This window comes from Gastrolobium bilobum, unplaced genomic scaffold (assembly GCF_033153095.1).
Source record: "Gastrolobium bilobum isolate Gb01-03AN ecotype WA unplaced genomic scaffold, APGP_CSIRO_Gbil_v1 utg5369, whole genome shotgun sequence".
Taxonomy (NCBI): domain Eukaryota; kingdom Viridiplantae; phylum Streptophyta; class Magnoliopsida; order Fabales; family Fabaceae; genus Gastrolobium; species Gastrolobium bilobum.
Window position 1 is genome coordinate 475946 of NW_026899621.1, and position 144179 is coordinate 620124.

At 33.8% G+C, this 144179-nt stretch overlaps 12 protein-coding genes and 2 non-coding genes across 16 annotated transcripts; 4 read left to right on the forward strand and 10 right to left on the reverse strand.

The window, feature by feature from the left end:
* Positions 1–529: 529 nt before the first annotated feature.
* Positions 530–3450, reverse strand: LOC133292016 (uncharacterized). Its single transcript, XM_061490388.1, has 3 exons — positions 1990–3450; positions 672–1905; positions 530–543 (listed from the first exon to the last, which is right to left on the reverse strand). The coding sequence occupies exons 1-3, from the start codon at positions 3448–3450 to the stop codon at positions 530–532; spliced, it is 2709 nt and encodes a 902-aa protein (XP_061346372.1).
* Positions 3451–19452: 16002 nt separating this feature from the next.
* Positions 19453–24462, reverse strand: LOC133292045 (metal tolerance protein C2). Its single transcript, XM_061490423.1, has 10 exons — positions 23886–24462; positions 23603–23711; positions 22877–22916; positions 22092–22168; positions 21172–21260; positions 20987–21056; positions 20818–20856; positions 20522–20672; positions 19890–19979; positions 19453–19689 (listed from the first exon to the last, which is right to left on the reverse strand). Exons 1-10 carry the CDS (start codon positions 24280–24282, stop codon positions 19588–19590), a joined length of 1164 nt encoding a protein of 387 aa, XP_061346407.1. The 5' UTR covers positions 24283–24462; the 3' UTR covers positions 19453–19587.
* Positions 24463–25007: 545 nt separating this feature from the next.
* On the forward strand, positions 25008–25096 carry LOC133292069 (small nucleolar RNA Z161/Z228). Its single transcript, XR_009748862.1, has one exon. It is a non-coding gene; the product is annotated as a small nucleolar RNA Z161/Z228 (small nucleolar RNA).
* Positions 25097–26153: 1057 nt separating this feature from the next.
* LOC133292046 (nudix hydrolase 23, chloroplastic-like) lies at positions 26154–30058 on the reverse strand. 2 transcript variants are annotated; one of them, XM_061490425.1, is made up of 8 exons: positions 29651–30058; positions 29106–29237; positions 27973–28049; positions 27654–27789; positions 27400–27540; positions 27252–27310; positions 26682–26756; positions 26154–26422 (listed from the first exon to the last, which is right to left on the reverse strand). In XM_061490425.1, exons 1-7 carry the CDS (start codon positions 29870–29872, stop codon positions 26696–26698), a joined length of 828 nt encoding a protein of 275 aa, XP_061346409.1. In that variant the 5' UTR covers positions 29873–30058; the 3' UTR covers positions 26154–26422; positions 26682–26695. The 2 variants fall into 2 exon arrangements, with proteins under 2 accessions (XP_061346409.1, XP_061346408.1); XM_061490424.1 differs by having other exon boundaries at positions 26154–26425.
* Positions 30059–35525: 5467 nt separating this feature from the next.
* LOC133292062 (uncharacterized) lies at positions 35526–40552 on the reverse strand. The gene is made up of 6 exons (XM_061490444.1): positions 40412–40552; positions 39978–40070; positions 36661–36793; positions 36028–36316; positions 35863–35917; positions 35526–35736 (listed from the first exon to the last, which is right to left on the reverse strand). Exons 1-6 carry the CDS (start codon positions 40538–40540, stop codon positions 35662–35664), a joined length of 774 nt encoding a protein of 257 aa, XP_061346428.1. The 5' UTR covers positions 40541–40552; the 3' UTR covers positions 35526–35661.
* A 12388-nt stretch (positions 40553–52940) lies between these two features.
* On the forward strand, positions 52941–55389 carry LOC133291995 (actin-3). Its single transcript, XM_061490357.1, has 5 exons — positions 52941–53014; positions 53216–53291; positions 53389–53782; positions 54078–54691; positions 55019–55389. Exons 2-5 carry the CDS (start codon positions 53232–53234, stop codon positions 55082–55084), a joined length of 1134 nt encoding a protein of 377 aa, XP_061346341.1. The 5' UTR covers positions 52941–53014; positions 53216–53231; the 3' UTR covers positions 55085–55389.
* A 2183-nt stretch (positions 55390–57572) lies between these two features.
* On the reverse strand, positions 57573–59312 carry LOC133292017 (probable protein phosphatase 2C 43). Its single transcript, XM_061490389.1, has 4 exons — positions 59036–59312; positions 58321–58685; positions 57899–58135; positions 57573–57821 (listed from the first exon to the last, which is right to left on the reverse strand). Exons 1-4 carry the CDS (start codon positions 59310–59312, stop codon positions 57573–57575), a joined length of 1128 nt encoding a protein of 375 aa, XP_061346373.1.
* A 9893-nt stretch (positions 59313–69205) lies between these two features.
* LOC133292000 (uncharacterized) lies at positions 69206–70652 on the reverse strand. The gene is made up of 2 exons (XM_061490364.1): positions 70323–70652; positions 69206–69295 (listed from the first exon to the last, which is right to left on the reverse strand). Exons 1-2 carry the CDS (start codon positions 70650–70652, stop codon positions 69206–69208), a joined length of 420 nt encoding a protein of 139 aa, XP_061346348.1.
* A 2413-nt stretch (positions 70653–73065) lies between these two features.
* Positions 73066–79918, reverse strand: LOC133292047 (DNA polymerase delta small subunit). Its single transcript, XM_061490426.1, has 15 exons — positions 79780–79918; positions 79563–79692; positions 79327–79433; positions 79087–79213; positions 78647–78754; positions 77954–78069; positions 77781–77864; positions 76892–76960; positions 76740–76811; positions 76569–76660; positions 76365–76492; positions 75927–76028; positions 75746–75813; positions 74700–74782; positions 73066–73293 (listed from the first exon to the last, which is right to left on the reverse strand). The coding sequence occupies exons 1-14, from the start codon at positions 79816–79818 to the stop codon at positions 74723–74725; spliced, it is 1302 nt and encodes a 433-aa protein (XP_061346410.1). The 5' UTR covers positions 79819–79918; the 3' UTR covers positions 73066–73293; positions 74700–74722.
* A 45-nt stretch (positions 79919–79963) lies between these two features.
* TRNAA-UGC (transfer RNA alanine (anticodon UGC)) lies at positions 79964–80036 on the forward strand. The gene has a single exon. It is a non-coding gene; the product is annotated as a tRNA-Ala (tRNA).
* A 16208-nt stretch (positions 80037–96244) lies between these two features.
* Positions 96245–101243, reverse strand: LOC133292001 (omega-6 fatty acid desaturase, endoplasmic reticulum isozyme 2). The gene is made up of 2 exons (XM_061490365.1): positions 101192–101243; positions 96245–97761 (listed from the first exon to the last, which is right to left on the reverse strand). Exon 2 carries the CDS (start codon positions 97748–97750, stop codon positions 96599–96601), a length of 1152 nt encoding a protein of 383 aa, XP_061346349.1. The 5' UTR covers positions 97751–97761; positions 101192–101243; the 3' UTR covers positions 96245–96598.
* A 10781-nt stretch (positions 101244–112024) lies between these two features.
* Positions 112025–113252, forward strand: LOC133292041 (18 kDa seed maturation protein). The gene is made up of 2 exons (XM_061490415.1): positions 112025–112203; positions 112630–113252. The coding sequence occupies exons 1-2, from the start codon at positions 112096–112098 to the stop codon at positions 113035–113037; spliced, it is 516 nt and encodes a 171-aa protein (XP_061346399.1). The 5' UTR covers positions 112025–112095; the 3' UTR covers positions 113038–113252.
* Positions 113253–120862: 7610 nt separating this feature from the next.
* On the reverse strand, positions 120863–124587 carry LOC133292025 (zinc finger CCCH domain-containing protein 52-like). Of its 2 annotated transcripts, XM_061490395.1 has the most exons (4): positions 124271–124587; positions 123679–123739; positions 121838–121962; positions 120863–121675 (listed from the first exon to the last, which is right to left on the reverse strand). In XM_061490395.1, the coding sequence occupies exons 1-4, from the start codon at positions 124341–124343 to the stop codon at positions 121218–121220; spliced, it is 717 nt and encodes a 238-aa protein (XP_061346379.1). In that variant the 5' UTR covers positions 124344–124587; the 3' UTR covers positions 120863–121217. The 2 variants fall into 2 exon arrangements, with proteins under 2 accessions (XP_061346379.1, XP_061346378.1); XM_061490394.1 differs by having other exon boundaries at positions 120866–121962; positions 124271–124585.
* Positions 124588–132759: 8172 nt separating this feature from the next.
* On the reverse strand, positions 132760–133167 carry LOC133292018 (uncharacterized). Its single transcript, XM_061490390.1, has one exon. The coding sequence runs from the start codon at positions 133165–133167 to the stop codon at positions 132760–132762; it is 408 nt and encodes a 135-aa protein (XP_061346374.1).
* Between the last annotated feature and the right edge of the window lie 11012 nt (positions 133168–144179).

Consider the following 144179-nt stretch of genomic DNA (forward strand, 5'->3'; position numbering starts at 1 on the left):
AAAAGAGTTAGTGGAACTTTTGATAAACAATGTATGATCAGCAGATGATGAAGAGTAACCAAGAGTAATGAGGGAAGTAGAGAGTTTTGAGAACCACTGTCTACTAGCCTGTTTCAATCCATAAAGGGATTTTTCAAGTTTACAAACTTGATTTGGCTTGGGAGAAGATATACCAGGGGGTAAGACCATGAAGACCTCTTCATTTAAATCACCATGCAAGAATGCATTATTTACATCCAGCTGCTCTAAATGCCAACCTTTGGCTGCTGCAATTGCCAACAGAATTCGGACAGTAGAGAGTTTAGCAACTGGGGAATAAGTATCAAAGAAGTCAACACCTTCAAGCTGGGTGTATCCTTTAGCCACAAGTCTGGCTTTATAGCGTTCTATGCTCCCATCCGATTTGTGCTTGATTTTATATACCCATTTGCAACCAATGGGCTTTTTGTCTAGGGGAAGATCAATGAGAGTCCATGTGTTATTCTGCTCAAGGGCCAGAATTTCTGTATTCATAGCTTGGCGCCAACATTCATACTTGACAGCCTCAGTGTATGATTTTGGTTCAACAGTAGTGCTAATGGTAAGGCAGTATTTGGTATAGGCAGGGGAATATCTATTGAAATTGACAACAGATGATATGGGGTAAGGAGTTTTAATGTGAGAATGATTACCTGTGGAATCCGATGGTGTGATTGCTGCAGAAGAAGAGAGATTACAGTAGAAATCATTGAGATATGATGGAAGATGTCGTTGTCTAACAGGTCTCCCAACAATAGGTTGTTGAGCAGGTTGTGGTTGATTTGAGCCAGGTTGATCAATGACATGATGTGATGGTATATGTGAATCATCAGAAATGACAGTAAAAGGTTCAATTATAGTAGATGGAGTAGGAAAAACAGAATTGATATCTGTATGATTATGTGAAGCAGTAAAAGGAAAGGATAGCTCATGGAATATAACATTTCGAGAAACAAAAATGTTATGAGATAAAAGATCCAGAAGCACAAACCCTTTTGTTCCATCTCTAAATCCTAGAAAAACACATTTGTGAGCACGAGATGAAAATTTAGTTCTATGACTTACTAAAGAACTTGCAAAACACAGGCAACCAAGAACTTTGAGATGAGTCAAAAGAGGAGGTGAACCATGTAACACTTCATATGGGGTTCTGTGATTTAAAAGAGGAGTGGTAATTCGATTTATTAGATGGACTGCATGAGAGACAGAATATGACCACAATTGGAGTGGTAGGTTTGCTTGGAATAGAAGTGATCTAGCAACATTAAGAATATGTTGATGTTTTCGTTCGACCACTCCATTTTGTTCAGGAGTTTCAACACATGATTTTTGGTGGATTATACCATTGTGTTGATAGTAAGTGGACATTTCAAATTCCATACCATTGTCACTCCTTATCTTTTTAACAGTGATGTTAAATTGATTACGAATTAAACTGATAAAACTCTGCAAATGACTTCGAGTCTCATGTTTATTTCGCATGAAAATCGTCCAAGTGAAACGAGAGTAGTCGTCTACTATAGTAAGGAAGTAACGATATCCTTGAATGCTGGGGATCTTGTATGGTCCCCATATATCTACATGTATGAGTTCAAAAGCATGTAAAGACTTTGTTACACTGGAACAGTAAGGTAACTTTTTCTGTTTTGCATAATGGCAGACTTCACAAGGAACAACAGCTTTATTTGGAATGAAAGGGAATTGACATGACATATACTTCAAAGTAGTTTCAGGGATGTGTCCTAATCTAAGATGCCATAGGACAGATTCTTTATTTGAGGAATTGAAATTGAGAGTAGTTGTGTTGGTATGAGTATGGGTAGGGGCTTCAATGATGAATAATCCCTCTTCCTCTTTAGCTATACCAATCATCTTCCTGGTATTCATCTGAACAATAAAACATTTTGAATCACAAAAGGTTAATGAGCAGGGTATATTATGAGATAATTTGCTAGCTGAAATCAAATTTACATGAAAATCAGGAACAAAAAGTACATTATGGAGGATAAGGTCTGCTGTCAAGTGAATAGTACCAGTAGATTTTGCAAAAACCTTGGAACCATTGGGTAGTGTAATTGAAATAGGATTAATTGGAGTAAGGGTATTAAAGAGGGAAGAAAGGTGAGTTATATGATCCGTTGCTCCGGTATCTATAACCCACCTAGTGTTGATGTTACCTGATGGAGTGATATTGGAATTTGTAGAATTAAAGGTTGTGGGTTGGATGGCTGCAGCATGAGCAAAAGTTGCATTGGCAGAAGCATTTGCAGAAGAAGTGTGATCAGCATGGACAAGATTGGAGGCATGTGTGTCATTAGGAACACTCATCGAGGATTGAATCATATCCAGAATTCTTTGATACTGCATTTGAGAAAACACTTCAGAGTTATTCTTCAATTCTCTGGTGTCTCCATCATCTGCTTCATGCATTGCCATGTTAGCAGTTCGAATTTGGCTTCTTTGCTTAAAGCCTGGTGGATAACCATGTTTTTCAAAACAGGTTTCCACAGTGTGATTTGTTCTTCCACAGAATGTACACAACTTGCTTCCACGACCTCTACCATTAACATTGGTACGTCCACGACCTCGAAAGAAATTGCCACCACGAGGCACAAATGAATTACTGGATTCAGCACCAGTCATGTAATTTCTAGAGTTACTGGTTCCAACATCAGTTATGAAACTTTGTTGAACTGCAGCATTAGTAAGAACTTTGTATTCTTGATTTAATTCTGAATGAGATTCAGAATTTTGCTGTCTTTCTTGTTGACTAACTAAAGAAAAGATTTCATTTACGGATGGAAGTGGACGCATAAGCATGATTTGAGATCTCACGTTCATGAACTGTTCGTTGAGTCCTCTAAGAAATCTGATAGCTCGATCTTTTTCTCTTCCTTCTCTTACTCGATTTGATAGGCCACATCCACATGGCACAGTACACGTACAGGTTGGGAGAGGTTGTAAGGTTTCAAATTCATCCCATAGTGCTTTAATTTGAGTGTAAAAATCAGAAACAGAACGTTCACCTTGTTGAACACGATAAATCTCCTCTTGAAGATCTGCAATTCTAAAAGCATCTGCCTGTGAGAATCTTTGATAAAGATCATTCCACGCATCTATTGCATTTTCTGTCCACAAGACCGATTGCAGAATGTTTGCACTTATTGAGCGATGGATCCAAGAAAGCACCATCATATTGCATCTTTGCCAAGGATCATACATTGCATCCGTGGAAGCAGGGACTGGTATTGTGCCATCAATAAAACACAGTTTATTCTTTGAGCGAAGTGCCATTTTCATTGCACGGGACCATGAATAGTAGTTCTTTCCATCAAGAAGATTGGATACAAGAATCAATGCAGGATTTTCACCTGAATGCAGGAAGTATGCATTTCCTGGATTTGTCAGATAATCAGGAAGAACATTAGCCATGATTCTGACGAGAAGAGAGAGTTTCAAGAAAGTAAAAAATTGGATCAAGAAAAGAAGGTTCAGATGAATACCAGAACTCTATGTCAGAGCTTTGATACCATATTATGAGCGGAAAAGGAGAAACTAATTTTCATTATTCAAGCTGTAATGATTACATTGAAAATCTGATTTATATATCAGATTAGAAAGGTAACAGAATAACAGAAAACTAACCATCTATTAGTTACAACAGAAAATGAGTAATTGAATGACTAATCTAAATAATAACTGATAAATGATAGCTCGGTATATGTTAATAAGTATAATTGCTATATATATTTTTTCTCGTCCGAGTGTGTGCTATGTAATTTATATGATCATATAAGTTTGGGTTATTCTACTCAATCATTTGATATTGCTTCGTCGAGTTAGCATCAGAAACTAAAAATGTGGGATTTGTCAAAGATAACAAATACTTTTTATTTTGTATAAATATATTTCAAATGAAAATAATTCAGACTGTACATTCTAGTAAGGATCCAGTCAACAAAGGTAAAGTTTTCCTTGCCTTAAGCTATAATTGAAATGCATGAGAGTGTAGACCCCATTATATGTACATAGATGATGTCCATTATAAACATATAATCGTGTACATAAATAAGTCCGAAACGGCATCCAGAGCCAGGTTAATTAAGAATAAATTAGTGTATACTTTTTATTATGAATTACTTAGTGTTGTGCGTGCCTTTACTGTGGTTTCTAAGAAAAAAAGTTGAGGACTTGGTCGCTTGACATGAGTCAGTTCCCGCATTATTAAGGTAGACCTTAGAGTGCTGAGCACTTTAGAAATACCTGGTCGTAGAAAGGCAATTTCTCTGTTAATGCACAAACAACAGAAATTTTTAAGCAAGTCTAGATCAATGAAATTTTTGTTTGGTCAATTAATGTTTTTGATGGCATAGTTGTATTAGTATAATTATTTACATTTTAATTTATATCAAAACAGAGTTCCCTTTGCATTTTCTTATATATCTTCTATATGATTTCGATGCCGCCTTCTTGGAAAAGTTTATAACTCAACGACAGAAATATCCCAGCTTATGTTTTCCCTCCTAATTACCAAAGCTAATATGGCTTATCAATTAAGTGTACATGAATAATACATACTCGATCCTGAGAAAAGTCTATGATATATTAAAACCTTTGGTAGTTCTGTCTCTTTCAAATAATTGTCTTTGAATGGAACCTTTTTTTGCAGACTATCGGTAGCTATGGACTTGATGGGGTAGGTTTTCAGATGACAGCTAATGAAAATTTCGTTATCTTTTTTAGTGGTTAGATAGTACGTGAACTCATGTATTCTGTTGTTGACTTCTTGTGTACGAAAAAGCTATATCCAAATATGGTCATTTAGGGTTAAACAAGCATATAAGCAACTAATCTTAAGATGTTCGGTGGAGAGCCTCTTGTCCTATGGATTGCTTTTTGTGTCGGATCTTATGTGTTTTCGAGAAAGAGAAGGTATGCGTGCATTGCATGTAGTTCACTGTTTGTGTTAAAGGAAGTTCATAGTATGTGCACCCAAAGGATATGTAACAAGATGCTTCGAAGCTTGAAATTGAACTATTCCTTCCCGTGTATCTTTGATTTGGGACTAATAATTAACAGTAGAATAAAATGGAAAGCAAATGTCTGCTAAAAGTAAGAAGCATATATACAAACTGATATAGACATGAGACATGATATGGATATGAATACGGTGACACAATAAAATTTGATATGTATGTGTGTGTTTTGAATTGTTGCATCGTATTTAATATACCGTCTAGTGTATGATACGGATAAGAACACTTCCTTAGAGTGTCACTGATAAATGGCATGATACTTTTTTGTTTTTTTTGGCTAAAATGACTTCACCCCAGGTGCTTTTCAATGACATATTAACTCTTTTAATTCTCTCCTTTTTATTTTATTTTATAAAAAGATGAGAATATATTCTTTGATGAAACCGTTTTGTAAATTACCACTCATTTGTTTTTTGTGATAAAAATATACCATATATAATGTTGTTTTCATTTCTGTGCCTTAGCCATTAAATGTGACAGAGATTCTTTTGGATGGAGACGGTTGGGATGGAGACCCTACACCAGCACTTCTCCACAAGCCACAAAAGTCATTACCTCCACCCGATTACTTGGGGAGTCTCAGCATTGCTAGATTAAATAACAAAACCAGTTATGAGAAACTAAAAATATATATAAGGTTCTGTTTTGGTTGCAAGTGTCACAGTTCCTATACAAGCCAATTAAGCCATGTTCAGCAAATAACCTCACAAAAAGACCTTAAAGTTCACTACCAATACATGTACATTATTAATGTAATGTAATTAGAGATATGATATATATTGGTAAGGTACTACTCATTTCAACTAGCAGTAAAAGTCAATTATATAATATATCATGAACTAAAGTACCTAAAAGATAATCCTTATTACTAAATATAAAAGAAAAAAATTGGAAAATAAAAAAGAGTTACCCTTGAGTGCGTATGCAGTTGTTACATGAAAAGGAAAGAAAGAGAAACATAGGATTGGCTCTATAACAAATTTGTAGACTTCCAATTTGTTAAAATACGGTTTCTCCCGATCATGTATATTGCGTGTTGCTTTTGGTCTTAAATTATGGTAGTGATGGATCATCGCAATTCACATGCATTAACATGTTTGTTATTGGTGGAAATGGTAAAAGGCCACTTTTTCTTTGACATAGGAGGCGCTAATATGCCTAAAGCTTGATGAGATGAGAGGGGCCCAAACAGCAAAGCGAGTCTTGGCAATAGGGAATAGCATCCTTTCCCGTACCTCAAGTGAGGTAATGTATTCAATGGCATGTGCTTAGACGGCCCACCAATGAGGCACCAAACCAGACTTTATATTATACGGAGTCAAGTATTATTTAAGAAATTAAATTTTTAGTTACTTGATAGTCAAAATAAAGAGAAAAAATCCTTAATTGAAAGAAAAAAATTAAAAGTTGAAGTTCTTTTATAACACTATTTTTTATTTTTTTAATTATTAACTGGTGTTTGAAACTCTAACGGGCACGACAAATTCGATTTTGGATTTAAGCCTCTTTATCCTCTCTAGAAATTGCGACTCTCTGGAATCTAATCTATTGCCCTTTAGACAGGTCAAATCCTAGGGACTAGTTGGGTCGTCACTAGACTAACAACTCTCAAGTTCAGGGTTTACACTTTTATACGCTGTATATATGTATGTATATTGACAATTCACAAGGTGAATTTGGGATTGGGTGTTTTATTCCAAAGCATAAGCATCTTTAGTTTTTCACATTCGTCATACACATTCAGGTATACATAAAAATCAATATTGTCATCCCATTAAAGGCAAAGGCAATGCCGTCACAAGTAGTTACAAACAAATAATAGAAAATCTGTGTTTAGCTCATGACCAATTGCAGGCTAGTGGGTATAATGACACAAAGTCACAGCATTTGGGAGAGGATTGAATTGGTGCAAGTTGATGATGGAAATCACAATCATTCGATAATTGATTTAACTTCGGTCATGAGTGGACCCGCAGGCCCAGGCTTACCCCTAAAAAGGCTGTACTAGATAATAGAATTAATTGATGAATCCCTTTATGATTTCCATGTTTATTTAAACAGTGAAATCTGGCTGTCTGAGCACTATATATGTGCTTCAAATGGTGGCATGAGAATTGAGAACTTGTGGGACTCACTCACTCCAAGCTAGGTTCTACAATTATGACAATGCTTGTGATAATCATATTAGATAGCTGAGGCCGCAGAAAGTATGCTATAATTACCAGTCTTTTCTAGTTTCTTGTGAATAACCGAACAATTTGTGAATATCATTATGGATACCATCGTTCATGTTATTGATTATGTATGTATTGTGTATCAAAATTTTCTTCTCGCATATTGCGTACTATATTCATCTTAATTTTTTATAAGATAATAAAATACAAAATAACGAACGGTGTATTTATATAAATCTCACCATCATGCCCATATCGTGTTCCATGTATCTATGGATGATGATAACAATAATAATAATTAATAATGATAAAGAAACGAAGAATGTGATGCCTCGCATAATCAGAGCAATTGTTTAGCTAAATAGCTAGCTGGGCTTGATGAAAAGGCTGGAAGATAAATTAATGACTTTTGGATTGTAGTTGAAAGTGGCTTAATTTAAAGCTCCATTTGTCTTCCTTGTCAGCTAAGCTAAGCATCCACAATTGCTTATATCACGCATGTTGCCATTGTTGTCAATCCTGTGTTGGCTTCGTTTAAAATCATCAAAGAGAAAGAGAAAAGAAAGGAAAAAAATAGGAAAATATAGAAGAGTTATCACTTCCTTGTTTGGTATTATTCAATGAAATAAAAAAGTTCCTTTTCCTTTATTTAATTTTATTACGAAAATATTGAGAAATCCAGGTGTAAATGGACAAAATCTCATATTAGTTAAGAATTGATTAAGCACCATATAAATCGAATGATGCACATAATGCTTTAAAGTTTTGAATATAACTGAGGTGCCCAAACCCATTTAATGTCATTGCTCATTTAGCCCATAAATGATGGTCTACTTCCATTATGAACGTCACCCACCGGCCCAAAAAAAAAACATAAAAATATATAAATGAATAGAACGAATGAAAATATATGATGAACTAACAAAACTACGTACTTTTTTTCTTTCTTTCCCTTCCTTCCCATTTCACTCGGATAGATGAAAAAAATAGTAAAATTTATGGAAATGTCATCTTCTAAATTTTTTCTTTTCCCTTCTCTAAGGACTTGCTTGAAAGTTAGTTTTAAGAGGGAAAGGAAAGGAAGAAAAAGATTTTATTAATCTCTTCCCTTGTTTGTGGACTTAAAAAAGTGAGTGAAATGATTTAAGAATTTTCACAAAATCCTCCAAGACTCTTCTTGTTCTTAAAATTAAAGTTCTCCCAATTATTTGAAAGATTTTAACTTCCAAACAAGATAAGGAAATATCCTTCATTTTCTTTTCTTTTCTTTCCTTCCAAACTCTTAAAAGGCTCACGTAATGGTAAGATACCACGTGTAAGAAAAAATTAGTGTTACCATGCACAGTAAGAAATATATATATTACTTGTTAAACTGGTAATATGTTTGTTTTTCAATGTTGCCATATATTCATAAGACCCAACACAATCGATTACTTGGTATATATATACCTCAAGTAGCTAGTGTTATATGTAAATTCAAAGGGAGTGGGTGGTTAATTAATGGGTTACAAATACGTATATTGGGCGGCAAGAAATACTGTGAATGGCTTGTTTAACCAAACTACTTTTTCTAATGACGTAATTTCTTATGCTTAGAATTTCTTGTTGCTGCTACGTCCCAACAATGTCTAGCCTCTTCGATCGAATCGGACACTACAAACACCACTAAACAAAAGTCATGCTGGTGCGCATGCTGGTTGCCATTGTCATGTAGCAATTTGTTTGTATCCTGTTACCGTCAACAGAGTTCCTAAAGTTGGTTCAATTCATTCTTCATTCCAACCCTGTACTTTCCCTATATATGCCCGTGCTAAAGGCAGCAAGTTAGGAACTTCCTCCAACCAGAGCTGCGGTATCTTTCCTGCAAAGATTAAAAATATAGCATAAATTATTGGGTGCACCTAAAAGTTAAAATAATCAATTCAACCCAAAAGTTTAAGTGTATAAGTGATGATTACATTATTGATTTTATATTAAAATTCTCTAACTATAACCCCAAGGGTAGCCCAGTTGGCAGCTGAGCTTCCAATGATTTGCTTGGGTCAGGGGGTTCAAACCTGTCTCAAGCAAATTCTTGGAAAATCTTTGGGGACCAGAGGACGTGCCTCTGTCCTTGAAGGGGAGTTAGTTTCATTCTTCCTCCGATAGCGAAGCTCAATGCACCCGATGTTCCAATGAGGGATAATTTTCGGGCCGTACACCGAGGACAAGGTGACCGAAGGAGGTTGAATGGGAATATCCTTCAAGTTATACCAAAAAAAAAAAAAAAATTCTCTAACTATATAATGCAACCAAATTAACCTAACAACTTTTGTAAGTGATATCTATATTAATGTTTTTATATTAAACTTCCCTATCAAAAATTGTTTATTGTCATGAAGAAATTTAATTAATCGGATCCTTTAGCATGTGACGGCTATTCCTAAGAGTCAGATAAAGAGATATCAGTTAATTGTGACTAAATGAGTATATATAGAAAGATTCCACTTTGCACATTTGATAAAATGTGCGGAATCACTCTTCGTCTTTAGCTAGAAAAATAGACTTGAATGAAGTGATTCTAGCTCTACCTAGAAACTTATGATCTAGGGGAGATTGAAGAAATAAAAATCACTGGTTTAATTGAACTTACTGATTCTGATTTGGTGATCATTTTCTGATCTTTAATAGACCACTTGGCCAAGCTTTGGTTAGGATTTTTCATAACGACTTTATGGCTTGATTCCCCAAAATCACTAGCACGCCCTCCGTTGTATGAATCATTATTGCTTAGCCAATTAACTATACCGAATGATTCTTCAGCTTGTTTTGAATTGCTTATTACACTTCTCTCTGGCATAACAATTTGGGTTGTCTGGTCACTACTAACTTCTTTTCGTACCTGACTTCTATGATCATGGTGGGTTGAATAGGACTTTGCCAAATCAATAGAAAAATATGAGTCACTAAATTGGTGACTTGTTGGTGTGCTCGTTTGATCAGAAAGCGAAGTCAATGTATCCCGAAGTGGTGTTCTTTCTTCTAAATTTGCTAAAGAATCTGCAGGACTTAGTTCAACAATCATCGTTTTCCCACTGTTTGTGTTATGTTTTTTTCTTGCACTATCAAAATCTTCTTGGCCTGTGCTCTTGCTGATTATTCTCCCACTAACATGTTGTGCCATCAAACGCGTGATCTCATAGTCATACCTTGTGTTGCTAAAGAAACCTTTTGATTGAGGGAAAGAAGGATTCTGAAATAACTGGGGCTCTAAGTTTTGAACGGCACATGCTATGTGTGTATCGTATTCACACATGCTGCACCTGTAGAGCCACCCATTATTGTAACTGGGATTGTTGCACAAATCACAGAAGAAATCATACGGTGCTGAAAATTGGAGTTTGAGTTTGTGAGGATGGTAGGTAATTGCAAGGGAAAGAGGAAGTGCAAGACATAAAGCATGAAAGAAGATGCTGCATTCAGCACAGTGGTAGCAGAACCCAATGACATGCTTCCCACAGGCCATGCAGTTGAGTGTGGAATTGGTAGAAGGTGATGAAGGTATAACAAGGAGGACTAGATCATGCCTTGGATGTGAAGGGTGATTTGTAATTAATGGCATCTTGTAGCACACATAGTGAAGAGAAAAATCACAGCTTTTGCACGAGTAATAGTCCTCACCATATGTAACACTCAGCTTGCACCCAAAGCAGGTTACATTTCCAGTGGAGGGCGAGGTGGCACATTCCAAAGGGTGTGGATGGCTGAAGTGGAAAACATTTGGGACCTTTTGTACTAATCCCATTTCTCTTTTTGTGAAAGTACTTCAACAATTGAACTTGTCTCTCTCTTTCTATCTTTTTTTTTTCTGTGTGTGTGTGTGTCAATATATATATTGTTGGTTGTGAATTGGTTTCCTTTTCTACTGTTTTCTTTTTCACTTTCTTTGGTGGAATAATTGAAAGCTAGCTGTTACCATTCTACTTGTCTCTCTGATGCTTTTCGGAGTTGTCTAGAACTCTAATGTGTGTAGGGGTGGTGGGGGACACGTGGCTGATTCTAGGGATATCCGGAACTTTGATGTTGTTTGTTCATTATTTGTTAAACCGAGGCAAAAGGTTTTGGGTAAATTGTATTGAATGGTCAACACTCAACAGAGTAAGAGCTATCTCTAGTTCTTTACAAATAAAGATTCCCCACATTTTAGCCGGCGGATGATGATGCTCTTTCACTTTCTTTTTAACCCTTTTCACTAAATTGGAAGTATTTTCATTTTTTTTTTACCCTTCTACTACTTTAGATCGCAACAACTTCCTGAAACTATCACTAATACGACAACTTAATATTGGATGAATCGTTTGAAATAAGCTGTATCAATACAAAAAGTATTCAGGTTGAGCCCTGTCTCTTCAGATTCTCAAACGTAAGTAAACCACATTTGATCTCCGTATTTTAGTGACTAATGATATTTTTTAATATTGTAAGTGACACGTTTTTTTATATTGACACAAGAATAAGAAATCTTACGTCAATCATAGTTATTGATTTACTTGCACCTAATAGTTGAATTATCTAATAAATCAGAATTGTTAGATACAAGTAGGATCAACCATCAAGATTGAGAGTATACTCATTTGATATAGTAAATGTTTTGTTGATTCCATTAATTACTTTATTGATATATGACATGACGTTAATTAACATATTAAAATGATATTTTTCTCATCGATGTATCCTCCCTATTATATATTTTTCATTTTATTTAGTTTTTTAAATTCATTTGCAATATCATGTTATATGCTAGCATGTCAACAAAGTAATTGATTCGATATATAAGAAATTTTGTCAGATTTTACGAAGTTAAAGAACACGGAAAGGCCAACAGGTGCTATATTCAAAATATTGAAAGGGCAATTCATTCACTAAAATATGTTTTTATTACAAACACGAACACGTATGCACTGAGTTCGGTACGTGAATTTAAGTAGGCTTAATTTAATGGCTTCCAAGAACTAGAATTTGTGGTTTGTTTACTGTCAGGCGCGTGTTAACTAGCTAGGTGAATATTATGTCAAATTGATGGACATCATATATATATGATGCTACAATAGAGCCTTAATTAGAGGCAAGATGCTGTCTGTAACTAATCATCATTTAGAAACTTCTTTCTTATAAAGTATGACTCATTAGATATATAGTAATTATATGAAGATATTTCAAAAGTTTTCATAGTTTTTTCGTGTAATTGATCATCCCAATGTTTTACTATTTAAAGTACCCTTCATATTATAAAAGGAGTTGGAAGAATCCAATTATCATGTGTGGGTGTGGAAACACTGTTAGTAGACTTACTATAGGAAAGGTGTGGTAATGGACAAGAGCCACATTAAACATTACAGGCTCTATATATCTGTTTCTTATTTACTTGCAACCAAATGAAGGAATCTTGTATGAATGAAAACTATAAGTAATTATTACAAAAAAAGAAAAAAAGAAAACTATAAGTAATGCTTGATGCTATCTGAAAAAAAGGTTTCACTGATTTGCACGAAATAGGCTGGCTTCCTATCATTAAGATGTCTTAACACCAAAAGTTTCGAATTAGAATTCAGCAAGCACTAAAAAAATTTAATTATGTATCCGCTTGGTATTTTTTTTTTTTTTTTGGATATAAATCCGCTTGATATTAGTGGTATATGTTTATGCTTATTATTTTTATGGAAATTTAAATTACATGTATTCCTCTTGATTAATTTGTTTTCTCAATTACATTTTCGTCCTAGTAAAACGGTTTAGCACAACTTCCATATTTATTCAAATTTAATGAGAATGCAAACTAGGTCATCCTCACTCAACATTTTGGGGGAAATACATGCTTACATGATTAAATTATCCCGGCCCGTGAAATTTTTATTTGTCCGGGAATCTCAATTTTCAAAAATATGATTTTTACATTCAGTTTACCATAATATCTGGAAATTTAAAATTTAGAAAAATTCAGTTTTCCGAGAATCCGGCCAAATGCCGTGTACCAAACGCCCATAGTAATATGAATTGCCGGATTTTATTTTCATAAATTGAAATATATATTTCTGCAGAAAATGTCATATGAGCTTAGGATAAAAATGGGCCGGGTCAGATTAAATTTTGTTTAGTCTGTGTAAAATTTATTTCGAATCTGACCTAACCTATTAATCTAATGTAGGATAAATTATAGGTTTGGATTGGTCTGGAAAATCTTCAATATCTATCAAGAATTAAAAGAATATATATGAAATAATATTTTTTATTAATTAAAAATATATAAATATTTATTTATTTTATTTTAATTAAAATAAATAATACAATATAAACCGATATAGAGATTAGTAGCTTTTGTAAAAGTAGATTTATAACCTATTTTCTAAACAAATATTTATAAGACCCGAGTTTGTTGTATTTTACTAATACATTAGGTCAGATCTATCATAACATAAGTCGGACCATAAGTTCCAATAAACTGTTTGACTTATTTATATCTCTAGACGAGCTCACTTTATTCATAAAATATTATTAAAAAAAACTAACTATTGAGAACAGACTTGAATATTATAATTAAATAAAAAAAACAAAGTAGCGACGTAATTAGTTCATCAAGATTGACTGCTATGATATTTTGTTTTATGAATCTTTTCGATATCAACAATTAATAAGCAAATTTGCACGAAAATTATATTTTTGTTTTATTCCTCACTTCATTTTTGACACTGTTCGTAATTGAAAAGGAGGATTCAACTTGCAAATTTTGAAAAGAAAAAGGTTAAGGGAACGAAGTTATATTCAAAGGAAATTAAATAAATGATATCATTATTCCTCTTAATTGAATTTTTTTTTTTTTTGGGTACATTCTTAATTGATTCTTGGTTTCACTGAAAAAGATTGAAAGTTTCAACTCAAAATACCACAGTATATAATTCTCGTACTTCTATTTAAAAAGAAACTCAATTTACTATCTCAGACTGGAGCAGAATTTCTTAGTATACTATTAATTGTCTTTAAGTAGAAATTCTAACTAGAAAACCCTATTTAAGAAAACTCAAAGCCTCATTATGCATACATTACATAATTACATACACCTCTCAGAGAATAAACGTACATACTATTACAAAAATATCAAGGAGTGGGGCCAAAACATGTTTTCTAAATAAATTTACAAAAAAAGAAAGGTTGGAAAAACGATCAGTCCAAATTCGTTTATCATATTTTTCGAAAAAGTTATTACCAAGTAGCTACTACTCCTGGATTCCTTTCAGGCCCCATCAATTAATGTTCAACTTTAGCCAGCCATATGTGGTGGAAACAATCCAGATGGTTCAACGAAATGCTTTCACAGTTAGTTCTAGCTTGATCTGACTTATTCAATCGATCCTAGCTAGGTTTCTATTGGTATACGATGAAGTCCAATAATATGTAATTAACATATAACCTCTAATTAATCCTAAGGATCTCATTCCTGTACCTCACTCAGATATATTTATTTGTCTACTTAAACTTTATCCCCCATTCTCATTCAGAGATGATACCTCATATGTCATAACCAATTGGTGAATCTGATTCTCCCACTTCCAAATATACCAGCAAGTAATCTAAAAAAAGAAAACTGTTTCGGATTTCTCATAGTATAATATAATTGATAAAGATGTATAAATTTGAACACTTCTGTTTTGTTTTCATTAAAAAAGACTCATATTATATATTTGAAAACTGAAAAGTTTTAATTATGTTTGCTTAAAAAAAATTAATTTTAATATATACATTAGTAGCGTTCAATTGTTTACATTACCACTTGACCATAAATTGTCAAATTATTAAAAAAGTTTGACTCTTACAATCATAAAAGACACACTTTTTTAATAATACGACAATGTACATATAGATGTCATAGTTTGTAATGATTTTTGTCATATATATATACATATATACACATACACATATTTAGTTTGTGACCCCTACAAAATGAAGTGAATTTTCATATAACTCCTTAAATTGAATATTATTATTTTTATTAATAAAAATTCAGGTGAGGTTTGACACTAGTATCTCACGATTTATGGGAAGAATTACAGGTCATTCACCATAAAGTCTCACATTGGCCAGCAGAATTTGAACTCACGCCCTTATAAAGTATGAGTCAAATCTTTAACTAACTGTGCCCACTCTTATTGGCCTCATTATTTTTTATATTATGTGTTTGATATAGCCCTCATAATAATTTTTTTGCTCTACCATATTTAATGAATAATAATTTCATATCAGGATATTTGGGCCTAAGGCAAATTTGAGTAATGGGCTTTAAATGTTATCGTCTTTTAGCCTGGGTATTCTTCTACCCAAGTGTGGTTCTTTAACTTCTATATAGACATATATCTCATTTCCACCTTTTTTTTAAAAATCATTTAAAAAAACATATAAATGGCTCTTTGAGAAAAATATAGAGAAAATACGCTCTGGATTTTACCAATATTTATGGTGTTCCCAAACTCAATTTTTTTCATAAAAAAAGTTAAATCACCATGAAAATAAACTAAAGATAAGAAATTTAGAGAAGGAAGAAACTATGGGAGATGAGCAGCTGTAATGTAATGTATAATAAAAAGAAAGATTTTAAGAGAAGAGTTATTTTAGGAGTGTGAATAAAATAATTAATAATTTTTTTAATTTTTAAATAAAGATAATTTAATTTTTAAATAAAGATAATTTAAAAATACAATAAAGATTAAAAAAAGTAAAAAATACAATAAACATAAGGTTCAATATCTCTCATGTTGCAAGATATATATATATATATATATATATATATATATATATATATATATATATATATATGAGGTAGGATCCTTTGACACCGGTGTCAAATTTTAAATTTGACACCTCATCTTATAGCCGTTAGATCAAAAAAGATCAACGACTCTGATTTGTAAGCATGTGACTCCATTGATCTTTTTTAATCTAACGGCTATAAGATGAGGTGTCAAAGGATCCAACCTCTATATATATATATATATATATATATATATATATATATATATATATATATATATAATTATCTTCTACACACATATAAAAATATATGGAATTCATGTTTTCTTTTTTTCTCTTTTCTCTTCATATAGTTCCACATAGGTCTCATACTCTTTTATTTATGTGTAGGAGATAAAATATCTACTACAATTTAAGAAATATCAACCCCGTAAAAATATTAAAACGTCAATAACTCGGTCTTAAAAATGAACTCTTCTCAACAACTCGAGGTTCTTGTACTGGTTAAGCTTGAAATGGTTCTTAAAAATTTAAATTTAATAGTTTAGCTTCACATTTGGCTGGTGATTTCATTTTAAAAAAATGAAATTATCGTCCCATATATCCCATCGAATGTGAAGCCTAATTAAAAGAAGTTTTTCTATATGGCCACTCATTAGTCACAGAAAATAGTCATCATTTGTAAACATTTTTTCTGTTTTATATTTCTCTCTTCAAATGTCTACACGGCCATTCATATTTCATATATGTTTATTGATCATAACTTGATTTCCTTTATTCAGCTTAGTATACTTAAAAAACAATTATAATACATGCATATTCAATAGCATTCTTCATTTCTCATTACGTATTTATTCGGTTAATACTTATCTAATTAAATTGAAAAATCATGTTAAAATTCACTGAATTTTTATGTTTATCTTTCTCTTTACATACATTAAATATGTGAAAATTCAATTATAATTTGTAAATATTAATAAAAAAATATACACAAAAATCTCAGATGACAGAAATAATAATAAGAGGATCCATTCTCAAATAACGTGCTGCATTAATTCATGTGGCGGGAATGATCTTACAAAAGTGCAATAATTGATATTCAATTTTAATATTAAAAGATTGAATTGAATTCCTGCCAGTACTTACCTAGGCCATGAACACCCGGGGTTTCAGTTATCTGAATAGCTAAAGGCTTGTTGAGCTTCTAGAAAGAGAAGGTTCCGGAAATTTTTATATTTGTATTTAGTTTTATGTTCTAGCTCTAGTAAAAAAGTACAAAATTAAAGTATGAAATTTGGTGTAGAAATAACACGATCCTAAATTATTTCCACACATAATTAAAAGTTGGAAAGACACCCAGTATTTTTTATTTTATTTTTAAATAATGATATCTATAAATTATTTTTATTACATCATAATAACTTGTTATATTGATGGATAAAGTGTAAATAACTTGTGAATATTAACTGACTCAGAACATAATATATATATATATATATATATATTTTTCTCACGTTTAGGGTGGAAAATAATGAAGAATAGCGTATGAGTATGTATGAAGAGTCACGGGTGGGTACTAAGGCATATACCAAGGTTGATGTGGAAGTAATATATATGGCTATACATGTGCATTCAATTTTGTCGGCTATGAATACCTCCGTACATAATTATTTTTTGCATTATAAAAGGTCCACAACAAAGCACACACAAGAGATAAGCAGAGAGAGAGAGAGGTGAATAACAAGTGCATAAGCATTCACCACAAGAAGCTATGGACTCTTGTTTACTTTGTCTAGGGACATCTTTGGTCTGGGTGAGAGAAACTCGTATCAGGTTCAGGGCTCAAACTACGTTCTTCTAAGAATATATATATATATATATATATATATATATATATATATATATATATATATATATATATATATATATATTATGGAGTTTGATTTACACGCCAACACAACACGATACGGGTTGCTCTCACCTGGACCAAAGCTCTCCAAACCTTTATCAAAGACATCATTCGTTCATCAAAAGTTCACAACTGATCATTCCTCATCAATCCCTGTCTGTGACTCCTTACTTTAATTACTTTTTTAATTTACTTACCATTTTGTTCCATAATATCAAGTTATGTCTAACCTACTTTGTTGAAGGTGAATTGAGGGAATACGACTGTGGCATTTGCAAAGAGAAAAAAAAGGTCTCCCAAGCAATGGTTCTACCATTCTGTGCGGTTTGTGGTTCTACAATATCTCAACTTCTTTGTGCAAGAAAAATTTTCTCATGGCCTACTCGCGTCTATTATACAATACAACATCGTGTTATTTCTGAATTGATGATGATACAAAACTTTTTGACTGTTGTCAATTATTTTCTTCTCCTTAATATCCAAAAAAAAAAAAATATTTTCTTCTCCTCCTCTTAGTATTTTTTTTTTTTACTTTCTCTCGTCATGTACATTGTTTACTGTGAATGTGATATTTATTATATTTTTTGTCTTTGTTTACATTTTTCACTAATTTGTTATTACGTAGATAAAAAATATTGTCTTATACCCGCCAATAAAAAATAAAGAGTTAAAGTCTTGCTCATATAATGTCTCCAATATATCTAAATTAAATCATCAAAATTGATGACAAAATGGTTCAACCAGTAAGATTGTCTTATTATAAGCTCATTAAAACTTGTGGCTTGTCCTAATTTTGCAAAGGGATAACTTTTCCCTCTTCAACTCTTATTTTGAAAAATAAAAATTGAAGTGCAATAACAAATCGGAAACCAAAATATACGAATTTGGAAGACATTAATAATACAACCTCCAACTTTCTTTCTTTTTACGAGATTCATTTACAAACCAAAAGACGGTAAACGAACCCAAAGTTGTGGTACAAAAGAATGATTTCCCAAGCTTAAATAGAGATAAAGATAAGGGATTATGTAAGAGCAAAAAAAGTAATTTATAATAAATAAGAGTAACTTTACTAAAGTTGATCATAAAATCTTTTTTTCAGATAATAGATTAAATGTAGTTCTTATAATTAAAAGACATTAAGCATTAATCAATATCAACGGTTTAGACCTATCTATAACAGTTTTTTTTTTTTTTTTTTCAAATTCTAAACATCAGTATTTGATTAATTACCCAATGTTAATCCTAGTCGCTTATCGTTAAAAATATATATCCAGAAATTAATCAGTGTTAATCCTATCACAATTATTCTATGTTACTCCAATACTTTCATATACGACTAATCATTAATAATAAAGTTTCATACATATAATTACTAAACTTTTTTTTGAAATATTTTTCAAAATTGTCTATACCCATGAAATTTTTATACGTTTTTATATGCATCCATTTCTTATCTATCTGGTACGCTACCTCAGTAAAGGGGCATATAAACATTTACATGGGTGACTAATAACCAAACAATAATTTTGGCAGGGAAAAACATACCAATAAAAAAATCAAAGATCCCTTTTAAATAAGAAATCATGTTACTATCCTTTCACCAGTAATAAACAATGACATTGATGTGTAAAAAAATCCTTAGATTGGCATAAAACTGTAAAGATAAATCTCATGCATCATCAGTTTGCACCGTGAGGTCCTGCACACCCAAATCATGGTATAGACCATGCACAAATCCTTGTATTGGGCGATCATCCATTCCTTTCTTTACCTATCAGCATGATCCACTAAAAGTCAGCATCTACACTGTGGCTACTCAGTAAACAAACAATAGGAAGCATGACATACTATCATAATCAAAAATTGAAAATGAAATTCAGGTCTCTACACAATATATAGTCGACTTTCAATTTTTGCTCCTACCATTCACATCTATAGTGGCAAAGAAAAGGAGAACAAATAATAAATTACCTGTATTGAAAGCGAACCAATCACATGGCCCGGCACCACTTCCCAAAAACGAGCCTGGGAGACTTCCAGTACATCTTCCCGGGCAGAAATCTGAACAAAACATAGTAAACTTAAAAATGAAGCATTGACGCATCAACAAGTGTGTCAAATTAAAAATCCTAAATTTAATTAACATAGACTGAAGCGAGCAAAATACACCTTTTATCCCTAACCACAAGGTTGGATATGTGAAAAATACTTGCCCAAAAAATTTGTGACACTAAAACATCCTTTAGTTGATTAAACCAGGAAATTTTCAAAATTTCAGTGTATATGCAAGTGAGTAGTCATTGGTAAGTGCATTATGTAGCTTTGTCTACAATTTTACAACACAGAAACACATAAATTAAAATCTGAGAATCGCTTCTATGTAATATTTGTAGAGCATCTGCATTACCCAGAAATTTGACAAAGTCGTGTGTTTTTAGCCAAATGAGACAAATAGAAATTGAAAGAAAAAAGTGTTAACTTCGTTTATAATATTGTACAATATAACTTCAGAGTTCCAGACAAATTTCAAAGTAGGTCTTAGACTGTTGGTATCCCCAAGCCACATAAGGCAAAGAACATTTTTCCCTAGAAAAAGTAATAACCTGTCTCAAGCATTTGTTCAAAGCAGTAGTTGGTATGCTAGGAGGTGCCATTTGGAGCAAGATACCACCAGTTGCCCTAAAGAGAGGCAGAACAAGCATAAAAACTGCAACAGAAACAAGTCCTAAACACAAGACTTCTGCATTCTGAACCCTATAAAGAATGAAACAAAAAATAAGTCAGATTATGATATTGAAGAAATCAGGCTAGGAAACTGTCAAATTCTTTTTATTTCCTTATGATTTTTATTTTCCATATCTCTCAAGATTATATGGACAGTAAATGAAACAGTATTTACCCAATTGACAATAACCAGGATGCCAATATCAGACCTGCACTGAGAAACCATTAAAGTATATAAGCTTGATATGAATTTGAATAGAGGAAAGGAAATATAGTAGCATTGAAGGGGCGTTGCTATCATACACATGCACAACGACAAACATAAACAGAGTGTTGCTATCTACCTGCGAATGGAATCTGCAAGAACATGCAAGAAAACAGAGTGGTGATTCATATCTTCTGCATTTCTGTAAGCTGCAAGACAAATTCCAGAAGAAACAGATAAAGATTGTCACAGGTCAAGGCTCAAAAGGAACCATCAATAAAAGGTTAAATCAAGTAAAATCTTAAACATCCAAAAAATTCTAACCAAGATTAATCCGAGCATAGTTCCTGAAGAACCACACACCAATGAGATTCACAAATAAATTGGTCACCGCCGAAACAATCAAGTAATGCCTACAAGCAGAATTGTTAGAATGAAAACAGTCAGCAGAAATAAAAACTAGAGATAAAATTTCAAGAACTGAATTTAGAATGAAAACACTCAATTTAAACAAAGAAAGCCATAGCGACATCTTGGTATACATGACATGGAACTCAACCAAAAAAAAACAAGACATAACATAAATTTCAAATTTTACTATGTAAAACACTCGGTCAATTTCTGTTGTTGCTGGATATGTGATGGGCCACTGAAATTGGTCTATGAACGTAAGAAGTGGAGGAAGAATAGAGCCCATGATGATCAGCCCAAAGAACCAACAGGGGCTAATAGTACTAACAGCGAAGGAGTAACAGAAAAGGAAAGAAAGAAGGTTGTTATAAGGGACTCCATGTGGCAAGCATTGAATGGTGAAGAGAATGTGGGAAGGGAAAATAATGAGAAGTTAGTTATAAGTGGAGTTAGTGGGGATGGAGGAGGGCAGAGAATTGAGTAGAATCTTGGGAAGGGAGAGGCTCGATGAGGAATCAGGTGAGTTCCTTGTTGGAGTGCTGAGCAAAGGGCTGTCTATGCTTGGTTTGCTGCTTTTCTTTCTAGAAATACTTGTATTTTCCCTTATTACAGTTTTCCTGTTTCTTTATACTTGACCAGAGGCCTTCATATTGTTCATTCAATCTTGATATACTATTTCCAGTACTAAGTTGCTAGGAATCTGGTTGTAAGGGGTCACTCCCCAGAATTTACTTGTGATTAATACTTCTGTTCTATTTTCTGGTGCCATCAATATGAAAGATACTTAATTAGGAGTGATCAAACAAAGACAATCGTTGTGAGTGCAAACTTACTTGTGTTCCGATTCATCTTGTATGAATGCATGAAGTGCCTCAACTGCTAGGGAGAATGACATAAACAAAAGAAACAGCTGTCTACACAAGCAGCAGAAAAAGAAAATTAAATGTGTTAGCGCACATGAAATGATGTACCAAACCAGAGAGAGATGATGTAATGTACCAAACAGGAGTGAAAGAATGAAAGAAGTTCGCCAGAATTTACTTAGAACACCTTCACACCAAATTCTTTTACTCCCACACAAGTGATCACTTAAAGGCATAACAAACATTGTACTATCCAAACCATAATGTCATTTATTATCCCTTCTTTTACAAACTGCATTGCCTTAGTAAAATGATAGATTTCAGGAACTCAATTCAGTAATACATAGAATTCCGAGATTTTTTCCATTTATCATACAATACCATTCAGCATTTTACAAGATAAATTCTTTAATAGCAATACCAGAGATTTTAAGCGAATATCATTTTCTACATAAATAAATATTTCTCTTGTATAGATATGTGAGGGACATAAATTACATGTCACCTTGTCAAGACTATTAAACCTCACAAAAGAATCAGAAGAACTGATTTGAGACCAATACCAATCATCTTTAAAGCTTGAGATGCACATGCCATTTTAGGAGATAAAAAGATATTGACATTGTGTACATGATAACTAGTTTTATTATTCATCGTACAAGCATCATTCTATGACTTAATGACAGCACCAGGCAACCAACTCACTATGATACAAGGTAGAAACTGCAGTAGTAAAGGAAATATGGAATACTTACGGCATTTGTAAATGCAGACAAGACTTCTAGCCTTTTATACCTGAAAATAAAGCACATTAGTTACAACCATAAACATGGATTGAAATGATTAATCAAACAGAAAATATTATTTAGTAACACACACACACAAAAGGTACAAGTTTTGACAACTGTGCATCTATGACTAAGTAATTGTTGGGCAAACTTATATTAAGCAATGGCACATAGACACATGAGGAAAAATTATCTTATATTATAGTGCATGAGACAATGCAGGCACGCATAGAAACATGGATGTGCAACTTAGGTTCAAGCTGAAATACAAGGGTAACAATAACAAAGCAATTACGTCACAGAAAAACTTCCTACAGATGTCAGTTTAGCCACACCCTTTGTTCAATAAATTCATCCTTTCTTGTTTAAAAATAGTTCAGAACTCCAACTCTTAATCTTATATGACAACCAACTCTCAGTATAAAATTTAGGAGAATTGTTTCATGCACGAAAGTTACAAAAGGGACATATAAGTCAAAATTTGTGCCTCACCAAATTTAGCAATGACGGGGAAGTAAAGAACTAACACCTACCCCTTAGCAGGTGGGGAAAAATTCATGTTTTCCAAAGAAGTTACAACTTTGTCATGCATACTCACACATACCTAACGCATTCTACAAATTGCGTATATGATATAACTGCGTAGGAAAATTTTACAAAAGTAAATTATAATACTTCAAGCAAGAATCTCACCCATAAGTATAATCTCGATCAGCTTTCTTCCTAGATGCAGCCATGACAAATAACGAAAATGTGAGAAGACCACATCCAAAAGTCAAATGAAATGCATCAGACACCAAACCTGAAAAACCATAGTTATAAATTGAAAAGCGAGCAGAGACTCAATTCGAAATTCAGTTGACGTAGCTGGTTTTGTGTTGAACCATATCAGATTTCAAGTTACAAAGTACCAAATCAGCATCTTTTTTTTTTTTTTTTTTATCAAAATTCAGTTGAATTTAATGTTGAGTCTTACCAACACGGCCAGTGAAGAGGCCAATGAGCAACTCAGCAGTGGAATAAGCTACATTGAGAGAGATCATAAAGAACAATCTCTTCATATACCTATGGCCAGACCTAATGCTTCGAAAAACGGATAAAACAAAGGACGAAAAAGACGATCTTTGAAGCGACCCAGAAGGCTTTTCGTCATGCTCAGACCAGTAATGGTGGTGCCTCGGAGTGGGAATGTTTATGCTGGAATCGCTTCGTGAAAGGAAGGGCCTCCTCGAACCCGAATCGTTCAAATAGATGGAAATCGGCGTGTGGGGTTGTTGCTGGAACGAAGCTTGGCGCGAAAACGCGAACCTCCGATCGCTGCCACCGAAACCGAAATCCCCTTTCGGAGAACTCTGAGTCTCCATGGCTTCCATCAACGAAAACTGATAATACCCAGAAAGGAAAACGGAAAAAAGAACCGAATTTTATAACCCTCGCGATGAGGAAACAATAGATTTCAATTGGGGCTTTGAGTGTAGCTATGAAGAGAATAAAAGGTTTGTGATCGATGAGGGAGTGAGGTTCTATTCTATCACTCGAACTGAAACCTCGATCAAAACCGCAACCCAAGTCAAAGTAAACTCATCTGAATTTTCTTTTTTAACAATTTAATTTTTGGTTTAATTTTTAAAATATTAACTTCATCATCAAGTTAAAAGGTGTGTGTCAAACTGAAAATACTAGAAATAGAATGAGGTGGGTTTTAAAGTTTAAGTGTATCTTCTTAAAAAAAATTATCATCTAATTTATTTTGAAGTTAAAACTAGTTAAAAAAAAAATCAGGTGAAATTAATTTTGTTTTGTTCCAATATTAATTTATCAACTTTCTGTTTAATGAATTTTAGTTCCAGAAGTTATGAAACTGCAAGAAATCATCGTCGTTGAATAAAATGAGGGAGCGCGTGTCCCACGTCGATAAGATTGTAAAGGACTTCGTTCTCCTCATAATATAAAATCAAAATGAACTCTAATTGTGTGTCATTCTTTTCCTCGTGCCTTTCATGGGCTATGAATAATTAGCCCATGGCTAGTACATTCGTGGCGGTAGTAGGTCTTTTATAACTTGTGATTTTTCTTTCGTCGTTTGTTTTGGGTTAAAGGACCATATGATGAATGTGGATTAACATTTTCTCACGACGGTCGTCTGAGATTTATTTTGATGTAAATGATCCAATACTTCTGATGGTCTGTGCAAAATATATACTTTGTTTTTATTTTATCCTATTCACGATATCATTGCCTCCACTTTGAATCCTCTCTCTTCACCGGGTTATGGGCACTAGAGAGAATAAAGATATCAGGCAAACTTTCTGTTCTATTTGCTTAAATTCATTTAAGTATGTTTTGAACTGCTTAATAAAACTGGGTGATAGAATTTCAATTCAATGATCGCTTTAAGGCACTACCAAGATATTTTCAGTTTTCAGATACTGCTATATAAGGCCCGTTTGGATGAGCTTTTTTTTTTTCAGAAGTTGCTTTTTTTGTGTGAAAAAAAGCACTTTTCATTTTTAGTTCGTTTGGATGTTTGCTTTTAAAAAAAGCAGAAGTCACAAAAAAAGTCAAAAACCTACTTTTTTCTGAAGCTAAAAATTTTAACTTCTAAAAAAAGCAGAAGTCAAAAGCCAAATTTTTTTTTCAAAATCTAAATATTTTTTTAAAAATATAAATAGATTTAACTTTTGTAAAAAAGACTTCTAAAATAAGGAAGAGATAAAAATTACTTTTTTAAAAAGTGCAAACAAACGGACTCATAATTACATTCGATGGATACAAAATAACCACTGCTTTAGCACAAGTAAAAGTAGCTTTGTTACTTGGTTCATCATATTCATGGAGAAAATTACATGTATTTTTATCAGATATGTTCATTTGTATATTTGGTTTTGAAAGGCCCTCGAAATTTTTATTTTTATTTTTCTTCCTAAATCAAGAAATCTCATTTTTCCCTAATAAAAAGCAAACAAACGAGCACTTGTCGCTTTATAACAGGTTCATGTCTTTAATTAGATTAAAACAGGATAAGTACGATACTGGTTTCAGGAAAAGTCACCTAAACATCAATAACTTCTCGAGCTCGAGTTTTGAGTTAAAAGATTGTGCTGTTGTTATATTGTTGTTAGCATCAAACAGGTTAACGAAAGCAGCTCCAAGAGTGCCTTGGTTTTGAAAAACAGGAAATTTTTTCAAAAAGAATTTCATTTACTTAAATGAATGTTTATGTTTACAATTCCAATGAAGGTCACAAAACAAGTCTCCATCTTCTACAATAGCAACTACCTCCGAATCTGACATGGGACGTTCATATAAGAGCCCCTGAGTAATTTGCTGGTGATCATGAATTGCATCAAGCATCATTGATCTAACGTCTTTTTTGAATCGAAACAACTGTTCATCTATCCTATGAGAATGGCCAATTTAAGCCAGTAATGCTCGGACATTCTTGCAAAAGATACAGCACTCGAGTGGCAGAACTTCAATAGAATTCTTTTACTTGCAATTTTCAAATACACTCTGCTGCAACCAGCAAAACGTTTGAAAAGATATTATGGATGTATTATTAGTGAACCATGATGGAAAATCAGTAAGAATGATGCAACGTTAGGGCATTCTGCTTTGTCTTTTGAGGGTAACAATAAACGACAATTAAAATACTTAATACTCATTTAAACGAACAATATATATATATATATATATATATATATATATATATATATATATATAGTTCTGTTTTTATTTGTTTATTCATTAAGATATGTCATAGGGGACAAACCTGCTTATCATAACTCACGAGTGCATATGATGATCCAGTGTATAGGCATGAATATCAGACGGACTTGAACCCGGCCTAAAAACAAACATCAAGATAAAATCAAACAGCGTGAGCAGGAATAGAGGTCCGGGAAGCCAAGAATCAGAACTACTCAATAAAACAGCTTAGAATAACCTTTTACAGACAGACAGTAAACAAAAGTGAGAGCAAGAGTCAAATTGCATCTCTAACCATACATGATCAAGTTCACAAGAAAACTTACCGATTTCATCGGTTTGCGTAAAAAAGTGACAAGTGCAGTGCAAACTCGCATAAAGTGTACTTAATTTTTTCTGTCCAATTTAATTTATATATTATGCATTTTGCTAACATTTATCCCAGGACAGACTGGACCTGAACAGTTATGAGACAACCCAACCCAACTAGTTAAATGTATGTCGTTAACCTGGTTAACAGATTTCTATCCTAAATGAAAGTTCAATTACTTTAAAAATAATATTAATTTTCTTCCCTCAAACCAGACAATGCGTAAGATTTAGGGAATATATCCTCTATTTAGGAAGAAAATACCTTTTGTTAATGGCTCCATAATGGAATTTGGGCTTTCCAGCTTTAATATCCTCAATAAACTACAGCCATGAGAAACAAAATAAGTTACAGTATAAGTAGGCAACATAGCAAAACCCAAAGCCAGAATGCTCAAATATCTTAATCATACCAAACTTAAGGTAACCACCATTGACGAAAAGGATAGAGAATTAAAAGGTATATCATCAAGTGGAAAAAGTTGGCATTCTGATGATTCTGGACCAGGTGAAAAATGGGGTTTCTTCAGCTTTGCTAAGAATATCAGATAAGTCTGCCTCAAACATGAAATATCATAATCAAAATTCTCTACCGAGACAAGAGGATAAACTAAAAGAAAAATAATAATAATAATAATAAAGAAATAAATCAAAGCTTCTTCCTCACTTGGCCAATTAAAGGTATATCCAATTGAGCAAAGGGAGAAATTACTTCTACATCTGCATTTGCTTCCTCCCTTGTTTCTCTGATTGCACCTTCCACAGCCGACTCTCCAATTTCCAAATAACCAGCAGGAAGCGTCCTTGTTGACACCAAAATATGAAATTAACATAGCTCACTGATAGAAAGAGAAGCAATATTCATCGTTATAATAAATTTGTTAGCATATTGGGTTGGGTTTATAAAATAGTTCTGGGGAAAGAATGTAATATGCACATAACCCGAAACAACAAAATAGGCAATTCAATAAAAACTACATTCCTACCAAAGTCCATGAGATGGTTGAATATTCCTCTTGCAAAGGAGGACCTTGTTTTCATGTTCGATGAGACAACCAACTACCTACTTTCCCAGCCAAAATCATATCATGTTCAGAAGAAAGTAATTAGTCTCGTATGAACTGAATGAGTGGAATAAGTACTATGACAAACAGCATACAATTATAACAGGATGGTTTTCCTGACAAAAGTCAGAATACATCTAAAAACATATGATACTCCTACAAATCCTTATATTTTTGCATTTTTGTTAATTGTTTTGTGAAAAGAAGAATTGCTTCAGAGAATGAGAGTAATAGTCATACTAAATACCACTTTAAAGCATATTATATGCAGATATCTTAACCTCCATATCCACTTCAGTATTGAATTTATGCATCACAAACTAAATTAACGGAAAAAAAGAAAAAGAAAAAAAGAGAGAAACTAACCTCGTACAATTAATCTGTTTACTAAGATCAATTAATGCTGGGAAAAATTAAAGACAACACTTACTTTTTCTCAAATTTCCATCTCTAATACATATTCAAAATCCAGCAAAAGTCATAACATTTAATATAACGATCAACATCGGTGTCTAAGATTATATTGTACATGCATTGTTTATACCATTAACCAATAATAAAAAACTTTAAAATCTTGGATGGATCTTTAGATTATCCACAGAGATCTACTATTCTCCATTTACTTGCAGCTGGAGCTGCAACCTACTTGAGAAAACTTCAACAGAAAACAATTTTTTTCATAAAAGAAGAAATATATTTACAAAAGAGAAAAAAGAAAGAATGATTTATCATATATATAGTAACCTTCATAGTGATATCGGCACACTGAGGTCCTAATCCAAATTCACGTCCAAGAGTACAAATTGTTATTGAAAAGAAACTACAAAGTCAGCTGTCAAATTGTTTCAGCATATGAATAACAACTTCTTGCATAGCTGTCATCTTGCATGTCGCACACACCCCTCACACTCCAGTTAAAAACAAGGACACTTTTTTGCAAATCAATTCATGCACATTAAAGCAAATTACCGCTGAACATACAACATATCTGTTATTACTTCATAAGCACTAAATTATATCAAACAGAAGGTACGGAGATATTTAAAAGAAGTTACCATTTTTGGATTCTGATAGGCAATCTTCCCACAAATTGTACATATGGCTCTCAACTTTTCTTCTCCGCTGGGTATATCATGCTTAGTTGAACCACCACACCACTGACAGAACTTGATGTTTCGAACATTTCCCTACATTGTCATGATCAATAGCTGTAAGGAAGATTTCCACAAAATACATAATCCAGCTGTGCAGTGGATTTCAGCGAACTATTTAGATCTATAGTTGAAACATTGTGGTGTTGTATCAACAACATATATATCTTTGATTGTGAAAACAGAAAATCTACGACACAAAAGGGAGCATTCTTATAGTGACATAGCAATCTAATCTGTCTTCAACTGTTTCACTGATAATAACAGAACCGAAATTCAATCCACTTTGCAACTACCTTGTCTGAAGGACTAGTTAAATCTACCATAACTGGCAACAATGAACAAGCTAAACACCAACAAAATGCAAAAAGATTTTTAACTCCTGAGTACTCACCAATGCAATTAGAAGGCACAGTAAAGAAAACAAATACAAGGATTGATGAACTCACAGCAGAATGCAGTGAGGTGGAAGCATGAAACGGTGTGAATCGAGCCCTGCGAGCGATGGTATTGGTGGGAAGCAGTTTGAGATAAGGGTTAGGGTTAGAGTACGAGATTGGGGGAAATGACGACAAGGATGAAATTGAGATGGAGTTGCGAGGTTTCCAACTCCAGCGTTGTGTATTGCTAACCAACCCACATATCTGAATCTGGAAACCTTTCAGCATCATTATTCTTATTCTTCCGCAGTGCCTGTGCGATTTCGATTTCGAGTTGGAATAGCAACCAATAATTTTTTGCCCTACCTTCTCAAATTCAAATTGCAAGCAATCATCGATTTTAACGATAAAAAATTCCAATCTCTTCCCTCCTTTTTTAAATCCAGAATCTTCAAACCGTGATACATAAAATTTCTATTAAAATGAAAAGAAAAGAGTTTCGTTGTTGTTTTCTCTGTCAACCTTATGTTTAAAAATCATTTCATCGTAAATTTAACGAAAAAGTGTATAACATTTCAAAAGATGTAAAATTGTATCATTTTAAGAGAGAGAAAAAGATAGATAAAAGAAAAGAGAGTGGACAAAAAAAATAAAAGTGCGAGTCTCACGTCTTCGTGAGAGTAAAAGAATATTAAGTTATGTCATTTAAAAAGACAAACATTTTACCTTAAATTTAACGTCTCACATCATTAATCTCATGTACGCAAGGCAAAAAAATTAAAATAATGTAATTAATTAAAATTACGCATTTAATACTGTTTTGTTAAAAATTACACATCTGTTGTACAATGAGACGCCCTCTTTGGGCGTCACATGTGCAACCTATATATACCTCACTTTTCTTTTTTCACTCCTTACTCATTTACCTCTCCAACCTCTCTCTAACCTCTCTCTAACCGCGGTTCGTAGCGAAGCTCTGCAAACGTAGGTAAGGTCATAATACCTCATATGTATATATTTAAATTACAGTGCTAGTTAGTAATACATGTTAGGATTGATTGTATATTAGAGACTTGGAACATTAGGATAGTCACTTAGAAATTTTGTGTCATGCTATAAATGTTGTAATGATATAGTAATATTATTATTACGTAGTTATTATTATTACTGATTTTTAATTATGTATTAGGGTTTAGCATATTAATTAGTGATTTATAAATAGTGTTAGAGACTTTGTAAATTTCGTATGTATGATGTTATTAATGCGGGAGTGCATAACTTTGTAGTTAGTTAAGGATAATGGTCGAGTCATCATCTTCTTCGGGATCTGATTCGGATGTAGAGCCCACCGATCCCAGCATGTGGATCATACCTGGACCCTACAGGTGGGAGGTCCTTCGTCAGAGGACGCAGAAAGGTCATATTTCACAGCGTGTGTGGAATACTGAGCATGTAAGAAAGATTAAGACGAGGCGTGGGAAGCCACAAGGGGGCCCACCTACCGGTGCTATTCCACAGGTTGTGGAAGAGTACCTCAGACAGGCGGGTTTCATACATGTTGCCAGGATGCAACATATCCAGGTATGTTATTTATGTCGTTTTGTATTTATGTAATTAAATAATGTAATTCGTTAACACGTGATAACTGCGTAATTTATCACAGATAGATACATTTTTAATTAGTGCTCTGGTCGAGAGGTGGAGACCAGAGACACATACCTTTGACATGACCCAAGGTGAGATGACGATCACCTTACAAGATGTGGCAGGCATCTTGGGCTTGCCGACCGACGGTACTGTCGTCATCGGATCGACCTCTGAGGATTGGCACGCTGCTTGTGCTGGTGTTTTTGGACATGTTCCAGAGGCCGGTGAGTTCCATCATTCTGGCGACCTCCGCATCTCATTCTTGGATCGACATTATACCCGGTGGACTGATCATGAAGGGAATCATGCTGCCGAGATCTACTTCACAAAAGCTCACATTGCGCGGATGTTGGGGACTTGGTTGCTGGCGGACAAGTCTGGAGGTAGCAATTTTGGTTGTCGGCTTGTCCCGTTGCTAGGTGGAGGATTTGAGGACATTGGCCGATTCAGCTGGGGATCGGCAGTTTTGACACACTTGTTCAGGAATTTGTGTGAAGTGACAGATGCCCGTCGAAGCGACATGGGTGGTTGCCATTCTCCTTCAAATTTGGGCATGGATACGATTCTCACTCATTGCTCCACCCCTTCCTCCTCATCCACAGCCGGGCACACATTATGGATGCCGGTATGATTTATTTACTTCATTTGATTTCGATAATGTATGGTTAATATTGTATGTACTAACTGTATACTTCTTGACTTTGGACGATTATGTATGGTTGATAATGTTTTTGATTGACAGGTTTAATGCTGTACAAAAGTTTAAACCTCATGAGGTCACCCATTATCGGGCAACATTGGACACACTCTGTAGAGATGAGGTTTGGTGTTAGATACTTACGGTGTTGTTATTTGTCTATGGGTTTATTTTTTTTTGTAACTCTATATATTGTTTCACATTTTGTTTGTAGGTGGTGTGGCAGCCGTATATAGAATATGAGTGGCTTGACGTGACTCCAGAGCAGCAGTATCTGTGGCTAGCTCCCACACCTATTATCTACTTCCACACAGTTGAGGCATGTCAACCGGATAGGTGCATGCGACAGTTTGGTCTTAATCAACCCATCGCAGAAAAATCTAGAAAATTGAGAGGAATACATGATCATACTCTACGGGGGAAGGTTGAAGAGAACTGGAGACGTAAGCTCAGGGCTCACATTGATCGATGGAATACTAGGATTCAGCATATTGTACTGCCACCTCCATTATATGGTTTGATGTCACCTAATCATGAGTACATGGAGTGGTTCAGAGATAGGGGAAAGCGCTACATATCACGGAGGGCAGCAAAGATAGGGCGCATGGTGAGTTTTGTACTTATTTTACATTTGTTTCAAATTACAACTAACATTTTTTCGTAATATGCAGATTGACGGTCTTGAAATGCTGTATCATGCAACAACGGCAGAGGAGTTTCCTCGATTTGGACTACAGTATATCCACGAGGAGATAGGCCGAATTATTGGGATGTTTCGTGAGAGTTCACGAGTTGATGAGCCTGGACCTGAGGCACCCCCCGTGCAGACTCAGCCTGATCCTCAGTTGATCGTGGATGTTCCTCGTAATAGACGGGAGGGACGGAGATTAGGACGTACACGTGAGAGAGTTGCTGCTGAGCCTGTCCCGATTATAGCACCTAGACCAGTGGTCGAGACTCAGGGATGGTTTAGACCTCCAGCATTTGGTCCTACTTACGGGTCACAACCGATTTATCATCACGGATCGCAGTATGCGGCAGGTCCTAGTCAGGCGGCGTCTGAGCACCCTTACATGAGCGGGCAGGAGCCAGTTTTCCAGGCTAGTCCGATGGCTATGGCAGGAGCGGATCCGGCATCCTCACAGCCTGATTTCCAGCCCTATTCACAGGAACTTGATGCCGATTACCCTTTTTGGTCTGCAGAGGACACGATGGAGTTGTATCGCTCTGTAGGCCTTGTTGCAGAGAGCCATAACAGTGGGGAGACTCTAGCCACGGATTCTCACAGTCAGGGACACACCCCTTTTGATGTGCCGGGCAGCAGTGCAGGACCATCAGATGATTTCATCCGTGCGGCGATGGATGACTTCCACACTCCACCTCCACAGGACCATCAGGGTGACCCAGTCTGGGACAGACGTATACTACCAGATAGGGATGCACGACATAGGCCATGGCCACCGTGGTCCTAGTTTCATTGACATTTTGTTTATTCATTATGTTGTGGACTGTTTCATATTGTTATTATTTTGTTCTTTTGTATATGTCATATGAGTGTAGCATGTTGTTATATTGTGGACGCTACATTATTATATTATTTGGACTATTCACTATGTTTTGGTTATCGTTCTTTGCGGATTTATATTACGGTAACTAACAGCATCAGCTAATTAATAATTCAAGCTTAAAAACATACATAAACGGAAAGTAAAAAGTCCAACATAACGGACATTACAATTCATGCAATAACATAACCAACAGCAACAATATGAACATAATATGCAAATCATTCGTTTCTCCCACCGAACCATCAGTACTTAAGTGCACACATGTTGCCACGGACCTTGTATTGAAGCCGATCCAGACACCGAACCATCAGTACACGATTCTTGTTCGCTCTGATAACTCCAATCAATGTAAGAATAATGCGGAATTCCTTCCCAAAAAGGAATAACATCTGTGTCACCTGCAATTGCGGGTTATAATTCTTTAATACGAACTTACTACTAATTCAGGCAACATTAAATCAGTTATTTATTCACGCAGTATACAAATGGGAACAATTACCTTCTTGTGGAATACCAAACGGAGCAGACGCAACGTCATTCAACTGCGGCATTTGCGCGACGACTGGTTGATGGAATATTGGAATTTCAGACGCACCCATCTCACGAGATTCATCTCCTTCTGAAGCACTAGCATCCTCCGCCAGAAGATGTTCTTCCATTGCCATATTTTCATCGTCATCATCGTCATCTTCGTCGTGCATTTCCCAAGTCGGATCATTTTCATCTCCCTCAGAAAAGATACCAACTGGAGACGCATGAGCGGCAGGAGAAGCTGGAAGACGGGGAGAATTTAAATAAACTGACCTCACCGGTATGCGAGCATTCTCCGTTGCAACGATGTCGACATACAACTCTAGAAAATCTGTCCTTGACTGGTTGCAAAATTTTCCATTGTCATCTCCAAGTCTTCATCGTCAAGCACTTTCAAACTAATGTATTTATCACCTTGCCACACCCTTGTCGTGATCTCAGTGATACATTGGTTGTCTTGAAGACTTAACTTCTGCCGAATTCTCTGATGCAATTCGCCAATGGTTGTGTTGTGTTGGATACGTGTCGGCCTTTTTTCACCTTCGAATATGACACATCGTCGACCTTCTACCTTCCTACCATTGTAATATAACACAACATGAACAGAATCAGGATTTGAACTCATTTTTAAATAGAATTACAACTAAAATTCAAATACTAAATTAAAGATAAAGGAATGTTGGTGGAGAAGAGAGATATGAAAAGTGAGAGAAGAGGTGTGAATTGAATGGAAGGGGTGAGGAAATATATAGAGCACACATGTGACGCCAGTTTTGGGCGTCACATGTGACGCCCCATTGGGGCGTCTCTCCCATGGATAAGACGCCCCAATGGGGCGTCACATGTGACGCCCAAAACTGGCGTCACATTGTGCAGTAGATGTGTAATTTTTTACAAAACAACATTAAATGCGTAATTATTTTATTTAAATACAATATTTTAATTTTTTTGCCCAGATAAAAGTGTGAAATTTATTTTTTCTTTTTTCTTTTTTTTTTCACAGAGATCCATAGGAGTGACGCATGAACAATGGATTATATTAAAATATAAATAAATAAAAGATAAAATCATCCATCTTATTGAGAAAAAAGACAACTGACCTAAAATTGACTCAAAAACTGGTTTAAATTTTTTTAAAAGTTCCTTAATTGATGAGAGCAAATATGTATGTAAATCATGAACTTCTAAATTGTTATCTTCTCGTACTTCTCTATCTCACATTTGCATGTTTAGTCATCTATAAAATAGTAATAGACCAAGTTAAAAAAAAAATAGTAATAGACTGACTTGTGTGGACAAAAAGATAACTCTATGTACTAAAAAAAAAGAGATAACTCTTACAGTTGACTTTTTGCTTACCATGGGAGATTCTGGGAATAATCAGCTGATTGATGCGCGAAAAATGTAAATTAGGAACATGTACAAATACATTGGAGAGAAAGGAATTGGTAATAAATGGTACATTTGTTAATGTAAAATAACATACACATTATTTCCATGATTATCTAATAAAATTACTCAACCACAAAATACAATGAAAGCAGGATCGAGATGTTGAATAAATTAGCATTGTCAATCATCTGCTATGAGCTGGCCGGAGATTTCTAGAAAAGGATTAGCATATATCTGAAGGGTCCTTAGTCCAAGGCCAGCTTATCACATAAAGATTGATAAGCTGCACTGCAAAGCTTGAACTTCTCTTCTGCCATAGCCTATCAAAGCGCATAAAAAAAGAAGTAATAATTAGGAAGCTCTGCAACTAATGATAGAAATTCCAGAATAAGGAACAGAACAAGAAAGGAAGGGGGACATAATCAGTAGTTAGAGCTTGGCAACACCTTGGAAGAGCCTTGATGACGATCAGGATGCCACTTTAGAGCACAGACCCGGTACCTGATGACATAAAATAGTTAAAAAAAAAAAAATCATAGTAAAGAAAACTGGCAATTCTGGCTTCCTAAAATCTTGGTTAAGAGGAAGTGGGAGAAGAATTAAGAACTCACGCGTTTTTCACTTCTTCAAGTTTCAGAGGACCAGAAGCACTCAACCCAAGGGCTAATCTATCAGGAGCTAAATCTGAATCCGAACCATCAGACTCGTATGAAGAGTCATAATCACTTTGACTCCCATGTCTCCGGTTCCAAGATTTCCCATGATTAGAAAAGCGTCCAGACCTCCTCCACTGAGGATTTTCCTCATTGGTGAAGGACCAATAGAAGAATCTATTCCCACCAAAGGCAGAACGGAAAATGGTTTCAACATCAAAATCATCTTCACAAAACAAAGGATCTCCTGAAAGAAATCAAGTTTGCAGCCATTTATTTAACACATGTGATTCCGGAATATGCTTTATAGGCATCTAAAATCTTACATTTTGTGTTGAAAACAATAAACACGATGCAGAAACATGAAACTTATGCAAGAAAGCTTGTGATGCAAGCTCAAATCAAATCCTATCCATGACCTCCACAAGTTAAATCTTTCAATCCTACTTGAGTAGACATGAAGTTTCCCAATCGAGATTCAGTTAGAAGACTTCCTAGAAGAACCAGCTTCTACAAACTCCAATCAAGAGAGCTAGTACAAGATACATGTCATATATTCTGTTACAGCATAAGTATTTCAAGCATCCTTACTTCTGTATCGTTGACTTGACCCTTGATTGCCACTCCTGTACCTTCCAGAGCCCCCAGCAGAATATTGTTTTCTAAACCATGAGGTTCCTTGGCTTGAAGATGGATCATTCCCATCAATATCTTCCTTCCAGCTCTAAACCGTGCAGAAAAAAGGCAAACCATAAGCATTTTAGAAGTAACATCTTAAGACAAATAAAATAATGGAAGAACGGAGGGGGAAAACCCTTGTCTATATCTATCACCAACAGAGTCGATCAAGAGAAAGTGGAGAAGATTAATGATAATGACTAAGTAATCCTAAATATCACATCAATCTTGATTGGGGAAGAGCATGGAAGGGCAATGCCGCATCTAAATTCTAAACTGCCAACCTTAATAAGGAGTTCCATAATTAACATGGACGAACAAGCCAACCAATCATGACAGCATTTTGAACAACAAAAGGATATATAGCGCAGTGCTTAAAAAAGTCACATTAACGAAATTTAAGTCTGTCAGAAAATTTGTTGACTCGGGTAAAAAAATTCATTGCAGAAGTGTATCATACAACAAAATAAAGCAATAATTAAAAAAAAAATGCAAAGAAAAAATGGGTTTTGTCCAACTTGTTCAAGTTTAAGTATTCTCTCTACAATTGCAACAATTAAGTTGAGGGCTGACAATTTTTTTTTAATATCAGAAAAGTAAAATATCAAACATAAAACTGCCAACAAAATCAAAATCAAATTCCAAAAAAATGCCAACAACAAAATGAATCTTTGAAAGAATTTTAAGAATTCAAAATCATCAAGAATCATGGTTTAAGACGGTAGATGAGTTCTCCAGCCCCCAAAATGACCACTGACCAGCTATTCATCTCCTCTGAAATGAACCATATGATGACACTGATCCGACGACTGCATCCCTCGCAAATTCCAACCTTGTGGGCCAGCAACATAGCTAATCTTTGGTTTGGAAGGGTGGGGAGGCTAGACAAATCTTAGACAGTAATTCAATTTTCCCAGTTTATGCGAAAGATGAAAAATATCATGTACACTGTTCAATTAGCTCGTTATATATGCTACTTCGATTGACAAATAATTGCTAGTCTTTCTGTCTGATTTTTGCTACAGGCATGGTAGCATATGATAAAGAGATACAGTGGAGACAAGCAAGGAAAAGCTTTGTGATACAAATGTGGATGAGGAGGAACCTAGGAGGAAGAATAGCACTTTAAGGTTTATATGAGGAGGCTGAAAGGGACAGGTCAGGAGGTTAGTTAGTTATGTTAAAAAGTCTTGCAATTTAGTTAGATGGGGGGATTCTATTCCTTTGGGGTATCAAGGGGAATAAAAGAGAATTTATGAGAACCAACAGAACAACTGTAAATATTACTGATAAAAGATCTGTTACAGCCAACTAAGATATGAAAACACTCAGAGAACAGAGACAGAATTGAGATAAAAACGGAAAAGAAAATGATACAGAGCAAATAGAGAGGACCTGATTCTCTCCCAAGTACAGTCCCAGCCTAAATTCCCAGATATCCTCTTCATTCTTTAACCCTTTGTTAAATAGTTAATAGCCACCAGCCTCCTAGCATCAACGGTTTTGGGCCCAAAAGGAATATTTACAAATCACCAATTGAGAAGATTCTATTTTCTTCCCTGCAGAGTTAGTTAGCCACCTCAGCACCTTTTGGAGCCCCCATTCCCCCGTGGTTGCACCTAGAATACACCCTTAATGGTTTGTTCGTATCAGAGACTTAAGCACTCTGAATGAATACTTTTGTTTTGGGTAGATAAACAGGCCTAAATGCCCAAAAAAGAAATCAGAAAACTCAAGCAACAGCCATGGGGCTACTAGAACCAGCTCAGATCATCACAGAGCACTGGAGATAGCTCTGGACAAGCCACGTCCCAGAGCAGCTTAGCCAATCAGCTCCTTGATTAGCCTCTTAGGTATATTTGAGGATTACAAAGCTTCCATTCCCACACAAGCATGGACCTTAGGTGAGAAAAAATGTAGACATGCCATTGAGGTTACAAATGTCATCCATGACATGGTGCACCGGCACCAAGAAATTACACTCTGCCAATCCTAATAAATCCTATGTCCCACACCATCCTCAAGCCATAAAACAAACCCCAGCACTCTGATTTGAAACAGGAATAAATTACCAACCTGCCTCTAAAACCCTTTAGCCAATTACCCTACTCATCCCTCAGCAAACCCCCAAAGCCAGCTTTCTCAGGATTTACCATCACAAGCATCCATCAGTGAACCACCCCTATAAGACCATCACCACTTCACCAACCTAACCTCTGAGATGGAGTTGCCTTTAGTTACAACAGCAACAGAAGCAACGATCAAGCTTACAACCTTAACAGCCTCCACAATAGGATCACCAGAACAAGCAAAATCCTCTTTAAAGAAATTGTTTCACCAGGTCCATAAAGACCAGCAGACTGTTATGACTTGCAAATACACATACATCAAATTGTCTTTTAGTTTCCCAATCCAACCTATTAACAATCAGATACTCCTTCAGACCCCTTGGCTGAATAAGGAAAATGAAAACACCTCCATAAAATTTAAATCCTAAATCCTACAATGTACTCTTCCAAAGTAGCACAACTCAGACTTGTTACTTGACAGTCTTCTCCAAATAGTTCTCAAACAAAGCTACTATCAGCAGATATGTGAAACAAATAAAGAAATAACCTATCGAAGGGAACTTCTGAAAATCAAATATGATATCTGATAGCAAAAAAAGGATTCCCTCATACCTCCTTTCCCACACTTTATGAAATTTATGAAGCCAAATAGCCAATGTTAGCCCATAAAATAACCTTGAATTACACGCTCATTTATCATGTGTCACAATTTTTAAAGTATAAATCAAGCCTGACAATTCACATTATAATTTCTGTCATAAACCATTTTACTCACAAAGCATTACAAAAATATTTAGCCCATCTAGACAAATTGTAGCAGATCCTAAATGCTAAGCACAAGGTTATTCACCACTGATCATATTTCTTCCAAAAAACCCAGTAAAGTGACAAATCTAATAATTGTTTGAGTCTGTAATGATTGGAAAGAAACCAATGACAGAAATCATATGACTGCCTCATCCAAGAATCAATATCTTAGATGTTAAGTGAACAAGAAGCAAAAAAAAACAAAAAAAAAACAAGAAGCTGCATAGTGCATACACACACACACACACACATACAAGAGGGAGAGAGGGCAACATTAAGATATGTTTGTTTTGCATGCATTAACATTGTGCAGGAAAGTTTGCAGACGCAAGACGGACAATAAGCATCATGAACCTGAAACAGGAAGTCTGCATAATCATTGACACTGCGCAGTATTCTTTGTTTTGCATGAATCTTTCTAAATCTTCTCGAATAACGGTTGCATCTCTGCAATTAAACAGTTTCTCATTTAAATAATGCTTCCACATAACCAAACTACATTCAACTTCCACATCCTCCTCAATATCTAAAAACTCCATACTCCTAATAACTATACAGCCTCTTATGACAACAATACATGCTAAAAATAACATTTTGGCTTAGAAACATTTCCCAAATTGTAAAAAATAAAAACTCAAAATCATAAGCAGGGAATTCGTGAACCCCACTATCAATGATTTCCATTCAATTAATAAAATAATTACGAGGACAGAAAAACTTGTTGAATCAAATGAAATGACATCATAAAGCAAAAGGAATTGAGAGAGATAAAAGGGAAAGAAACTAACAGAGTCCCAAAAATTGCGCCTTTTACGTTGCAAGAGAGGAGTGGAATGAAAGAATGCAGCCCTAAGAGAGAAATAGAGATTATTGCTGTTTGAGTTAATCAGTGCCTCTTTGATCATGGCGCTACTCATTTTCTCTGCAAATCGATGCCCAATCGAAAATACTTAATGAACATAAATAAAAATTAGGATTATTTTAAGGTACACCTAGCCAGAATCGTCTTTACATGCGAATATGCGAGGGGAAAATCATCAAGGGTGTGATTATAAGTTATTCAAAATTATTAATTAATTAATAATAAATTTGTTCTATTAAATTTAGGGAAAAGTATTTGTCATTTTAAATGACATAAAATTATGTCATTTTAAGATAGAGTTAAACACATAATAATTTCTTTTATTTAAATTTTAAATTAAAAAATCACTCACTTTCTCTCTCCCATGATTTATGTTTTTATGTGTCTATCTCTCTTCTAAAAAGACATAACTTATGTCATTTAAAATAACAAACATCAAACCTTGTCAATAACATAATTTATTCTATTTCCCCGTTCATTTCAAAATATATACCATTTAAAGGTGATTACATAAGAAATAAAAATTATCTTCTACGTATATAAGTAAAAAAGTAAAAGTGTACGGAGGTTCATTTTTTTTTCTCTCCCTTCTTCACATATAGCACTACTAGAAAAGTCATTATTATAGATGGATTTTTTCGACGAAATTTTTTTCATCAAAATTATTGACAGAAAATATGTTCCGTCGAAATTTGAAATGGAAAAGTGATTCCGACAAAAACAATTGAATGAAAATAGATTCCGTAAAAAAAATTGATGAAAAATGAATTCCGTCAAAAAATTTAAAAAAAAAATGTTTAAAGAAATTAAATTTGTGAAAACTTTCAACGAAAAAATTCCATCAAAAATTAAAAAAATAAATTTTTGAAGAAATTAAATTTGTGAACGTTTTTGACGAAAAAAGAATTCCATTAAAATTTTCTTTGGAAAAACATTTCCAACGAAATTTTTAAAAAAATTAAATGTTTAAAATTAAATGTGTGAATACTTTTGACGAAAAATGAATTTCGTCTAAAATTTTAGAAAAATAAATATATTTAATGAAATTAAATTATTGAACATTTTCGACGGAAAATGAGTTCTATCGAAAATTCCGACAAAATTCTTTTTCATTAAAATTTTTGACATAAAAGAAATTTCGTAAAAAATTTAAAAAATAAATAAATGTTTTAAAAAAGTTAATTTGTGAATGTTTTTGACGAACAATGAAATCCGTCAAAAAAATTCACGAATTTCGTCACAAATTTAAAAAAAAAATATTTAAAGAAATTAAATTTGTGAAATGTTTCGATGGAAACAAAATTTCGTCAAAAATTTAAAAAAAAAATCACTCACTTTCTCTCTCCCATGATTTCCATTTTTATGTGTCTATTTTTCTCCTAAAATGACATAACTTATGTCATTTAAAATGACAAACACCAAACCCTATATATATATAGGGAAAAATGTTTCTGCAGTTAATGCAGATAAGTTATCTGCATTTATTCCCAAAACAACGTCGTTTTGGTATTGAAATTTTAAAAAATTATAAATATAAATACTATTATAACCCTGAAATAAATTAAAATTACAAAAATACCATGATTTCCGTCCCAAAACGACGTCGTATTAGGTTTACTGCAGATAAGTTATCTGCAGTAACTGCAGAAAAAGCGAACCCTATATATATATATGGGTTTTACATTTCTGCAACTGATGTACGTGCAGCAATCAAATACTTGCCATATGTATACTTGAAAGATTAAATGCGGGGAATCATAACCATACAAAAGATGAAAGCATTAAATATGGGGAATTATAACCATACACTTGTCGTTGTTGTACATAAAGAGGCTGCAGAAATGATTTTACCTATATATATCAATAGTCACTCAATTAAACACACAACGTATATAAATCTATAAAAATCACTACTTCTTATAGAGTATGATGGAACAACAAAGGGATTAACCCCCACGATCAAGAGCTTACACTTTAAGGCTTGTTCTCCAACTCCTTTTGGCCAACAACTCAATATCACAAAAATCAACACTAACACAATCTATTAACAAGGTGGAAAACCAGTCAACAAGACATTTTATACTATAAATTATTAATACCATTATTCAAATGACAATATCTCATGAAAAGGGCACTTACCCCAATTTCCTTCAAGGTTCAATTATCAATTATTCATTAAACATCCAAACCTAAGAATCCCCAAATATTCATTAAACCCTAACAAATTAATTTTAATAAAACCCATCACAAGCTACAATGGACCACGGAGCTTACATCAACACTTCAAAGCAAAGAGGAATAAGGCAACCAAGGCTGCAAGTGAGGAAGTGATTCATAGACACAAGTTATGCAGAAGCTCCTCTTGCCCCTTCAATGTTGGTTCGATGGAAAGAAAAGAGAAGAAAGAGTGACCAATAGATTGAGAGTGAATAGGGGTGAGAATGATGGAGGGAATAGAGAGAGTATGTTAGAAAATTTGTAAATAGAAAGTGGCCTCATTGCCCCTAGTGTCATCTTATTATTACCATGCACGGCTACCTCTTGAGTCTTAATTTTAGATATTATTTGAATAAAAAATATTAATTTTATATAATCATTAAAGTCATGTCCGATATATTTATATTGTTATATTTTTTAAATTATTAGTATATTTATATTAAAGTATTTTGTTCTAAAATTGTTCGAACTAAAACTTTTTAAATATTTTAATTATTATTTTTTCTTAAATTACTAATTACAGTAATATTAAATTTATTATAATTTGTTTTACCAAAAAAAATATTATAATTAAAATTATTTTTTAAGATGACTTGTAAATATAATTACATGGTACACATTCATATTATTTTAGGAAAAACTTCACTTTCACTCAATGGGGTTTATATGATTTATCATTTGATCCAGTGTGATTTTAAACTTCTCACTTAGACCCATTGTGATTAAACAATTTATCATTTAACCCACAGTGATTTCAAATTTTCACTTACACTCATTGTGATCTAAAAATATATCACTTAGACATTTTGACAAAATTTCATATCAAATATTATTTTATTTTATCTTTTTTTTAACCGATATCATTATAAAATTTTTAAAATGGAATATCTTATTTTAATAATACATATTTAATTTATCTTAAACAGAAATTTTTTAATAAAAAATATATTTACAAAATGAATAAAAAAATTAAGATAATTTGTAAATTAATTTCAAAATAAATAATTTGAAATATTATTTAATGTGATATTTAATTATTAATTTTATTTGATAATATCATAATTATATAAAATAAATTATAGAAAAAGTAAATATTTTTATATTTATAAGACTACAAGTGTATAGGTGATATATTTTTTAACCACAAGTTGTTTAAGACCTCTGGGGTTAAATGATAAAATTTATAACTACAATAAGTCTTATTTATACTTTGCGTTCAGATAACACCTCTAGTGGGTGGTGCGGCCAATGGCCGCCCGATGGGGGTCCCGCTCCCCGATGAGCGGGCGGGGATCCCACCCACAGCATTATCCCATCAGGTTTCCCACCACATTTTCGAACAGTGGTGTTCCTACTTCCCACCACATTTTCGCATACCCAATGCTAGCACTATCTCTGTTTGTAAGCTTCTTTTTTTCTTCTTCATTCTCACTTTGATTTAGCTCTTCTGTTTCCCATGACAGTTTCTCATATCTGTGTAAGGTTCAGCTTCAGTTTCCCACCACATTTTCGCACACCATAGCCTCATCTCTATTTGTAAGTTTTTTTTTTTCTTCTTCTTCTTCTTCTTCACGATCCCCATCTTTGATATTGTCATCATCGGCCTGTGGTTCTTCTTGGCAGAGACTCGTTCGACAGCTCTAGATATTTCTTTTTTTCTTTTCTTCCTTCTTCACAGAGGTATAGTTTCGAATCTTCTGCCTTCGTTAATGGAGTATGACAATGTAGTCATCTGTTTGTACTTCAGTGAACTTTTTGATACTTTTCTCCTCATTTCATTGTGTTTTTACTTTCTAGTTATTTCATTATGACTTGTTGGCTTAAGTTTTTATTTGCATGTGAGGAGTCAATGATGTCTAACACCAATTGTTTATAATTTTTTTTAATATGCCAGAAGCTTACATGAATGAACTGGTGATTTTCTTGTCTTAAATGCTTACTTGATAATAGTATATCTATCTCCATTTGTGTTGCCTTAACTAAATGTTATCTCAGATTGGTTGTGGTTTGTCTCAATATCTAGTATATATGCAATTCCATGCCCCTACATGGCAGGTAATGTGAGGCAATCTGTGGATAAAGCATAATTTCAAGAGTCTTATGTTGAGAAAATACTTAATTTGCTCTTCAACCACTGTGAAAGTGAGGAAGAAGGGGTACACAATGTAGTGGTTAAGTGTTTGGGATAATTTGTGCTTATTGAATCTGTAAAACTTGTTCCTGCACTTGAGGCATATGAATTTTCTATTGTTATTATGTACTTATGCTTGTGACTTCCATGTTTTATATTTTATGGTTGTTTTTGTATATTCTAAATTTATAGGTTAGGACAACCAGTCCAGATGCATTTACTCGAGCTATAATTGTCATTTACTCAAGGATAATGACAGGGTGAGTTTGTAATGACCTATCTAAATACCATTACAAGAAATGTAACCCAGTTTTTTTATTTTTGAATTTGTTGTATGTGTATTCGTGGCTTAGTGGAAGATGCTTATTTGGTTTTAATGATTGTTATCATGACCATGCAACATGTTGAGAGCTGCTCTATTGGCTTTAAGCACATTTGCCCACAATAAGCCAAACCTCATCAAGGGGCTTCTTCCTTATTTGTTTCCACATTTTCCCATCGTATCCTTGTTGACATTACAGCTCCACTAGAGACAATCCCCGCTCAAAGCATTGACAATAACGACACAGACATTGAGGAACCACAATTCTTGTCATCATCTGAAGCAGAACATGAGGAGTACGAAACTGAGGAGATTGAAGAAGAAGACATAGTTCAAAATTAGGAATCAGAATGAAATGCCAATTATAAACAATCATTAGAGAATTGTGTAGGATCATGATAGTTTTTTTGTGGTCATATTTCTTGTGACATGTGCATATAGTTGTCATTGTTGTAGGTTTTAATATATCTGATACTTATTTTTGGTTGTATTGTTCATTTTGATGACATATTTTGTAACATATGCCTTACAAGTTCATTGATGCAAATTGTGTATAATTTTTCACACATATGATCAATTCTTATGGAGTTTGTCATGATACCCGTGTTATTCTTTATGTTCTCATATCATGGATTGCATGATAAGTGATATTTTATACATGAATATTTCCTATGTAGACGAGGTCATTTGACCCTACACGTGGTAAGGACAGATGTATGGATAGTTCATCTCCATGTACAACATGGACGAGGGGCTACAAGAGGTTGAGGGCAGGACCACTCATCATTCTCTTCACGTCTGCAAACACCATCACCATTGGTAGCCCAAGAGACACCAGAGCCATTTGTAGCTTCTATTGAAGAAGCAAATGAGGTTATATGAATAACCATGCACATATTCTACATTTTTAATTCCGTTATATTTGTGTTCACATATGATTATTGGCAATATTATTGGCTTTTTTCCTGATTTTGTTACAGGTTCACGCTTCGTCCCCACCAAAAGCTCCATATTATGGCCCACCTCCGCCTGTGATCTTGCTCCATGGAGGGGAGAGATTGATGAGTCTCCAATTTATTATGTATTAGGGGTTAATATGAGCATGAAATTGATTTAAAAGTAATTAAAAGTTGTTATAATTATAATTAAATTGTTATTTTAGTCTCAATAATATTCTCATAAAAATTCTTATATTTTGTAATAAATTTCAGCTCAATAAAGAGATAAATTGGAGAGATGAAGTAGAGTTGCTTTGGATTTCTGAATCATTGAAGATCTTATTGAATCTTCCTTTGAATATTTTTAAGGAAAGTTTTCTATTAAATAAAAAAGAGAAGATTTGAAGGATTGGATCAAAGATATGATATGAGATTCTAGTAAAGATTCCATTGAAAATATTATGAAAAATTAAAAGATATGGTTTCATCCCTATAAAAAGGCAACTCTTGGAAACACAAAGGCAATTCGACAGAGGCAAGCATATTTGGAGGAGGGAGAGAACACCGGATACTAGAGTTGGAGATTTCAGAGACAAAGGAGCTTGAAGGAGACTGAGCAACGTTGATTCTTCTTTTTATTTCTTTGTTTTGTTTGAGTCCGATATGTCTGGCTAATTTCTCTTTGTAGTTAGGATCATGTATCCAATGTGAATCCTTTATATTTTCTTGATTATTTTTATAATTGTCTTAATTCAATTAGTTTTATTTTACCTTGAATGAATTTTTCCATATCCTTTTAGAATCTGATCAATTTTATAGGATTTTGAGGGCTATAGCTCACAATAGGCATATTAGGGTTTTAACTCTGACAATGGTAAAATAACAATCTGTACATGATCTAGACATAGGCTTGTATGGATTACAGACTTTTAATTCATCCACTTAATTTTTGATTCAAGAGGGATTTATAGGACACTAGGATTCTAATTGGGTTAAAGGGTTATACACACTAAGACATTAGGGTTTAACTAATTGATTTTATAAAGAATTGTCTGAACTATTGAGTTAATTAATTATAAGAATTAATTAAAAATTATAAAGGAGGATCAAAGGTGAAGTGCATCTTGGATATAGTTCTCTTACATTATGTACTCATATCTTTTCTTACGTTCTTGATTATTCTTGAATGTGTTTGATATTTACTGCATTTAATTTTAATCACTCTTATTTTTGTTAAAAATCTATTCCTTAAACCAACCAGAATCTTCCAAATTAAGGGGACTAGTTATAATAATACTTGGTGCATTAATTCTTGTGGGACGATACTTTATTTCCATTTTTATTAGTTGAAACGATTAGTATACTTGCCAAAATCGCAACAAAGATCTATCCCGTGGACAATTGTATATGGGTACGACCAACAGTCGACGGCAGCAAGCAAGTAAAACAATGTTTAGTAGGCCAGAATATTCCTGGGAATGTTGGGTCAATTTACTGATGGTATATTTGGTTGATTGTAAAATATTGATGGGAATGGAGTAATTTCACAAAAATAACCTCACCTTCATTCTTTTCTTCAACTCTGTTCATTGTCGTTCTAATTGGTTTCCAGATCTAGGAAGAGGACCATTCAAGGAAGTGTTATGTCCCGAGCCACATTCGAACTTGCACTAGAGTGCCACAACAACAACGCACCACCTATTCTTGACACGTGCAGCAAATTAGACCCAAAAAAATTGTTAGACACAAAGGGATCCAAAGAAAATATATCAAGATCCGAATTCATCGAAAATAGCCAATCATTCTTCATCTCTCAGCAAACCTCAAAATCACTCCATAGATTGAACAACCAGCAAAGATTGATTTTATTATTTTATTTTATTATTTTATTTTTTGCTGAAATATTCAACAATAAAAAATGAAGAAGAAAGTAAAAAAAAAAACAAAAAAAAAAAAAAAAAAACAAAACCAATGGTGGATAATGATGATGGTTATTTTGCCCGATGGGTGGTGAAGGTGGTTGATGAAGAAGGTAGATGAGAACTAGGCGATCTAGGTAAGAGAAAACATGGTCAAAGACAAAGACAATGGAGGGTATTTTTGTCAACAAAATATTATGTGATTTTTCTGACCCATGGAAATCGAAAAATTCCACCCTTTGAGTGATATTTTGTTCCACAAATTACGCTAAAGAAGGAATCTCGGAAAAATTATTTTTCCAGGAAAAAATTTCGGATTTTTTTTCTAAAATATGATACCAAATATGGTATTTTCAAAATCTCATCCTTACTTTTCTGGGTATCTTAAAATAATCTCCTGCCAAACAACACATAAAAGAAAACAAAAGGAGATTTCTACAATGCAGTTGTGGGGTGCACCTAAGTTGCCTTGATCTTTTGCCAGTTTTAGTTATTTACTTAAAAGTCCTTGTAATATTATTAATGTTTTAATTTCTCAAGTCTTATTTTTGGCATTTTAGTCCTTCAAACAAGATATCTATCCTGGGTGACAGCACTCTCCCCGCTGATCAGCGTAACATTTGTTGACTAAAAAAGTCTAAATCAAGATTTTTTCCTTTATCTAAAATAAAATTAGAGCTTGCTTCCCCTTTTGTTCCAAAAAAAATAATTAGAGCTAAATAGTGATTAGAAGTAACTATTGGGATTATCGTTTCCCTCTTCCACTATCAAAAAATTGATCCAAGAATAAAAAGAGATAAGAACACCACACACGTGTTCAATTTCATTCTCCACTGAATAAAATTCCTTCTCAATATTCTCAGGCAGTGTCAGATATAATGTAGTTATTTCCTTTTCAATTCCTAAGCACACGCCTTCTGATTTGAATCTGAGAAAATTATTTAACTAAAAAGAGTGAATTATTTTTTTACGCTGCGCTTCAATGGGATTCACAAACAATTTCAACTTTTTCGAAACAGAAAAAAATATATGTTTCAATTACCCTTGTGAGGAACAAAAGTATTCGACGAAAGAGAAGGGTCTTCCAAAAAGGCCAAACGTTACGCGTATTTTCCTCTTCTTTTCTCATTGCAAACCCAAAAGGTTAAAATAATAATAATAATAATAAAGAAAAGAAAAACCTTTTGGAGAAAGAGATACCGAACATAGGGAATACAACATTTTTTGCAATTTGATGTATCATTTTAGTAAAAAGCTAATGATTTTTTCATTGCTTTTCCTCTTAGACTTGTAGTGATGATAGTGGATCTTGTCATGTATTAATTAATATAACCATATTAAATTGATGAATTGTAATAATATAAAGATGGATATAATAAAAAGAGAGAAACAATACGAGGATAAATAGTTAAAAAATTATCACAGTTAATTTTTCTTTATATGATTAAAATTTCTCCACATAATATAATCATGTTAATTTAACAAATGACATGATCTATTTCCATTCATGTTAACTTGTCAAGGTGGACGTTATTAAACTCAGCTAATCCTAAAGGGAGGTGGTCAACGTGGGAAGAAGATTGTCCGAAATGGGAAACCACGTTGTATGTTCGGTTTGTTGTTATCCGCTGCACGTCTTTGATCATGGCAACGAGAAGTTGCATCAACCGTTGGATGTTGAAATGGTCAACGAAAGATCAATCCGAACGACGAAAAAGGAGGAGCGAAGAAAAGCGTGAGTGGATTCGACCGCAGCAGCCAAACACCCCGACATGATCTCTCGACAATTGCAAACTCAATGCTGAGTTGGTAATGTATGCACCCTCTCACTTTTTGCACCGTCCCATGTATGATGTATCATTACTCCCACTCCAACCCCATTAGCCACTAAAAAGTTTAAAGAGTGAAAATTACACACACCCTAGAAGAAGAAAAGCTGCTTCTTCCAAATAACAAGTCCTTGTTAACTTTACTGATAGGGCCTTTTTCCTTTACCTGAATTACCCTTCCATTTTCATCATGTGATAATTATATCCAGCTAGTTACTATATTATGTTGATATTATATATAGTGCTGGCACTAATTAAATAGCAGAGTACTCGTTGCATCGGACATTGAAGTTCAAAGACTTTGGAATAGAAGCTCAAATGCCTACACATTTGAGGTTCAAATCCACTCATCAAGGGCATGCTTGATAAAATCATGAAATTAAGTAGTGAATCTGTATCTTTAATAAAAAAAAATTATGCTTTAAATGAAATTTTATCATTAATTATATTCCTTGAAACATTTTCTTTGGATTTCATATTTTTTTACCTAACATTAAAAAATAATTGCTAATTTATGTCAATGTTGAATTTATAATAACAATTATTGTGTTCGATTAAGTTGATACATAACATAAAATTTAGGATTTGAATTATTTTTTCCTAAACAAAGAGAAAAAAAAACTATTTACATTGGATTTAGAATTTAGATGGAAAGGAACATAAAATGGATTTTTTAAAGCTACAAATTTAATTTGTATTTGAACATCCATTTATTAAATACTGAATATATTTAAAAAAACTACATAAATATTCAATAACATAAATAAGATAAATTAAAGGGAAAAGTAACATAAATTTGGTACTTCAAAGAAAAGTGACATTGATTTAGTTTAATTATATGAATTAAATTTAATTCAATTCATCAATAATAAAAGTGACATTAATCTATTTCCTTATCAAATATTTCATTAAGTATTTTCATAATTGTTAATCATTTTAAACCTGATTATGCTAAAATGAGATACGCGAAGATTCTTTCCGTAAAAAAATATTTATATTTAAAGATAATATTATCATTCAATAAGTTAAATAAGAAAAGAGTTGTTACACAATCAATTTATGTGTGTGTGGTTATAATATTTGTAACAATCAATTAGGGTTATATCAATTATGTTGCACTGACACCGACACGAGACACATATTTTTAATTTATGTAGTATATATTATATTTAATATTCAATAATTTAACAAAAATAAAGCTAAACTTATAATATCCATCAATTTTGCAAAAAAAATAAAATATCCCAAATATTTATATTAAACTCAATAAAATGGTTATCGTAACACAACGAATCTAATAGTTGGAACTAGAACCATGTTTTGAGTCTCTGCAATACGTGTTAGAGTGTCAGGGTGTATCAGGGTGTCGAAAAGTGTCGGACACGATACGTTAGGATTTTTGAAGTGTCGATGCATCATAGACTACCAATCCATTTCACCGTTAAATCGATTATGTTGATTCAACGGTTACATTTTTTTTCATCTTTGTATGATTATGATTCCCTGTATTTAATGTGAAAGCATTAAATATAAGAAATCATAACCATACAAAGGCGAAAATAAATATAAAGTATTAAATATGGAGAATCATAACCATACAAAGATAAAAATAAATATAATAGTTGGATCAACAGATCTAACAGTGAAATAATTGATTGGTAGTAATACTAATTGGTTGTTACTACATCCTACCCCTATATATATGTGTGTACGCGCACACGTACACGCGTGCGTCCGTGCGCGCGTGTTAAATGTTTTTATTTTTCTTTAAAATAAAAAAAATTCAATAAACTAAGAAAGGAATCATGAAATTTGAAAAGAGAGACATCTCAATCATAGTTATTAGTATCGTACGATACATGATTCGATTCATATGATTCGATATGATTCACAAGTTCAGCAATACATATCGTGGGGTGTATCAGAAAGGGGTTCTATTGGACGGTATTATACTGTATCATACGATACGATATTATATAATGTATCATACGATAATAAAATAAATCAAAATTTATAATTTTTAACATTAAAAACGTAAAGATTTGATTTGTAATTTAAATTCAAAAATCAATTTGAAAAATATATTAGTAAAAATAATAATTAAATAAATATATATTTTATTATGTATATTTTTATTTTTTAGGTCTTCAAAATCTTAAAGCCGACAGGAATGAAAAATAGTAAAGACATCATCATACAAGAACAAAATAATGGCAATTTTCTTGACAAACGAAATGATATTGTCAACAAGAATACTAAGAAAGAAGGATCTCATACGGTCGAATATGAAATGAGAGATAAGCCAAATAAATGACTACCCTAATAAAGAGGATGATGAATTAATTATGTCAGAAATAGATGCTGATAATGATGATATTGATAATATTAATCTTGATGATTGATAAATTTAGCATTTTAGTTTCTTATATATTTAGCTGATTGGATTCCTTTTGAGACTTGAATTTATATGATTTTAAGTACATTATATATTTTTAAATTATTTTTTATTATATTTCTGTATCTTACGATTTAATATAATTCATAATATATAATATCAAAAAAAGATGAAATAATACACAATATGTATTACCATTTAACAACCTTGATTTCAATTTCAACAAAACAGAAATAAATACATTGAATAAAAGATGAGGAGAGATATTCTCACTGCCAAAATTTTTCACTACCAACTTATTACCTATTTAATCATCATTAGATTAATATTTTATCTCTCTTCAAAAACTTTTTAATATTTTCTTTTTTTATCCAATAATAATGTGATAAATAATAAGTTAGCAGTAATAATTTTTGATAAATAGAATATCCTTACTCATAGATTACTCATAAATGATATAGTGAAAAAGGGGAATTATCAATAATATAGAGTTGGGGGTATTTTAGGAGATTGGAGTGAGAAATGAGTCTAACTGGAAAGTAAGAAAAGTGTATCGGTGCCAGCTATTTCCAGCAATAAATGTGGGCCGTGGATCAGATATGTTGATCAGATATTCGAAACAAACGGTCAGGATTGGAAGATATGCAATTTGCCGTTCATTTTAGACGAATTTCATTTGCGACACCTGCCTTTTTAAAACCTCCGGGCGGTTAGCTCAGACACACAGAGAGAGAACCCAACACAACACTTTGTCACAAGAGTTTCCTTAGTTCCAGAGGTACACACATCCTGTCTTCTTCTAATTGAATCTCTTGTTTTTCTGCTTTGATTAATTGCTTTATGGCATATAAACTCCTTGTCATGTTTCCTAGTATCTTGTTCATGTTTGTGTTCCTCGGATCACATGTTGTACTTTTGTTGTTGTTGTTGTTGTTGTTGTTTTTTTTGATATTCTAGCAAATTTGGTTTGTTTCTGTAGCAATCAATAAACAAAAATGGCAGAAGCTGAAGATATCCAACCTCTAGTTTGCGATAATGGAACCGGAATGGTCAAGGTATGGATCAAGCCCTTTGGTGTTCAGGATCTGGTTGTTATAAAGAAATCTATTATTTACATAACATATGTATCTTCAATTTGTGTTTATTTTTTAGGCTGGTTTTGCTGGAGATGATGCTCCAAGGGCTGTGTTCCCTAGCATCGTGGGTCGTCCACGTCACACTGGTGTGATGGTTGGGATGGGACAAAAGGATGCGTATGTTGGGGATGAAGCTCAATCAAAAAGAGGTATTTTGACTCTGAAGTACCCAATTGAGCATGGCATCGTTAGCAACTGGGATGACATGGAAAAGATCTGGCATCACACTTTCTACAATGAACTCCGTGTGGCTCCAGAAGAGCACCCTGTTCTTCTCACTGAAGCACCGCTCAACCCAAAGGCTAACCGTGAGAAAATGACTCAGATCATGTTCGAGACCTTCAACACTCCTGCTATGTATGTCGCCATCCAAGCTGTCCTTTCCCTTTATGCTAGTGGCCGTACAACTGGTAATCATTCTTCATTCTTCAATCTTCAATCTTCAATCTCAATTTCCCACTTGTAATTTGATTCTTTGCTACAAGGTGCATGTTACATACATGTGTTTATATATATTATTGTCCTATTTTTTAGTCTTGTAAGGAGGAATTTGCTGGTGTTAATGATGTCACACTTTGTGTTCGTTTCATTATGAGTATGTGTCATGAATGATGAATGAGATTTTTTGAAGGATAAGCCATTTAATGGTATGCCTTGACATTGAAATGAGTTGATGTGGTTTCTATGCTGTTTTTGTTGTTGTAGGTATTGTTCTGGACTCCGGAGATGGCGTCAGTCACACAGTTCCTATCTATGAAGGCTACGCCCTTCCACATGCAATCCTGCGTTTGGACCTTGCAGGGCGTGATCTCACCGATGCCCTGATGAAAATCTTGACCGAGCGTGGATACTCTTTCACCACTTCAGCGGAGCGTGAAATTGTGAGGGACATGAAGGAAAAACTAGCCTATATTGCTATTGATTATGAGCAAGAGTTGGAAACTGCCAAGACCAGCTCAGCTGTTGAGAAGAGCTATGAGTTACCTGATGGGCAGGTGATCACGATAGGCGCTGAGAGATTCCGTTGCCCTGAAGTTCTCTTCCAGCCATCCATGATTGGGATGGAATCTCCTGGAATCCATGAAACAACATATAACTCGATCATGAAGTGTGATGTTGACATTAGGAAGGATCTCTATGGTAACATTGTCTTGAGTGGTGGTTCCACAATGTTCCCAGGCATTGCTGATAGGATGAGCAAGGAGATCACGGCATTGGCACCAAGTAGCATGAAAATTAAGGTTGTAGCACCACCAGAGAGGAAGTACAGTGTCTGGATTGGAGGCTCCATTTTGGCATCCCTCAGCACCTTCCAACAGGTAAAGTTCATGACTATGATTGCATATACATGAAGCTGTTGGATTTTGTAAAGATAATGGAACATATAAATCAGGAAATTCTATTTCAACAATGAGTAGAAAAACATAATAGTAACAACAAAATTGGAGGAAACAACAAACACAATACTCAGATGGCTCAAAGGAATCAAACTAGTCCAAAATATTTTCTTTTTTCCTTGTGCTTGTGGGGCTTGACAGAGTACAGTACTTGCTGAAGTCAACTCAAACCACTGAAAGTAACAAATGTAGTTTACAGAGGCTCAGTTCTAATGTGCTTCATTCTTATGTTTTCTTTTCCATGTGCAGATGTGGATTTCAAAGGCAGAATTTGATGAATCTGGGCCATCGATCGTTCACAGGAAATGCTTCTAAGTTTAAATCATTGCAGAGCGAGAGGTGGACCGGGGAAATTACTATATATATAGCTACAGAAATACCATCAAGTGGTTGAGGAACTTTCATGTCTTATTCTTTACATTTCTTTTATCATGTTTCTTTGTGTTTTCCTTTCTTGATATCTTGGGATAAGAGCATGAAGGCTAGCGAGATATGTAAGATTTCAATCCCCTCCCCCCATTTTCTTGTAGAAGAGATTTGTCTTGTTACTGATTTGGTTTGGTTGAGTGAACAATTCTTTTCATTAAGTATGCTGATTAACGTAGTGTTATGTGCTTGATTTATAAATTCTCTGCAACGAAAAAGTCATTTTTAATTGCTGTCCAATCTTTTATCTTAATTATTGATGTTTTTCCTACAGTTCATATGCCAACTTGGTATCAGCATAATAATTGCTTATGAGAGTTCTGCCACCGAGTTTAAAACAGGAGTGTCCGCGACAATTACGCTTGATAAACCATGCTCCTTTTTAATCAGTATGGAGAAAATATCTAACAAAAAAAATGATGCTGGGAACTACCAAGTAGGAACTGGAAATTAGGAGGGGGAGAGAACATAAAATGTACTGCTTTTATTTGGTATACCTTGAAAGTGGTAACATAAGATACACTCACTGATTTAAGTATGTGCAAGAGAAATTCTCACAAAACAACTAATGAACTAGAAGTGATTCATCCGTTGCATCACACAAGGTCAAAATTCCTCGGCAACTCTTTGTTGTTTTTTAAGGAGTTTGTCCCTAAATGTATGAAACTAAAGGAAAGGCTACAATCCAGTAAATTCACACACTAACTAAATGTGTACGAGGTACTGTGCACAGATCATTTGTCGCACCATTTTAAGAATATACTATACACTCTCTTTTTAAGTGATTATGAGCTGCAGATGCATCATTCTTTTTTTCTTTCTGTGTCATTCTCTAATCACAAATTAGTGATTGAATGTATGAGGAACTTTTTTGTCTGCCATTCTCTAATCAGCCATGATACTTTTACATATTTTTTTCTCCACATAATCAGATAAGAATAGTTATCTTTATTCCTTACCTCTCTTTTTTTTCTCTGCCAAAAATCAATGGTTCATATATTTCTTATGTAAAATTATGCGATTTTATTTATTTATTTATTTGTGTGTGTGTGTGGAAGTAACCTTTCCCATCTCCATATTATCTACTTTATGAGATTAAAAGGGAAAATAATTGTGTCAATCCGAATGAGATACAGATAGCTACGAGTTGTACAATGGAATACACTGTAAACATCGTTCCTAAGCTCATTGAGATGCTGTTTAATAAGTTCTTGAGGGAATCTATCTCTTCTAGCTTACAGACCCGCATGCACTCATTTAGGCTAAATCCATATAGAAAACTGTTTACTTTCGTTTTTCATAATCTGTTTTTTCCCCGTTTGTAACCTTTTGCCCGAGCGTGTTTGAGTATTTCAAAGTGGGTATCAAATCTCACGAGGAAAACCAATAATTTGAACCTATTATGTTTTCCTTTGATGTTGATTCTTCACTATATGCTTTTGTTTTGATGCTTTAACTTGCCTTTAACTCAAAGCTTTTTTTTTTTTTTCTAACTTCATTACTTTTTCCCAGCTTTTGTGTACTTCAAAACTAAGTGGCTATTGTATATTTGAATGCATTCCCTGACTGTTTGAAAATATCTCTCTGGAAAAGAAAAATTCTTAGACTGCATATTTACATTACTCTATCATTCCATTGCTATTATAGATTCCGTGGGGTTGAAGTTAGATTTCTGACTTAAGAAATTAAAAAAGACACAATTCAACTAGAAGCCCACCACCATCACCTCTAGTCATAAATTATAGGTTTAGAGACAGCTACCAACATAAGAAAATTTGCGAGTAAGCAAAGCAAAAGAGAACCGCTAAGGTACAAATCAGTTCATAAGATGATAATATAAGAATTTATTTTTGTTTTAAAAAAAATTGAAAAAAAAAAACTCTAATAAATGAAATAAAAGTGCAATAAAATAGTCAATTTTTAAAATTAATTTTTTTATTATTTATTTTTATATGAAATAAAATTGAGTTGGAAGTGGGCCATACTTGACTCCCAAAGATTTCTTTCAAAAAATATGATCAAAAGGGATTCGGAAATCCCTGATTCAAACAAATTTTAGTAATAAGGATTAAATCATGCTTCAACTCAGGGTATATAAGTTATGACATTGCAAAGTTTAGCACCTCCAAGAAAAACCAATAAAAGAAAAGAAAAAAGAAGCCATCAAATTTCTGAAACATGAGGTTGTATATGAAAATAAGCATGCAAGAACCTTCAAACGTACCAAGAAATATTCAAAATGTACAACAATTGTATACTGAAAAACTGTGTGTAATGTCATACAATTCTATTATTTTGTTTTTCAACTTCCTATTCTAAAACTAGGCAGAGCCAATCAAAAGTTTATTTGCCATAGTTTTTAGAAATAATCCTTGTATCACCTAGTTGCCTGTTCAATTTGAAAAGCTGATGGTCCAGCCGAATCAATGAAACCAACGAATGATAACTCTGGAACAGTAACTGTGTTCTCAAACAACTCATGGTCTATGAAGACAACAATCACAGTGATATCATCATGATAATCCCGCCTTGCCCCACTACGAATCTTCTGAAGGCTTTTATATTCAACTCTCATTTTTGTAGCTGCCACCTTTTGAGCAGCCTTAATAAGTTTTTTTGCAATCCCCTAGAGTTTGTAAAAAAATACAAAAAAAGTTAGTGCTTTTTCATACCCAAAGAAAACAGAAGGAAAAAAACACATACATTTCGTTGGTTTACAGAAACAATATCAACTGCTTCCTGATTAGTGAGGAGTTCCCAAAGTCCATCAGATGCAAATATAAGGAATCTATCATTGGGTTGTAAAGTTCTTGAAAGCAGAAATGGTTCTGCTGTTAGCACAGGTCGAGTAATAGGTTCACGCAAGTGGAACCGTGGGTGATCTGGACCAAGAGCAAACTCTGGTCGCTTCAAATATGCATCTCCTATAGTCCTTGATACCTAATATATCAGTTCCCAAGTGAGCAAGAAAATTAACCTGATGTTATAATTGTATAATAATAAATTACACAAAGGTCATGATGACCAACTACATAGAAACAGAAGTGCAAAACAAAAAAAGGCAACATATATAATTAAACTACTATACAAACTCTTTGTGAAGAAAAAAAAAAGCAAAAGAAAACCTGAATGATGCCTTTAATTCGCCATGATCCACGACTAAAAGTCACAATTTCTGGATCTTCTGGATGTAAAGACATCAATTCTTGTCTAATCTCTTCTCTACTAGCATTGTGTTCAACGGTCAACTGCTCAGCAATGATATGGTTAGATTCACCAACAGAACCAATTACAGCACGTGAGTCTCCAAGATTGGCAAGATGTAGTATCCCTTTCCAGATAACACCAGTCAGACAACAAGAACCCATTGATGCTATCAATGGCCTACTTGAAAAAGTTCTTGCAACATCAGCCAGAAACCCTTCCTCGGTAGCAGCAATAGCATCCCTTAGACTTTCTTCAGATATAGTACGTCTCTCCTGAGCATTACCTGCAATCAGGTTCAACACAAAACTTCCATAACTGCTATTACCAATGCAGTACCAACGCTATACTATACGTGCCAAAATAACATTAGAAAAAAAGAAAAAGAAAAGAACCAAAAGAAAAAGAGGGGACGGAAGAGGAAAAGGAAAACAATGTTACTCAGTTATGCAATTAGAGCAAAGCAACAAAACCAAAACCACCAGGGTACAAGATCATATAAGTCAAAAGGGTCAATCAAAATAACAAGAAGAAGAAGCCAAAATCTAAAATGATTATAAAGTAACAATACATATGCAAGAAAAAGAAGTACAAAATGAAACAAGAAAAGTTCAAAGAATCTCAGAAGACTCTCACCAATAAAATGCCTGAAGAGGTTGTCCCTGACGTAACGGGAAGCATCAACACCACCATGGCCATCATATATTCCAACAAAGATGGCATCAGAACCAGTCTCAACCTGGCTATTATCCTCAACAACAAAATTGGCCTGAACCACGGCGAAGGAGAATTCACCACATGAATGCTGCACAAGGTCCCTGCACCACAGCAGAGCATCATTATTGCCCCTGACAGCAAACTTCCTGATACACTTCCAGCACTTCAAAATCAGATTTGCAAGCCACGCTAACATCTTGGGTTTCTCTAGAGATCACAATGTGGATTTCTGAATTTGAAAATGAATAATACCCAGATGAGAAAAATGTGATCTTTTTATATAGGAACTGCTTGGGTCAGGAAACGGTGTTCGCAAGATTGTAACTTTGAAATTAGTAGGCAAGAATTGGAGGACAATAACCAAGACGGTTAACGAGTGTAAAGAAAAAGATTCTAACTGTTCTAACTGTTTCTTGAGCCGAGGAAAATTGCGGGAAAATAAATGCAATTTATTATGAAGTGTAGTGAGTAGTGCAAATTTTTAATCAAGAAAAGGGAAATAAAACAGAATCTTTGAAATTTCGGTTGTAAGCTTTGTTATTTGAATTACAAAAACCAATGTGCATGGTCTGTCACTAGTGTTGAAAGAGAATAGCTAAATACCTTTGGGTGATTTATGATGCATACTGACTTGGATAGGATTTTTTTATAATTTATTTGATAGTTTAGGACTTTTCAATAATCGTTAATTATTTCTCTTTTTATTATTTTTAGATTATGTTTGAGTGTGCATTGATTGTGCGTTATCTCCTCTGATTTAGCATGATTATAGTTATTTACTTTTTTGTTATTTTATTTTGTCTATTTAAAGCTTGAAGAACCCTATTATTATCATGTTTTTTTGGTTAAATAAAATTAAAAAAAGAAAAATAATTTTTTTTCGCAATCGTGTGTTTGTTCTTTTTTCTGTTTAGCCAATATGCTACTGCTTTAACATTAATTTATCTAATATTTATCATTAGTAACTAATTAGAGAAATAAATAATAATTTTTAATATTGAAAGATAAAAATTAAATTTTAATTAATTATAAATCAATTTGGATATTCTTACGAAAATAGTTTCTAAAGAAAGTGCATAATGCATTGGGGAAGAAAATTGACACGTAGTTGACAGAGAGAAGTTTACGAAAGCTTGGCAGTGTATAGGTGTAAATTAAACGGAAGGATTATAATTTGACCTCCGTTAGACTTGCTCGGCATAACTCATTTTGAGAATATATATGAACTCATTAAAAAAAATTATTTTGAAAGTCATGACCATTAAGGCTCCAAGCCTATCTTTTTTTTTTTTTTGGTAGATAAGGAGCGATTAAAAACTCCAAGAAAAACTCAGTTTACAAACACCCTGCAATAATTGCAAACAAAGGAAAAATCAGCCAAATACAAAAGCAGAATCTCGGAGGAGAATGAAAAACTCTAAAATTACTCTATAATGGATGATCCAATGGGTATTTAGAAAGCCAGTCTGCACACCCATTACTTTCTCGATAGACATGGACTAGTTGAACTTCCCAATCTCTTTGTAACCATGCTCGAATGTGAGTCACCAAATGGGACTCTCGAGCTGCTCCTCCATTGTTGGTGAGCACAGTGTTCACTGAACTAGCATCACTTTCTAATAAGCAGCGTCTCCATCCACCATTCCAAGCCATTTCAAGCCCTTTTAAGAACCCCCCACAGTTTAGCTACAAAGGCCGAGCACTTACCTATGTGGTATGCAAAACCTTGAATCCAAGAACCAGTGTCATCCCTTAAGATCCCCCCGCAAGCCGCTTCACCACCAAGAATTCTAGCAACCCCGTCTGTATTAATTTTAATCCAGCCAGCATCCGAAGGATACCAACCAACAGGAATAGATGCAGATCTTCTATGGATTCTACCATTATGATTCTGGGTCCAAGCACTTGAAATATCACGAACCTGCTGCATTATCAATTGGCTCTTGTAAGCCAACCAATTATCTTCTTCTCCATGGACCACTCCATTTCTCCACCTCCACGCACAAGCAACCGTGATAGCAAAAACAGTGGGCCATTGATCATTGAACTGCAGCATATCAACATGCGTCAAATTCAGTTTGATCCAGTTTAGCAAATCTGCATTAAAAAACAATTCATACAGAGCAGGGTTAAGTAATTCCATCCACACCCTTTTAATTTTGATACAGTCCCTAGCCATGTGAATTATTGTCTCTTCTTCCAGCTGACAAAGAAGGCAGATTGGATCAGCCATATCAAAATTGGCAAGCATGCTTCGAGTTGGCAGCCTATTATGGCCAATCTTCCAAAGTAGGACATTGAACCTGTTAGGCACATTTAATTTCCAGATAACCAACCAGATACCATTTTGCCTAACATCCTCACCATCTTGATTAAGCAAAGCACTATACAAATGTCTTACAGATACCCCACTGGACCCTTTTATATTCCACCGAAATCCATCAACACCACTATCTAATTGTGGAGGTAATTCACTTGTAATTGACTGAATAATACTTTCTGACAGGTAATTAGCCAAAGCTCCACAATCCCAAAACCCATCAGCATTCACATACTCCTTAACCTTTTTTCCAATTTCTGATTGAGGGATCATAATAGTTGCTTGACTGGCTAGGTTGTGCTCATGATCCATCCATTTATCTTCCCAAAAGCTAATTGATAAACCATCCCCCACCTCCCAAACCAATCTAGGTTTCAGTTTATGCCAGACATCACACGTGGCTTTCCAAAAAGGAGAATTGCCATTTTTCCAATAAAATTCCTCTTGATTAACATTACCATTACCATATTTTTTTTTTAATAAAGTAATACAAATACAAATTAAAATACTATAATATGACTAATTTTTTAAAAATATAAATATGAATAATTAATTTAAATATAAATATCAACATCAACAACATCTTTATCCTAAATTAATTGGAGTAGGTGGAAGATGAACCCAAATAAAAAATACGAGAGGGTTGAAAAAAGATAAAAAATAAAAATAAATAAATAAATAAAATAGTAATAATATATATATATATGTGTATATATTATAAAATAAAATAATATGTATATATATATATAAATATAAATATAAAAGTGATAAAAGAAGGGGAAAAGAAGAAAGGGGGGAGATGAAGAGGAAAAAGGACTAAAAAGGGACCATATGGAACATAAGAATAACAACGGGTCTAACCCTCCACCATGCATATAGATTTTCTCCATTTCGTTCTAAGGCACACTGTCCGTCAATCTATATCCCAATCCATTAAATTTTACTTTACTACCTTCCCCCAAGTAAGTTTCGGTCTACTTCTACCTTTCTTTGTGTTGAGCTCTTGGTAACAAACTTTTGTTCTTACAGGAGCATCCAGGGGCCTTCTCATTACGTGCCCAAACCACCTTAATCTATGTTCTCGCATCTTTTCAGCCACCGGTAGTACCCTTACCTTTCGTTGAATATCTTCATTTCTCATCTTGTACATCCTCGTATAACCACACATCCACCTTAACATCATCATCTCTGCTACTCCCATTTTATGCTCATGTTGCCTATGTGTTGGCCAACATTCAGCTCCATATAACATTGCAGGTCTTACTGCTGTTCTATAGAATTTTCCTTTTAACTTAAGGGAGATTTTGCGGTCGCACTAAAACTCATATGCACTGCGCCATTTCATCCACCCGGCTCTGATTTTATGATTTACATCCTCATCAATCTCTCCACTTTTTTGCAAAATGGATCCTAGTATCTAAAAGCATCTTTCTTAGGTACCTCTTGACCAAGTAGGTGCACGGGATCTTGGTCTTCATCTCTTGCCAGAGAAGACTCACACTTCAAATACTCAGTCTTGCTCCGACTTAACGTGAATCCTTTAGATTCCAACGTGCTTCTCCATAATTCAAGATTTCTATTAACATCGTCTTTGTTATCATCAATAAGCACAATATCATATGCAAAAAGTATACACATGGCACTTCTTCTTGAATATTTTTTGTTAGTTCATCCATAACTAAGGCAAAGAGATGAGGACTTAGAGCCGAACCTTGGTGTACACCTACCGTGATAGGAAAATAACTTGATGTTCCATTACAAGCTTTCACACAAGTAGTAGCCTCATCATACATATCTTTGATTGCCTTTACATACTTTGATAGTACTTTTTTCTTCTTAAGAACCCACCATAAAACATTCCTTGGAATCCTATCATATGTTTTCTCAAGATCTATGAACACCATATGTAAGTCCTTCTTTTTTCTCGATATCTTTCCATTAATTGTCGCATCAAGAAAATGACTTCCATGGTACATCTTCTTGACATAAATCTAAATTGATTTACAGAAACCTTTGTGTCTCTTCTCAAACGATGTTCAATAACTCTCTCCCACAACTTCATAGTATGACTCATTAGCTTAATGCCTATATAGTTAGAACAATTCTGTATATCTCCATTGTTTTTGTAAATAGGCACAATCATACTTTTCCTCCATGCATCAAGCATCTTATTTGTCTGAAGAATCTTATCGTAAAGGTTGGTCAACCATTTTATTGCCACATCCCCTAGGCCCTTCCACACTTCAATAGGGACACCATCAGGTTCCAAGGCTTTATTAGTCTCCATCCTCTTTAAAGCCTCCTTAACTTCATGTGTATTAATTCTGCACACAAATATTCTATTAAACAGCTTGTTAAAGTAGTTCATCCATCTTTCATTTACATCTTTATCTCTCACCAAAAATTTTTGATTTTCATCCTTAATGCATCTAACTTGGGTGAGGTCTTTACTTTTCTTATCCCTTATTTTTGTAAGTTTATATATACCTTTTTCACCATCCTTGCTCCCAAGATTTTTATACAAATTGGCGAAAATCTTGCCTCTAGCTTCCCGCACTGCTTTCTTTGCATTTTTTCTCGTCAATCTAAACTTTTGCAAGTTCTCTTTATTGGGACTTTTATGCAAAGATCTAAAGCATTCCTTCTTTTGTTTAATTGCCTCTTGCACCTCTCTATTCCACCACCATGTTTCATTTGTATGAAATCTATTTCCTTTGCTTTCTTCCAACATTTTCCTTCCCATATTCTGAATACACATAGCCATCTCATTCCATATTTCATTTACTCTTCCATCAAACTCCCAAGGTCCTTCATGCAACATTCTTTCATTGAACTCTCTCTCTCTCTTTCCTCCTTAAGCTTCCACCACCTTATCCTTGGGTTCTGGGCCCTTTTCCTCATTGTAAGTACCTTGTTGAACCGAACCTCCAAGACTACCAGCTTATGTTGTGTAGCGACACACTTTCTAGGGTAGACCTTATAGTCGACACAAGAAGTTCTATCTTCTCTTCTAGCCAAAAAGAAATCAATCTGACTACGATTATGGCCACTATGATATATGATTAGATGTGACTCCCTTTTCCGAAAAAAAAAATGTTCGCTAGCATCAAATCGTAGGCTAGTGCAACATTCAAGATATCTTCTATTTTCTCGTTTCTCATTCCATAGCCAAAACCTCCATGAATTCTATCAAAACCTCCATTGTTTTTACCAACATGACCATTTAGATCTCCTCCTAAGAAAATCTTCTCCTCTCGTGGTGTCCCCCTCAAAACCTCCTCCATGTCTTTCCAAAATTGGCTCTTATCAATTGGTTGCAATTCGACTTGGGGTGCATACACACTGAGGATATTCAAGATTAAATCACCCACTACCAACTTAACCAGAATAGTCCTTTCTCCTTTCCTTTTGACGTCAACAAATTTATCTCTGAAACTTTTATCGATCATAATTCCAACACCATTTTGACTCTTGTTTATACCTGTGTACCATAACTTGAAACCAGTTCCATCCACTTCCTTAACCTTTTCTCCAACCTACTTAGTTTCCTGCAAGCAAACAATATTCACTTTTCTTCTAGCAAAAACATATGCTAACTCCCTCAATTTACTCGTTAAGGTTCCTATGTTCCAGCTTCTCAATCACATCCTTAACCCCTGGGTTGTACTCACCACCCTTGCCCATCTACGAGTTGGGACCCTCACATGCTTCTCACCAAATTCGAGTGAAGACCTGGCGCCTTGCCTTGAGGCAAGGACCCTAGCTCATTTATCACTACACTTGGGGCCTGATGCACCGCCTTGCCTTGTGGCAAGGGCCCTAGCCCATTTTTCGCTACACCCGAAGCCTGATGCAACGCGTCACTCGCTATAAAAGGAACGCCCCAACAAAAAATTATAAGGGTTCATCTCATAAATATAGCTGCTTTTACGGGCAGTTCGCTACTCCTGACGCCAACCCTCCTCCTTTATTTGTTAAAACATTATAAATATGAATCAAAATAATCTCATAAAACACACTAAAATATAAATTTAATTTTTAAATATCAGTATATTTCAGTGTCGATGTGTAATATGTATTTAATGTAAGAATAAAAATAAAGGTTATTTTTAAATATAATAAAAAATTAAATAAATATAAATATTATTATTATTATTATTATTATTGTATTTATATGTGTGGGTTCGATTTTCTGACTTAATTTTTTATTTTGATCAAATTAATAAAATTTTAAATATCCGCAAAACACGGATTAAAAAAATTTCTAATTTTTTTCTATTTTTTTATCTTTTCAATTTTCTTAAAGAACTGAAAGAATAATTTTTTTTTAATCTTACTTTAATAGATAACGAATAAATATGAGTACCAAAAAGAAAATAACGAATAAATATATACATGTTAAATAAAAATGATTGATATATGGTTAGAACGTACGTAAATTAATTAAATGATTTGATAAATAAAAGAGGGTTTCATTCGTGACTTATAAATTATAGAATATATTATGACATTTTTAAAAGCTTGATAGGTTATAGATTAAGTTTATAATTTAACTTGTATCAAACTAATGAGCCAAGTCAGATTTGAAATGTTTTATTAAAAAAGTTATATAATATCTTACAATCAGATCTTAATATTTGATTTCTATCAATCTGACGGTCTTAATTTATTAAAAATTAATAATTAATTAATAAATATAATCCAATAAATTATAAACGTTAAATTGACCGAAATCAATAATTAAGATTTCGCTGTAACTTATAAGCAAAAAAATGTTATAAATATAACCTCCATTATATTTTATACAAGCATAATCTACTTAGGCTAAAGGCTAACTTGATGTAATTTATTTACACTCCTAAAAGATCGTTTCAGTGACAAGATATTTTACTTTCCTCCGTCCAATAATATTTTATTTTTTTCTCCTGGACTTTAAGTTTGATATATATATATATATATATATATATATATATATATATATATATATATATATATAATAAATTATTGCACTGATGTTATTTTAAAATATTTTATCCAATTAATGCGATTCAATATTTCAAAAAAATATTTTATTTTTAAATCAAAAATAATAAATTTTTGTGTCTTTCAAGTTTTTATTTTTTTTCCTCTCTATTTCTTTTAAAATCTTTAGTGCTTATTTAAGAGTTTTTTTTTTTTAACTTTTCTTCTCCTTATAAATAGAAGTTAGGCAAAAAAATTCACTGCAAAATTCTAACAAATTTTGTTGAAAGCTATAAACCTAAAGGCACATGTCATATGTAGGGTTGGCAAAACGGGCCAACCCGGCTCGACCCGGCCCAACCTGCATTCAACCCGTAAAAAACAGGTCGGGTTAGAATTGGCCCGAAAAAATGAACGAGCCAGAAAACCCAACTCAGCCCAACCCGAGTCGGGTTAGGGTTGGCTCGATAATCAGCTCGCGGGTTGGCTCGGAATAAAGCTCGCTGGTTGGCTCAAAAAAAGCTCACGGGTTAGCTCGAAATGATGCCAGTGGGTTGGCTCGCGGGTTAGTTAGCTCGAAATATTGGCTCGCGGGTTGGCTCGCGGGTTGGCTTAAAAAAATTGATTTTTGTGGAACTAGTCTTATTTGTTCTCCAACACTGCTAAAATTATCAACACTGTCAAAAGGTTCCAACTTTGATCTCTTCAAAGGTACCCAGATTGGAAAAAGAAAAAAGATTGAAGTAACAAACCTTATAATGTCAACAACATGGAAGAAGAACAATGAATCCATTTTCATATATATGGGGGAAAATAAAAAAGAAAGATGAGAAATATAAAGAAAAGGGTATTGCACCTTGAGAGTAGTGGATTGCGTTTGTCAAGAGAATAGGCCAATAGACCCAAAGATGCAAGGTTAATGGTAACAGGGTGAACAAGCTATCCAAGGGGGCAGAAGAATCTTAGGGTTAAGGAAAGTGACGAGTGACGACGATGTGAGCGTATGGCAGTTTTGGAGTTTTCATATTATTTATTTATTTTTATTTTTTTAATACAGTCATATTATTATTATTTTTGAATTAAAAAAAAATACCCAACCTGCGAGCTGGCTCGTTTGGGTCTGGGTTGTATCGGATCGGGTTGAGTCGGGTTGGCAGCTCATTTAGGCCAACCCAACCCGACTCATTTAGGACCGGTTGCGAGCCACATTTTTGTCATCCCTAGTCATATGCTTTCTCCATTAGACTTTCAGATCTAATGAATTGTCATTTCGTAAAAATTAAATGTGTAACATATTAAAATATATAAAATTAATTTATTATGTATATACTTTAAATGAAGGGAAAAACTACTCTTATGTTGCATATGAGTAGTTTATGTTGGCCATACATATTAAAATATATAAAATTAATTTATTATGTTTATACTTTAAATGAAGGAAAAAACTACTCTTATGCAACATAGGAGTAGTTTATCTCCTGTACTAAACCATGACACTCTCTTTTTCTTTCTTTTTTTAAATAATGAGCTCCACCCAGTGGCGAAGCCAAGATTTCATTTCAGCTGGGGCCAAAAAATTTGACACATCAAATTATCAAAATTATTAGAAAAATATTTATCATAAATTCTAGCATACTCATCTAAATTATTTACTAAATAATATCACATAATATTGAAAATTCAAATAAACAATAAGCAACTATTATATATCAAAGCAAACATATAAAAAAAAACTAAAGAGAGAGTGTATAACTTCATAATAGGCTTTGTCGCTCTGAAATAAAGTCATAGAGATGCTGCATAACTTCATAATTTGTCAAGAGAGAGTGTATAAAGACGATTCTAATTTAAATATTTAAGGAAACACTAAAGAACAAAACACTCAAAGGCATTCCACTCTAACAAGTATATCTTCACAAAATAAAATCAATCACAAGAAAACTAGCAAAAAATTTCAGAATAAAAAAGCACCGATTTAAGAGTAAATTCCATTGGGGTTTGAACTTTGAGAGAACCGCAAGAACACGAAGACAGCGTTGGGTTTTCCAACTCAACTGGCAATGTATTAGGCTATTAGATGAGAGACAAAGAGGGTAGATGGAGCCAAATTTTAAATTTAGAAGGGGTCAAATAATAATTAATTATATAAATATATATAATAATATTTTTTTAAAAAAATTCAGCAGGGGCCCAGGCCCCATCTATCAACGACATGGCTACGCCACTGGCTCCACCATATGTGTATTTATAACATGAGAGATCTTCTCTCATGCAACATGAGATTAAATGAACCCTTAAATGAATATACATGAATAAATGTTAATCATTAATAAACAAATAAATTTATAAGAGGACAAAAATCTACGTAAAATGAGCATTGGCCATACATAATATATCAGATTCATCCAACGCAATCAAATGGCTAAAAGTGACGCGTTCAATTTAGTGGGGGTACCTTTATAATTCCAGAACAAAAAGGGAAAGTCACAAAAAGGGATGAGAAGTGCTCTTTTCTGAACAGAAAATTGCATTTTTATCGTGGCCATACGATATATCACATTAAACAGAGATTTACATTATTCTTTCACCTGTTTATAGTACTTCTTTGTTTCCCAAATGGAGAATGAATAAAGAAATAAAATTTATTACTTGAAGGCGAAAGAATAAAATCAGTAAATAAAAAAATGAAAAATATAGCATCAATAATTGAACAAAACAAATGGAGAAATGTACATAGGTTGAACTTTGTTTTCTCCTTCTGATCAGTAATCAGCATGCTTCTAAATTGTTCAAAGACTCAGCGGAGCCTAAACAATATCATTGATCAAACGCTTATGGCGATGATACTGCTTTTCCATGAAAACCCTGGAAGCCCCTTCTACAGTTCTACGCCATGTCTGCAAGAAAAATAAAATAAAATAAGAAGGTGGTTATCTTCAAGCTCTGCTGCTCATAATTTCATCATTTATTTGTTTGTTATCTCAATCTTATAGTTAAAAAAAATAAAAATAAAATTGGGAGACAAATAAACATTAAGTTCAAATGAATAATCAAAATAAATAAAATAATCACTTGGAGTAATTATTTAGTTAAACTTAAGGCTCTTAAGAGGCTTAAATATTCTCCCCTCTAATCATTTTAGGAGAATTTTTTTTTAATTTAAATTTTAAATAAAAATTTTATTTTGTGTCTATCTCTCTTAAAATGAGATAACTTGATTTTTCATAGATTTGGCTATTCGATATTCTTAAAAAAATAGAGAAATCAAAACCAAGTCATGACACGGATCAACCCCTCTTTTTGAGTACTTGCGTCAAAGATATTATCATTTCCGAAGTAACTTACATCTATTTTTTCTATTTAGATATGCAAGAGTTCTTATGTGTTTCTGTCTCCATCGAGACTCGAAAAAATGACATTTAAATAAGAGAAAAATGTTTATCCTTTTAAATGACACAATTTATATCCTTTCGCTTTTACAAAGAGGTGGACCGATACCTTTATTTTTTTTTGTCAACTCTCTCTCTCCCTTTATTTATCTCTTTATCTCTCTTAAAATGAGAGAACGTCCTTTAAAATGACACGTATTTTTCCCTTCAAATAAATGACAAATACTCTTCCCAAATCATAAAACTTTTGCTACATTACTATTTTCCCCATTTTCAATTTTAAGATTAGTCCCCTCCAGAAAACAAACCGATCCAATGAAGAATGACCAATCATAATGCTATGTATCTATAGTTTCTAATGTTAGTTTTTGAAGCTTCAATTTCAGGACAAACCACAACTTAGAGCATGATTATTGAAACACTTTTATAACAATTTTCACAGAACAAAGTTTTATGCCAATGTGTCAAAGTCAAAAAAAATCACATGGATAAATAACATGACTTATTTGAAGAATGTCAATTGAATTGACCTCACCTTCTGAATGGTTCCCATAAGTGATGAGGACTTGTTTCTTTGACTTGCCCTGAGCTGCCGGAGAAACACCGACCTCCGTGTCACGGGTGGCAGCGGCAGAAGCGACCTCCTTTCAACGACGGCGGTGCCAACATATGAAGGGCTGTCACATTGATATTCCCTCCTCTTCTTCTTCCGGCGTTTGCTGACACTGACACTACGCAAGTCTATCTTCCGTTCAGCCTCGTCGGAACCCAGTTCGGCAAACTTCATGAGCAGTTCATCGGATGATTTCTTGGTTACATGTTGAATCTTAGCATCATCAGTAGCAGAGGTAGTAGCGGTGTCCATTACAGAGAGAGTGGAAGTGGAAGATGCCAAATGAAAATGGTATATTGATAGTATATACTAAGTATTATGTAATGTAAATAGACGTTAATATGAATATGACGGTTTTATGAAGGACCGTTGTGGGAATGCAAAAAGCAAAACTTGTAATCAAAAGAAATTATTATTGAAAAATGGAAGAGAGAGAGAGAAAGAAATATAGCCGTTACATAGGGCTTAATATTCCACCGATTTTTTTTGTCTTTGTTTTGGCTGTATCTGTATTTTGAATGGATATATGTAAAGCATGGCATGTGATTTTTCTGAGAACAATGCAAAAATAAAATAAAAAAAATTGACAAGACCTGCTGCAATTGTGCTCTCCATCAGTTTCAGTGTTTCTTTCTGACGTACTTTTGCGTTGTTTGCCTCGTAAAGTGAATTGTCTTAGTCAGCCAAGCCAAATAATAATTACTTAAAATGTTAATTAGGAGAGTGGATCCTCATGAAAAAAAAAATTTGTTTTGTTTCATTCCTTACATGTATTAAATAATTAAAATTTAATTATTATTAATAAAAAAAAAAAAGAAAATTACAAAATTTTTACATGATAGTAAAATTTTAATACGAGATGATTTACTCTCCTAATTAACATTTTAAGTAATTATTATTTGGCTGACTAAGAAAATTCACTTTATGAGGCAAACAACTGAAAAGTACATCAGAAAGATACACTTGAAACTGAAGGAGAGCACAATTGCAGGTCTTGTCAATTTTTTTGCATTGTTGTTCTCAGGAAAATCACATGCCATGCTTACATATATCCATTCACTAAGCAATACTAACTTAATTAGTGTTAGAGAATTGAGCATACAGGAATAAGAATATGTATTTGATACTTTCAAATATCGCTTTTGGAAGACGTAATAAACTGATTAAAATATTTAAAAATGCATATACAGCCAAAACATAGACAAAAAAAATCGGTGGAATATTAAATAGGATCTATTCCCGTTAATTAGTGACTAAATTACGCTAAGTGGAGCTATCAAAGTTGAAACCGGATAGGGAGTGTCCCAGGTATGAAGCAAACTGATATTGTTGATTAATATTATATTGATGATATGAAAAAAAATAAGCAAAATCCTTTTGATGTAAATCACAAGGTCATTTTGAAAGTTTTTTTTAAAGCTTTCTATTCTTCGTTTTTCCCTCCTCCTTTTGATGTAAATCACAATCTTTTCTTACATTAGTAGGAGAGGTTATGTTAGTAACAAGCATGAATGGTTTCTAGTTTTTCGAGAGGGTTTTATAAGAGTTATGTTGTAGGAAAAATGAATGTGTAATGTTATAAAGATTTATTTTGCGTGCCTTAATTTTTTTATTTTTTTATTTTGCTTAAAAAATACGAGCCGCACAAAATGTTATAGGTGTAGAAAAAAATTTTGTGTCATGTTATATAATTTTTTTTTTTTTTTATAACAATATAATCTTTTTTAGAAATAACGATACTGAATCAAATCTGACACCTTAACACAATGTCACATTGACGTAAAGAAAAAGTGATGGAAGTAGTTTTTTTTTTTTTTCCTTAGTGATGTTAACACATTCTATGCTACTAGATTTGTCGCCCTTTTGACCAAACCAGAATCTTTTTTAAAAAAATCATTTATTTAATTTATTTTTCAAAAAATATTTCAAATTAATATAATTAATCTCACATGTTAAACATACAAGACATGTTCTGCAAGTCAACAAAATGGAACTTAATGTTAGTGCAGTAGTCTCATACGTTGACCATGCAAGACTCTTTTAAATCCCATATATGGACCATACAAGACTTAATGCTACCGTGGCAATTCCGCATGACAAAACTTAATGCTAACATAGCAATTCCACATGACAAACATACATTTTACAACAAATGTGCTAGACTTACATACTGACATTAAGTCTCATACAGTTAATGTGCAGGACTTATATGCTAACATTAAGTCCCGCATAATTGACACGTAAGACATTGTTATATACGGTCAACGTGCAAGATTAAGCACATTTTGGAATATCTTTCGAAAAGTGAATTAAATAAGTTTTTTAGGTGTGAAATGCATTTATTTGGTTAAAAAGTCTATATTTATCTTTAATATAGAAGGTTATATGGACATGCTTTACACAAATCTAAGTAAAATCCAATAATACAGCACGAATGTTATGCTTATGTTCTAAGCATTATTTTTATTTTCCGTATTAAAAGAATGAGATTGATTGAGCTACAAAGCTGTCATCAGTAAGGAATATTACACCACCTTCAATATAGAAATAGAACTATGCTTTAGCTGCGTAATTCTCACTCTTACTGCTAATCTGCGTTTGCTGGCTAATCAATTTTTTTCCAAAAAAGGGAAAGAATTCATTAATACAAAATTGAAATGTTCCGAGTTTCCAACTGTCTACTGTCAAACAAAATGAGTAAGTGTAAATACTAAGTAACTAATTAGAAAAATAAACGTGCAAGTCAATAATCAATATATTAGGATACTACAAAAATATGTTACACTAAAGAAAGGCAGAGAGACAGCACTCATCAATTTTTAGCTTCAATTTTTAGCTCGTCGCTCTCTCAACTAAAACTCGGATGGCAGCGTAACAACAAACATCCCATAACCTGTATTATACAAGATAAGAAACTTCTATTATTTGTCGTGCCTGGGAGGTAAATACATATATTTTCAGAAACTTTGAACACAACGAAACTCCAAGTCAGTATGGCTAAATCTAGGGGTTGGAAAACATGCACAGCAATGAGATTAGGACAATTATGACAGTTCACTTCAAACTTATTTTAGATTGTAATGCGCACTTTCTACTTTTACCACAATGCTATTTTTGACATAAGGGTATCAGTTTTAGTTAGACCAAAATATTACAATTTTTTTTTTTTTTTGGTATAACGGTGACGTAGTGTCTGGGCCATCTGTGCGCACCTCAACTAATCCATCTCCTAATCCAATCAAAGGCAGGGCATTCATGCCCACACTCGAGGATTCACAAAGTTATTTCTTACAGCCTCAACTAACAGCTAGGAATATGATTCGAACTTGCGACTAAGTATCACATACTCATCCACCACTCCACCGTTAAGACAACAAAATATTACACAATCATGAATACTAGATTTATAATTCCCCACTAAAGCAGGGTACAGGCCGAGGACTTTAAAAAAACAGATGTTAACCGCAGAATATCAAATCATCCTTTTCCCTCTAAAGAGAGAGATCAAGATTTCTAACAATCCAACTTAGTTTGTCCACATGTTTCTTTTGTATTTCTCCCTTGATTTCTTTTCACTATTCCCTGGACCAAAAATTTAACTTGACTTCCTCTAAAGCTTCTGACTTTTATCAATTATTTCATTTGCTACAAACACAATCTGTGAATATGTAAGCAGCTATCTCTAATTTTTCATTTAATTACATACCTTTTTAAAATACAAATATGAAAAGGTCTATGTGTTTAGACTTGGTTTATTTAGGTCAAAGCAAAGTTTTTCTTCTATTTAAAGGTGGGCAAAATATAATACGTCTAAAAATGTATTTCTCCCCCCCCCCCCCCCCCTCCCCCCCCATAATAGATGCCTCAATCTGTTATGAAACCCATACTGATATGGATGACACTCTCAAAACCCATTTAAGAAAAAAAATATGACGACGCTAGCCTTAGGAATCAGATGAATTTAGATAAGTTGTATTTGTAATTATTATAGTAGAGAAGCCACACTATTTTTCAACCGATGCTAAACTTTAGGTCACAGACTTATATATACCACAACAACGTCATTCTGCACTGTCTCATGCCTCCCTGCCCCCTCAAAAATATGTTTCAACATGTTATGAAACCTACTACATATTCACGTGAATGACACTTCAAACCATTGAAGAAAAAGATAGATGACAGTAGCCTTAGGAATCAGATGAATTTGAATAAATTGTATCCATAATTAATTATAGTGGAAGTGGAGAAGCCACACTATTTTTTAACTAATGCTAAAATTTAATTCACAGGCTTATTTACCACAACAATTTCATTCTGCATTGTTACGAGCTGAACTGAGTTCCAAAACTGAGAGCATGGCATTCAAGATCCCTCAGATTTAACTGCAAAAAAAGAAAATTCCTGTATCTGAGTCTGCAAGAAGAAACCTGCTATAATGTCATTGCCATAACATTAAGCAAAGAAAACAACCCTTCCCCAGTTCGATCCTGCCACATATAGTGCTCCTGATGACCCCAAAATTGCATCAGTGACAACCATTGAGGATTGAACTAAAACTACCTTCTAAAGAAGTCCAAGGGACTGCTGACTAGATCAATGAAGATCATGGCATACTATACATAAATAACATGACAAGTTGAAAAAGTTGCAGCAGGGCCTTATTGCTTGATTCATTCAAATTATAATTGTCACCTTCAACCCAACTGGAAACAATATCTGTCATTATTCTGCCTCTTACACCTTATAGCTGGGGGACTTTCAGCAAAATTATTATTTTCCGTTATAGTTGTGAAAGAAAAGACAATCTACATACCAAACCTATTTTCCCATGTCCCCAATCAGTAATAAAAATAACTGGAAACATCCAAGGCATCAATCTTAACTTTGGCGAATAGTGAACAGTCACCCAATTCCTAAAGAATCCAAGCAGAACAAGAAATAGAAAAATTAAATATTTTTAGTTTAGTTACAAAGGCTTACAAGGATTGTATTCATGGAGCAAAATATGCAAAAGAGGCCCTTTATGTATAGCAGTCTAAAACACAAGAACAAAAATTTATAAGACATGTTTTTCTTTTAATTGAACTTCTTGGAAATTGCATCATTCAAAAATAGAAGGGAGAAAAGCAGCAAGAAGATAGCATAGAAGTTCTAGCCAAGAACCATACTTTCAGGTTGATAGTCATTTATAGAAACACATTTCTTCATTGACTAGAAGGAAATGCCAAAGGTGAGTCTCACTAATAGATACAACATAGACAAGTTATTGGCGTGTTTATGGACTAATATAAATACAAAAAGGTCATTTTCAAGGAAAGATTCAGTGTGAAAATTTGGGAGCTCACCATAACAGCAACTCCAGTTTCGCTGAATTTAGGAACACATATGAGTCTCACCAATTGCCCTTCTGATCCTGAAATCCACGTGCAAAATTGCAGTGTTAGGGGGAGGGGAAGTTATAGTAAATGCAAATCAGAAAAATAAATAACATTTATTTCTGCAATGCATATTTTAGAATAACAATACCCTTTATCACACGAGTATCATATTTATCCTGATTGCCAATAAAGTACACGTGAGGACAGCTCTCAATGAAGAAAGGATCCCTATCAGTATAAGGATAGCACCCTGGAAGACAACAATTGACATAAGAAAAAATAATTTTTTTAAAAATATGACAAAGTTTGAATTTTAACTCTCTAGATTTCTTCAGAAATAGCAGGTAATGTACGATTGACATATGTTCAACCTTCTAGAAAATTTTCTGAGCTAAGTGAAAAATGACACTGAATATCGATAGCCAAGCAAGTATAAGCATTAATGCACTGAAGCATATATAATGTATACCAAGAGTATTAGGTGCAATGGGTGCCAAAATTTTCTGAGCTAAGTGAAAAATGACACTGTTTATTGATAGCCAAGCAAGTATAAGCTTTAATGCACTGAAGCATATATAATGTATACCAAGAGTATTAGGTGCAGTGGGTGCCAAATGCCTCCATCTTAATGTCCTTTCCATAAATTCAAGTTTATCTTTTGCATCCGAATACTTCTCAAGATCATCTACATTCTGACCTGATGTCCCTAGAAACCTGGAAGCAAAACGGATCATGTTTAATGTTTAGTAAATTCAGAAGCAAAGACTGCTATTAAAAATAGCCTAAATACCTGATATTATCAAGCTCAAAACAATGAGGATTTGTACAAGATCTAAAAGTGTTATAAGCTGATGACCCAGGGAAAAGGCATCTATGCAATGGCTGAAAGAACGAAAACTTAGTAATAAAGTCAAACATGTTATATATGGCACATATACTCTTAAAACGACAACATAAGAACCTGCTGTGGTAATGAGAAATTAGATGGGTCACTGGTTCCTGGCATGATATCCAAAGGTAAACTAGCAGCAATCTGAAAAAACAGGTAAAAGTTAAGCAAGTTATTTAAGAAAACAAAGATTACAATATAAGAATAAAACTAATGAAATGAACCTGATTCAACAGAATATCTAGCTCCCTTATTGGTTCAGCCATCCGTGAGAGATCCTTTGAAGACAAATTCTGCAAATATTCATGAAAATGTCCATAATTCAACTCCTAGAAATATACAAAAAAAAACCTACGAATTCCAAAATCTTCTTAAATTTGTATGTATACCCAGGATTAGTGCTATTAAACTATAGAGTAAATTTGAAGACATACATGTGCAATGGGTGCTGTCTAGCATCTGGATGTTAAGACTCGAGACAATAAACTGAAGCATCTAAAATGCAACTCTAATAAGCTAAGTATCAGTGGGACAACTTAGTTCCTCTCATCTAATTATTTGGAAGAATATGTAAAATATGATTACGTTATATTCCTACATAAATGTTCATTACTATGCCAATCAATCACATAAGAGAATTTAGTGAAATCAAGTAATTCAGATACCAAAGTAAGTTAATTAGTAAAGTTACAATAAGGCAAGAGTAGGTGATCATTTTTTGAATGCATGAAACAGAGGTACTAAATTGGAAAAAGAAAGAAATTATAAAGCATGATGTATTGAGTATTGACATATATTGCCTATGTTGTTCAAACTTGATAAGGAAAAAGGTTAGCACAGGAAACCAAATAGTAGAAAACAAAATGTTGTATCATTAAAGAACTCAAAACATACATTAACGGTTGAGATATTAGTGTTAGTTATTAGTCTACTATCATATTACTATATATACAACTAATGTTGTAGTACACATTTCTGTACTATTCTTTTCCCTATTATAAATAAGACCTCCTCTATACACTGCAGTGCTAGAAAGTAGTAACTGACATACTCAGATATAGGGGTTTCTCTCTACAATCTTTTCTCTCTCTCACTTTACAATACAAGTAATACCTGTCCATTAAGAAGTCCACTAGGTATCTCAACAGAATTTCCAGCAATGACAACACGAACAATTTGTGATGCAATACTTTGCTCCTGTTCAATTTGTTACCTTTGGCAAGTTAAAACTTTGAAATGTTACAAAATTATCAGCACGAGAACTTAGGGGGAGAAACAGGATAAACCTTCTCATCTCCTAAATGCCCAGTGATATGATCAATGAGAAGCTGAAACTGAAGAGGATTAGAGTTGCTGCTGCCAATACTTAACCCTGACACAAGAACAAGATATTTGTCTTCCCCTGTTGAATCCAAATAAAAGAAAATTTTGAGCCAATATTTTTAATAAAATTGGAGATTTTAATAACAAATATAGAAGAATGGAGTATCAAAGAAGCGCAGGTATAAAAACAAAATGGCAAGGCTATTATTCATCATCAGTGTGTTAAAAAAACCAAGAGAAAATGAAACATACAGCAAGCAACAAATCTGAATTATGACTGCAGATAACTTTTCAGAGTTTGACAATATCAAGAGAAAGATAAGAAACTAGTTTCTATAACTCCAGCAAATATAAAATTTTACGCCATCAAAAGGAAGGAGAATATGTTAAGAAAAGTGAAGCAGAAGACATCTATCCTTGCTGACTATGAATCATAAATTTTTCAAACAGCATGACTCCTCCCGAGCAAATAATAAAAAGAAAACTCAAACAACACTTCCTAGAGGAAAGTGGGAAGCTAATCCACCACATATTCGTTCAATTCATCCATCCTGAACTCAGAAATCACAGTCTACCATACGTGGCTAAGATCTGGAAAAAAAAAATCCCATAGATATGCTATGCATATGCAGATGTAAAAGATAGAGAAGGAATACTTGATTTAAGGGGAAGTTCTATCTGTGGTGGTAAGCCAGCTTCTAGGACCTCCTGAACCAAAAACTCACCTGCCCCAGCCTCCTTTCCATATAAAGAAACCACATTTCCTGTCACAGATAATGTTAGCACAAAATCATCATCTGCCAGACAGACAATCATTTGTATGACAGGAAAGTTGTATTTCTACAAGAACAAATACCATTAAGAAGCCACATGTTTGAATTCAAGATAGCTCTAGATAAATATGAAACAAAGATGAATGCATAGCAATCTAATACTGTTCGAACCAAACCCCCTTAAAAAAGGAAGGGAAGGAAAAGTAAAGAAATTAAAGAGACCAAACCTAATGCTTTGGAATAAACTTATACATGTTTCAGAATCGCCATCCTATCAGGAAATCTATTTTTCTCTACCGAGATATGCTGTTCATGATATATACCTGTTACATATACAGACGGTGAAATGAGATTCCCACCGAGCTTAACTCTCCCACTTTCATCTTCCAAAATTAGATGATCATCAGGGTGCACGAAGTTATGGGGCTTGACGAGTGGAACCGCAGATCTCTGCATATTATTGTCAATTTTCATACAGATAAAGCACAAAATTTACATTAAAATCACAAGGGAAAACAAAAAAAACAAAAAAAAGCGAGTCCTGGTAGCAGCTTAGAAAGTACCTGCTTAGAATACTCATCAAGTATGCAAGGTTTGAGCTTCATGTGTTTATAGAGGGTTCCAACAATGACACACTCCTTGCCCTCTTCCAATCCCAAAACTGTGCATACTGTGCGAAACGCAATCAAACACACACACACACACACACAGAGAGAGAGAAATAACAGATTAGAAAAAGAAAAAGAAAAAGAAAAACCCTAAGTTGATAATAATAAGAGAAAAAGGTGAATTAGGGTACCAGGAGAATTAGGTTTCCAATGGGGGACAAGGGAATACAAGAGAGTTCTCATCAAGTGAAGGCGAGCGAAGTAAATATGGCTGTATTGCTGCCCCTGATATGTCTCTTTCCCAATTTGGAACGCTTCATCCTGCACCCAAATTTCAAATTAACCTTCCAAACTCAAAAACGAGGCAAATAGAGAGAGAGAGAGAGAGAGAGAGAGAGAGCACTGAACCAAGGATTCATAGGTACATAGCACTCTGTCCATTCCCATGGCGGGAAGAGTTTCCTCGCTTCACGAGTGAGTGATAAACATATACACACTTTATTTCATGGCGGGAAGAGATTCCTCCTTCTATTAGGTAGGGACGAATAATTTATTACAATATATATAGTTCTAATTAATTGCTCAATAGGCAGGGGATGTAGCTCAAACGGTAGAGCGCTCGCTTTGCATGCGAGAGGTACGGGGTTCGATACCCCGCATCTCCAATGCACTAAATACGAAATGACTACAGTCCAGCTCCCAACAAAGCAATGGCTTTTTTTCTGGTATTTCTCAATCATTGTAGAATTCAAAGCCCATTCAAAAATTTTCTAAAACTGAAGAAATATATTTAAAAGTGAGAGAAGGGATTCTATATTACTGGATTTTTTGAATAGTCTCTTTTCAATTCCAATTCAGTATGTCTAGCCGGGGTGAACTTGAGCCTGACATGACTTATTTAAAAAAAAAAAAAAACAAATGATCTGCTTTGGCATGTTAGCCTGTTGCTAAAACAAAATTTACAATTTCAACATTCAAACAAAATCATGAATCACAACAAAACTCATCACAATCAGCATTTAAGTCACTTTCAAAAGCAAAATATTCAAACTAAATAACATATATTTCATCATATCCAATTAATGTAACATCACCGTGGGGTGAACTTGAGCTGGATTATTAGACCCGAGCTTATTACGAGTTTAACTGTTAGCTTGACATGACTTATTTATAAAAAAAAAAAAAATGGTCTGCTTTGGCCTGTTAGACTGTTGCTAAAACAAAATTTACAATTTCAACATTCAAACAGAATCATGAATCACAACAAAACTCATCACAATCAGCATTTAAGTCACTTTCAAAAGCAAAATATTCAAACTAAATAACATATATTTCATCATATCCAATTAATGTAACATCACCGTCTCGAGTCGGTTCAATTAACATACATATGATACAAACAGAAACAGCGGAAGACTTAACTTACGAAAATACGAGCTAACTTTTTCTTTTTCTATTTTAATTCTCATTTGACGGAGACGAAAATCGGACAGAGTAACCTCTGTAAATTGGAGAACTGAGGATTTTCCAATCCCACTCAAGAGTTCTTGATAGAAAATTTATACAGCATATACCTTCAGAAGTACCAGACATCCATACAAAATCATATACCCATCCATGGGCGCATACATAACTTGGCTCTGTGCCACTATATCTAACAGCATGCAATCCAACACGTAAACATAACTGAAATACTACATCGTCATATCAACATGCTTGAATACACCAATGTACATGCATCAAACTGACAGACATGTACAAAACATATACATGCCATATACAAGTAAAAAGACCAGACATCATGATCCACAAAATACTAAAATGCGAGATAACATCACTGTACTCCAAAATAGTAGTAGCCTACAGCTACTCAAAATCTGGTCTGTTGAAAAGCCTCAACCACGGGTCGCGTCCCTGCCTAGTGATTGCTCACCGGGGATCTGAGAACCTGAAATGATGTCCCCAAAGAGGGGTGAGATAACAAATCTCAATCAGCTCCATGTTTATAGAGAATTCTCCATATCCCTGGGCTCACTCCTGCATGAAAATCAGATACAGAGTATACCAATGCAACATATAACAGATATCATAACAGAGCAAAGCATATATACATATCTTATCAGAGGCGTACGCAGTCATTCCCAAGGGAGGACCCCAAGCGGAACCAGAACATATCAGAGGCGTACACCATCAGTCCCGATGAAGGACCCCAAGCAGACATCAGTGTACCATATAATCATTGGCCAAAGATCGATACAGAAACCACATCAGAACAAATCATATCATGTTATCAAATAGGTCTATATGTATGCATCTGTACAAAGCATCAAAACAGTCATACAATCCAACCATAGTTCACTAACCATGGTGGAGCACTCGAGCAGGAAAAGACTCCTTAAACATAGAGCTTACCTCTTGAAGCTTTTCTAATTCGCTTACTTGTCGCACAAGTTACTTATATAGCTTCAGTGGAATTTCAACCCTCCCAGTCCCTAGCAACACCTAGAGAAGGAATTCAAAACAAAAATCAATAAAATGTTACAATACCATGAAATTTACACAAGGTATATATCTTATTGCTCACTTTCGTTCCCTCACATTATGCCAATCCTATGCCAATTTACAAGTCAAGACCATGCCTTTACAAATTTCCTTTCATTTACCATTTCATAATCGTTAACTTTCCCTAAATTAACTAAGTATCCACTTGAGAATTTTCAACATAATTCATGTCATTTTTCTTCATAAGGTCGTGGGTACACATAAAGGGAACCAAGGTTTCTTTCAACAATTTTCAAGTCATTTCCCTTCTTCGACTCATCAATTTCATACATTGGCAAACTTCACATTTTATTAAAATAAAATGTAACTAAATATATCCGTAAATCACCCTATAGGTCGAAATCTACAAGGGAACTTCAAGGGATTCCTTTCTTTTTACAATTTAATTCTTTCACTAAATTTGCAACTTACACACACACACACACACACACACACACACACACACACACACACACACACACACACACACACACACACACACACATATATATTCACTATGTCCAATTAAATTTTGCACATCAAACTCCTCTATGGTACATTATGGCCGAAACATAGAGACATAATACATAGGGTTTTTTTCACTTTGGCATTCTCACTAATTCACCAAATTTCAACATACACCCACATACTAAACCTTCCCAATACATACAATAAGATTTTGCACATCATACCCTAATTACTCCATCAAGGCCGAACCTAGGGGAGGGAGGTACAATGGGATTTTTCAATTTTTAAACATATGTTGATGCTTTATTCACACTATAACTTCCTAATCAACAACAATTCATCATCAATTTCACATTTTAAACTAATTTATTTTCCACCAAAACATGCTCAATGTAACACCCCGTATATATCCGGTAATGTTATCATAATATCGTATTAAGCTGCGCTTAATTAAGATGCGGAATTATTTTTTTTTCTTTTCAATTATGATGCCATTAACATTACCAACTTGCTTAATAATCAATTAATAAAACATCGCCTGTATGTAATTGCAATAAAACAGCTAACTGAAATACCTATAACATAGATAATATAAGTGTGGCTCTAGTCACGAAACTACAACAATGTAGACCGGACCATCTAACAGTTTATACAACTCCAAACTACTAGTACTAACAGAAAGTGTCATGGACAATTCTCATGCTCACTCAAATAAGGCAACATGCCCAATATCAGTCTCAACAAAAACATATAATAAATAGCGGAAAACATAAACAGCATTCAAATCCAGTCATGCTAGCATAAGCAGTAAAACATAATCAGCTAAGCTCCGGCCTCTTGCCGCCTGAGGCATCAGTACCCATACTACCTGATCCTGAAATTAGCATTCCCCAAACGTGGGGTAAGATCTCTAATCTAGAAATCTCAGTAAGTCAGTGAGTCCTCAAGGATCTTCCACCCCAAGCTCACTTACATGTGCAATATAAGTTCAAAAACAGTTTATCATTTATCATTTCTAAAACAATGCAATTCAGCAGATAATCATGTCATGTGTGTCAATACTAATCTACTGGCCAGAGACAGTGCAGGTATACATCTATCACCTACACACCGTGCAAGTACCACTTGCATTCACCCCGGTACACCGTCTTGTATGGCGCTACATACTCAGGCTTCCTGTCAAGATGAAACAACACATGCATATTAAAAGCCATTACATGTAAAGTTCAATCAACAAATCAAATATCTGAAAGCATGTACACAGCATGCATAAACCATAGCCCCATATGGGGCATGGTGGAACCACAACATGGCTAAACCGAGGACACAAAAGCTTACCTTGCAAGCTAACTCCAAAAGCCAAGAGTCCACAGCTCAAAGTCCAAACACAGCAGATTCATAATCTGTTATGGACCAATACTATATCAATAAAATGCAACCCAAGCATAAAACTTAAAGACAACGCCTTTCCTTACGTTTAACGTCTTAAGGCTCCATACCAAGCCATAAGTCCTTAATCACTTGATTCTGACTTAGTTTAATTAAAACAGAAGTTCAACTTCAACAATCTAGGGTCCACAAACCCCCAATAGCCTACTGTACACACAGCACAACTACTGTTCTACGAAATCCCAGAATATCCGGATATTCCTCGGGACCATATCCGGATATGCAATATCCGGATATCTCACTGGACGTATCCGGATATGCAATATCCGGATATCCAGAATCCCATATCCGGATATCACATATCCGGATATTCATCGGGCACATATCCAGATATTTCACGACAGAATGCAAAAAATGCATTTCATGAAGATATCCATCCAATGTTCCATTTTTAACACTTACTTACGTTAAAGCATGCATCTTTATACTGATTAAGGTCCACACCCCAGTTGGTTACCTGATTAATCCTTTAAACATGCAAAGATCACACCTTTAATCCATTAAAACACAAGCTCAAGGTAGGTACAACTCACCAAAGCTCAAAACAGAGGATCAATGGCTCAAGGAGCTCACCACACTGCTTCTACAGGTTCTGGAAATAAGATGTACGAAAATGCAACACAAAGGTTGGTCCTTTCTTCACAAAGAAGCTTCTTGAAGCTTCACAAGCCAAGTAGGAAGCTCTCACCCTCACACAAGACCACTCAGCCCACAAACTGACTTCAAACAATCCTTCAACTCAGAACCACAACTCCCTACACACTCACAAAGGTCACTCACACAAGGCTCAAGTGTTTAGAGGTGAAGAAACTAAGCAAAATTGACACTTGATCTCCAAAATGGTGAAGAAAGCTCAATGGAACAGTAGCAACTGACCAGCCACTCCAGCATTCACGTAGCAACAGGAAACCTAGGGCTTTGTGCCCTTAACAAGGGTATTTATAGCCACTTACCCAATTAACACACAGTATTAACTTTAATTGCTACGCTTAGCATTTTAATCCCAAACTTTGAATTATGAAACTACATAATTTTCTAAGATTTATCATATTTTTCTTATAATTTTCTGAGCACTTTTCCGGTACGTGCTTTTCCAAGCCAGTACCGGTTTCTAGTACCAGTTCTCATTATCTGGACTTGAAACTCGTTTTACAAGTCCTACATATTATTCTAGTAATTATCATGCACTTACATTAATTTTCCGGGATACTTTTTCGGTACGCATTTATACCGACTAGCAGAACCGGTATCATTTCCTAATTTTGCATAATTAATTAATTAAATACCTTAATTAACGGTGCGGGTTCTTACACTCAAAACTTTCAAGACTTAAATCACAAAAATAAAACCATAGAAATAAAGGTTTCTACCTATAGTTGCTAATCCAAGGTCCAAAGAACACAACCTAAGCTTTGCTCACTCAAAATCCACACTTTTTCACTTGGATGAATAGTGCCACGAATTGGAGGTGAGGAAGAGCTCTCTCCACAAGCAATTTTAGCTTAAACTAAGTAGTGGAATGGATTCATTAGGTGGTTTAGTATCGATTCCATGTAATAGACTTTTGCATTTGGAAGATTCTGGAGGGAGAAATCAACCAAAGAAATTTCAAACCCTAACCCCCCCTTCGAAGATGAAGAACTCGGGTAGGAAGAGAGAGAAGGGAGCAAAAATCAAATCTGATGTGAATAGTGATTTTCAAGTCACTTAAGGTTTTTAAGCACATGTGACTTTTTGCCAGTTGTTTCTCTCTCGCGTATTTTTACTTAAACTGACACAAAACTAACTTAAAGCTACGGGCATATTTTTATTTTTCTGAACTCATTTACATTAATTTTTATTTCCTAAGGAAGAATATTTATAATTCACAGTATGGTTTCTGCACCGTTTTTGACGAAATGCACTGTGAATCACTAAGTGTACGTTGTTTGCTTACGAAACTTAAAACTTATAAACTTATTATTCTTAGGCCTATTTTGACTTGCTTGGCATATATTGGACTTTCTTATTCTTATTTCATCAATTATTTGTTTCTGGACTCTACCGGTTGCTTTGACAGCAGTACGAAATACCCAGTAGAAAACACTATTCACGATATTTTCATGGAAAGTGCCAGACTATACAATTTTCCGTTCTGAATTCATATTTGGCGTCAGAATTGTCAAATTATGTATCTAAAATCATTTTGCTCATTTAAGTTCTACCGGTTAATTCACAAGATTGCAGATTATCCGGCAGAACGCACTGTTCATGACCTAGTCATGATTACAGTCAAAATACTCAAAATCATGCTCCGAATCTAATTATGGCATTTAGATTCTTAAATTAAACCTCTAATTAAGATTTACAAGTTAGGGTCATTATAATTAACAAATAGAAACTTATCTTCATCTTCTCTCCCCTACAATTACAATTCCAAGATTACATAAGTTGGTAAACAATTTGTAAATGTAGAAAACAAAAAATAAGAATAAAAAATAGAAACAAAAAAAATAAGATTAAGAAACAAAAAATCTTTTAATAGATTCGTATAGGCAATCTCACATGCTAAGAGATGTTGGTTCCTCCTACATAAAAAATAAAATCAAATTTCTATTAAAATTTAATCGAATATAATTCCATTATAAAATAATTTCAACTGATTAAATTTATACTTTTTATTTTTTTTCTTCAAGTCATATCTATTACGTAGCCAATCTCCGCCGTATATTAAAGCTTGTATGGTATTTCAGCCAAGCTAGAACGATAGACATCAATAACTCTTTCTCTAATACTAAATGTTGATTATGATGGTATTGTAGAAATTGGTACAGATCTTATGCCACTCTCAATGATAATATTGGTGAGGGAACGAACCTAGGTCCTTCCACCACCTACTTAACTCACATGCACCAACTGAACTATCACCATTTGGTACTACTATGAATAATATTATTTTATTTAATTTAAAATAAATAATATGATATAGACCAGCCTGTAGGCTTAGAGGCTCGGCATGTAAAAAAAAGTCTATCATATACTTTCTAAATAGGCTTCTTTAAAAGTCCAGGCCTGTTATATTTAACTATATGTAATAGGTCAAGCCCAGTCTGATATAGGCTAGGCCGTAGGCTCCTCTAGACCAGCCCAGCCCACTTTCACCCTTAAGTATGCCCTTAACCATTTATATTTTGACAAGAAGTCTATGACTTAAAGAGGAAATAAGAAAAATAACAATCATGATATGAGCCACCAACACATGACACTATCAGATTTATTACACATAGATCGGTTAAGATATCGTCGTCTACATATGGCAAAAATAGATTTTAAAAGAAAATTCAGTATGTATCTGCCATTATTTAATTTCAACTATGCGACACTCGCCAATTTAATAATCGGAATAATTATAAGATACATATTCCAATCAATTAATATTGAAATTTGCCAATAAAATTCACAAACTTATGACTTTATGCAGGCCTGTCGTTGCTTTCTAACTCAACATACTTCTCATGGACAGATGGGTAGGGAATATTATGGCCCCTTAAATCTTCAAAATTTTGTTTAACATATATGTAATTTTTTTATTTCACGACTCTAAAATAATTAAATGTCTCGCATGTAATTGTATATGCGTGTATGGTAGATATTTCTTTATCATGGAGAGTGTGTAATTGTATGAGTGTAGGGAATATTACCATGGAGAGTGTGTAATTGAATATTATGGCCCTTTTTATTTCTTTCTCAAATAATTTCTTTAACATCAGGACTCGTTGATTATATGAGTGTATGGTAGATAATGCTCAGTGACTTGGGTCTTTGATGTTCGGTTGCTCCGGTTTAAAACCTGAAACAACTAATACAATAATGTATAAATGACGATAAAAATGTTCCTAGATGGAATGTTGGCCAGACGCTGGCAATCTAGGACTTTTGTCGAGGGGTAACACATCTCGGACTTTGTTTACCGGGGGTGAGAACTGATGCTTCCCGGCAAGTATACCGATCGCACAAGTAATAAAGTGATAAATAATGTTCGTCTCCACAGGGATTGTGATCTTATATTAATTAATATTCCTTTAAAGAAAGGATGAGTTTAAACGGTTTTGACAAGTATTGTCAATTGGTGTGAATATGATGACTAAAAATAAAGACTTGTTTTTGTATTTTTATATTGAGAAAAAGAACAATAAAATAAGAATTGATGTTTTGAAACGTGAGAAAAACATTGTAATTAGAGCGCACTCACCTTATGATCCTCACTTCTTACTTTGGATTGATTTACAATATTCATTTATAAAACTACTCGGATAAATTATTATCTAAAATAATTAGTTAAATCTCAATCCCTTGGCAATTTAACCCTTTAATTTCAATTGGAATCCTAATCCCTTAGTAACCCCTCATGAAAATTAAGCGATGAACTCTATAATTTAGGCATCCGCAATTCAATACACATCTATTCCTAGCATGCACACGAACCGTTATCCTACCCCCTTACAGGATGAAAACCCTAATATCCCTATCTAAGATTCTAACCCTCAGACTATTATCAACTATTAGAGTGATCAATTCTAATAAAGAAAATATAAAATACGCGCAGGATAGAGATAAAGACAATATATATAAATGAGTAAAAGTAAACCAATCCATCGTAACAAGTGTTCACATAGGGTTTGTGACCCTAACTACAATAAAAAGAAACTAGCCAAGCATAATCATGACTAAAAATAATCCAATATTCAAAAGCATAAAATTAAGGAGAAAGAAGAAGAAGAACTTGATCCCGGGAATCCTCTCAGAGCTCTGCCGTCGTCTCTCTTCAGAAAAATAGGTCTGAATACCTAATTCTGTCATATGGATCCTATTTATAATCCTCTTTTCTTCCTTCCAAAAATACCCCCACGACAACACGGTATTATTTACTCGCAACCTGGCGCCAGTTGGCGCTGGTTTGGCGCCACTTCGCGCCGCGCCTCTGTGCAAAATTGCAAAGTCAGAACCGAATCTTCGTAACATGGCGCCAGTTGGCGCCATCTTTCACTTTTTGGGCGCCACTTGGCGCCACTTCTTCACTTCCTTGGCGTCATCTTGCGCCACTTTTGTGTGGAATTGGCGTGGTGGTGCTAGTTTGCGCCATTCTGGCGCCAACTAGCGCCAATTCCCTGGACTTTTGTACTATGCAACATGGCGCTAACTTGCACCACTTCTCTGGACTTTGGCCTATGCGACATGATGCAACATGGAACTTTCCTGTGTGTGGAGTCGCGTCAACAGGCTTTTTATAATTTGTAATTTTTCACTCCTCTTTTTCCTGTAAAAACACAACCAAAAGGTGAATATTATTGACATAGAAAGAATCAATATAAATAGCAAATATGTATTTAAATTGCTCTCTTATGACCCGATTCTTATCAACTTTAATACTGAAAAACCACTCTTGCCAGAGGCACATCAAGAACCGTCCCAACCGTCATAATTAATTATCGGGGATGAGAACCATCCCGACCTTCATAATTACTGAGAGGTGAGAACAGTCTGGCCTTCATAAATAATTACCGAAGTGAGAACCGTCCCGGCCTTCATGATTAAATATTAGGGGATGAGAACCGTCCTGGCCTTCATGATTAATTACCGGGGGTGAGAACTATCCCGGCCTACATGATTAAATACCGGGGGTGAGAATCGTCTCGACCTTCATGATTAATTACCGGGGGTGTGAACCGTCCTGACCTTCATGATTAATTACCGGGGGTGAGAACCGTCCTGACCTTCATAATTGATTATCGGAGGTGAGAACCGTCCCGACCTTCATAATTGATTACCGGAGATGAGAACCATCCTGGCCTTCGTAATTAATTATCGGGGGTGAGGACCATCCCGACCTTCATAATTAATTACCGGGGGTGAGAACCGTCCCGACCTTCATAATTACTGGGAGGTGAAAACTGTCGCGGCCTTCATAATTAATTACCGGGGGTGAGAATAATCCCGGCCTTCATAATTATCGGGAGGTGAGAACTGTCCCGGTCTTCATAATTAATAACCGAAGGTGAGAACCATCCCGACCTTCATTATTAATTATCGGGGGTGAGAACCGTCTCGGGCTTCATTGGATATTTGTAATAGACACCCTATAATTATAAGGGCAGGAAATTTGCAAGTGGACTTTGTGTCCGTTAATTATTAGGCCGCTCATATGAAATGTATAATCAAATGAGGAGATATAAAAAGGATAAAAAGAATCATATATGTGAAGAGATATTATTGCAGGTTAAAAATAAAACCTGATGTGTATTAAGAAAAAAAAAATCTGACCTATGAGTCTCGTTGGAAAGGCTACACGGGGAGTTGGTAGCCTGGCAATGAATTTGATGATCACCCAATTGTGAAGGCTGTAGGTTGATTGTCCAGTTGATGTTGAGTAATATTTGGAGGTGGGCCCCGCCATTATTCTTGAAAGTATCATTATTCTTCTTTGGAAATTGGAATGAAGATGTTGTTCTGTGGCTTCTGAAATGTGTGGCTTAGAATTTCCTTGTGGAATGCTTACGGGTCCACAATTGTGTCTTGTCAACCGAAAGTTAAAACCATCAGCAGGGGTACAATTTATACTTTATTGAAAGTGTGACCATGATCCATGATAAACCTTTAGTTTATCTTGTTTTTGTAGACTAAAATCAAATGAATTATCAAGTTAAGTGAGTAAAAACTAGGGTTTTGATATAAAATACGTGAACTTTATGATTTATGAATTAAGTAATATATATATTTTTTCTATTTTGAAGGAATTTGATGATAAATGGAGTCAAAGACGAAGATTGGATAGATGGAGATCAAAACTAGAAGATATTAGGATCTATCTAAAGAAAATCAAGAAAAATCAAGTTGTTGAAGAGGAGGCTTAAGCCCTAATTTCGAAGCTTAAGCCTCCCAATTATTCCAAAATAAGCAAATAGCCAATGCCTGAGGAAGCTTAAGCCCCTAACTCAGGGCTTAAGCGCGACCAAGAAGAAAAGTTCTGGCTCGAAGAGCGCGCGTAAGCGCGCAACGTGAAAATTCCATGCATAAGCTAGGGGGCTGTTGCGACTCGGCAAGTGCACCGATCGTAAAAGTAATAAAGTGTACTGAGTACGAGATCGTTCCCACGAGGATTGAGTTTTCAAACACTAGTTCGCTAATCACGGTTTAGTTGGACAATCAATATTGGAATTGAGAGAATTGAAATTGAAAACAAGTAATAGCATGCAAATTAAAATTTAGAATTAAAAAGAACAATTGAAAAGATGATTGATTAAGAATTTAAAACAAGTGTAGTCAGGGTTTCGACTTCCCCCAATCTCCTCTATATGCAATGAATTAAACTGTCAAGAATCTGCTTTTAATATAATGCCAATCAATTCTTTTTAAGTTAATTAGGGCTCAATTCCTTGATACTGTAAATCTATGTGATCTTGAAAGAACTCTAGTTCCCCGATTATTCCCCAAGAAAACATGCATTAAGATCAAGAATTTAAAATTGCACAATTGCCCTATGTCTATCCCTAGATCACAAGTATTGTGATAAATTTACCAAGTCAGGGTTCATGCACCAACATCCCTATTATCATACAATTCCCTTAAATCAATCTATAAGGAGAAAACTCATAGAAAGCATTAAAGACAGATAAATTTATTCAACTATAAAAAGAAAAGAATTCGGAGACAATTTAATTAAAGATATACGATTCAATTAGGTTCCATCTACCCCTAACTACAAAAAAACTTAGCCTAGCATAATGAATTGAAAAACAATAATAAAGAAAAGAAAACCCCAAGCCTCCATTGGTGTGATGTTGACTTGGTTTCTCAGTGTTCCAATGCTCCGCAACAGGATTCCTCCTTGTGCTTCTTCAGACGTCTCTCAGTTGTTGAATGAATGATTTAATTGGTCCCAAGGCCCTCCATTTATAGATGAGAATATATCTTTTTAATTTCTCTTCTAATCTTCGTGAAATCTCGTTCATATCTTGATTCAGATAAAAAATCTATCATGAGCCTGAATTTGACCGCATCAGGACGTTTTAGAGCGCTATTAGGACGCTAAAACGTTCTCTTAATGCATTCTTGTCTGCCTTAGGGCGTTTTAGCGTGCTGTTGGGCGCTAAAATGCCCTCTTCGAAGGGTAAGTTGATGCTATCGGCGTGTTTTAGCGCGCTGTTTGGCGCTAAAACGCTCTCCTCCAGTGAGTTTTGATTGTTTTCCTTCATTATAGCATTTTAACGCGCTGTAGCACGCTAAAACGCTCTCTTTCAACTTGCAGATACTTGTAATCTTGCTTCGTTGAGGCTTTCAATCATCTTGTTGCGTTCCTTTGGCTATATAAAGCCTTGATAGACGTAGAAATCCCTTGGAATAAGAAATATTACAAGATGTTAGCTAGATATTCAATCTTTACGATTTTATGGTGTAAAACCCTAATTTCCATGCAATTCATGATATATTTCTTGTATAATTAAGCCTAAAACCATGGTAAACCAATGGTTTATCAACCATTCCCAGATTTGAATATTATTGTCCTCAACAATCAACTTAGAATAAACTACGAGAAATCAAGCAGGACCTTTTAATTGCATGGAATTGATAGAAAGGATTCAATCAGAGACAAGATTACAGAGCATTCAGACTTAAAAGAATGATACATCAAACAACAAGATTCATAATTCAACAGTTAAAAATTTCAATGAAATTCTTCAAGATTAAGAACAAGGAAAAATTTCTGAAACACTCCCTCACTTGGATTTCAATTCACTCACACTCAACTGTCTAAGGGTTGGTGTTTCACTCTTCTTCCACTGAATCAACACTACCATAGGCTTGCTTATATTCTCACTCTCCACAGTTCTTATGATAAATCAAGCAGATCAAGAGGTCTTAATCAGGATTGTATTGTGGCTTGGTTAAAGGAAGAGAAAATCTTTAGGAACGAGTTTCAAGATTAAAATCCAGATTCAAAGAGGAAAAAGTGTGAATTTTTGTCTACCATTTGTAAACACTTTTCTTCTTCCTTTCAGTTCTTTCTTCTTCTTCTTTTGAACTTTTCTCTTTTGTCATTCCCTTTCTAAGAACATTTCACTTCTTGTCCTTTCCTTTTTCTTGAGTAATTTTTTTACTCTTCTTTGTTCTAACCAATCTTACTTCCTTTGGCATTGCCCTTTTTACTTGTACTTATATACATCAAAAACCTGTGTAACCACAATTTACATCCACTCCTTACTTCAAATCTGAACTTTAATCTTCAATTAAGGTGAGAATTTATTTGGGAAGTGACTATTCATATTCAAGGGTTTTCAATGAATAACAAGTCTAGGCTCAGAGGGGCTTAACTAAGGAATATCAACAAAGGTTAGCTATTTGGCCATCTAGTTAAAGAAAGAACATGCCTCAATCATCTCTACAATATATATCGCAGACCATTTCAAGAAAGAAAAAAAGCAAGTTCTAGAGGATCTCAACAGTGGAATGCACACTCAATAAAAAATTTTGTATAGGCTCAAAACCTCACGACTTATGAATGCACAGTATTTTTCCTGGTCTTTATCTCAAAACAATTTCATCACTAAAGAGAATATTCGATGAATCATGAAAATCATTACATTGATGCTCATTATTAAAAATTAAGAAATTGCATCATCATGCTATGAATCAAATCACTGATCAAATTTTCTACAAATCTTCTATTTATTTGCACTGAGAAATTTTTAAAAATTTCACAAAAATAATGGCTTGGGGCTTTTCAAAAACAAACTAAAAAATAAAGAATGATTTTTTTAATTAACCAGAATTAAAATTAAACTAAAATAAGGAAAAAAGGGATTTGAGATAGTTCTCTGTCTCAGCCGAATATTCTGTGTGTACTATGAAGTTCCTCCGGCTCAATCCATTGTGCTTAGATGGATCGCGCGTTCCCCATTCTCAGATTTAAATGTTACTGTCCCCAGCAACATATTTCAATCTCAAAAGAAATCGCGTGAGAAATAAGAACAACTAGTCGTTCTCTCTGAAACAACATAGATCAATCCAAAACCATAAGTCATCAGAGCGAACATCAAAATGCATATCACAGGGTTAGCTCATCACCCTATCAAAATACTAGTCAAAATAAAAGTAAATAACCGAAAAAGAAAGAAAATGCGAAAATGTGGAGCCGACAATGAGCTAATGGTGCCCTCATTCATCCATATCCTCATCCTCAGCATCTCGTACTATAGCTGGGATCATCTCAGTATCATCACAGCCTCCCAAATGCATTCAGCTGAAAACTAAATTTGTCGAAGTCAAACTTTGTTTATATTGTAGAAATTCAAAACTTACTAAAATACTTTATAGTTACTAAATTTTATGAAGTAAAACTTTGAAACACCTCACAAAGTTGTGAAAATAAACTTTAAATAAAATATATTAATTTTATGGAAAAGGATATTATGTTTATTTTTTTTTCATGTTTACTCTACCTACTATTTTTTAATACCATTATATCAAAACCTCAATTGACCTTCGTTATTTTTCTCTCGTCCGGAATTTAAACGAGTTAAAAGCTTCTCATTAAATTTTGAATAAACGTTCGTAAACAACTTTTGTTTTAGGAGAATTGATTTTATATATAATCAATGAGTTATGTTATATTTATAAACTTTTTGTTTACAAACTCAATTATGCATTTTTAGAAATAAACTAAGCTAGGAATGTATTCCTAAAAATATATAGTATAATTTGTAAAAAAAAAAATTGTAAATACAAGATTTTCCATAATCAATTATCAAATGTTTTTTCGCACCTAATCTAAACACAGTAGGTATGTTCTGTGGGGTTCCCCGACTACGCTAAAATTTTTTATCGGGTGCTGGCACAAAGGCCCATTTTAACTTTAAACTGATGCCAGCTAAGCTTTAAGATTTAAAGTTGTGATTTAATTTTTACCATTTTCTTGTCTTGTGAAGATGGGTTAGTACTTGGTACATGCCATACTCACTCCAGTTCGTGCAAGAATTAAATTTATGAATAAATTTTTATCAACTATTGTATAAACTTTTGTTATACTATCATCAAATTATTATTATATTATAAAAAATCATGCTCACGATGAATTAATAAAATAAAATAAATTATTAGGACCCTTTGTAATAGATTACTAATTCAACCAATAAATAACATGTTGATTCACATGTAACTAAATAAACATGTAAATACTAATAAAAAATATAAATGAGAAGAAATATTGAAAACAAGGCAATAATAAGAATTTTGGGTATAGAGCTTTTGGTCCTAATTGTATATACAATTTTTATAAAATAGTTCGTATGGGCCGTAGAGAATAGGCCCATTTCTTTTCAATAGGCCAATTTGTAGTACAGAAGCAGGAAAAATGAATGTGTTTTGTCAGCAGCGAGCACCCTATTTCTTCGTGAAGTGGCTCTGAAGCTCTCCCTTTGTGCAATTTTGGATGCTAGCCTCCCTCTTTCGCTTGAACTACCTTGGTGGATTTTCATACGGGCGACGAGAGTGAGCTACTATGGTCAGCCAACTGGTTTCATCCAAGTTTTAATAACCATTATTAGAAATCATAGATTCAAACTCTTTAATGATTTAAAATCACATGAATGATTGATAATATAAAAACTACTTTATAATTATGTAAAATTATAAGAAATATTGAAGTATTCAGAAGAATTTATATTCCTTGGAGTACATAATTGAGGTTGTAAAAGTTGTAAACAAAAAAAAAAAGTTGTAAATATAACCCTTCTCATTACCAATATTATACTACTACTTTTTCTTTTTCTTTTGTTGAATATTAAATTAGTAATTCATTAATAATTTATATAATCAATTTCTTCATTTAACGATCAATTCAATGTCACTACTATAATGTGGAACATTAATTGGCACATAAATCAAGGGCACTTTTCTTTAGTAATGAAGTGGTTTTGAGGATGTAAATAATAGGCAGAAGGGGAAAATGAAATGATGATTGGGAACCCGTGAAAAATGTTGCGTACATAAATTTCCCTTCTGTCTTAATCATACTAAATGAAATGATGATTGGGAACCCGTGAAAAATGTTATGTGTACATAAATTTCCCTTCTGTCTTAATCATACTAAATGAAATGATGATTGGGAACCCGTGAAAAATGTTATGTGTACATAAATTTCCCTTCTGTCTTAATCATACTTTTCACTTTGGATCATGTCACAATTCTCTGCATTCAATCAAGGGCAAAAGTTTGGTTTGTAATGAAGTAATATTTTTGAAGGAAGAAGCGCCTTATTACTTCATGAAAAGCAGATTCAATAAAGCTACTCTTAATCATCTGCGCAACCCCCGGCCAAATTTGGAATGAATCAATTGGTAGTAATACATTTAAAACTTTTATAACAAGCAGTAAACTTACACTTCAGAAAGTAACAGACAAGGTTCGGAATTCCGAGTCAATCACGGAACATGAGAATGACTAGGCATCAAGAAATAGAATAAGAATAGGCTTCTCAAGAGATAGACAAATTGGTACTATCTTGAGAAACTAGGTCGACAAGCACTGATTTCAAATCATGGTGCAACAATCGAACCGTTCAGAGATGCTACATCTTATTCTGCAATCAAGCAAACCACTATCCTACAGTCTTGTTACAAATACCAATATAAGGGTTCAACAAAATTATTCCCAATAAGCAAACATCCTAATTTGTCAGAAAGCAAAGTTAAATCCTTCCCACCTGACGAACAAGAAGATGCAGCAGCTATAATCATCACAACTTATTGTTGTACCAGAACACACCTTTGCTCTGAGTACTTCGATCTGGTTCAACATAAATACACTCCCTTGCCTCTCTCCACATTGCACTGTAAAATGGGGTCCCATCAAACCGATAATACTCTCCCAAAATTGGTTTTATCGCCTTTGTGGCCTCCATTGCATGATAATGTGGCATTGTGGAGAACAAGTGATGCGCCACATGAGTGTCTGTAATATTATGGAAGACCTTGTTCAGGATCCCATAATCTCTATCCACTGTTGCTAAAGCTCCTCTCAACCAGTCCCACTCAGAGGAATCGTAGTGCGGCAATGCAGGGTGAGTGTGCTGCAAGAATGTGATCAAAACCAAGAATCCATTGACCACTAGCAATGGAACTCCATAAACACAAACAACCCAGGCAAGCCCTTTTGCCATGACAAGACGGAAAAGCCCATAGCATACTGCAAGTACTCCCGCATCTGATATGTATATTTGAAGTCGTTCACGATCTGTGTAAATGGGACCGTATGGGTCAAAATGGCAAGCAAACCTTTCATAAGGCCTGCCCGAGACATTAAAAGCCAAGTACAGAGGCCAACCAAGAGTGAGGGTAACAGTAAGTGTGAGGACTCTGCCCAGGGGGTTGTTAAGGTATTTAGAGTACCACTCAATACCGGACTTCTTCTTCGGTACAAAGACTTCATCACGCTCAAGAGAACCGGTATTGGAGTGGTGGCGGCGATGGCTATATTTCCATGAAAAGTAAGGGACTAGGAGAGCAGAGTGGAGAACAAGGCCAACGGTATCATCAAGCCACTGGTAGTCACTGAAAGCATGGTGGCCACACTCATGCGCAACGACCCAAACGCCGGTAAGGATGCAACCTTGGATAGCCCAGTAGATTGGCCAGGCCAAGAAAGAGAGAGGACGAGGAAGTTGGTGGAAGTAATGGGTGGCTACGTAATAGAGGCAGAGGGCTATGGTAAGGTCATAAACGACATAGGAGAATGACCGGATAACAGAGCGCTGAAAACAGTGAGGTGGAATAGCTTTCTTGACCTGGCTGAGACTGAATGGTGGTTTTGCAAACGGCACCCGCTTCACAGCGTCAGCCTCTGACTTCCTGTTGGGAGGAGGAACAGAGGTTCGGCCACCAGCCCCCATCTTCACGCAACCTGCACATAACATAACAGTAACCAAGACTGAACAGAGTCTACCAATTTGCATGAACAAGAATAAAATATAATGTAATAGTTTCTCAACGAAAAAATAAAATAAAAATAGAATGAACAATGTGTGTGCTCTTCAAAGCAAAATCTTCATTAATTGAAAGAAAAATTCTCCACTGCCTCCAGCAAACACTTCAACAACAGTAACCAAGATGTGTTCTTCTCATTACCGTTTTCAGGTTCATTACTTTTTATCTCCATACTCCCCATGTGCCAAGGGGAAACAATACAGCACCCGTTAACATAAAATAGATATTAATTACAACCAACAATTAGCGGGCCATCGTAATCGAAGAGCAAAATGAAAACAATGGGAATGAACATTCAGTTTTTGCATAATCTCGTGAAATTAAAAATTCTGTATTTATATTTCATATCATGAATATTCATTATTCATAAATGTTAATAAAGTTTCACTTATTTCATTTTCATTCATGCACTACATCTAAACATAATAAAATAAAATAATATTTTCTAGGTTTAACAATAAATAAATAAGAGAAAAAAATTACTTTCATATTATAAGAGAGTAATTTTTCTTCCTACACATTCTTTAAAAATTATATTGCATATTTTTTTTAAGTGATAGACTCCACTATTATGTAACTATAATAAAAGATAATTTATCTCCTACACATAAAAATAGAGAAGCCCATAAATAAATGGGTTTCTCCTTTCTCATATCACATAAGATATTATCTCTCATGTCATAAATACAATAAGTGGTGGGACCTGTTACTTTAAAAAAAACAAAAACAAAAAGAACAGCATAATTTTCGATTTCTCGTAACATTGAAAATCTATCTTTGAGAAAATGATTTTCCTAAATAAATATAAATAAAAGGCGTAAAAGTGGATGCTAAAAAATAATACTCCTTTCAAATATGGACCGCCACCAACTTTCTTTCCTCCTTCGAAGCAAGTATGTAAGTGCTAAAAAAGCAGCTTTAACCTAATAGATCACATCACGGGGCATAAGAAATTCCTATAAGCTCTTTCTTCCAAGTTGATATGTGGATTTGATTATACGTTGCGTAGTGGTGGTCCAACCATAAATAAATGCACATGACTAAACAATGAGATGTCCAAAATCCGACAAATTTGTTTGAATAATTTATCAAAGCTAAAACAAAATACAGCTTGCAAACGCATCAGTCAAGAACACAAACAGACATCGCGATCCTTGTTTTTCAGAGATATTCTGCAGGCAATGCAGAACAGGCGTACCAATTACCAAAAATAAATCTTAAGCGGACCCACATGAACAAGGACATCTATAAAATAATGAATATAATAATATTATAGGAAGACCCATCTGTTGAATGGCGCATCAAAATTAAATTATTTCAGGCCCTTTCAGCGGTACAATAATCAACAATACCTGCATTAAAACTTCTTACCACTCAATCTCACTGTTCATCAAATTTTTTATTTAAATGTCACGTGAATAGTGTTATTTTTTAATATATTTCAGAAGCAGGTAAAAAAATTGGTGAACAGTGATAAGCAGATAAAAAAATTGATAAACAGTGACATTTTGATTAGTGTTCCTCTTTTCAATTTACGCGTCAACTGAGCTACCACCATTTGGTTTACTCTCTCTCTTTTGGTAATAGTTTACGTTTCTTTATTTCGCACTGTTCGACCGATGTATATTTTAAAATACTCTTTTTAAAATAGTTTGATTCAAAATATTTAACTACAAAATATAGTAAGCTAAACACACAGACTTTTAATGTTAAAAATAATTTAATTCAAAGCTTTCTTCGTCGAAAACAAACGTGGCAGTTTCAATCTAAAAATGTAATTAAATTTGTCTAAATATTTCAATTAAAATAATAAAATTCTAATAATTTATCAATACCTTTTCTTAATTTCACCTAACAAAATAAGAGAAAAGAATATACTTGCCATAAAAAAAAAATTACAACTAATCTAATCACCGTTGATTTTCGTCAATCTAACGGTTATAATTTATTGAAAATTATTGTAGATTGACAGAAATCAACAATGATTAGATTGATTGTAAAAATTGTAACCTTTTTTTATGGTATATATATCCTGTCTCACAAAGTAATACATTCGTTAGGGAAAATATAGGTTTGGTTTAAAAATAGTTCATATAAATAAGTTCCCACTTCGTATGAATTATAAAGGAAAATCCGTCTCCACACATTAAAGCTGCCGAGTGGAACAAAGCTAGTGTCACATGGTTAGATACATTTCCCACTTCGGTAAAACCGTCCACATAGTGAATCCAGAATAACTGGACATATTATATTATTTAGATTATAATTCGGAAAATCATTCATACAAAATATAACATTAAATTATAATCCAAAAAATATAACTTTACAGGGATAACTTATTCCATGTATATTTTACCAACCACTATTGTACAAAGGATAGTTCATATAAATTTCAAGAGAAAAAATATAAAAATTAATTGAGATTATCATTTAAAGATATTAAATAATGCCTATAATGACAGATAGGTATTAAAAAGGATAACTAAAATAACATATCACAAGTTGTGATATAAACCAAAATAAATAAAAATATAGAAAGAGGACCTGCGAATAAAAGTATGCAAAACTGCACATCAACTCTCCTAAACAATAAAATGGTCGTTTAGCAGAGATTTTTTTAACTCAGCTTGGAATAGAGAATCCGAATATATCCATAAATTACCAATCAAACGATCCAAATCTATCATCAGGTACATTCATCATATCACTATATAGGCTGAGAGAGAAAAAAAAATCAAAAAAGGACCAAAATAATCACTCAAATCCTAAGCAGTCATGAGTTTCGTTTGCCAATGCATACAGAAATTAATAGTGAATAAATGAGATCTGCAATCGCAAAATTGTTCCAGATTCGTGAAAGATAGTAATTAAAAGTTTAACAGAAAAAATAATATTATATAATTAATATAACGATAATATCATGAAAGGAGGAACAAAACTTTGCCGTTTCCTGAGAGAACGGGCAAAAACCGGAAAGAGATATCTACTTGGATCCAAGAGAGAACCACCGGACGTAACAAAATAAATGCAAATACAAACAGGTTTGTTAATCGAAAAAATATATTACAATAGAATCAAAGAAAGCAACCGCATGACGAAAGAATCGACAAAACGACGTGAAATATTTGGAAAAAGAAGAAGAGAGAGAGCAAAAATTAGATGCTGAAGTAAATAGAATCGCAGAGATCTAAAATAGCCGAGAAAACTGAGGGCGGGGAGCGGGACTGTTCAGATCTAGCGTGAAAACGGAAATGAAAGCAAGATTTCGAGCTTAAACATGGGAGAAAACCATCACATTCAGTGAGAGAAACAGAACAGAAAAGCGAGAGAGAGAGAGAGAGAGGTACCTGGGAGAAGAGAAACCGCTGAATTTGTGTGAAGAGGAGTTGGATGGAGTGAGAGATGGGGGCAAGGCTGCTAAAGATGCACTAGGGCAATATTTAAAGTGATATTGTGTCCGTCCAATGAATGGGGCCCACTGGGAGATATTTAATTTAACATATTGTTTGGCAAATAGAAATTTTTCTTTGGTGCTATGCTACTACTCCCTTTTTTTTAAAAAAGGAAATTTTTATTTTCATTTAACCAATAATTATTTTATTATTTATTTAAACCCTAATTTTTTTAACTTTTTTAGCCACATGTAAGATATTATAGGAGTAGCAAAGATTTGTTCGGCAAATATGCAGTGGCCACGATTGACTTCACTTTTCCTTCCGTTCTCTTTTTTCCTCGCTTGCACCAATGCAATGGTCATACACACTCATAAGTCTCATTTATTTAATATAATTTAAATTAATCTTTTTCCTCGCTTTCATCATCCCTCACTGTCTACCTACCTACCTCTCTCTACGCTCTACGCTCTACGCCGCACATTGTAATCTCCTCTACCCAAAATATCTGAAACTCTCACGTGACTCATTCCTCACCTAATTATTAAATAAAAAAGTTAGTTTATGTCAAATTGTCAAATATAACATTAATTGACTTAGCTTAGTTGGATTTAACCAGTGTGGTCAAACCCGGCCCGACCCGGTCGGGTTGACTCGGAACCTGGCGAATCGGTCATCAGATTGGTTCGGGTTAAGCATTGGATCGGTCATGCATCGACCCGGTCAAAATCCGGACAAACCCGATGACCCGGTCGGGTCATGCATTTGAAAAGAAAAAGAAAAACCAAAATTGTTTCATCTTATAAAAGAAATGTAAAACTCATTTTAACAACTTTTTATAATTTTATTTGTTAGTATACTCTTCTACAATGACCTCTTAGTTTTCAATACTAAAGCAATTTGTGGAATAATAAATTAGAGAATGTGACATATGTCATTTTAATGTAGTTGAATTTGAAAAATATGAGTTCAATGTCATTGAGAGGTATGTTTATGGGGATTCTGAGTTGCCATTTAAATTGACATAGTAATAACATGCATTTTTATTTATTTATGCTTCATTTTTTTAACTTATTTAGTGAACCTTGTTTAATTTATTTTAGATATGGAAGATATAATTGAATTTATATGTTCATATTTATATATATTTTTATATATTTATATATATTCGGGTCAACCGGTCCGACCGGTGACCCACCGGTCTGACCAGTGACCCAGTACCTCGACGGGGTCGATGCCCGGGTCGAGTTTAACAACATCGGATTTAACTGACCAGACGTTTACAGAAGGTTGAATCGGTTTACATATTTTTAAAAATATCATAATTAGTTATTATGATTATTAATTGTTGATTTAAATGTCAATTTAAATGTTTAAAATTTTAAATTATTTTAAAATAAATATTTTTTTATAACTTTATTTATATAAAATAAATAAAAAATTAGGTTAAAGGATCAGCTTAAATACTTTATAGTCCGTTTAAGTACAAACAAAATCAATAATTTGTACCCAAAAAAAATTCAATAATTTGCCAACTCTAATTGTACTAAACTTCTTATTGATCGATTTTGGATGCGATTCTTTTAAATAACGTTAATGCCTAAGAAGTATAAAAACGGATATAATACAACATATTATATATATATATATGGCATTGATGTATTTATATATTATGAATATATAAAAATATCTAATATGTTACGTATGGAATATTAATAAGATTACTTCACAAGAAAAGCCGTTTCATTAAAGTAATACAATATTTTTTTCATGTTTTATCTTTTATGAAATAATTCCTTTCTTAATTTATTAAAAAGTTCATATACTACATAATAAATATTTATGTTTAATTTAAGGGAGAATTCACTTTTGAAGTGAATTTTGAAAATAAAATACAAAATTTATTTATTTTTATTTTTTTTGCATTGAACTATTAACTTTTGCATTGAATACAAAATTTATTTAAAATGAAAAAAAGTGACACATGTCAATTACTTAACTTTTTTTAAAATACCAAATTTATTTATGTATATGTTATTCTTTATAACTTTTATTTTATTTCTTTAATCTATGCTTTTTATACTTATTTTATTTAATTATATATATATATATATATATATTTTTAGCTTTTAATTTTATTTTTGGGAATAATATCTATCCTTTTAAAAGATATAAACTTATATTATTTCAGATCCTAACCGTTGATTTCCGTCCATCAATGGTTATAATTTATTGGATTAAAATTATTAATTGATTAATAATAAATTTGACCCATTAAGTTTGACCCAATAGATTATAACTGTTGATGGACGGAAATCAACGGTTAGGATCTAAAAAGATATAAATTTATATCCTCTAAAAAGATAGATATTTTTTCCTTTGCTTTTTATGCTTTATTTAAATTAAGAAATATCTATACGTGCACGTTATACTAGATGCTTAAACAGATTAATATTTTTTCAAAAAAAAAATCTCTACTTTCTCCAAATTGGGAAAGGCAACTTGCCTAGCGGATCGTGCTTTCTCTAATTTCAAACAAAAATCATTTTTAAATAAACTAAATGTACAAAAAAATTCGGAAGAAATTATCCACCAATTACCCGAACAAGCGAGGTTTTTTTTCTCTAATCTCAAATAAATTTAGTTTGATATTAGACAAACCAAGCCACTTTAATCCTTCCTCGTTACGGAATAACTATCCACCGATTGCCCAAACAAAGTTAGACTTTTTTTCCAACTTTTATCGAATTCGGGGTTGGCAACTTGGCTTAGGGCAAGTCACACATCAATTGTTTAGTCTGATAAATTAACGGAAATTCAATTCTTATGTTCCAGGATTTAGAAACTATTTTTCTGCTGATTTACGGAGAAACGTGCCATATTATTTGTGTTTTTTTTTTTTTTAAAATAGTGGATTGAATGAAAAATTGTGTCTGCAGGAATCTACATTTTTTTTTACAACAGTAGAGACTTAATCCCCATAAATTAAACATTCCTTTCTGACTTTCTTTTTTAACAATCAAAATGTCTAGTGAGGAAAGTGTAGGAAGTAATTTTTCAAGTGTAATTTAAATTATATTTTGATTAATTTAAGAAATAAATATTTCTCTAGTAAAATAAAAATAATTTTATATGTTGCACTTATATAAGAATGAATATAATTTCTGTCCTCATAAAAAATAAATATAAATTAATTTTTCTTTTTCTTTCTACTTTTGTCATAGGACTCCATTCACTTTGATATGAGTTTAAGTTATTTATATAGATATGATTTATTTTTTTTTCTCTTTTATTTTCATAGAGCTCCATACATTTTTATATAAGTGCATGAGATAAAATTATCTACATCTTGCAGGAGAAATATTAATCTCTTAGTTTAAATAAAAAAATTATGATAAGTTTTAATGTTTTTTTAATTTGTACAATAACAAAATTTTATGGTCAACTTTTATATTAATCGAGATTAAATATTTTTTTCAAGCAATCATAAAAGAATGTTCTCGTACCAACTAAATATATTTTAAAAAATTAATTAATTCTCCTATATACGTGCTTGCTCAAGATTCAAATATAAGTATATACCAAAAAAAAAATATATAAGTTGTCAACATAAAGAATATATACATTCTCGCAGCCATTAAGCCAATCCTTTGTAACTTTTATATTTTAAATACAACACACCATAGGATAAAAATAACAATATTAGTTAAGAGATAATATGCTAGAATTAAATATTATTATTTTTAGCCAGGACCAAACTTAACTGGTGCAGGAAACACATCCATCAAGTGGCAAAAAAAATTAAAAAATTATTATTTTAATAAATAATTACGAAAATATATCAGTTTCGAAACTATCTACGAATCTATTGCAGTTATTCACGCCCAAATTAGGCGTGACTATTCGCGCCCAAATTAGACGTGACTTCCAAGGAATTTACAACTAAATTAGGCGTGACTCGTCTGATAATGACACGTGTCACAAAAAAAATAATTTAACCGTAAAACTTTATAAGGTCATAACTTTTGACTCGGATATTCGAATGAGGTAATTCTTTTTTTGATTCCACATAACTTTTCGAGATCTACGCAATGACATCTCATTTGATATATTTTATCTCTCACAAACACAATTCAAATTTGCAACAATGAAACTATAAAGATGACACCAAAGTAGATTAACTCATCTATAAATAAGTATACTTAATGTCATATTAAAATATATACTTCTACCAAGTGTTTGAAAAAAAAATAGTGTACAAGGTTATTTATTTAATTATTAAAATATATACAAATTTATATAATATTCTACCAAGTGTTTAGAATATTTATTTAATTCTTCCTACTTCAGTATTAAACAAGATTCATAGTGTGCTCCCTCCTACAGTGGATCCTTCTCCGGACCGTGTTATTTGGGCAGGTAGCCATTTTTCAGTGAAATCAGCTTATAACTATCTCATGGGTACCTTGCATTATCATCAAGATAGGATTTGGAAGGTAATTTGGGCTTGGCCTGGTCCTGAACGTATTAGACAATTCTTATGGCTTCTCTACAAAGGTTCTCTTTTTACTAATGTTCGTAGAGTGCATCGTCACATGGCTACAGATGCAGCGTGTTTGAGATGTCATTATAATCTTGAGGATAGTTTACATGCCATTAGAGATTGTCCTGGTGCCAGGGAATTATGGGAGCATTGGGTTCCTTTTGATAACCGTAGTGACTTTTTCTCCATGGATCTTCATATGGATTCAGACAAATCTAGGATTAAAAGGTCCGTTTCAAACTGATCGAACTTGGCCTTTGTATTTTGGGGTGATAACTTGGTGTTTGTGGGGGGAAAGAAATAAGGAGATCTTTGATCAAACTAGCACCTCGAAGTATGGTCTCATTAGGCGCATTACCTACACTTGTGGTAATATTCAATTGGCTAATGAAACTCTTATTAAGATTGGTCATCAGGAGCTTAGAAGAGAGGAACATCTTATTCACTGGAATTTTCTCTCTGAGGGTTATGTTAAACTTAATGTGGATGGTTCCAGCATAGACAGTGGGCAAAGGACTGCATGTGGTGGAGTCATAAGGGATGCTGCTGGGAACTGGTTAACTGGTTTTACAAAATTCCTTGGGAGTGGTACTTCTAATTCAGCGAAAATTTGGGGGTTCTTGACAGGTATGGATCTGGCTTGGCATAAGGGATTTAGGAGAGTCTTTGTGGAGGGTGACTCCAAGGTGGCTTTGGAATTTATAAGAAAAGGGTGTGACGTAAGTCATCCTCTTTCTGCTTTAATCATCCGAGCTCGTAGCATGCTTCAAAGAGACTGGATTATTCAGCTTAGTCATACTTATAGAGAAGGCAATTTTGTTGCTGATTGGCTTGCTACTCATGCACCTCATCAGGATGTACAGCTGATTGTCCTGGATGTCCCTCCAACGACTTTTTTGGAATTGTTTCGTAACGACTTGAGGGAAGTTAGTCTTCCAAGATAGTGCCCAATATAGGGCTTTTTTGATGTTGCTTTAGTTTTCATTGTATTTCAAAAAAAAAAAAATTATTACTTTTTTTATTAATACAGATTTTTCAAATTGATTTTTGAGTTTAAATCACAAATTTAATATTTTTTTATTTTTCTTATTAATAATAATTTTTTAAAGTTTTTTTGTAATACACTATATAATACAATTATTGCAAATTTGATTTGTGTTTGTAAGAGATAAAATATATCATATGAGATGTCATTGCGTAGATCTCGAAAAGTTATGTGGAATAAAAAAAAGAATTACCTTATTCGGTTACCCGAGTCAAAAGTTATGACTTTCCAAAGTTTTACGGTTCGTAAGTTGATTTTTTTTGCCACGTGTCAACACCAGATGATTCATGCCTAATTTAGGCGTGAATGCCTTGGGAGTCACGCCTAATTTAGACGTGAATAGTCACGTCTAATTTGGACGTGAATGACTGCTATAAATTCATAGATAGTTTCAAAACTGCTATGTATTCATAATTATTTATTAAAATAATAATATTTTATTTTTTTGCCAGAGAATATATCCTATTGGCTTATTGTTGTTTTGATATATATTAGACAACTATTTCCTGATTCAAACAAGCCCCAAAAAAATGTCTAACTTTCTTTATGACATATGTTGTACATAATAATTAGCACAAATTTGGGGTTTTACCCCTTTCTAGTTTCTTGTACCAAAAAAACAAAAAAAATAGCACAAATTTTAACGGATTAAATTATTAATGAATGAACATATGAAATGTGGGTAAACTATACATGAATTAGTAGAGTTATTGAAAGGAGTCAAAATTGTCTCGCAGGTCCAAGAAATATTAAACATGGTGTTTTTGTTGCCATAACCCATTCAATAAATGGATGGTTAAATTTTTTGGGAAACAAGAGTTTGTTACTTAATTTTATATTTAACAAGGTTCTGTTGCTTGGTTTTAAGTTAAACATGGCTTTGTTACCGTCGCCTGATGATTAAAATATGAGAAATATTACTCTTATTTTATATGAGATAGTTATCTTATTTTCTCTCACTTCAAAATCGCACTCCTTCTTTTGTCTTTTTCCTTTTTGCTTTTTAATGGTAGATCTCACGTAGATTCTCTCTATAACATGAAAGAACTACTCTCATGTAACATGAGACTAACATTCTCCTTAAAATATTTGAAAAATGTTATTTTGCCTAACTATCAATACCATTAAGTTACAAACTTAAAATCCTACATCCTTATCACTCGTTAGGATACAATTTTGGTATCATTGTTGTATTTAAGTGAATACAACATTTTGCCATTTTTGAAAAAATGTGCAATGAGGAGGGAAAAGAAATTTGAAAAGGGTTAAAAATAATTTCAAAAGTAAAAACATGTTATACCTACTTGAATACAACAGTGGGATCAAAGTTATCCCACTCATTAATATAGAGGCTCAAACTCTGGAGCTCATTTATGGTGGGTCGGGACTTAGTAAGCCTTGACCAAAAAGAAAAAAAAAAAGATCAAGAGATAATTTTAAAAGAATATAGGGATATAAACGATTTTTTTTTCTCCTTTATTGAAAATGAAACAACCTAAAAAATATGCATCGGGTGTGTATTAAAAAAATCCTAGGCTCTGCCCTCTATATTTTTTTATTTGTACGTGCAACCAATCCTTTTTTTTTTTTGGTTCGTACGTGCACCGTCCTTTATTGCTTACTCCTTTTTGTCCATTAAAATATGTGGATAAGTCTCTCAATAATCTTTATACGTCATCAAATAAAATTCATAAATATTGTCTCAACATGTCCGTATATTTTCAACCAAACAAACTCAAGTTTTGATGCATTTTATACAGGTTTATTTTTTCTGCAGTCGATGCAAATAAATTATCTGCAATAACTAATATGATAATATTTTGGGATAGAAATCATGGTATTTTTGTAATTTTAATTCATTTCGGGAATATTATAGTCTTTATAATTATAATATTTTAATATTTCAATCCTAAAATAACATCGTTTTGAAAATAAATGTAGATAACTTATATGCAATAACTGCAGAAATACTTTTATGTTTTATACGACTCAAATTTCTAGTTATGATTGACACACAAAATAATAAGTTCATACAATACTATGATACATTTAGCAACAATAATTCAAAGCATAAAATACATCAAGTAGGTGTTGCATATGTTTGTGTTGGGATGTGGAGAGGGGAGCTTATGACGGAGAGAGACTGATAACCACGAGTCAAGTGTGCAACAACATTAAGTGGATTTGAAATACTACAATCAAACCCTAAAACTTAAGACATTAGGTGCATGAGTCTTTCCACATATATAGAGCTCACTTAGTTCATTCTTAACCAATGTGAGACTTTTTCACTCACTCATTCACACTTGAATTCATCAATATCTCCCCCTCAAGTGTGACTCGTAGGCCCACATCCTTTCCTCCTCAAGGAGAAGCTTTTCGAGTATTCACAGGGTTCATCAATACTTGGTTTCTCATCAAGCATTGGCTCTTCCATCAAGGATTGGCTATACTCATCAAGACCTTAGCTTCCCATATTAAGACATACTCGAATCACCACAAGCCAATCCACCATTAACTCTAATACCAATTGTTCGGCCATGTAAGAAAAGCATATGGTGGGAAGAGACCGTCAACTATGGGCCAAGTGAGCAACAACATTAAGTGGGCTTGGGACACCACAATCAAACTCAAAACCTTAAAGCATTAGGTGCATGGGTCCTTCCACATATATGATGCTAACTTTTTCCATTCTTAACCAATGTTGGATTTTTTCACTCAATCATTCGCACTTGGATTCATCAACAATTTGATCTTGTTGCATGGGATTTGCTATGTGAGGTATGTCTTATGATCGATATCAACACATTTTAAGATAATGTAAACATATGATACTACAGTCATCCAAAATAACATGCTGAAAACATAAATAATCAAAATGCATGAATAGCAATAGTGGCATGCCAAAGACCATAGTCTACATAGGCCTCCCACCATAGACGCTTCCACACCATTAGTGCCTGTGCTTGAAAAGGGGTCCCAAAACGTTGGGTGAGATAAACATCTCAGTAAACTAGGGGTCCTTGGAGGTTCATCCGCCCGAAGTTCACTTCAGGCATACAGTATAATCAGAGAAATCAAAATAACATAGTCTATGTCAATGTTATGTGTGCAAAAATATAAATTCTACTAGCGAGAGAAAATATAATATATGAATTACGCAACGTCTTGTAATATACCAGTAACAGGAACTTGTCCTATATCCGGCATAAGGAATTAACCATTTTAAGTCACACAAAATAACAAACGCCCATAACATGCATTATATCAATTCGAAATATAATCACAAACACCATGTATAAAAATCACTATCCTTTTAGGTCATGGTGGAACAAAAAATGGATTAACTCTAAGGTCCAAAAGCTTACCTCTCGAAGCTTCACACACAAGCTTACTTGTACTCCAAAAAACCTAGTTACCTTCTTCAATTGTTGGTTTCCCAACACAATGTCTCTTCGCTCCAAAAAAGTCTACTCTGCCAGGTAACCCCTCTATAAATAAGGGATTAAGTCAATAAGGTACATATATATTAAACCCTTTCTCTCTTAGTGGTTACTGTGTATACACCTCACCCTTTGCCTTCCATTTACCATAGTGCACAGTTATCTATTTATCTGTGAGGTATCTTTTCCATAGACACCTAAGAGAAGACACATAGATCCAATATTAATATACTAGTCACAAGACTAGACATATCTGTCCCTAGAACATAACAAATATGATGTAATATAGTCATTTTCAGATGTAATAGAAAACTCAATTTTCAACTAATGTATAATTAAATTTTAAATATATTTCATTTAAAATATGTTTTAAGATATAATTTAATTTTATTATTACATTGCGATTAATAGAATCTTACAAATTATAAATTGCCCATCGATAAATTCTTATATCTATGAGTGAGATTTAAACTTACACCTTTATAAATATATGAGTCTAATCTTTAATTAAATGTAGGTACCCTCGTTGGCTCAGAATAACTTCTTCGTTCCAATAGCACCAATGTTATTAAAACCGGCTCGGTCATTGTCCCGGTCGAGGAACTGAGTTACTGGGTCACTAGTTCAACCAATGGGTCACTGGTTCAACCACATGACCCGGTAATTATATGCAATTTTATAATTTAAATAAAAAATTATAAACATACTCAAATATCTAAAAAAAATGATAGAAATTTCAAATATTTTAATATAAAAAATAATAAATCACATATTATTATTCAATAAAAGATCAAACAAAAATATAATGATCGTGATACGAGACTTTAGGTTAAGAAAATAACATCTCTAACTATAAATCAAATCAATTTTTTTTGCATAGTGCATAATTGAGATAATATTAGTGTTGTAGGTACATAACTTATGTAAGTCAATAAGCAAAAAAATATTCAAATATGTTCATTATGATGATTTTTTTTAAATTTAGATTTTTTTTGAGACCGACCCGGATCACCGATTTTTATGAAAACCGGCCGGGTCGGATCGGGTCAGATCGGTTCTGATGCATAACCGGTCCGTTGCTTCAACCAGACCGGTTATATGACCGATTTACCAGTTCCCGGGTCGACCCGGCCGAGTCGGTCCGGGTTTTATAACACTGAATAGCACACACTAACGAGTTTCAAACATATTTTCACATTAGAAAAATACGATAACCAAAAGCAAAGGAAATAACTCTCAAGTATAGTTAAGTTCACAATTGAACTTCTAAGAATTTGTTTGAGTTAGAGATTTAAACTCTACTTCAAATAAATTTTTGAAAAATTTTGGGGGCCAGAATATGTGTTTCCTTTCTCGAGTGGGAGTTAATTTCATTCTTCCTTCAGTAGTGGAGCTCAATGCATCCGCTATTCTAATTAAAGAGAAAAATGAGTGATCGGAGAAAATTGAACGAGAACATCTTCAAGTTATAAAATAAATAAAGCAAAGCAAAGGGAATGACCGTCTATTGATAACGATGGACACACATCAACCCACGCAAGTGGTTGTTTGGCACGTGTCGTTAACTTCCAAAACTGCCGCGCTGTCTTCAAGCTCCTTGCCAACTGACACGTCGCTATTACGTGTAAGATGATTACTCTAATAAGTCTCAGAAACTTGCCACGCGTACTTCAATTTGACACGTGTCCTCAAGGGAGCGGAGCACCTAAATCTATTTAACTGATATAGAGCACTGTGCAGCTAGACATAGAGCAAAAGAAACCTAAGCTAGAAAAGAAAAGAAAAGAAAAGAAAATAATTGATCGTTGAAGAAAAGGAAATTGTGAAAATGGAAGGAGCAAAGAAAGCTGGAGAGTCCATCAAGGAAACAGCTGCTAACATTGGTGCTTCTGCCAAGTCTGGCATGGAGAAGACCAAGGCCACTGTCCAAGAGAAGGTATTCCATTTTCTAATATCAACTTTTAAAAAAAAAAATTATTGTATGACATATTCTTTTGTATTATTAAAAGAATACAATGATCTCAAAAATTAATAATGATTTTTTTAATGACATGATTGTTATTAGTAAAAAATTAAAATTGAACTTTTTATAACATGTAACAAGGATTGCACCCATACCTAAGGTTTATCTAGTTTCCTTGGTTCGTACTTTGTTGTAAATGACGTTGAGTAATTCAGTTACAACTAGGGTGAGCCCTACTATAGTAATGAACATATTATTATGATTCATTTATCTCTAAAATAATTTTATTTAATAATTTGCATTAAATCGTAATTTTAATTTATTAAAATATAAGAAGAAACACATGGTCATTTGATAATTACATGTCTAGAACTCATTAATGTGTTTATGCTTAACCAGACAGAGAGGATGACGGCACGTGATCCTCTGAAAAAGGAGATGGCAACCCAGAAGAAAGATGCAAAGATCAACCAGGCCGAGCTAGAGAAGCAGGCGGCGCGTGAGCATAACGCGGCGGCCAAACAGTCGGCCACGGTTGGGCACATGGGGCAAGGCCACTACACGACTGGGACCGGAACAGCCCCGTATTCCACCACCGGGGAATATGGACAACCCATGGGGGCCCACCAGACGTCAGCAATGCCTGGCCATGGAACTGGACAGCCCACGAGCAATGTCACCGACGGAGTGGTGGGCTCACACCCCATTGGGACGAATACGGGCACGGGTCGGACCACTGCCCATAATACCCGCGTGGGTGGAAATCAAAATGCCTCAGGGTATGGGACCGGGGGTACTTACTCTTAAATAATAATAATAATAATAATAATTATAGCTAAGGGTGTGGATTATGTTATCGTTCAGTCATTGAGTTGTTTATTTCGTTTCCTCTTCCTTTTTTTGTTAAGGGAGCAGTTACTGTGTGGTTTTACACGATACTCGCGTTTCTACTTGTACGTCTCTGAGTTTTTAAGTGTCATGTCATGAAGTTGTAACTTCACTTTGTTTCAACAAATAAATAAAACTGTTGTTGTGTAAAAACAGAATAATAATGATTTAACTTTGATTGATTTAACATAATACAACATTCAATTGTAAGTAACTTTACGTTTTGTTTTTTACATCCAATATGATTATATTACAAATTATGGATAAAGATTTCGGAGTGATCCAATCCATATTTCGAAATAGATTCACAATTCTTTCTTTTAAAAAAGAGAGTACCAAGTGGTCTCTGTGAATCTGAACCCTTTAATTAAAGATTTTGAGTTCAAGCAATTTTTTAATAGTGTTTAATTAATGCTCAAATCGAATATAATTCAAAAGATAAATCTTTCACAAAAAAAAGGAAAAGATAAATCGATCAGGAAACTAAAAAATAAATAAATATACAATTTGGTCAGCTGATCAGACTGTTTGGCAGTATAAAATATCTATATCCATATTTAGTGATCCGATTTCTATTTTTTTTTTCTCCTCAAATTCTTTCTTTTCTTCGCCAGTGTGTGGACTTGGAGCTCTGAATATTCTCGGGGGTTAAGTGTGTGTGCCTGTGTCACTGTGTGGCTGGGATTGTTCTTCGTGTGTGGAACTTGGAGCTCTGAATATTCTCGGGGTTAAGTATGTGTGTTTATGTGGCTGGGATTTTTTTAAGTGCTCGCGAGTATACAACTTGGTGGTCCGGAAAAATTTATTTCTTCTGGATCCAATCATTTTTTCTTGTTGCCTTCTGAGTTTTATCCATTTTTTTTTGGTAAAGTAGCATGTGCTCGTATTTGGAAGAATGACCAAAATATTATTTTTTTTTTAATTTTTTTATCTAAATGTCACGCGAACAGTGTTATTTCTTAATCTGTCACGGGAACAAATTCGCTACCGGTGTAACGAACTCGATTTACTGACGTGTCACATTTCTAGTAAATAATAACTATCACCTTAAAAAAAAGGTGTGAAGTTAGTGAACTTGGTTAAAACCAAATTCGCTAACCCGTGTAGTGAACTTGGTATCTATTAGAAACATGACACGTTAGCAAACCAAATTCGCTACAACGGGTAGCGAACCCCATGACAGATTGAAAAATAACATTAATCGCGTACCATTTAAAAAAGTTGATGAACACGTTCCACCGAAAATCTCTCGTGCGGTTGAGCTGCTTTTACAATCGTGAATATCCACAGTACTTATCTCTTGGCCTCCTGTGCTGCGCATTAATTGCGGAAAGTGCTAATTCATAATTGAGTCCCCCTTTCTCGTTAGCAACTTTATTGTTAGCTAATAGCTAGTATAAGCATTAATAGTAGGAAAATGATCTCTATATAATTTTTTTATAAATTATATTAAATAGATTTAATTATATATTCTTAATTTAAAATATGATCGGTCATATAAATAAAAAGTTTGTAAATATAATCTTTATTATTTTCTTTATTAGTTATTGAATTAATTTATCCTTAACTTAATTATTTATAATTAGTTATATTATTTTATTAGTAATTATTTTAAAGCATTATTAATTTTTAATTCAAATTATATTTTATCATTTTTTTGAATTTGTAAGATTATAAATTATTAGCTTACTAATTATATTAGAAAAGCGAAGAAAAAAATTAATTAAAAAAACATGTTTCAAAAAATTTATAACAATTGAATAAGTTTTTTAAAATTATTCTGTGATTAAATGCACTTTTCTTATGATGCTTGTTATAATTAGGAAACCCAATCAACTTCATTGTTAATTTATATTAATGGATTTTTCAAGTTAAAATTTTAAAATGAAATTTTTTGCGAATCTCTCTATAATTTCATGTTATGAATTTTTAGGGGAGATAATTTTCAACACAATCCATTTTGACACCAAGAATTTATATTCAGGTCTATTTATTTTTAAATTCGTATCCGGGACAAAATACATGTGATAAAAAACGTCAACTCACAAACATAAATTTATTATCCAATGAGGAAGTCTATCTTCTTTGTGTTTCTTTTTTTGAGTAAACCCAAAGGTATCTCCATCCCACATAGGATGAGACTAATCTACTTTTCGCGGATTGAGAGGGCAAGGGGTTCTCCGCTATCCACAAAGTATATTTATCAAGAATCGAACTCAAGCCTTTTGGACTCACAGTCCAAAACCCTTGGACTCAGCACCAAACCAACTGAGCCACAGGTTCTTTTGTATTTCTTTGATGATGAACTTAATCTTTAGTAAACTTTTTCAAGGTCAATCTTAATTGTTATAAAGTCATACTTTTCTTTCAACCTTTTCATAGAGGGAATGGGTTCCTGGCCACAATATTATCTTGTATGTGGCATTTTGGAACAAAATTGACCTGGAAAGGAGATATTAGCTTTTCCATAATCTCTTGCTAATACCTTTGTAGATGACATTACACGGTAAGATTGGACGATATTGTGTTATCCCCACTCATGTTTGAGCACCTTTGCAATTAAATCAAGAAAATAATTGTTAATGTCACATATCGAATATGGATTATCAATATAATTTATAATATCAATGCTATCCCAATTAGTTTCTCATGCCATAATTCCTCGTCTTGATAGATATTACTTTACTTCATCAAGGTCTGCTTTTAAATTCTTCTCCAAATGTCGAAGGTGGAAATTTTTTTACTCAAATATAGCTCTTTCAACACCACTTTATGCGACTTATGATCATGTCAGTACGTTTCTATGATGAGTAATATTTCCAAATTCAGTTTTGTTCCAGTCTTGCACTCGAGGGGTAAAATCATGTGATCTCTGCGTCAAGGAGCTGTTAGGATATTAGAGTTAGTTATTTGGAGGTTTGTGTTTGTTAGGGAGTTATGTATTCTGTTAGTTGGTGTGTATAGCTTTAGGTAGAATTGTATAAATGTGAGAATGTAATTAAGAAACTTGAGGTATCTAAATGAAATCATAGTTCTGTTTTTGGTTCATTCTTCTGCCATTAGAAGTTTTGCTCTAACACAACCACTGACATATTTGTTGCCCAATATTATATATCAATAACTTCCTAAAGAATCATATTCTTGTCAGATTGTATGAAAGCTAGCAGAACTGGCGATCCTGCCATCTGTATCTTTTATTTGCATTCAAAGTTACTTCTTCATGAAAGTTATTTCTAAAAATGTGGTGGTGTGTATTACGTACGTGAATAATATTATGATAGAAATAATTCTAAATTCTCTTAAACAATCCTTTGAAATTCTAAATCTTAAATTGTGTCCAACTGTTTTTCTATCTTAGAAATATAAAATGAGAAAAGTTATAGTTACTACCTTTTATTGTTACTACTTGTTACTACTAAATCGTAATCGTTGATTTTCGTTAATCTAACGATTATAATATATTAGAAATTAATAATTAATTAATTAGTATGACCCAATAAATTATAACTGTTAGATTGACGAAAATCAACGATTATGATTTAGTCGTAACAAGTAGTAACAATAAGAGGTAGTAACTATAACCTCTCCCACATAAAATATATATACTCATAATACATTTTTATTATATAAAAGTAGAATTATTAGGAGATTTAATTAGAAAAATATATACTATTCATCTGAAAATCAGTGAGGATGATATATTACAATTGATTTGACCAAGGCATTAAATAGCTACAATATATTGTTTTAGTTATTTGTTCTGTCATTTTCATAAGTTGTTATTTATTTGTTGTTTTGTTATTTGAATTTTAACTTTACTAGAGTATCGGTAGAACTTATTTTAGTGTTAATGACTTGTTATTTTATGTTACTTGGAGGGCTTGTATTGTATATTTAAATCTTGAAGTACCAAAATAAAAATCATCATAAAAAATTATTTAGAAAACACTCTGGATAAGAGATCAAGCTTCCTCAACAAAGCTATCCTTTCATTTATTCTATTGTTCTGTATTTTTCTTGTACTAATTTAAGCTTATGTAAGTAAAAAGGGTCTGAGTAAGGCCCTATATATATACCATGATCATGACATGTTTATTTTCATAAAGATTCTTTGAAAAATATAATGCGCTCGAGATGCGTTTCTACGCTAATTAAACAAAAATATCTGTTTATTATATTAATAAGAGGTGTTTGGCTCTTGCACAGTCGCATGGAGTGACGAAGAAGACCAAGGTCACTCTCCAAGAGAAGATATTTCTTTTTATGATAATATGAAAATAATTTAATCATGTCAAAGATTTTTAACGATTAAATATACATAATTATATAAAAACATAACACGAAAGGCAAATAAAAATAACTTTTTTTTGAATTTGTTTTCTGCGCTGTAACATAAAATATCAAGCTAGCCTCGTTGGCGTGTTCCATCAACGTGCATCATTATTGTTTCTATATAATGCTAAAAACGTAAGCAACATCATGGCCATATATGTAAGCTAATTAGAATACTAAAATAATTCATGTCAGGAAATTTAAGCGTTAATGGTGAAATTTTACATTAGTTAATAGGGTTTAATTTTCTATTTTTACTATTGAAATATTTTTTCTAACACACCTATATAAAAGTGAAGAATTGTTATTATAAAAAAAGAGAAAAAATATCAATATAATTCACTCATTATGCAAATATAAAAGATTTTTTTTTTTTTGGTAACAAAAACTAATGGGATCTAACAATTCGGTAGTAACTAAAAAGCAAGTTATATATTTATATATTGCTAGCGATGTGTTCCTACCATGTCTGGGAACGGAGGAACAATGACCGAAATACAACTATTCATTAATTTTTTTACCTAAATATCAAGCGAACAATATTATTTCTTAATCTGTCACGGGGGCAAGTTCGCTACCATAGCGAACTCGGTTTGCTGACATATCACGTTTCTAGTGGACACCAAGTTCGCTACACGGGATAGCGAACTTCACACCTTTTTTTTAACTTGGTACTTGTTATACTGACACATCAGCAAACCGAGTTCGCTACACCGAATAGGGAACTTGCCCCATAGCAGATTGAAAAATAACATTGTTTACTTGACATTTAGGTAAAAAAATCGATGAAGAGTGATATTCCGCGTTCCGAGAATGGAACTCAATTGGGTTTTGTGCCTAAACAGGCGCAGAGAATGACACGTGATCCTCTGCAGAAGGAGATGGCTACCCAAAAGAAATAGGAAAGAATCAACCATTCAACCAGGCGGCGCGTGAGCAAGACGCGGCAGCACCGGCAGGGGATGGGGACTGCCAATTCGCCATGAGTCCATGACTTACAATTTGTTCCCGTGAGATTGAAAATCCAAATGTTACAGTCTACGTTTGGGACCCATGGGCGTCATGAGCAGGGGTTCTTGTCCCTGCAATCATTAAATAATAATAATAATAATTTGTCAGCTCGCTTAGGATAATTTTTTAGTGCATATCTAATGTTTTTTTTTTTTTTATATTTGAATTTTTTTATCACTTTTAATTTTATTTTTTCTATCACATTTAAAAAATTTCTTCTTTTAAAAAAAAAGATATACCCAAATAAATATACGTGATGCAACAAAAATTTATTCCATGACATGAGATCATTATCAATGGATTAATTTAACCCAATCTGATCATAATAAGTGCATTGGATATTATGTATTAATTTAAAATTTTAAGGTATTAGATTGATGGTAGGTCCTCCTCATGCATATATGCACTCCATCTAACTGATTAGTGACAGTTTTCATTACACTTTAACATGCCAACATTATTATTATTCATAAAAAATTATTAGAAAAAGCAGTTGTTCTTTTTCAGTCATTGTCGTGCTTGTTTTGCTTTTTGTTTTTTTATTTTTGTTATGGGGAGCTGTGTGGAGCATTCCGTGTGTGAAGTTGTCAACTTCATCTTGTTTCAATAAATAAACGGAAGCTTGGTTATGAAAAATTAAATTATTAAGAATTTTATAATTAATTTATTTTGCATAAAAAATAATTATTACACCAAATGATCCCAAAATATATCAAATTTAAATCCACAAAAAATACTCATGAATTATTGAATTTTAATTTTTTGAATAAATTTTAACTTAATGACATAGATTTTAATATTCGAAAGCATCAAGCAAGTGTTGTTCTGTGGAAATTCCCTCTGCTCTTCAGATTGCTTAGGATAAAGGAATATCTCGCTTGTGGCTTCAGTCTGACCCTGCATTTTGATATTTTTTAAGAGAAAAATATTAAATAAATTTAATTTTCTTGAGTTGAGATTTATACACACGCACACAAGATAATGCGGCCACATAAATGTTATTCTCCCAAGTTTCAATCCTACAAAGTTGTATCGTAAGTCAGTGTAACTCCCTTTTATAGCAAAGCCTTTATTTGCTAACATTTTTTTGGTATAATGGTGGTTTGAACTTTGAAACTTTGACTTTAAGTAGTTTCCTTTATTTTTCTACCAATTTATAGGTTGTAGTTTTAAAAATAGAATAGTAATAATAATAATATACGAAAATAGATTCAGTCAGGTTAATATATATATATATATATATATATATATATATATATATATATATATATACGAAAATGATTCGTTTATAAAGTTTTGCAAATTACACTATATATTGAAACAAATTTAATGGTTAATAATAAAGGGAAAAAAGTATCTAATGTTACTTTAGATAACTTTATCTAATGTTCATCGAAACGACGTCTTTTTGGGATTGAAAAATTAAAAAAATTAGAATGATAAAGACTATTATAACCCTGAAATAAATTAAAATTACAAAAACACCATGATTTCCGCCCCAAAACGACGTCGTTTTGATGAACATTAAATAAAGTTATCTAAAGTAACTTTAGAAAAAAAAAACCTAATAATAAAAGGCTTTTTCTGGACTTGAAATTTGGTCAAGGCGTCTTATTTATAATCCACCGCACCACCAGAAAGAACTCAAAAGACAAACAGAATATGAACAATCCTCGATCAGGTATGCACGAAGCAGCGTTAGGTCATTAGCTGGGCTGCAAAAACGTCACTGGAATAAACATTAGCTGGGCACCGAGAGATTCACTTTTTTATATTGTTAATTAAAAGTTGAATAGGCATACGAGTTGTTAATGTTTTTTTTTTTGGAGGTTAAAAAAAATAAAAAAAAATAATTGTTATTAACCGCTAGAAAAATAAATGACATTTATAATATTAAGAAAAAAATAATTAAATAATTGACAAGGAATACAAATTGACATAAAATAAAAGATAAAAAATTGATAATAGACTTCCCTCATTTGAAATGTCGATAGTTAAGAACAAAATCCAAGTAAATATATTTTTAACGGTGAAGTCTCCTCTGAAGTTACATTTCACTTATACTACCGCTTCTGGTTTCAAAAGATAAAAGACCTTTTTGACAAACACTAACACAGGAAACCTCAAAACTCTTGCAGCTAAAAACTTACAATTTAATCCTTTAACATACTCTGAATTTGATCTTATTTATGTTTAGACCTCATTCCTTTTATTGTAATTTTCCCCATCATGAAGGAAATTTGATAATCCGTACAGCAAAAAGATTTACTTTATACTTTTACGTACTTGAAATGATAGATATTAGCATGGTTTACTACTATAATTAACTCTTAATTAATATTGATGTTGATTCAGTTGTCTTTGAACTAAAAAAATAGCAGTCAAGTCTCCTCTATTATTAACTCACCCACAAATATTCAGCTTCACAGCCAAGCACGGACATCATTTTAAAAATTCTTATGCAACGGAGAAATAGAGGAAAGGAGAAATAAAATTCATGAACAACCTCAAAATGACAAAGAACAAAAACCATATTTAGTATGGGCTTGAGACCGCGACTTCAAGCTAAGTCCGCAACCTAAATATGAGGAAAAAGTTGGAATTGGAAAGCAAAAGTAGCTTTGTAAAGAAACTCAGAACAGCAAAACTCTTAACATCAGAAGTCCTGTCAGTACCACTAAGTAGCAATGCACAATAATAATAAAAATCGCCCGCTAATACGATAATGAACCTGACTAAGGGTAAGTTCACACTCCTCATTTACGTAATTCAGCAGCTCCATGTGCAAAGTGACACCTTTCTCCAAAAGTGCAAGATCCTTTTGTGAAATTCTCACACAGCTTCGTCTTCAAGTTGCTTCCAGGATGGGCTGGGGCGCCAGGAACACCTGGGGTTGTTTTAGGTGGTGCAGACATTTTCAGGGTCAACAGTAACTCCTTTACCATGTTACTTGCTTCCTTAATTTGTTCAAAACTTCCCTCCAGTTCAATGTTTCTAAGGTTTGGATCAGATTCATGCTCTCGAATTGAAAGTTTGGCTCCGGTTTGGCGACAGATCTGCTTTGAGTTCACACCACCCTTCCCAATGATTGCTCCAGCCAGGGAAGCTTCTACACTGATCTTAGCAGTGGCATTGGCACCAAAGGTAGTGGCAGGACCAGGAGGAGGCTCCATTCGACCAGCAATACGACCTGCTGCAGTGGGTCCCATGGCACGATGATCATCAAATGATGGAGCAATATACTTGCCAAGTTCCCATTCACCATGGGCAAAATGGCATTTGTCACCAAATTTACAACCTTCAGCCGAATTAAACTTGTTGCATATGCGGGTTTTAACGGCGGGTGGTGTGGACCCATTAGGTACAGGTGGTGGTGCGGTAACATTTCTAGATACTGGAGTTGCTGCAGGTGTTAGATGCATCATCTGGGCAACAGCATTATAACCACCAGGAACATAGTGCAAGAAGTGACAGCCCTCACCAAATGGGCATCCAGCAGTGCTGCAAAACAAAATATGGCACAATCAGATTACACCAAAGTACTATTAATGATTACACTATAAAATGTCAATTGACAAGTCTCCCTTTTTCTTTTCCCCTGTTTTCTAAGGCACAAGTGAACATAGCAAATAAATCAATTCCACCTTACTTGAAGGTGAATATGGAAAGAGAACCACTGATTATTTGGCAAGATATAAAACAAGACAGTATAAATTAGGACATATAACCATTTAATGATCTCCCATATATATATATATATGGTAAAATTATTTCTCCAGCCGCTTTACGTACAGCAATGACAGGTGTATGGTTATGATTCTCCACATTTAATGTTTTCATCTTTTGTATGGTTATAATTCCCCACATTTAATACTTTCAATACTTTCACGTATATATATGCTAAGTATTTAACTGCTGCACGTACAGCAGCTGCAGGAATGTAAAACCCTATATATATTATATATATATATACTGAAAAGGAAATATACAGCAGGAACAATTAGCCAAACAGAAGAAAGAGACATAAGGTCATTCGGGACAGCACTTCAGAGGACCAAACAAGTCAATGTTTTAGCATAGAAATAAGTTTGCTGACATCCTGTCAAAACTTTCACTTTTCCTGTTTGTATCCCCCCAACATATTAATTAAATTGAGTCCTTCAATCAATTTGACTTGCAACTACAGCAAAGCAGACCAATTCTTGGTATCCTGGGTTTCTCCAAAAATTCAAAGGGGAAGAAATTCAGCATGGAAGTGTGAACTAGAAAGGCAACACAGGCCTAGAAAAGTCCGCATACAAGAAACCAAGGACATACATTCATAGGTAAGAACTCTAAAACATAGATTTACATCTAAAAAGGATATTTATATCTAATAACCTCATCTATTTGAAGATTGTTTGGAATAAGAGAAACATTTATATTGAAGACCAACAAACTAACAAAGCAAGGTTTTTCTATTAAAAATATATAAAATAATGGTACCAAACAATAACTAAAGCAGAACAAATTCAACAAGTTACCATCCCTTAGGAGCAAAAAGAAGACTTTACGAATAGGGTGGATTAAAATAACAAACAATATAATGATCAAATTCACAGCTTACTTCTGGCTGAGAGTTTAATACGATCAGAATTTTAGATTGGATAGAATACTTATTGTTAAAGGTGATGGATAAAAAAAAATGCTTTTCTGTTTTCCTCAACAAGAATTAAAGAACTAAACCACTAAAATTTATTTGTATGTAGTTTTGACAACATACCTGACGCAATCAATCAAAGCTCAATTCATATTAGTTTGTTAATAGCTTACCAATTGAAAGGTGGGTTCATAAGCAATAGGATCCATTAAAAGCTGAAAAATTAATGTTAACATAATTAAATGGGAAACAAACTAATTAAGCTGCAAGGTAAACAAGAAGTGGGAAATGTTCAATTTATCATTGATATAGGGGTCTCCATGCCAACTATCATCCTGCAACTTGTTATCATTTTCGTACTCTGTTAATAACCCACTATTCTGTTACAACTTACTTAGACCAAAGAACTGTATGTACCTGTATAAAAGCTTCGCAGACCCAGTTAATTTGCAGAATTGCACAATTCAGTTTTATAGCAATTCAACAATTAATTCTTAAAATAAATTATAATATAACACTATTAAAAATAGATAATATGGCAGTCCAAAATATTTGTTTAGGCAGGAATAGATTAGCACCTGAAAAACTTGGTACATGGCTTCGATTTGCTTCCTACACCAGTTGATAAGGACTCCATTTCTGTTGCAAAACATTATTACTTATTCTCAGTTAACATTCTCTTGTTTATTAATCTAGTACACTTTATTCCAAAACTGTTAACTACTTAAAAAACACACTTACTTTTGAGTTATAGCATTTCAGAAATTTTATATGTTGACACGTTCTGAGTTCATTATCTAACATAACAAAGTTTGAGCGAAAGGGGGCAAGCACAATCGTCAAGTTTTCCCATGCCCCAACAATTGAAAAAATAGATTAATTTGAAATAATTAAACTAAAATTTTAGGTATGTCTGTGAGCGTGAGAGAGAAGATTACCTCCTCAATGAGCACCATACCGTAACAGTTTTGACAAATTCAAAGTTTTAGTAAAATTTTTAATAACAAACGAAGAATGACTACGATATACATTCTCACAAACACAAAAGAAGAAGCTTGCATAGAAGTGTAACAAGTGACTTGAACCACAAAAGCAAACAGTTTTTAGAGCGGAAACCAAAGAGAAGTGGCAGAGCAAAACCCAGAAGAGCATGCAAGCTAAAAATCAAACCTTGCTTGGATTTCTTGAGTCCGCCATTTATGTTGAAGCCGGGTTCGGGTCTTCCCCTCTTGCGGGTATCCATAGATCGAGATCCGAATAAAAGAATGACCTCCGAGAACAGAGGATTGCGGAAGAAACCCTAACGTAAAAGGTTTAAATTGAAGTGAGAGATTGAAAGGAAAGTAGAAAGAAGATAAAAATAAGAGTGGTCGAGAAAAAAGGTGGATAAACCCTAACCCTAACCTAACCTAACCCTAGCAGTGACCCTGAAAGAAGGGTTTTGGAGAAAGAAGGAGCAGAGAGAGAGAGAGAGAAATAGCAAGGGAAAAATAGAAGAGTGACAATAGCTAATTATTTGATTACTTTATAATAATGACGTAATAATTAATAATTGAGGATTTTAAAATTAGGGTTTCAATTGGAGTTGGATTTGCGCTTAGGTCTTTGCTCCCTTTTTTGTGTTGCGCCGCATCACTCTCTCCTCTCACGTGCTCCCTACCCTTCATCACATGACATGAGTGACAGTATAACATAACGTCACTGAATAATGTAACAGCACTCTCCTTTTCATTTTTATTTTGTGTTAAATTCTTTTATTCCATTTAACTTCACGACACCTAAGTGTAGAAAAATCATGGCGACAAATTTCAGTTTTTTCTATAATAATTTAGTAAAGAGAGAAGAACTGATTGTGTTAAAAAGAATATATAAAATAGAAAATAAAGATATACTGAGTCAAATAAAAAAATTCAAGAAAAAGTACGTGTAGAATATTATGAGTATAATCATTTGCGAGTTATTCGTTTTTAATTACTTTTTTTACCATGGTATAAATAATCGATAACAATTTTATTACCATATTGTACAATAAGAAAATAATATTATATGTGAATTTTTGCGAACGCATTATATATTTTAAAATTAATATATCATAAATCTCACAATTTTGGCTTTTATTATAATTAAAATGCAGGAAATTTTTATTTTGTATCAAAAACTAAAAAGACTACTTTTTATATTCGCTTTCATTAAATTTTACTACTTTTAATACACTATAATCTTAGATCAATTTTTCTATAATGCCTGTACATCAATATTTTGTAGCACACGCTGAATGCCTGTGGCTGTACATTAGTTACTACTGGTGAGTCTTCACTCTTCAACTGACACATACTTTCTGGTGACGAGTTTCTCATGAATTCCTGCTGCTGTGGAACCAAATCACGCTTCCTGGATAATTCATTAACTTCTGTTGTTTCATGAGATTATGCAGATACTATACACTCTCTGATTGACTATTCCTATGAGGCATCAGCTCCTCCCCAAGACCAACAGAGCGAACCATCAACTGAGAATTCAATGCAAGAAAAGGAATAGAGAAAAAAAGACATTAAATGACAAAAAAAGCTTGTAGTTTCACACAAAGTTCATTTACAGAAGCCAGAGTAAAGAAATGACATAACCAATATTAATTGACAAGGGAACTCCCTTGAATGGTTTGTTTCCAGTAGATTAATCATATGGATGAAAATTAAAGGAAGAATAACTGTATAATGAAGCTCAAAGAAATCTTAAAATACCAGCTACTTTTACGGCTCCATAACAGTTTTTAACCCAGAATAACCATCTTGATAAGGCGAAGTTCTAAAAATTGTTTACTTACCTCACTTTCCCATGATTTTCAGAAGATGCCACATGCCAAACAGCCCCCAAAGAAATCTTAAAGTCTCAGATTGGTAGGTGGGAGCTGGGAAGTGAAGTAGGAATCTAACAGTGTGACACCGACCATGCTCTTCCCCCATTCTTCCTGTTGATTCTGTAATTCACCGGTCCTCTTATGGTGTTTCTCTCAAACACTTTACCACACAAGCAATTCTCTGAATATACCATTTTGTATTACTGATTTTGCCAAGTGCAACTTTACAAGAGTTACAATGTGCTTTTTATAAGCAACAACAAATGATTAAGAATAATAATGACTAACATAGGAAATCTAAACATATGCCTAGGGACACACCATAAAACAAAACCCTTCATATTTCTATTTTCTTTTATTTAAATTAAAGATTAACCTAACAAAACTCCCCCTTAAACTTTAATATCTCTACCGTCCTTCATTCCCATCTTCTTCTTGCAATTCTCAAACAACAACGTCGGCAGAGGCTTTGTGAAAATATCTCCAACTTGATCTCGGCTTGCAACATGAGTGAGTTCCACCTTTCCTTCTTTTACTTGATCCCGGATGAAATGAAATTTAACATTAATATGTTTGCTCCGCTTATGATTGACCGGGTTCTTAGGTAACTCGATCGCGGACTTGTTGTCAACTCGAATCTCGGTTGGGCCGACTTGCTCTTGCTCCAGCTTGCTTAGTAAATTCCTCAGCCATATTGCATGGCAAACACACCAAGATGCCGCAACATACTCGGCTTCACATGTAGATAGGGTCACTATGGGTTCCTTCTTCGACACCCAAGTAAACGCCGTGTTTCCCATGAAGAACACATAGCCAGCCGTGCTCTTCCTATTATCAACATTTCCGCACCAATCACTGTCTGAATAACCCGTCAGTTTGTATTTGTCAGACTTTGAGTAATGAAGTCCTTGTGAGATTGTTCCCTTCACATATCTCAGAATTCTCTTAGCTGCCTTCCAGTGAGTGTACCTCGGGTTTTCCATAAACCGACTTATGATCCCAACACTCAGACACAGATCTGGCCTTGTACATGTTAAATATCTCAGACTTCCAACTAGACTCCGGTAAATACTCGGATCAACTCTCTCTCCTCCATCATACTTTGAGAGTTTCAAACCGGGTTCCATTGGCGTTGAAACCGGGTTGCAATCACTCATTTTGAACTTCTCTAAAATTCCTTTTGCATAGGCTTCTTGAGAGACGAAGATCCCGGATTCATCTTGTCTAACCTCCAAACCAAGAAAATATCTCATCAGATCGAGATTCGTCATCTCGAACTCCTTCGTCATTTTCTTCTTAAAATCTTGAATCATCCCTTCATCATTACCCAAGAAAATCAGATCATCAACATATAGAGCAACAAGTAGAATTTTATCTCCTCTCTTCTTCACATATAGTGCATGTTCATATGGACATTGTTCAAGTCCATCCTTCTTGAAGTAATTGTCAATTCTTGTGTTCCAGGCTCTTGGGGCCTGCTTCACTCCATACAAAGCTTTCTTCAGTCTCAACACTTTTCTTTCTTGTCCGACTTTCATAAAACCCGGAGGTTTTTCGAGATACACCTCCTCCTCGAGTACTCTATTTAAGAATGCCGACTTTACGTCCATCTGATAGATCGGCCATCCGAATTGGGCTGCTTGAGAGATCAACAACCTGATTGTTTCCATTCTTGCTACGGGTGCGAACACCTCGTCATAGTTAATGCCGGCCTTCTGTCTATACCCTTTCGCCACTAGCCGGGCTTTGTATCTTTCGATCTCCCCCTTAGCGTTCATTTTCTTCTTGTACACCCATTTCACACCAATTGGCCGACTTCCTTTGGGCAGCTCGGCTATCTCCCACGTTTTGTTCTTTTCTATAGCTTTAATCTCCTCCTCCATGGCTGATTGCCATTTCTCATCTCGGATTGCTTCTTCAAAATTCACTTCTTCAGAATCTGCCAACAAACATACCAAGTGTGCTTCGTTAGTTGAGTCATACAAGTCTTGCAAGCTCCTCATTCTCGGTTGTCTCTGCTCTTCATCATCAGAGATTTCATGATTAGCTGGGATATGGGACGAAGGTTGTCCGACCTCAATTGTCATTTTCCCGGGTTCAACATTCACCCCGGATGGACAACCCCAGTCCCAAGCATCTTCTTTATTTACCTTCACATCTCGGCTTATCAACATCTTTTTATTGACGGGATCCAACAACTTGTATCCCTTCGTCTTCTCATCATAACCAATGAACACGAACTTCTTACTTTTGTCTTCAAGCTTCGTCCTCAACTGATCTGGTATGTGTGCATACGCAACACTCCCAAAATTTTTAAAATGACCCACTGAGGGCTTCAAACCACTCCACGCTTCCTGCGGGGTTTTATCATTCAGACTTGAATGAGCACATCGGTTCTGCACGTACACTGCACACTGTACGACTTCTCCCCAGAACTCTTTTGGCATGTTCTTTTTCTTCAACATGGATCGAACCATATCCAAGATAGTCCGGTTCTTTCTCTCAGCTACTCCATTTTGCTGGGGTGAGTATGGCGCGTTCAGAAACCGCCTTATCCCGTGTTCTTCACATTACTTCTTGAATGCTATTGACACATACTCCCCACCTCGGTTTGAACGAACTGATTTGATGTACCTCCCAGTACCATTTTCAATCATCACTTTAAACCTCTAAAAGGTATCCAGCACCTCGGATTTTTCTTTCAGAAAATAAACCCAAGTCTTACGACTAAAGTCATCAATAAACGAGACAAAATACCTTTTTCCACTGAAGGAACCCGGAGTTATGGGTCCACACAGGTCGGTATGAATAAGTTCCAGAGGCTGCTTAGCCCGGTATCTCGCCGTCCTTTGGAATGGGCTTCTTGCATGTTTTCCCAATACGCAGTCCTCACAAAACTTTCCTTCAGAGTTTATCTTCGGCAGTCCTACCACCATGTTCTTCTTCATCATCTTGGTCAAACCACCATAATGAAGGTGTCCAAAACGTCTATGCCACAAATTCATCCTATCTTCTACCCCGGCTTGTAGACAGTCGACCTCCAAGTTCCTCACTTTCAGTTTGTACATCCTATTCTTCTCCATCTGAACTCGGGCCATCAACCGTCCTTGCTTATCTTTCAACAGTAGAATTCGGTCTGTCATTAGAACCGAGTAGCCCTTTTCCATCAACTGTCCAATGCTCAGAATATTGCTTTTGAGCTCAGGCACGTAATACACGTCCTGAATTGTACCAACTCGTCCGTCTTTTTGTAGAAAACAGACCGTACCACAGCCTTTTACATCAATTTTGGACGCGTCTCCGAAAGAGACATGTCTGGCTTCCACCGTCCTCAATTCTTTGAACAAATGTTTGTAACCACACATATGATTACTGGCACCGGTATCCAAATACCACTCCGTCTCACTCTTCGAACTCGTCTCACCTTGTGCCAACATCAGAACTCCTTCATCTCTTATCTCTCCTTCTGCAGCAAAGTTTGACGTCTCGTCAACTCTCTTTTCATCTCAGCAATCCTTTGCGAAATGTCCAACTCGGCCACAGTTGTAGCATTTGTCCGAGTTGCAGTCCTTTGAAAAATGGCCATACTTGCCACACTTACAACACTCTACATTACTTTGATTTGACCACCGGCCTCTTCCACCTCGGCCACGTCCTCTTCCTCTCCAGTTTTGTTGACTTGGCTCAACTTTTTCTTCATTTTTCACCTCATGACCTCGGCCACGACCACCTCGGCCATTTCCACGTCCAGCTCGTCCACAACCTCTACCTCGGACGTTCTGAGTGTCGAGCGCCTTCTCATCCTTAATGGTTGCTTTTGTCTGGAGTGCTTGCTCCAGCGACTCCTCCTTTTTCTTCTTCTTGCGTTGCTCATGCGCCTCAAGGGAACCTGCTAGCTCGTCAACAGAGAGCGTAGACAAGTCCTTGGACTCCTCGATTGCACACACCATGTTCTCGAAGTCGTCTGTCAACGACCTCAGAATCTTTTCTACTACTCTGGAGTCGGCCAACGTCTCTCCATTCCTCTTCAACTGGTTCACAACGGTCTGAACCCGGGTGATGAAATCCGAAACTCCTTCGGTCTCCTTCATTTTCATCCTCTCCAACTCTCCTCGAAGAGTTTGAAGCCTGACCTGCTTCACATGGTCAGCACCTCGGTAGATTGTCTCCAATATGTCCCAGGCCTCCTTAGCCGTTGTTGCACCTCCAATCTTCTCAATACCACCGCACTCTTCAACAGCTTGAAGCATCATAAACAGTGCTGCTGCATCCTTCGATTTTGACAAACTCAACTGCTTGAGTTGGTTTGCTGAGTATCCTTCTGTTGTTTCAGGTTCTTCGAACCCATTTTGCACCAAATTCCAACTATCACATGCTCTTAGGAGAGCCTTCATTTGGATGCTCCAATTCTTATAGTTGCCCTTTTTCAGGCGGGGCACTGGCAGACCATTACTCACACCTTCCATTGATATCAAGCTCTGATACCAATTTGTAATTCACAGGTCCTCTTATGGTGTTTCTCTCAAACACTTTACCACACAAGCAATTCTCTGAATATACCTCTTTGTATTATTGATTCTGCCAAGTGCAACTTTACAAGAGTTACAATGTACTTTTTATAAGCAACAACAAATGATTAAGAATAATAATGACTAACATAGGAAATCTAAACATATTAATTATCCATTAACATATGCCTAGGGACACAACATAAAACAAAACCCTCCATATTTCTATTTTCTTTTATTTAAATTAAAGATTAACCTAACATATTCACCACTTAATGATTTTGGAAAATACTATGATTATTGATTTATTACTTGAATATTGAATATTTTAATATTTAATTTGAGTCTTTCAATTTTATATTAATTCGTAATCACATTCTTTAATCAGAAAGGATGGGATGTTATCAGGTGGACGCGCTTGAGTCTATAACACCTTAAAAAATGATATACATTCCAGCGCATCTCATCATACACTGTCATGGACTGGGAAAGGAGCTTTAATTTTTAAGAGAAAGACGCTAAATTAACGCAATAGTATCTCGCATTCTGGGGGCCAAAATGAATTTCCCCCTACTACATGGGTCAATTAACCCCATAGAAGGAGATAATCTTTGGTATTATCAGTCACACTGTGTAGTGGATACGACTTCCGTTCAAAATAAAATTACAGATTATGTATCTTCAGGAATACATAAATATAGTTTTTTTTTTCTATCCTCAAGAAACATGTCAGATGTTGTATTTTTATTTAGCGGATATAAGTACTACGTTTCTATGTTAGAAATTTCGCCATAGACGAACAATACTACTGAGCCCCTTGACTGAGTGACACAATTATCTAGATATTGAAAAAATAAAAGAGATATGAAAAAAAAAAGCTGTCAAAAACAATAATTCAGAAATAATAAATACCTAGCTGATGTAAGTTCTCCATTTCACTAAAGATCAAATCAAACTTGTGAGAGTCAGGCATTGCAAGTTCCTCCCTTTCATCTGCAAAAACCGTAACAAACATAAGCAAATAAGATTTGAAGCGTGACCAAGATAATGCAATTGGTTAGTGTGTCTTGTGAGTGGGGTTTAGATTACTTTAACTTTATAAAATTAATTTTTAGTAAAATTAGTTTAATATAATGTGATTTTTTTTTTGAAGGTATATAATGTGATTTTTTTGTATTTTTAAAGTAACTTTAAAGTAGAACTTAAAATAGAGAAACGATCAACAGAAACAAAAATAACACAAAATTTGCGGTTTTTTTTTTCTGCATTCTAACTAGTAAGGATCCTATACAATCAAGCAATCAAGCAGATTAAAAAAAAAAAACACGAAAAGCAAAAGAAATAAATCTGAATTACTGTTTATCATGTTCTTGACGGCAAGGTACCGAGAACGAAGACCTCGACGGCCGTTGAGAGTTTGATAATCAGCGTCGTTCAGGGCAGGGACTTCAGAATCAAGCTTTCTGCTACTATCTCCAGCTTCCGACTCGCGATTCACCATGATGCTCCTGAGAAAAGGGAAAAAATAAATAAAGACTATGCATCGATTTAGAGAGCGTTGCAAGGTTCAATTCGAAAACTGAAATGCAAAGAGAATGCATAGAGAGGGAAGGGAATGCAGAACGAACCGAGAGAAGCAGACTCGAAGAGACTTGCGAGATACGTTCCCTTTGCCTTGCCTAGAATTTTGAATCATCCGTTATATAGTTTCCTTCGTCCAATAAAACTTGGGGATATATAATTAGGGAATATTTTTATTACTAAAAAAATTCACTACCAATCCACTATCTCCATAATCATAGTTGGATTAGCATTTTCTCCTTCTACAAAATTTTTCAACATCTCTATCTTTGATAGAACAGTGATTATGGGGGTATTGGATTTGGTTAGTAGTTAGAATATCCCTCATCATATATATATACTAGTGTATTACCCGTGTGTTTCACGGAGGAAAAAAAATCGATTTGTTTGTCTCGTAAAAACTAACGCAACACATGCAAGATGCCGAACCTACATTTTTTATCCTTCATCCTCTGAGGAATGAATGAGTAATAATGAACAAATCAAAGTATGAAAAAAAAAGACACACGAACATGTGAGTACAAATAAAAAGTGTCATAACAATACATCCATATATTGATGACGATGGAATATTGTTTGTTCAAAAATAGCAGTTAATAATATACCATGTGTGCATGAAAAACGATTCCTGCATGAGAAAAAAAACGTTGGAGTTAGAATAGCACATGTGTTCATAGACACATGTGTTCGTTCAGCATAGCAACATCGGACAATTATGGAGTTAGAATAGCACGTTCTTTGAAAAACGATGGATCTAAAATATTATCCAAGAGGTTCGGATAAACAAAATTAACCATATCTGAAAGGGGATCTTCCGATTCTGTAATCAATAATTCATCTGGAATTGTTATCATAGATTCACCGTCTTCATCATCTCCAAGATCACCATCCCCAACTTTAAGTAGCCACTCCGAAAATTCTTTTATTTCCTTCACATCATGAGTGGTACTTCCAGAATTAAGACGCATGTTCTTGGTCAAAGTTAATAAATGACAATGGGACCATAGATGAGAAGAATTTATGGTTGCATTTACTATTTCCTGTCTGCTGCCATGAGGAATGACAGGTAGTATTTGTCGAAAGTCACCTCCCAGAACAACAATTTTTCCACCAAATGGCATATCAACGCAGCTTAGGATTTGCAAGGATTTGTGTCGTTAGTATTTGAAATTTTACAAATTTGTATTTACAAAAATTTAAATCAGATTTAGAAATTTAATTAAAAGAAAAGAAGGATACAATTTTAATTTAATTAAAAAAATGTGTTGGTGGGCCGGCCCTCCGGGCCGATCCAGTTTGCCACCTCTAACTATCAGCAAGTAAAAAGTTTTTATATTTATCCACAAATTTTTTTTTTTATAGTTGCGTATAGGTTTTTATATTTTATATCAGAGATGAACTTTCATTTACTACAATCAGATTCATAAAATAATTATAAATAATTATTTTTTTGGCAAGGATTAGTGTCGTTAGTCTTTGAAATTTTATAAATTTATATTTACAAAAATTGAAATCAGAATTAGTAATTTTTTTTTTTGGTAAATAGAATTAGTAATTTAATTATAAAAGAAGAAGGATAAAATTTCAATTGAATTATAAAAATATATTGGCGGGCCGGCCCTCCGGGCCGAGTCCAGTTTTCCACTTCTAACTGTCAGCATTTTATATAAATAATTATTTTTTGCAAGTATTTGTGTTAATTACACTCTTGCAATAAAGAAAATGAAAGTTTAATTTCTTTTTTATATACTAAATTAAAATTTTCATTTTTATAGTTCTTAAATTTTAATAATTTTTTACACAATGACAGACGTCATTTTTTATTTTAATTTAAAATTTTTTATATTATTTATTCATATTTTTTTATATAATTTTTTCTATTTTAATTTATGATTTGTATATATATTTTTAATTGGTTATACATGTTTAATTAAAAAGTTTATGTTAAATACTTTTTTTTAAAATACAGGTATATTTTTTTAATTGGTTATACATGTATATTTAAAATTTCGATATTAAAATTTTAATTTATTTTTTGTAAAGTATAAATTATGCCATTTCTTATTTTTTTGATTTAAATTTGAAATTTTAAATGATTTTTATAATTTTAAATATTTTATTATTTAATCTATAATTTTATATTAAATTCAAATTATTATATATATCTTTTCTCACTGCATAAATATTAAATGCTGAACTTTTTTTCTACATATCAAGTTCACATTATTTTCTATTTAATTTATTTCCAAATTTAGAATTAATTTTACAATATAAATAATTTTGTTATTTTACAATATTTTTTTAATTTTTTTTCATCTAGCATTAATAGAGCTAACAATTATCCATGCAAAAAGTAGTGGGATATACAACAAAAAAGTAGAGGTCTTTTTTACTCATTATATACAATAATATAAAAGTAGTGGGACATTAAATGAGTTGTTTGTCACAATTTTTTTTCTGAAACTTTTCCCACCATTACAATGTTAAAAATTCAAATTCAAAATTTAAATTTAAAAATAATTCAAAAATTAGAAGAGTTGAGTTATTATTAATTTGGAAATATCAATGTGGAAAGCAGTGAGACATTGAATGAGTTGACTGCCACAAAAAATTGTGAACATAATTTTTCATTTAATTTATTTTCAAATTTCGAAATTATTTTACAATATAAATAATTTTTTTATTTTACAATATTTTTTATTTTTATGCAACATTAATAGGGCTAACAATTATGCATGAGAAAAATAGTGGGATATACAACAAAAGAATAGTATAAGTCTTTTTTGTTGGACAAGTGGCTTCAATACTCAAGAGGGGGGGGGGGGGGGGTGAATTGAGTTTTACAAAATCTTTTCGCAAAGTACCTCCTTTGATGTTTTAAGGACTATTTCTTCAATAAATGTCTAATTGTAAAAGCAAGTGTAGTGATCAACAAATTAAGCAAGCGAATATATAAAGAGAATCTAAGATGCAATTTTAATACTTAAATAAAGAGATTAAGGTTAGAGAAATTGCAAACTAGATGTATCCTGATTCGGTCACCACCACCGTGACCTACGTCCAGACTTGATGCCTTACACTTTTTCACTCCAAATTTTCTTAGGAATTTGGTGACCTTTCAAGTATGTAGGATTCACTCCCCTAGCTACTCAAGTAATTAAGGAAGGTGTTTAATAATGGCTAAGTACTCTCAAAGTACAAATAACATAAGTTGAAGAACAATGGTATATGACACTCTCACAAGAATAAAGCTCAAATGGAATTTATGATCAAGAAGACAAAAATAATGCAAATAGGATGAGGATTAATGAGTAATGATGATCAATAATTGTGTGCCATCAATGGGAACATTAGTCTCTATTTATAGAGGGCCCCCGTGGCCTTTTTCCTACTCATTTTCGCAAACTAGCCGTTTTATAGCCGTTATTTTTGTCTCTGTACAGTAGGTAATCGATTACCATTGAGTGGGTAATCGATTACCATTGAGTGGGTAATCGATTACCATGAAGGGTAATCGATTACCATTGTTTGGTAATCGATTACCAACCTGTTGAAAGGTTGGTTTTCGCCCTAAAATGGTTTTCTCTTGATTCACATCATTTTCAAATATTGTTTAAACATTTTATGAACATTGAAAAGTATGTTTTCATGTTAAGAATGTATTTGAATGTCAAACGATGATTTAATGCATGTATTTTAAAAAATACGTTGAGCTTCATTCTTGTAAAGAATCAATTTACAAATAATCCTAAGTTCTACAGTATATTACTCTGAGTTTGGACTTAGAGACTTCTCTTGAAGCTTGAGTCTTGATCTTGTTTAGACTTCTTTTTGATGGTTGCACCTTGAAGCTTTCTTTCCATGTTTATTATCATCGAAATCGTTGAACCTTTATATTCTTTTTCATAGAGTGCATTGGTTCCACATTTTTTACTCATAATATACAAAAAAGTAGTAGGACATTAAATGAGCTGTCTGCCACAAAAAAAATTCCAAAAGTTTTCTCACCATTACAAAGTTAAAAATTCAAATTCAAATTTAAACCTAAATTCAAAATTTAGAAGAGTTGAGTTATTATTAATTTGGAAATTCCAATGTATAATGCAGTGGGACATTGAATGAGTTGTCTACCACAAGAAATTATTCACATAATTTTCCATTTAATTTATTTACAAATTTCAAATTTATTTTACAATATAAATAATTTTGTTATTTTACAATATTTTTTTAATGTTTTTGTTTTTTTAATACTGCATTAATAGAGCTAACAATTATCCATGCAAAAAATAGTGGGATATACAAAAAAAAAGTAGAGGTCTTTTTTACTCATAATATACAACAAAATAAAAATAGTGGGACATTAAATGAGTTGTCTGTCACAAAATGACGGAAAATACAAAAAAAAAGTAGAGGTCTTTTTTTGCAGAGGAGTTTCTGTTTATAAAACAAACAATGACGGAAAAAAATCAGACTTTCATTTTAAGTAATTAAATAATGATAAAGGGAGAGGCAAAAAATGAAGAAAAATGCTCTACAAAATATTGATAATATGAATTAGATATCAAAATGATAATATGAAATAGCTTGCAAGGATAGTAATTGGGTCATATCAGTCAATGGAAACGATACATTACAGTCTGTAGGGGAGGAATTACATAAGATATGATCTAAACAACCTCTGTTTCTTCTCTTCTGTGAAGTGGTTTCAGTCTCTGTTGGAAGTTTTCTAATAATGCTTTAGGATATACAGCGACTTAACAATGTGTTTATTAGCGCACACATAAGGTATTCATACTTTCTCATTTAAAAAATAATTCTGCAGAAAAAAGATGAGACCAAAAAAAACAAACAAACGAATATTCTATAAGCTACTTTTGTGTTTTCTATACTTGCGTCTGAAAAGTCTTTCAAGAACAAAAGAAAATTAATGAATTTCAAATTTCAGAACAGAGAGTCCAAAATTCAATGAATAACAATAAGATTTGAGTTGTTCAGAATATACCACAATGAAGCCCCAAAAATTAGATTTAATCTGCTCCCAAAAGAAAGAAAGATTTCAGCACCCAAGAGAGAGGAATGCAGATTCGTTCTTGAGTATAGATTTCAAAGGAATGCTTCCAATGTCCAAATCTTGAAGCACAATAGAGTGATTTCGTCTTGACATAAATTTGCCCAGAAATCAAACCATAGAACCACCAACACAGGCTCAATAGATTTAGGGTTCAAGATGATAAAAAATGTTGAAGAGTATTTGAGATTTTTTTGGTGAGAGATGAAGAGAACAATCACTTTACGAATAAAATTTGAGGACCAACATTACAAAGATGAAGAATTTCGATTTTTCAGAGTGATGAATTCTCGTTCTCGGTATGTTAAAAGACGAACACCAGGAAGAAAATCACAATGACGAATGATATGGAACGTGGGGGGAAAAAGAACGACTAAGAACAGGAAAAAGAAAAAGAAAAAGGATGTGTTTTTACACTGATATGGAATCTGGAAAAAAAAAAGAACACGAAGAACAGGAGAAAGAATAAGGATGTGATTTTGCAATTCATAGAACAATGAGAAGGCGTGTAGGTTTTGTTAAACGTTTAACAATTCCAATGGAGAAAGTAGGTGAACATTAATTTAGTTGTCAGATTTTTAAAATCAAATTTAAATTTTGAACTCCAAATTTAAAATTTGAAAATGAGATGAGCTGTGTGTCAATACAAATGAGAACAAATCTTCACGATTGAATTGAGATAGCAAATCGTGTCCATCGATTTTGAGTCCAGATTATAATATCTTTTATATTTTTTTTATTCCCTGAATTACCAAAGAAGGAAAGTTTTTAGATTTGTGTAGTGTGAAAGCAAACCTGAAATTGAAGGAGGAACAGACACGTGGCAGAAGTTTCCCAAGAATGGGTTTGTCTTATAATATAAGATATGGAAATGGATCCTCTCATGTGTAATTTAACATGATCATGTCATATGGGGATGATCATAACCATTAATAATTAAATCAACGGTGATGATTGTGTAACTTTCTATCCTTCTATTTTTTTCTCTCCTCCCTTATCACCATTAACTCACCCATGTATGGTTATGATTGCCCCACATGACATAGTCATGTTAATTAGCACATGAGAGGATCTACTCCCTTCTTATAGCCATTTTAGATAAGGTTATTTACAGCTATGCAAAAATTACGTCGTTTCAATTAATGAAGAGTGTTTATGTAATTTTAGGTGAATTAATGAAGGATGTTTCAGTAAAATGCATATGATAAAAAAATAAACAAAATTACGACAACACCCTTCATTAATCAAAATGATATAGTTTTTGGGTAGCTAAGTGGATGTAGAAATGTTTACCCCAAAGTCATAAAAAGGTGAAAATAAATATAAAGTATTAATCATGGGGAATCATAACCATATAAAGATGAAAATAAATATAACTGTTGGATCAACATAATAAATCTAACGGTGAAATTGATTGATAGTAACATTGGTAGTAATCATAATTAGTTGTTACAATTTCAAAACTACTAAGTTTGTCAATATCATTTATACATTTTGAATTTTATTTAAGATTTTTTGAATTTTATTAGCGACAATGGTGCTTTTGATCTTAGTTATTTAAGATTTTTTCAGTCTTTACAAAACCTATATTGATCACTTCAATGTAAATCAATTTAGAATATTTGACCGTTAAAAAGTGTTAAAGTAAGACTAATGTGTTACCCAATTACTTGTATGGAAGTTTCTAAGCGTTTTGAAAATTGTAAGAAATTTATGGGTTTAATATCTTTATTTTTTTTTCTCTCTCTTCTCTTCACATAACCCTATATGGGTCTCACATAATTTTATGTATGCATAACAGATAATTTTTATCTTCTACAACATGAAAAATAACAAACCCGACATTTATCCGTGCAAATGCCATTTTTAATCGAATATTCTATTTAAAACTAGATTTTACCTCCAAATGGGTGTGCATGACAACCATTCTGTTCCTTGACATTGTTTCTGAAAAGAAACAATTCTTTTCTATTTATGTGCCTTGGAACAGTTTATGAGAAAAAAAACGTGTTTGATAGCACGTTCTATTTTTATTCCGAGAATGAGAATTGTGTTTGATAACGTAACAAATAATAATAAAATATAATTCCTATTAAGCATAATTTTTTTTCGGATTACACTTTCCTTTCCATATGGTGGCGGCGGCGTGGTGGCGGTAATGGTGGCGTGGCGATGGTAGGGGTGGTGGTGGCGGTGATGCATGATGGCGCTGGTGACGACAGTGGCTGTAACAGTGGTGGTGGTGGCGGCGATGGTGATAGTGGTGGCGATGGTGGTGGTGGTAACGACAATGACTGCGACGAAGGTGGTGGTAGTTGATGGCGATGGTGGTAACTAGGGGTGAAACTGGGCCGGGCCGGCCTACAGGGGCCTATGGCTCGGCCTTCATCAGGCCAGATCTGACTTAGTATATTTTGTATAATAGGCCGAGCTTGGGCCTTAAAAAAGCCTGTTTAATAAAAAGGCCGTAGGCCCACTTTCAAAAGGCCAGGTCTATAAGCCCACAGGCCAGCCTATATTGTACTATTTATTTTAAATAAAATAAAATAGAGTAAGTATGTCTTGAAAAAAAACAAAAGATATAAATTTAATCAATTGCACTTATTTATAACTTAATTATATTCGATTATATTTTAATAGAAATATTATTTTATTTCTTATATAGGAAGAACCAACATCTCAACATGTTAGATTGTATATATGAATATATTAAAAGATTTTTAGGAGAGTTATACTTACTACAAGCATCATGATTTGATTGTTGGATTCATGTAGTTATTTTAATTTACATAGTATGAATTTGTTTATTGGATCTAATGAAATATATGGTATTTAGTTTGAGCATTTTGCTTTCGAAAATGACTTAAGTGCATATTGTATGAGTTTTGTTATGATTCATGATTCTGTTTGGACGTTGAAATTATGATTTTTGGTGTAACAACTGAATTTGAGTACTTTGTAAAGTAGATTCATGGTTCTGCTTGGAAGTTAAAAATTAACAGGCTAACGGGCCAAGCCAGGCCATTTGTTTTTTATTAACGGGCCAAACCAGGCTAACAGTTAGACTCATACTTGGCTTGGGCCAGGCCAAATTGAATTTTTTTGACGTAGGCTTGGGCTTTTCGGGGCCTTGCCCAGCCCAGCCCAGCCCAGCCCACTTTCACCCCTAGTGGTAACGATGGCGATGGTGATGGTGGTGGCATGGTGGCAGTGGTAACGATGGTGGTTGTAATGACATAATTAGTAGTGGTGGTGACAGTATTGGCTGCAACGATGGTGGTGGTGGTAGTGGCAAGGTAGTGGTGGTATAATGGTGATGTGCCGATAAGTGGAGGGGGTGGCAGTGATATTATGGTGGTGGTGGTGACGACACTAGTGGTTCGACAATAGCGGCAACAATAGTGGTGGTCATGTCGGGATGATGGTGGTGGTGGTGATAATGGTAGTGGTGGAGGGTGATTGAGACAGATATGTGTTCCTCATTTTGTGCCCCAGAACAAAAAATAGAATTTTTATTATTATTATTTTTGTTCTCCAGAACAAAAATTAAATCGGTTATACCGGGAACAAAAAAATAAACCAGTTTTATCAAACGAGTTTCCTATCAATTTCTATTTCCAGGAACAAAAATAAAAAAAAAAAACTGATTCCGGGAAGGTTGTCATGTACACCCTAAAATGCTCTGGAGTTCCTTCACATTTCTTCTCAATATACTTTACTTATGATTTTAAAACCAAAACTAAATTAATTTATATATTAAACAATTGTACAGTAAATTCAAAACTTAGTTACAAACATAAAATAAAAATAAGGAATAAGTTATTCTGCTTACCCTTATCACAATCTAATGCAATAGTGAAGATTCACGGAATAAAATAAATCTTTTGACCCTTTTCTCTCTCCCACCCTTTCTCTTTCCTCTCACCACAGTCAAACACCATCCCACCATATTATTTACCTTTGTTTTGCTATGTGAAAATTCGTTTTAGTCCATTATCACTTCGTATTTGTATTCACATCATAAGTCTTTTCCCAAATGAATTTGATATTTATGATATATTCTTACAGGGACATAAGAAATCGATTCGAAAAGTGAAACATTCAAAGTTTTGCTATTGGATTACAATTTTTAAGATGGATGACATTTTTTTGCGGGCTTTTGTCATTGTTTCAGACCGGAAGATGATGGTTGTCGAAAAGGGTGGGAGGAGAGAGAAAGGGTGGGAGATAATAAGGGAGAGGTGTTGGAATTTATATATACATACATACATATATATATATATATATATATATATATATATATTATGTAGACAATCTATTGGTTATGAATAAGAAGTTTGGTAGTGAAAAGGTGTGCCTTTTCATTGACAAACAGATGTATCTTTTCATCCTAAAGGATGTGTTGTTTCATCCTAACGGACATGTTGTTTCATCCTTGAATGGGTGTCTTTTTGTGTTGAACGAATGTGTCTTTTCGTGTCCAACGGATGTGTTGTTTCTTCTTCGAATATGTGCCTTTTGAAATGTGTCCTTACGTTGTCTATAAATAGACACTGACACCTTCAGAAAATGGATCCAATTTTTCTGCACTGAAACTCTGCCGAAATTTTTCTCCTTCCGGTTTTGCATGGTCCTTTTCATACTCCGGTGTAGTTTTCTCTGGCATTCAGTTGTGTTCGTTTAGGTTGTTGATTGGTAGTGCCACCATTCTTCAGACGAAATCCGTTCTATCCTGGGAGACAAGTGTCCATCAACCTTTGGCATCAGTGAGGGGGGAAATTGTCTTAAGGAGACACGTTCTGTGGGCTCGGATTTTTATTCCTCTGATTCTGCATATTTTCATCATTCTGTCTCAACTATATGACAAGTAAGTATGTTCTAATTTTTCTATTATTACACAGTGATAATTCTGATCATCTACTCCCTTCTGGTTTATACATGAGTTCAAGCCTCTTAGTGATTTAATATCACCCACTGTCTTCAATAACAATCTTAAGACAATTTGGTGTTTTGAACCTGTGATCAGTATATTTTATATTTTTACTTTAATATACTGTTTATATTTATTGTGCAATTAAAAGATTAATTTGTGTGATTAATCGGAATTTCTGTTTGAGTAACGGAATGCAGTTTCTAATCTTTGTTTTATGAAATCTTTAACTTTTTGAAAGAAAAAAAAATTTCACGAATTAGTTTTTTCATAACCCCTGATACATTTGGTTATTGCATTTTCCGTACGTAAAATGTCAAACCTCGGTAACTGTGCATAGAAAGTTGATATGCAACCTTTATCGTCAATTACTTTTTGTTTTTCATTTAAAAAAAATGAAATGGTTATACAACTTCTACGAATTTTTTTTTTGATAATAATAAGGGGCAAAGCCCCAAACAAAACAAACGAAAAAAACAGAAAAAACAAACTACCAAGGGTCTATATCCCTACTAGAGATAATTCCCTGAAGATCTTGATCAAACAGATGTGCTAGAGGATACAACATGATTCTATGATGACAGAAGCCAGTGTCTTGGTGTAGAGCAGCTTTGGCAAGCCAGTCTGCACAGGCATTATATGACACTGACCGGTATAGTGGCTAAGATACAAGCCCTTATTGCTCAAGATTGGGAGGTCACACTTACTCATATTCCAAGAGAACTCGATACACCGGCATAAAATGTATCCAGATAAAATGTATCCAGTCTGCACAGGCATTATATGAGTAAGTGTGACCTCCCAATCTTGAGCAGTAAGGGCTTGTATATTAGCCACTATACGCGGCTGACAAGCAGCATTGCAATCTGCCAATATTGAGAAGACTTCAGAAGCATCTCCTTCTAGTTCCACTTTCCGAAAACCCATTTTCCAAACCAATTCCAACCCTTTAATAATTTCCCAAAACTCTGCCATTATTGGAGAACATGCCCCAATATAATACTTGAATCCTCCTAACCAAGACCCATCATCAGTTCTGATTAACCCACCACAAGCAGCCATTTCATTTATCCTTGAAACAGCACCATCAACATTTAGCTTTACCCAATTCAAGTTTGGTGGTTTCCAAAGGCTAGATGGGATAGAATGACTGCTAACAATGTGCATAGAACTTCGGCCCCTACAGTTATGCAATTCATCAATATACATACTAATAATGTGCAAAGAATTTGAAGGATAGGTAAAATTAGAATCATGAACGCTTTTATTTCTCCATCCCCATAAAAACCAGCAAGAAATGAAGAAGAAATCGCGCCATTCATCAATATTCCTGTGACCCCAAGACTTTGTAATATTATTATCAACCCAATTCCAGAGATCCATACTATAGAAGAGGCTCCTATTATTAGAAGAAATCAGAGTATCCCAAACACCTCTAGCATGCTTGCAATCTCGCAAAACATGAAGATTAGTTCCTACCTCACTAGGACAACTCTTACAATGGATATTATCACCACTCCATCTTGCCGTATGATCCTTTATAAGCAATCGACCATGCATAATAATCCACATACATGTTTTTACTCATGGAGATCCATTCCACTTCCACATGCGAGTCCAGGAATTTTCCACGCTCCCTATAGGAAAGTTAAGCATATCACAGTAAGCTATTTTAACAATAGAATGACCAACCTTTTGATTTTTCCACAGAAGACGATCATGTCCATCTGTTATGCAAGGAGGTAGAACGACAGTAATTCTTGCAATCACATGGTCGTTGAAATATTGCTGCATGTACTGCATATTCCATTGACCAGTAATTCTGTTAACAAAAGCACTAACTGGAAGACACATATCCTGAACTGAGGGCATGTTTATAGCCAAATTATCAAGACTAGCAGACAATCCCACCCAATTATCTCTCCAAAATAAGACATCATTGCCATCTCCAATCTCCCACTGCATGGCTTGAAGAAATAAAGGCCAAATCTTGCATAAAATTTTCCAGAAATGTGAGTCATATGCTTTATGAGAAGCTTCTCGATGGAAGTCAACACCTCACCCATACTTACTTGTTATAACTTGGACCCACAACTTTTGGGGCGAACTTATCAGAGACTAGGAAAGTTTATGGA

Bases quoted from the DNA above. Each gene is read 5' to 3' on its own strand.
- LOC133292016 (XM_061490388.1), bottom strand. From the start codon at position 3,450: ATGGCTAATGTTCTTCCTGATTATCTGACAAATCCAGGAAATGCATAC. The intron at 1,906-1,989 runs GTAAATTTGATT...TTTATTGTTCAG, and splicing joins TTTTTGTTCCTGATTTTCAT to ATGAATACCAGGAAGATGAT.
- LOC133292045 (XM_061490423.1), bottom strand. From the start codon at position 24,282: ATGGAAGCCATGGAGACTCAGAGTTCTCCGAAAGGGGATTTCGGTTTC. The intron at 20,673-20,817 runs GTAAATACTGTT...CATTCTTTATAG, and splicing joins TCCTGGTTATTGTCAATTGG to GGTTCAGAATGCAGAAGTCT. The intron at 19,690-19,889 runs GTAATTTATTAT...TCATGCTGATAG, and splicing joins TTGGTTCGCTTTCAATACAG to GTAAAGAAAGGAATGGATGA.
- LOC133292046 (XM_061490425.1), bottom strand. From the start codon at position 29,872: ATGATGCTGAAAGGTTTCCAGATTCAGATATGTGGGTTGGTTAGCAAT. The intron at 29,238-29,650 runs GTGAGTTCATCA...ATGACAATGTAG, and splicing joins CCACCTCACTGCATTCTGCT to GGAAATGTTCGAAACATCAA. The intron at 27,790-27,972 runs GTAGGAATGTAG...GGTGTCAACAAG, and splicing joins CAACCATCTCATGGACTTTG to GACGCTTCCTGCTGGTTATT.
- LOC133292062 (XM_061490444.1), bottom strand. From the start codon at position 40,540: ATGAGTAGCGCCATGATCAAAGAGGCACTGATTAACTCAAACAGCAAT. The intron at 40,071-40,411 runs GTTAGTTTCTTT...GTTTAATTGCAG, and splicing joins GGCGCAATTTTTGGGACTCT to AGATGCAACCGTTATTCGAG. The intron at 36,794-39,977 runs GTTCATGATGCT...TGCACGGTTTAG, and splicing joins ATGCAGACTTCCTGTTTCAG to AGCTGGAAGGAAGATATTGA.
- LOC133291995 (XM_061490357.1), top strand. From the start codon at position 53,232: ATGGCAGAAGCTGAAGATATCCAACCTCTAGTTTGCGATAATGGAACC. The intron at 53,783-54,077 runs GTAATCATTCTT...TTGTTGTTGTAG, and splicing joins TGCTAGTGGCCGTACAACTG to GTATTGTTCTGGACTCCGGA. The intron at 54,692-55,018 runs GTAAAGTTCATG...TTCCATGTGCAG, and splicing joins CCCTCAGCACCTTCCAACAG to ATGTGGATTTCAAAGGCAGA.
- LOC133292017 (XM_061490389.1), bottom strand. From the start codon at position 59,312: ATGTTAGCGTGGCTTGCAAATCTGATTTTGAAGTGCTGGAAGTGTATC. The intron at 58,136-58,320 runs GTTTTCTTTTGC...CTGATATATTAG, and splicing joins GAATTAAAGGCATCATTCAG to GTATCAAGGACTATAGGAGA. The intron at 57,822-57,898 runs GTATGTGTTTTT...TACAAACTCTAG, and splicing joins TTTCTGTAAACCAACGAAAT to GGGATTGCAAAAAAACTTAT.
- LOC133292000 (XM_061490364.1), bottom strand. From the start codon at position 70,652: ATGGACACCGCTACTACCTCTGCTACTGATGATGCTAAGATTCAACAT. The intron at 69,296-70,322 runs GTGAGGTCAATT...TTTTTCTTGCAG, and splicing joins TTATGGGAACCATTCAGAAG to ACATGGCGTAGAACTGTAGA.
- LOC133292047 (XM_061490426.1), bottom strand. From the start codon at position 79,818: ATGGGAATGGACAGAGTGCTATGTACCTATGAATCCTTG. The intron at 76,812-76,891 runs GTTCATTTCATT...CTGTTTTTTCAG, and splicing joins TAGATATTCTGTTGAATCAG to ATTGCTGCTAGTTTACCTTT. The intron at 76,661-76,739 runs GTTCTTATGTTG...TCGTTCTTTCAG, and splicing joins ATTTCTCATTACCACAGCAG to CCATTGCATAGATGCCTTTT.
- LOC133292001 (XM_061490365.1), bottom strand. From the start codon at position 97,750: ATGGGGGCTGGTGGCCGAACCTCTGTTCCTCCTCCCAACAGGAAGTCA.
- LOC133292041 (XM_061490415.1), top strand. From the start codon at position 112,096: ATGGAAGGAGCAAAGAAAGCTGGAGAGTCCATCAAGGAAACAGCTGCT. The intron at 112,204-112,629 runs GTATTCCATTTT...ATGCTTAACCAG, and splicing joins AGGCCACTGTCCAAGAGAAG to ACAGAGAGGATGACGGCACG.
- LOC133292025 (XM_061490394.1), bottom strand. From the start codon at position 124,343: ATGGATACCCGCAAGAGGGGAAGACCCGAACCCGGCTTCAACATAAAT. The intron at 123,740-124,270 runs GTTTGATTTTTA...GTTTTGCAACAG, and splicing joins ACTCAAGAAATCCAAGCAAG to AAATGGAGTCCTTATCAACT. The intron at 121,963-123,678 runs GTGCTAATCTAT...TTTGTTTTGCAG, and splicing joins CCATGTACCAAGTTTTTCAG to CACTGCTGGATGCCCATTTG.
- LOC133292018 (XM_061490390.1), bottom strand. From the start codon at position 133,167: ATGCCATTTGGTGGAAAAATTGTTGTTCTGGGAGGTGACTTTCGACAA.